The following is a 144,179-nucleotide window of genomic DNA, read 5'->3' as shown; positions in this document are numbered from 1 at the left end:
GTCGTTTCCTGCTAATGCCCCTCCCACAATCAGGACTCCCCGCACTAACCTCGTAGGACATCTCCTTTTAGTCCTGCTCTTAAGAATTGGATCTAAGCCAAATACAGTGGCGCACACCTTTAATCCCAGGCCTTGGGAGGCAGAGCCAGGCAGGCAGGTCTTTGAGTTCCAGGCCAGCTGGACCTGTATGGTGAGTTCCAGGACAGCGAGGACAACACAGAGAGATCCAGTCTCAAAAAAAAAAAAAAAAAAAAAAAAAAAAGAATTGGGTTCAATGGGTTGGAGAGATGGATCCGTTAAGAGCACTCGCTGCTCTTCTTGAAGACCCGGGTTCGGTTCCCTGTCCCCACACCAGGCTGCTCACACTTGTATGTGACTCCAGTTCCAGGGAATCCAACACCCGTGGTCTTCACAACATAATACACACATACATGTGAATTTAAATAAGTTAGTACACTTAAAAAAGAATTGGCTCCATCATAGAAGCAGTTCAGAGTGAAAGCCTGAGTAAACACCCCCAGACACCCATCCATTAGTCCACGTCGGCCTTCCCACCACACACCAGCCTCCACACACACATGGTGCCTTTCTCCCTGCTCCTTCCTCTCCTCCATCTTCTCATGTTAAAATCATCACGTCAGCTCATCCATGGCACCCTAAAGCATCCTATTTATTCTTTCTCTGGCTCCAAACAAACCAGAAGTGATTAACCTCTGGACTCTTGCTTACTCTTTTTCTCTGTAAATACTCTCTGAGAGGGCAGTCACTGTGACTCGGGATCATCCTATGATGAAGGAATTAAATAGCTCAAACAAGGAGCATTTCGATTGTTCGGAGACCAGATTCTCTTGTCTAGCAACAGAAAATGAAGGAATGAATGAATGGTAACACTTAGGAAAGTAGATGAGAGTCTTCATATACAAGTGTGCAAACTAAGAGTTTTCATTTGAAGTGATGACTAATCCAATGACTTCTCGGTGGTTTTCAAACAGAAAGAATTGCTTTTGTTTCTTAAATAAGGCTGCTCTCAGACTGAGTTAGGAAAACTAAAGTAGAAACTGATCATACAAGGATTATATTTGATTCGAAGGTGATTTTTTTTTTCTTTTTCTGTGTCTCAAAACTGTGAGATACCTGCCCAACTTCCCTAGAAGTAGATTGGGATATGAAATTTTCAGGGGTTAAGAGTCTAAAATTTATGGAGATAACTGTAACCCAAATGGTGGAGTTTGGCAATATTCTTAAAGAATTTTTTGTTTTGTTTTTGGTCATTTGAGTCAGTATCACTATAGAGCCCCAACTGGCCTCAAATTATTAATCCTACCGCCCTTCCCCACCCCCCCTACTGCGTGGAGTGTACGTGTGCACCACCATGTCTGGCCTCCTATGTAGTTTAAAGAACTGTGTGTGTGGTGGTGTATTGTGGCTTGTGAGGACTAAAAATACTCAGAATGTTGTATAAACTATGAGTTCACACGTAGCAGGCTCCAAGGACAGAGTATTCATTCATACCATGTCCAGGATGGCCACATGCCATGTGTACATGGGACAGCAGGCTGTAGGTGTCGACAGCCCTGTGCTTAAGCCAGGGGAGCAAGAGGACCTGTGTCCCAGGTTAGAACAGTGGGACATGTCATAATAGGAAAGCTAGTGGCCAATTCTAGCTCATCTTTTTAGTGGCCATGGCTGTTCGTCATTGAAGTCTCAACCAGAAACAAGAGTATGGAAAGGAGCACAAAGGCCTGGAAAGTAACTAGTTACCATTCTCTTGTTCTTGGGAAGGAAGAAAATGAACCCCGTGTCCCTAGAGGATATGATTTCCCCTGTTGAGAAGAATCATTTTGATTGGCACTGCTACCGCCAGCTCCCATTTAGCTATCCACAGTTTCTTCTTAGTGATGTGATTTGAGGAATGAGGTCGACAGGCAAACTAACCAGTGAAAATGAGTGCCTCGTTAGAGACCCAGCTAGCGAAGACCTTCTCCAATTATGTTTGTGGATGACAAGACTTCCCATGGCTCGTTATATTAGCATATCTCTCTGACATTATTATTATGGGACCGATGGTGTATTCAGAGATGTTGGTAAACATTGCCATTATTATTTTGTGTGTGTGTGTAAACTGTGCATGATTTAGCCCAAAGAACTATTACTAAGCCATTAGCTAAAGTTTTCGTCTCCAGTGACTTCTCAGGATCAAGGGTTGGGGTTATTATTGTCACCTGTGCTTTGACAATACCTTACAGCCATATCATTCCTGTTAAAGCAACCTGACAAATGAATCGTAAACTCCGAGTCCACCAAAGCTTTACCACTACATAAGCCAAAAGATAACTTTACTTTCAGCCAGGTCTAGAATGGCACCTCTCTGAGACCTATAACTTATCATTATCTGGGTTTTTCTAATTGCTGTTAGAAGGCATTGTGGTAGCATGTTAGTTTGTTGTTATTATTGTTTAGAATAGATAATACATTCATAAGGTTCAGCTCCCAAAGTCTAAAATAATCTTATATAAAAAGCACCTATTCCCCGGTCCCCAAATAGCCTTTATTGGCAAATAAGCAAATGTATATATATATATTTTAGGCAAATCATAGTATCATACAAACTATTTGTATCATTTATATCATGTCTCAGAGAGGCAGAGCCACATGAATATTATAAAAAAAAAAAAAAAGATTTATGGTAGGAGCCTGGGAGAGAGTTAATCAGAAATATCCTTGCCTCCCACTTCTCTGAACACATGTCAAAAGCGTCTAGCATGGTGGCACATATCTACCCAGTGCTGGGGAGGCAGAGACAGGCCAGGGAAAGACCTTGTCTCAAAGGTGGTGGTGATGTTCTGAGGATCACACCCAACATTGCCCTTCAGCATCCACACACACATGCACACACATGTATGTCTTTGCCTGTCTCTGCCTCCCCAGCACATGCACATGCATGAGTACACAAATATACCCATAGACACGCATGAACATATTCATGGGAGGAGGAAGACCTCTTACAGATTATAGCTGTAGCTGAAGGAGAGGGGTCTGAAAGGGGAGCTTGGGGGACCAGAGACAAGTCAGAAAGGTTGAAGCTGTGGCACCATGGGATCGCTCGTTAGGGAACCTGGAAATCCATATACATCCAGATTTTAGTGGAGGCCTGCAATGAAGTGCTTTATTGTAGGTGGAGAGATTCTTCCGTGTTGTTAAATAGAACTTTCTGGCACAGGGCTTTGAGTTCAATCCCCAGGACCAAAAAAGAAAATTCTTTCTGCGATGTTAAAATGTTACATTTTTGTCCTTGTAGTAGCCTATAAGTAAATCGACCCTATAACTGGAAAACTGAATTTTTCAAGTAATTTAAATTTAGCCAATGGAAAGTTACAGAACTATCAGTCAGAAGATTAAAAAACAACAACAACAACAACAGGAGTTGAATAAGTTCAAGTGGGGTGACCATCACTAATAACTGTTGAATACCACTGAGTAGATTTTTGTCTTCTCATTACAAAAAAAAAGAAAAGTATGTGACATAATAAATATATGTATTTAGCCATTTCACAGTGAATGAATACATATTTCAAAAATAACATACTGATGATAAATATATATACTTTTTACTTGTTAGTTTAAGACAGTTAAAAATAAACAGAAGCATGTGGCTAGTGGTTCCCATATTGAACAGGCCATTTTTAGAAGTCTGCATCTGGTTCTGGGTCTAGATTTGCCATTAATCAACAAATGCTACGGATGAGAGGTCGCCTGACACAGTGGGAGGGAGCAGATGCAGTTGGTCTGTCAGCAGGCTTCTCTGCATCTGCCCGACTCCCTCAAGCACCCTTCAAGACCCTTCCAAAATCTCACCTTGATTTCTCTTTTGCTTAGCCCTGACTCAGAGCCACTCAGAGGGAGGTATTCTTGGAAGCATACTACGGTCTCACACATTGACTGGGTATAAAAACTAGACAGCTTCTCTTACCTCGTAGGAGGCTATGGTGACCTCACCATGCCAGTTCGTGAGGAATGCCTCCTCCTCCTCTTCCACAGTTTTGGGCTGTGTTTGTTTGGATGAGTCCTCCCGACACCTCACTGCTTGTTTTATGACTTACTGGCAGAGCCTGATGATGTCTCCATCTTTTGCCACAGTTTACGTAGAGTGTTGAATGTATATCATGAAAGATATAGACGCACGTATGTCAGGAAAATGTGTAGGACTGTTGTGATAGAGGGAGTGTGGATCTGAAGTTAAATTTTAAAGAAGAAAAATATTAAAAAATAGCTTACAAGTGTCCCTATGCCTGTGAAATGAGACACAGAACCTTCTAACTACAACATCAACCTAGAAGAGAAAAAAAACAATTATGTACTGCCTCAGTGAACAGAGGAAGACTGATACAAAAAATAAGTTTGGTAGGCATGAAGATGCTTTGCCTGAGCTTCCAGCTCAGGAGACAGAGGCAGAAGGATCATGAGATGAATACAAGGCCAGCCTGAGCTACATAATGAGACACTGTCTCTTAATCAGTTAACTAATTAATTAAATCTACACAGTGGAACCCATGACCTGAAGGTTATTTTTCTAAACTAACACATTTTAAATGATTTTCTAATAGAAATTTCCTTTATTGTAAAAACAAATGTCAACCTTATTTCCAAACGCTGTGATAAAACACCATGACCAAGGCAGCTTAGAGAAGGGTTTGTTTGGGCTCATGGTTCCAGAGGAATACAAGTCCATGACCATCATGGCAGGGTGCGTGGCGGCAGGCAGGCAGGCATGGCGCTGGAGCAGCAGCTGGGAGCTCACATCTTGATCCAAAAGCAGGAGGCAGAGGGCACACTGGGATGGCTGGGGGCTTTTGAAGCCTCACAGCCTCCCCCTCATGACACACCTCCTCCAACAAAGCCACGCCTAATCCTTCCCAAACAGTTCCACCAGCTGGGGACCAAGCGTTCAGACATGGCCTATGGACGCCATTCTCATCCAAACCACCACAGCATAGGATACTATTTGGGAGAGAATTTCGTTAACCATGGGAAACATATCAACTTCAGGATTTACCTTTTCAAAAGAGAACTGAGTTGCAGGGGCAGTATTAGGAGGTTTCATTTTTACCTCAGCTCCTGACCTTTGGAGTTGGGAGCTGTGGGGTCCACCAATGTTCTAGATGGAAGAAATGCCCTCTAGAATGCATTTGTGTGGTAAAGCTATATTCCAATGTGAGCTTGCAGCCTTGCTGTTCTCATGGACGACATCTAGAACCCACAGTGCTCTTGTTTCTGTTGCCATTGATCCCAGACACATTTACTGAAGCTCTAGAAGATTCCATGTTGGACGTTTTACCACATCAGCCCTTCTCCAATCCACTTCCCTGACTTCCATGGATTTCTTCATTGATTAACTTTTTGTGATAACTATACTGGAGGCTATTGGAAACAGATTGTTCATGTTCCTGGAGCCAAATTTTGATTTGGGAAAGGACTGATCAGGGCTTGGAATGTAGCTGAATTTTCATTAGAGCCTCAAAACACATTTTAGAGTTTTGGAGACACCTGCTGCCCGTATAGAAGATAGTGAATTGAAGAATTTAATCTTTCACCTTTTCGATCATTTTCATAACCCTTTACAGCATGATACTGAGGCCCGGACAGCTATTCTCAGCCTTTGCTAAACAAGATAGAATAGAAGTTGGCTGGTATGCTGGGGGAGGTGTGTAGTGTTAAGATTACTACAGTGTTGGTGTTTTTTGTGTTTTTTTTTTTATTTATTTTTTGCCTTTATGCTTGTAAATTTGAAATGTATGTTTTTCTCAGAAGTGTCTAAGTGGGGAAAACATAAACAAAAAATGTCAAGGCCACAGGTAAATTACAGACTAACTGTTTCATAAAGAATCATAATGAAGCTGACCCTGGCCCCCCTGACTGGCTTTGAACTTGTGTCCTAGGTTTTTTGTGTCTGTCTGTTGGTATTACTGTTTTTCAGGTCTAGGGAATCAGGCTCAGGCCCTGGTATGCTAGACAAGCTCCCCAGCCACACCCAGCGCTGGGGGTGACCCTCCCCATTTCCCTTGGCCCTGGCTGTATTCATAGTACTTGGACTTCCAAGAATAAAATAATAGGTATTGATTTCAAAGTTTTTGAGTCACCCTCCTGTGATTTTTTACTTCCTTCATGTATAGACTGATATTTTAAAAACTGTTAATTCAGTTCAATGCTGAAGGACTCCCATAATGGATGGACCTGCCTCATGGCCTTGCCATTGTCTCATAGATCTAGGAATAACAATTCTTCATTTAAGATGTTCAGTTTTTATTACCTTTTTAGTTATGTAGGTGTGTACATGCATGTACTTTGAGTGTATGCATGTGTGCACACTTGTGCACATGTGGAGGTCAGAGGACAACTTGTGGGAGTCGGTTCTTTCCTTCCACCATGTTGTTCCCTGGGATTGAACTCAGGTCGTCGGGCTTGGCGGCAGGCACCGTCCCCAATGAGCCATCTCTTGGCTAAGATGTTGTTGTTTTATTTATGTGTTTATTTTAAGGTATCTGTTTGTTTTTATTCTTCTCTCACACAGTATATTCCCCCACCACAGTTCTGAACCTCTTTCTTTCAGACCTCCTAAGCCATGAAAACGCAGAAACCCTGAATGATGTGAAGACGCTGGTCCAGCAGCTCTACACCACGCTGTGCATCGAGCAGCATCAGCTCAACAAGGAGCGGGAGCTGGTGGAGAGGTTGGAGAACCTCAAGCAGCAGCTGGCCCCCCTGGAGAAGGTGTGGACCCCCTCAGGCTGCTCCCTCAATCCCCTGTGTGTTAGCCCCCCAACCCCCAATGCATGGGCTTCCGTGTCTCACTCTGATATACTTGAGTCCGCTTATTCAAGTTGGTCCATTAGCTTATTGGGTGACTGCTGACCAGGAGAGCTTCTGAATGTCGTGGATACCAGGTCATGAATGAAGAGTGTACGGAACACATTGTGTAAACCTAATTCACTGTAGAAAATATCCATGCTACAGAAAGTAAAAGGGGTGTCGATATGATCCAGGTTTTTTATTCTATTTGTTTGTTTATGTGTGACTGTGTGGGCACGCACATGCCATGACGAGCACATGTGGAGAGCAGAGGACGATGTGCAGGAGTCGGTTTTTCTCCTTCTGCAGTGTGGGTCCCAGGGATTGAACTCAGGCCTTCAGCTTTGCTGGCAAGCACCCTTCCCACTGAGCCGTCTCACTGACAATTATGACCCAAGTTTTAATGTATTATTCATATACATTATTCATATGATGTATTACTCATATACCATTATTCATATTCATGTGCATGCTTATACACAAAGAATAATCAGAAGGAATATAATAACCTCATGCAGGCCCATGATTGACTTTTCTCCTTTACATTTTTAGAATATTGTATTGTGAACATGTTACCCTGAATCTTTATGATATTGCAGGTGCAGCCATTGCTCACTTAATGGTGGGGATACATCCTGAGAAATGTCTCTAAGAGACTTCATCGTGAGAACCTCACAGAGTGTATTTGTGTAGACCTAGGTGGTCTAGGTCTTTGCTCAGCATGACCTCTTGATAGAGTCAGAGACATGGTGACCCTGCATGTATGAGGCTTGTGTAACCGCCTCTAGACTAACAACGGAAAGGATAGTTTAGACATACTTTCCCCAGTAGCGTAGCTGTTCATTGCCTTCAAGAGTCATACCACTCTCTCCTGCACTAACAATACAGTGGCCTTCTGTATGCCAGCATCGCCACAAACACGTGAATCATACACTGTCGTATGTGCAGTCCCTCGCTGACCAAACCATGTTGTGTGACATGTATGTTTTCATTTTAAGAGGCTGGATGATTGGGACTGGAGAAAGGAATAAGTCCTGTCAACGGTGTGCCTTTGCTCTCCTAAGGACAGTTGTTACCATGTGTTATCTACCATGCGCCATGTTCAGCCTACGCGATAAGAAAGCTAAGGGGATCCTGCAGATCTCGTCCTGAACACGTTTGCTCAGAATCCGCATTCTGTGCTGACTCATTCTCTTGTTCTGCCCTGGGATAAATTTGAACTAAAACTGATAATAGATGGAGTCTGACGCACTAGGAAGAGAACATGGCGGCTTTTATTCACCTCTTTGGAAAGTTAGCCTTGCCGTTGAATGAAGAGCTGTTGAAATTCACGCTCTTATTTCCACAAGCCTCTAGGGTAAAACTTTCAGAAAGCACACAGAATTCCTAGTTGTCCCTGTAGACGTCATGTTCTGTGAACACTACCACTGTTATTTAGGAGGCAGGTTACGATTGCTGGAATTGACTCCAGCTTGTTGATAAGTCCCACTCCATTTGTGGACGTAGAGCAGTTTAAAAGAGTCGGGCGTTGTTTCCAAAGCAAGTGCCTGAAGGTTGTCCATGTGTGCCCGCTAGGTACGAATTGAAATCAGCAGGAAAGCAGAGAAGAGGACGACTCTGGTGCTATGGGGTGGCCTGGCCTACATGGCCACACAGTTTGGCATTTTGGCCCGGCTTACCTGGTGGGAATACTCCTGGGACATCATGGAGCCAGTCACCTATTTCATCACCTACGGAAGTGCCATGGCCATGTACGCGTACTTCGTGATGACGCGCCAGGTAAGGATTCCTCTCCAGGTCTCCTTTTCCAAACCAGGAATGGAGTTTTCAAGGCCGGTTCTCAGTTACGTGCCGGTACTGTTGTAGGTGCTAAAGATGGAGAGGGATGTGTATGACATGGCCTTGGCCACTATGAATCCCGTGCATAGATGCTTCTAGAATTAACATTGTAATAAGATGAGTGAGAAGAAGAACGCCACCATAAGGGGTGTGTTCACCTTTTTGTTTGATATTTATTTATTTATAATACTGTTTTCACAATGCTAAAGCTAAAACCCAGGGCCTCATACACACTAGCTCTCACACTGACCTACATCTCCAGCCACAATGGCTTGACTTCCTATATATTTATGTAAATATTTTATGTATAAATATATGTCACCCAACTTTTCATTGAATTTTTAGGATGGAAATTCCTTATAATTAACTGAATGCATAAACTAGACTCTAAGCTACTTCTGTGTATGTTCAAGGATGTTTTGATCCACAAAAGAAAGGTGAACAGTAAGAACTTGGTCACTTTATCCTCAGTCTACTTATCAACCAAGGCTACCTTAGTGAATACTAGTACCTAGAACCAGTTTTTGTTGACGGTGTTGGTTCAAGTGTCATGGAGATCCGTGGTGACATTTTGAGAAGGATGATGGATTATGGCTTTTTTTTTAGTGTGGTGCCAGTGATGGAACCCAGGGCCTCTCATATGCTAGACACACTCCACCACGGAGCTCCGTCAGCACCCGTCACTATGCCTGCCATACTGGATCTAACCAGTGTTACCTTGAAAAAGAAACATTCAGAGCAGCGGAGACACACCAGACTCCCCACATTCTCTTCGTGTCTAAAGCAGGCTAAGGGATGCTTCAGGAAGTTGTACATGGCTTCTTTTGAACTAGACTTTTTCCTCCTGTTGTTAGATCTGTGATCGTGGACCTAGACTTGTGTGGGGGAACAAAAGCATGGGAATTTTATGTAACCTTTCTTGGCCTCCCAAACATGCCTGGTAGACAAGGGGAAAGTGAAAAGTCCATGTTCTCTGAATGCTCACCCAGGGTCTGCTAGGTGACTGTGACTCATAACAGTCCTGAGTAAACAGAATGAGCAACCATGTCATCCTACCCAGCTGCCTCTCTGGGTGCAGCCTGCCTCAGTTTCCCTCTTCCTCCTCCCCAGCCTGGGCTTTCATAACTGATGGCTGTCCCTCCTTAAATGTCTCTCAGCTCAGTGTTTGCACTGTGTTCTAGTCCCCCAAGATGCCCTCCATTGCCCCCTACCCCATTCCTCTCCTCACAGCATTCTTCGATCTGGAAAGTTCTCCCTGCTCCTTCCTAACTGTCCTATTTCAAGGTTTACTTAAACCCCCACCTTTTATGAGCTTTTGATCATTTTCCTGCAGCTCAGTGTCTCCCTTTCCTCTTGAATTAGTCTCTCATTTTTCTTGCCCTGTGCTGTTCATAATTATTTATTCAATGTCTTTTCCTTCAAAGGAGACTATAATATCTTTATGTGGATTTTTATTATTATTATTTTTATTATTATTATTATTATTATTATTATTATTATTGGAAGGGTGTGGTTTGTTTGCTCTGGGGACAGGCTCTCACTTTGTAATTCAGTGTGGCCTGAAGTTTGGGATCTTCCTGTCTAGGCCTTCGGTGCTGAGGTTACAGATGTGCTCTAGCACACCTGCGCAGGCAGGACACCGTTCACATTTTATCCCTGACCCTGTGACATGGCACCTTATACCTCAAGGACTGAATAAAAGGAACAAATGAAATTAATGAGTCACGCCTTCAGGCACGTCCCAGAACCTCTCCAGTTATACCTTGAATTCAGAAACTATTTGTGATATATTCTTGCCAGTCAGTCAAATTAAAAAAAAAGAGGGGGGGGGGCATTTCCCTATGGACTTTGCATCTCTTCAATTATGAAAAGATTAAGTTTCCCTTCTCACATCTGTGAAAACATCCATACACCTTTCCCCGAGGTGAATCACGTATCATACATTTTACATCTAATAGCATAAATATGCATCCCCCATGTATTTCGTCTCAGTTCTATAAGTACATATCCATTCTACAGACGAGGAAGTAAGGCTCATTAGGATAAGAGTTACAGGTTGAAAACTGTAGGTTCGGGAACTGAACCCAGCTGTGTTCTGCCCCCAATCTTCTCTTTCCTGTAAATTACCACGTTCCCTCTGTTGACTTTGTTCATGTATAGTTATTTCTGAAAACAAAATAATCTGGATCTAGAATAATAGTAGTATTGAAGAATGTGTCACACGCCTATATTCTAGCACTTGGGTAGCAGAAGTGGCGTGTGGTCTACATAGAAAATTCTAGGCCAGCCTGAGCTGGGAGGGCTGGGCTGGGGGGCGGGTAACTGATTACTGCCACAGAGAGCTCCTCTTTGTACATATCCACTGGGGCTCCACATTAATGCAGTGCCAGTCTGGAACACACTGGCAGCACTTTCTACGTTACCGCGTAGTTGTAGCTTCAGAATTGTGTCCTTCCTGTGTGTTAGACGAGCCACTGAACTTGCAGAATACTGCTACTGCCCCCAAGTGACAAGTTGTGACATAGCAATAGTAAACAATTTAGTCACACCTCTGACCAGAAGCATCAGCTGAATTAAATGGACATAGCTTCTTATGCTAAATATTGGTGTGCCTAACTACCATCTCTAATGAACACCATGAGCAACATCTAAATTCTTCTGAATTGTTACAATGATATGCTACATTCTCCACCTAAAGAATCTGTACGACGGACAGCAAAGTCCTTGAAATAATAAAACTCAGTGAATCCAGGCATGCCGGCCCCTCTCAGCTTAGCAGTGGTAGAAGAGACAACAGACAGACACCACGATGTGGTCTGCAGTAGAATAGCATGCAGCAGTAAGAAATGAACAAAACAATCAAATCCCAGCACAGTGTCTGCAGTCCCCGATGCTGGGGAGGATGAGGCAGGAGGATGGCTTGAGCCCAGGATCCATGCCTGCCCAAGAGACATATGGGAACTTGATCTCAAAACACAAAAGACAAACAAATGTTTACGAAATAACTAAATATGTGCCACGGCATGTTGGTCTGTCCTTATGTATACATGTTGTGTTGAGTCTAATTAATGTTAATAATTAACCAACAGTTAATGTCTTTAGAATACTACTAGTGAGGACTCATGGGCTAATTTCTCCTTTGTTTTGTAGGAATATGTTTATCCAGAAGCCAGAGACAGACAATACTTATTATTTTTCCATAAAGGAGCCAAAAAGTCACGTTTTGACCTAGAGAAATACAATCAACTCAAGGATGCAATTGCTCAGGTAAATTCTAGAAGAATTTACAGCCCCATCTTAAATAGCACTATTATTATCCATAATCATGGTCCTTCAAATGGGCAGCCTGAAGGAGGGATCCAGCCACTGTATCCTGGGTAAAGGTAGTTATTTAAACTGTTAGCAGTAGACACTTAGCTAGACGGTTGTTTTTAAGGGAGTTGGTTTCTCATAAGGACATTTTTTTGTTTGTTTGTTTGTTTTAAGGCAGTGTCTTGTGTAACCTGGCCTGTCCTTGAACTCAGTGTATAGCGGTTAGGACGACTTGAACTTCTGATCCTCCTGCCTCCACCTTCCAAGTACTGGGATCGATTATACATCAGGTTTATGAGATGCCTGGAATTGAGATCAAGGCCTCGAGCATACTAGGCAAGCTTGGCTAGTTGATTTACATCTCCAGGTGTTGTTGTGGTTGTTGTTGTTGTTTACGAGACGTGTCTGGGTATGTGCCTTAGGCTGGCCTCTAACTCCGGTGATCCTCCTAGCTCAGTCTCTGGGGTACTGGTACTGGGTTGACACCAGTGTGCCACCACATCACCTCTAGTTTTCATACCTGAGTGGATGAAAAGATGACAAGTCCCAGCTGTCCTGTTGACACCAACACTGAGATTTTTAGAGCTATTTTTTCTTTTGTTCGTTTTCAATTCTTCAGAATTGCCTGCTTTTCAATTAGAGTCGTCTGGGTGTTTTTTATTTGCTTGTTTATTTGGTGACTTTCGTTTTCTCTTAATTGCTCTACAATAATTGATCCAAAGACTTCCCAACTAAATTGGATGGCAGCAACAGCACCAAAGTAAAAACCCCACAGCAAGGAGGAGAGACCGAAGGTCTGTGCCAGGCGTACCCTGGAGGGCGTTCTAGAAGATGCCTTTTAAAGACGAGCATATTCTCCAAGAAGCAGCACCTCTTTCAAATTCCTGCACTTCCTTCAGTTTTGGCGAATAAATCCCTGTTTGTTTTCTCCATAGTCTAGTGATTTCAGAGGTTTTCAACAGTCCCCAGAAGGTCTTCCTTCCTCTGTAGTGCTTAGCTACCTGGTGTGTGTGTGTGTGTGTGTGTGTGTGTTGATGAGGTTGTGTGTTGATGAAGTTGTGTGTGTTGATGAGGTTGTGTGTGTGGATGAGGTTGTGTGTGTTGATAAGGTTGTGCTGTTAATAGGTGTAATCCACCTTCCACATTGCCTTCTGGTGCTGTATGTAGTCATTCTAAGCCAAGGGTAGTACTGGTCAGTCATCTCTGGAGCCAGTATAAATACAGGTGCATCAGCTCCGCCCACAGCTAATTAATACAACTCTTTTTTTTTTTTTTTTTTTTTTGGTTTTTCGAGACAGGGTTTCTCTATGTAATTTTGTACCTTTCCTAGAACTCACTCTGTAGACCAGGCTGGCCTCCAACTCACAGAGATCCACCTGGCGCTGCCTCCCGAGTGCTGGGATTAAAGGCGTGCGCCACCACTGCCCGGCTTTTTTGTTTTTTTTTTTATTAATACAATTCTTAAGGATGAGACCCAAGCATGAGATGCTTCAAAGAGGCTTCAATTGACTGCACATCCTTTTAACACTGCTCTAGCTGGTGGGAAGACTCATGCCTATCATCCTAGCACTGAAAGGCAGGGGTAGGAAGGCTACTATGAGTTTGAGGCTAACCTAGGCTACAGAGTGAGATGATCTCAAAAATCAACAAAGTTGAGCAAAGCATGGTGACACACGTTTTTAATCCTAGCACTCCAGAGGTAGAGGCAGGCTGAGCTCTTGAGTTCAAGGATAGCCTGGTCTACACAGGTCTACATCTGAGTTCCAGGGCAGTCAGAGTTACATAGAAAGACCTATCACACACACACACACACACACACACACACACACACACACACACACACACACACAAATTATTGACTGAGTAAATACTTAAATAGATATTGAATGAACAAAGTCTTAAGACTTTTTAAGACTTTGGTTCCTCTTAAAGGTTTATGCAGGAATGCTGTCACGGATGTCCCACATAGTCCCTGAATTCTGGGGCTACAGACATTTGTCTTTCTGATTTTCTCTGAGAGGATTATCTTCCGATTGTAGTAATGAAGGCAGGGCTGTTCCCTCTCTTAGGGGGCAGCAATGTTGCTCACAGCTTCACCGGCCACCCTTCCTCACCTGTTGTCTCTATTTTAGGCAGAAATGGACCTTAAGAGACTGAGAGACCCGTTGCAAGTACATCTGCCCCTCCGACAGATCGGAGAAAAGGATTGATCTGCGCAGAGCGTGAATCCCGGCAGAGAGAGCACCTGTTTATAACTCATGCCTTTTTAATCAAAGCATTGCAGGTGGAAGGGGGGGCCTCGTGGGGGAGAGGGTTTTTACCTTTAATTCTAAAACAGAACACAAAAGGGATCTTGGGGAAGAAAGGGATGTTCAGTTCTGAGGACCAGGCATCGTGGAGTACCAGTACAAAGGGTGTGGTGAATCTTGTCTTAAACGGCTCCGTTTCCAAATGGGAACAGCGCAGTTACAGCCAAGAGGACAAGCAAGGGTGATGTTGGGGTGTTCGTCTCTTACATCTTTGCAAGGTCTGCAAAACACTAACACACCAGCACCCCACTCAGCTCTAGTCTGGTTTTTTTGATTTTTTTTTTATTTAAAGTTTCTTATTTTTGACATAGGAATAAATAACTATATAAGAAAGCAAATCCTTATGAATCATGGTTGGCAGAGTCTGAGCCGGTGAGATTAGCCTTCATCTTAAGTTAGACCCAGTCTCTGCAAAGTTACCAGGAATCTCTCCATCCTGGATCCCTTTTCTGACCAGCTACCTACTTACGTAGGTTACACTACTTTTATTCAAATAATCATTGGAATCAACTTACGACTGTTTGATGATTGACAGTTGAATCATCTCTTCATGAGTTCTCATGTCTATCTCCCAGGACTCTGAATCGGGGTCTAGAAATCACTGGCAATACTGCATGAGGTTTTCGTTGTATTTTGTTTTGTTTTTTTTACCAATTAGTCTTCAGAGGAGGAAAAGATCCTCTCCTTTCTATGCCAATCCCTTTGATAACCCCCACTGCTCCACATCACAGGTCAGAGGGCCAGTGTTCATCCGTGTTACCCAACAAGGAGGATGGACGGTCTACAGGTCAGCTAAAAAATCCTGGCTCTGTGGCTGCCTCAGCCCTGGGATGCCTTTGGTTAATCTGAGACACACACTTCCTCACCATTGTGCACCATCGTCCCAACCCTACCGTAACTCCAGTCGCTGTAGATCAAGGGTGGATCTCAAAGGGTGCGATTATCTTTATACAAGAATACCTTTCTATGGCTTCCTTTAGCCTACCTTCTCCACCCTCTTTCTTTTTATCTTAAATTGAGAGGCAGAAGAATTAATCTTATCCTCTATCAGAATGTTTTCTACTATATTTCCAGATGGCACCTGCACTCGAAAAGTCAAAGAAATCTCTGTCTACTGTCTTGTTTTTAACTGTTCCGGGGGCCGGGATGGCAGGGACGAGGCGGGCTTGCCGCACAGCTGATTGGCTTTTGGCTTTTTTATCCCTTCACGTGATTCAGCCCTCCTCGTGGGGCAAGGGGTTTCCTTTTCCTCCTCCTTTTGGGATCATTGTGTATGAAAGCAGATGACAAGCCCAGACTCCAGGTGCCTTGCAGAGGTCGAAGGCCAGCCGGGACTGCCGCTTCCGCCACCACCCTTCACTGGCATGACAGAGTGAAAGGATGCATGTCTCAGTCCCCAGCCTCCTACTTCCTTCCTGTTGTCCAACCTCTCCCCCGTTTCTTTCTGTTGCGTGGAGTATTTTTAAACCATCCATCCTGTTGGGGTGCAGGGTTCTTACGAAGGAAAGGCACAGTGCAATGAGTGAATCCTCTGGGTGGTGTGGGAGGCAAGGGGGGGCAAGCAAAATGTTGAACACGTGTACAATCCTGTATCATTTATGAAATATGTATAAAAAGCAATGTACCTTCTGGAACAATAAATACTTATTCAATTTTTGAATCACAGCATCTCGTTCTTTAAAACAAAATCAGAAAGAAACTGACTTTCCTGTGATTGCAGCTGGGAAGATTTTTTTCTGTCTAAAGTTATATTTTATATATAGGCTAAATGTGGTGGCACACACATTTAATCCCGGCATTCACTCAGGAGGCAGAGGCAGGTGGGCCTCTATGAGTTCTAGATCAGCAGGTTCCAGACCAGCCAAAGCTACAGAATAAAACTCTGTCTCAAAAAAATTAAATAAATAAATAAATAAAAGTAGATTTTATAAAAGTAGCAGCATCAAATTAAGCTTTCTTCTTAAACCTGTATGTCACTAATTCTTCCCTAATGTAAGTGGACATTGTAGTCCCAATTTTCCAGAGCCACCAAGATGTCAAGTCATTTCTGTAGTCAGTATAAAGCGGCATTGAAACTGATATCCTTGCCTTTTGATAACAGGGAGGGGAAAAAATCACTTTTATATCATTCTACCTTGATTACATAGGAAGCTGTTCAAAAATATCAAATTAAATAGCCATTATTTTCAGAAATTGAATCAAATTTATGATTGCTAACTCAATAGGAAATTATCATGGGGGACCACCATTGTCAAAGGTGCATCAAAAACACAAACAAAACAACATGGTATCTGGTTGCTCTGTGAAGACTGAGCTCAGAGAGCCCGCAGAGTTGATGGTCCATCTCCCTGCAGCTTACAGAGCCTTACGAGACACAGCTGAGGTAAGTGAAGGATAAAGGAAGGGTGAAAATGTGGGGCCACTGTGTGCAACAGTCTGTTCTGCTTTGCCTGGGGGGATTTGAGACAGATGAAGAGCAAATTACAGTTGGGCTTCTTGGGAAGTAGGCAAGTAGTCATTCTTTCTGAAATGCCTGTAATATCTGTAAGATGTGGGTGTAATATCTACCTCGTGGGGTTTGCATGGGAAATGAGTGAGATAATGTATGAGCTCTACTACACGGTGCTTTGCGAATTATCCAGTAAGAGGTAGATATTAGTTGACAGCAACAAACGGAATAACTGTATGATTCAGCAATCCCACTTCTAGGTATGTGTCAGAAAGAATTTGAGGCTTCAATAGTGACAGGGTTATTCAGCTTGGCCAAGAGCGGAAGAAATGCAAGTGCACATCAGCACACTACTATTTATTCAGAGTGGCAGCCAAGGTTCCAGAAACAGAAGGATGGATGTGGCCTGTAAATACAATGGATGTGGGATGCTACTCAGCCATGAAAGATGGAAATTCTGACATGCTATAACATGGATAAACTTTGATGATAATATGGTAAATAAAAAATCATTAAAGAAAAAACACTTCATGATTCTACTTGTGTGAACCATCTAATCAAATTCACAGAAAGAGAAGCGTTATTTTTCGGGGAGATCGGAGAATGAGGAGTTACTGTTTAAGAGGCATTAAAGCATTTTCATTTGGGAAGATGAAGTTCTGGAGATGGGCCATAGTGATGGCTGCACAAAAGAATAAGCTTAGGGCCCCCAAACTAAACACTTAACAACTATTCTGGTGGCAGCTTTATGTTAGGAGTAGTTTGCTATGTTATAAAGTTGTGAATTCCCAATAGAGCCAGAGTGTGGTTGGCATTGATCTGTCATTGAGTGGGGCAATGCAGTTGGCTGAGGGAACTTGAGCTTTTGGAGTTGAGACTAACAGAGGGTCCTCAGAGATGATCTTCACCTCATGGAAACTGCTAGAAGTGCAAGTTCTCAGACCTCTGTGCAGCTGGCAGTCAGTGTCCAACAAGCACGGCTGACGATTCTGTTGAGACTTGACCAGGTGAACCGTAGCTCTGGAGAAAGGACATGAAGAGACGGTCACATGTGTGCTGTGACTCCAGTGAGTCCCAAAGTCCAACAATGAAACAGCTGAAGCATGGGTGAGTATGTAACTGGTGAGCAGCCTGGGGCCAGTGTGAAATCCTGGGGCCAGTGAAAAATCCTGTGACCAGGATGTAGTGCTCAGCATGCAGATGGATGCTTTCAAATACAGGTATAAAGATGCTAGATTTCAAATCTACCTAGGATTTCACAGAAAAGGCAAACTATTTAGGTTTAGGGACTCACTTTCACTCCAACTCCACCCATTTTTTTTATTAGTTAAATGTGTTGACGGACAGTTTCACACATGTGCACAATGTCTCCTGACCACTTACCCCCCAACCCTCTCCCATCTCCCTGCTGCAATTGTTTTTCTTAATTCATGTCTATACATGTATTTTGTAACCTACTGAATAGTTTAACCAGGGGCCATCTGTGTGACCATGGAGCCACCCATCAGAGCTTGGTGGACTCAGCTGTGTGTATACTATTGAAGACAGTAACTACCCCTTTCCCAGAATCTATCAATAGCCAATAGTTGAGCAGCAAGTAATAGCATCTCATGAGCCCCTCCCCAACCTGTGACATTGTTGACAGGGCCAGTCTTGTGCAGGTCAGTACAGGTAACCATGGTGGTTAGTTTACGATTGGAATTGTTGTGCCAAATCTAGATGGCATTTCAAAGCCTCTAAACCCATCTTCTGGCTCTTATATACCTCCTGCCCCTCTTCAATGTTCCCTGACCTTTACAGGGGAATGATATAAATGCCATTGATTTTTTTCAGTATCACCAATCTTTACTTCTTTCTTCTCCCAAATGAGTCATATACAGTGTCTTCCATAAAGCACCGTTTGGGTTATTTCCTTGGGATCATACTGAATGTAAAGTTGCCTGCTTTATAAATTCACATTTGCATATCATTGGCACATGCTTTGTAAGTGAGGCACACACTAAACAAGGCATCTCCTTCTGCCTTCTCGGCTCCTGTGACTCAGCTCTTGGATTTCCCTCCTCACGTCCCCAATTTCTTGGCCTTTGCAGAGTCTCCTTCCTGCAACCACAAATTTCATGTTAACTTCCCACCACGCTCCATCCTGGGGTATTCTTCCCTGGGGCAATCTCACCCATCACCCCAGCTCAGGTACCATTATATGTTGAAAGCTGTCCTCACGCTCTGTGTCTCAGAACGGCAATCTGTTTTACTTCCTCTTGGTTGAGGTGTGATAATTCCATGTCAATAGGGAATATGGGGGTTTAAATCCTAATAACATTAGCTATGGGAGTTGGGGGGCTAAGAGATACAATAAAGAAGCAATCAAATCTGAAATATGAGATACTCTATAATCTGATGGTTAGATGACTGGGCATTTTCAGCAAATAGCAAAGAGGAAGAAGGAAGGAAGGACAATGTAAGGAAATTTAAGTGACACAGCAAAATACAGTCAATAGTAAAACTTGTTGAATCCTGATTCAAACTAGCAATAAAAATGAACATTTGAAACTATTAGGAAAGTTAAACATAGACAGGGCATCAGATACAGACGAGTTATTACTACTTTTCATAGCTGTAATCACAACCGCATTGTTACATAAATAAGGAAGACCACATCTTAGGAATGCATAGTAGAATATGAACAAAATAAAATTAATAAAACGTTAGTGATCTCTGCGGCTGGGTATTCAGCATTGTTCTTCTGACTTTTGTATCTATTTAAAATTTTTAATCATTTTTTTAAGGCAGGCTAACTAAAAGGGAATAAAAAGAGAGAAACATAAGGGTGTGTGTGAGAGAGAGAGACAGAGAGACAGAGAGACAGAGAGAGAGAGAATCCTGCTGCCCCAGGAATTCTTGTTTATAGAACCAAAGGACTATCTGGTGAAAGTCCTTGACTCCAGCAATCAGTCTTGGCAACAAACCGGCTTTATCTCGTGTACACGTCCTTTGTTTTTTTTGAAACACACATGAAGCTCTCAAATGGCTTCTCAGGGACAGGAAACAGGGAGACTTGTTTTTTTCTGTTAAAAGCATTGCCCTGCCGTGAGAGTCCCACGGCCATCCATCACTGCCATAAAACCACAGCTTAAGAAGCCAGTGGCCACACTGCCTGAATCCTAACAGTGCGGAAGTAACTAAAACTGCAAGTTGAGGTCCACGCAATTCCTTGTTTACCTGGAACTCCTGCAGGGACCGCTTGTATTTACTATCACAATCTAGTACTTAGCACCCCCCAGCCCTTAGTAAGCACTAATAGTTTCTTGAAATGTTGCCCTTAGAAGAAAGGAGCCACAATAATTTGGAAAAAGTAAGATTAACCCAAAGCTTCTGGCTTTGGGGCTTTAGAAGTTGGATTGGGAAAGAAAATTGATTTCCCTCAGATCTGTTTAAAATCATTCTTTTTAAAAATGTATTTATTTTACATCCTGACTGCAGCCCCCCCCTCCTCACTCCCACTCCTCACCCCTCCTTTCCTCTGTCCTTCCCCAATCCTCTATTTGCTTAGAAAGGGGCAGACCTCTCCTGGGCATCAGCAAAGCATGGCGTATCAGTCTGCGCCTCCCCCTGTATTCAGCTGAGCAAGGCAATCCTATGAGGAATAGGTTCCCAAGAGCCAGCCAAAGCACCAGGGACAGCCCCTGCTCCCATTGCTGGGAGTCCCACAAATAGACCAAGCTACACAACTGTCACATGTATGTAGAGGGCCTAGGTCAGTCCCATGAAGGCTCCCTGGTTGTTGGTTCAGACTCTGTGAGTTCTCATGAGCCAGGCTAGCCATGTCTGTGGGTTTTCCTGTGATGTCCCTGAACCCCCGGCTCCTACAATCCCTCCTCCTTCTCCTTAGCAGGACTCCCCGAGGTCAGCCCAATGTTTGACCATGGGTCTCTGAATCTGCCTCTATCGGTCACTAGATGAAGGCTCTCTTTTGACAACTTCTGGCCCACCCCCTCTGATGTTCCTCTTTGCCCTACCTTTTATTGGACTTGTTGCTCTCAGTGCCCACAGCCTAGACTACCAGGGACCTTCAAGCCCCCACATCTATAATTACTGTAACCAGGCCTGGTGATGTGTAGTGTGTGTGTTCTCAAAGTCTTCCTCTTTGGTCAAAAGTAAAACTCTGGCTGGGTGGTGGTGGCACACACTTTAATCCCAGCAGTCAGGAGACAGAGGGGGGGGAAAAGTAAAGCTGTAGGCAATTTTGAACTTTCCAGGATTTTGTTAATTTAATGGTAGTTCCTAATTTTAAGTCCCTGCCCCGATTTTCGCGTGAGAATTGGTGAAACCAGTAACCTCTAACAGCTCTGCTGTGTGGGGAAGAAATGCATCATGGTACCAATGCTGGGCTTGGTAATGGCTGAGAGAAGATTTGTCTATTTAGGAAACTTTGAGACCGGAGACCAGAAGAAGACCAAACCAGAAAGTTCTTGGCGAGAACACCGGCCCCTCTCAGGCCCCTCGAGACCTGGTGTGTGATCTTGTCAGCTCCTGGACCACCAGACTGTGACAGTTCCCCAATAACCCATCCAACTATGGGGCTTACCCCGTCCCCACTGAAGGAGATTGCGCAATGCCGTGGCGGCAGCATCAGGAAGCCAAGTTCCTAGAAGTCACAAAACAAGATTTTGACATGAGGGGATGTCCCTCCGTAAGAGTTCCCTTCTGGATAAGATACCGAAGGCTCCGTGACAGGGAATTCTTCGGGGGGAAAAAAAACAATAGGAGGATGAGGGATGTCGAGGGTTCCCCCCACCCCTAAAGAAATCTATCAGTACAATAGCACTGTTGACGGTGAAAAGCAGGCCTCTATCTGGAGTCAAGGCCAGAGCAGCAGACTCCTTGTCCCGCTCACCGGCCTCTGCTGCCCCGTAAGGTCCCAGCCAACGCTGATGCGGATTTTCTTCCTAAGAGCCCAGGGGGATTTTTTTCCCTAAGTGCTTGAAAAAAAGAACAAAGAAAAAGTAGCGTTAAGAGGATTTTCCATTCTGTTCCTGGCAACTGGCTCAGAAAGATGCCCCTGTTCCTGCTGCTCACCTGCCTCCTCACCACCATGGCCCGGGTGTCGCCCATAGGTGAGTCTGTGTCAAGAATTGGATACAGTGTACCTTTTTTTTGTTCCTGTTTGCTGTTGTATACCGAATGGTAGGAACTAGATGAGGAGGCCTAAAATACTGGCCCTCTGGTTGTGTAAAAAAAGTCCTCAACCTACAAGGATATGGGCCGTGAGAATTTTTGCTGCCTGTTACTTGACCCTCCTGCCTGAGTGTCCAGAAATTCCACAGCTCTTTTGTCTCTAAACCTTCCTATGAGTTAAATAGTGCTTGGAGTATGTGTGAAAAGGAATTCTAATCTCTTTCTAGAGTAAGCACTGTAGGCTTTCAGCTTTAAGCATGGAAATGATTTTTTTCTTTTAGGGATGAGGGTAGGGCCTTTTCCTTAATGAGTAAAAGGGACCGAACGTTCTGTCTCTGGAAAGGGTAAAGATCTGGATAAAACATTTATTAAGTTTGACCTTTAAAAATATGAGTGACTCTTTGCACAGACCAAGCAATTCGTACGCTGTTTCTCTCAGGCTTGGCAGAAAACTGGCCAGCGAGGATCCTTCTGGGCACGTCTGAGCAGCTCAGTATGTGACTGGCCTAGATTTGTCTCTCTGAGGTAACTTGGGCCATGCTCTGTCACCTTTAAGAATATACATTAAACACAAGTTTGAGCCCTGAGGAGATGTGAAAGCTACATGTAAGGCAATGTTCTGGATGGGATCCTGGGACAGGCAACCAGGGAGATAAAAACCAAGGCAAGGTGAATGACTCTAGGCTTGAGTTAATACTATACAAGCGTGCCTCACTGACTGGAACACAAGAAAGGAGAGGAGAGCCAGGCGGTGGTGGCGCACGCCTTTAATCCCAGCACTCGGGAGGCAGAGCCAGCCGGATCTCCGTGAGTTCGAGGCCAGCCTGGGCTACGGAGTAAGTTCCAGGACAGGCACCAAAACTACACAGAGAAACCCTGTCTCAAAAAATCAAGAAAAAGAAAAGAAAGAAAGGAAGGAAGAAAGGAAGGAAGGAGGGGAGGGAGGGTGTAAGAAGCAAGGGAGGGGAGCTTCCAGACACAGCAAAGGTAGAGGGCTGCAGAGACTATGATCTGGACAGTGTAGGGCTCACTGGTATACCAGCCCTCAGGATGATAAGATGGGGACACAGATGTGTCTGCTCGCGTCCTGTGGTTGGTCCTTGTACAGGAGCCAAGATGCTCCCAGTGTCCTGGCGAGCCACCGAACCTTCCAGCAGGTAGGGGGGCTTTGAGGGGAACACACGAGGCTGTTCTCTTTCAAGCCCGGAGGTTAAGGATTGCATGAGCTAGTTAGGAGGCATTTGTAGAACACCACATTCGTGGCTCCACATTGAGACTAAAGACGGGAGTGGACACAGAATGACCACTTGAAAAGAGTGCGGAAGCATTTACTGTTAGAACACAGCCAGTGACTGCGTTCGTGGGACCTTCTATGTGGGATTGCGCAGCGGGTCAGTTTCTCTTCTTCATGCCGCCGTTCCTCCGCCACGGGAAGGCAACTGAACTCTTCACCAGTGTAAGAAACGACCTTTAACTTCAAGGAAAACTTTAGAAATCACGGAATAGTCATACCAGGAGCTGCTGTGGATGCCATTAAAGGTTGGGCAACTAACCATTTCTTGTCAAATTAGAGCCAAGCAGATGAGTGGGCTGTCTCTATGGGTTTACAATCACCTGGTAGAATTGCTCTAGAAGCCTTGCTTGGCCAGAGAGCCACAGCCAGCAGGGCAGAGGAGGAGATTTTTCCCTTGGAGAGGTGAGGGAATTTGGGGACATTTCCTCCTCTTTGGAGAACACTGAATTGCCAGCTAGCACTGAGCCAGGACAGCTTAAGGACGCTTTAAAGACTTTGGGAGGAACCACAGAACTTGAAGAGAAGGTTGCTTGTACCGCCTACAGCTCTGCAAATGTCGTTTCCAGAAAGTTCAATGTCCTAATCACTTCTTTCTCCAGACTGTCCAGTTATTTCCCGCATCCACTTGCCAGGCTGCTGTGTATTGAAAGCAGCCGGCTGTGTGCCTCGGACCTTTTTTCCTTTTCCATGGAATGAGCTCTCCACATTCTTTATTTGGTCAAACTTCACACGGATGCAAGATGCTGACTGTCGTTTTCGCAAAAGTCATTCAAAGCCTCTCTCCTCTCTTTTCTCTTTTAATTTCCCAAAACGGGGAGCTAACTGCATCGTAACACAGTCTCCCCCATGATTGGATAGCTCACCTGCAATATGCTTTTCCGTAATCATCTGTCCTTATCTTTATATCAAAATACCTGACTCCTCCTACACTTGATCCACTTGGTATATTGATTTATTTTTCTCATTCTTTTGTTCATTCATTCTGGTGCTGGCTGGAATGCAGGGCCTCTTGCACACCAAGCTCAGGCTGGAACACTACCAGGCACGGCACAGACTTTTAATCCCAGCACTAAGGAGACAGAGGCGGGGATTCCTGGGGCTCACTCGCCGGACAGCCTAGCCTAATCCATGGGCCCCAGGCCAGAGAGAGACCCTGTCTAAAGAAAGCAAAGTGAATGGCTCCTAAGGAAGGACGCCTGAGATTGACATCTAGCTACACACATGCACACACACAACACACACACACACAACACACATACACATGACACACCCACTTTTTGTTTGAAAAATCAAAATGTAAGACCGAGGTGGATGTAGCTGTTGGTCTTGTGACCTGAAACGCCACCAGGTGTCTCTGAGACCCCTCTCCCTCCCAGCCCTAGATCCTTGTTCCGCTTACGTCAGCCTGAATGAGCCCTGGAGGAACACGGACCACCGGTTCGATGAGGCGGAAAGCCAACCCCTTTGCGACAACCACATGGATGGGGAGTGGTATCGCTTCACAGGTATGGCCGGGGATGCCATGCCCACCTTCTGCATACCAGAAAATCACTGCGGGACCCACGCACCTGTCTGGCTCAATGGCAGCCACCCGCTGGAAAGCGATGGCATTGTGCAACGCCAGGCCTGTGCCAGCTTCAAAGGGAACTGCTGTCTGTGGAACACCACGGTGGAGGTCAAGGCCTGCCCTGGAGGCTACTACGTGTATCGGCTGGCCAAGCCCAGCGTCTGCTTCCACGTCTACTGTGGCCGTAAGTTCCTTCCTTCCCGGGCTCTCTTCCTTCCCCAGCAAGGCCACAGAGGGAGTGAAAGAGAAAAGCACCATTTGAATCCAAGTTATTGTGACCCAGCTTTGTTTTATGTGTGTCCGTTCAAGCATTATAGAATTAGAAGTGATAGATTTCCAAGAGCCCTCTGTGGCCTACCTGTTGACCCATGATCAATAGGTGGACAGACAGATGCCCAGACAGCCACACGGTGCTCACTGTCATTGCTTTTCAGAAATGATAGACAATGGGAAGAGGCAATGGGACATCAATAATACCTTTCAGCTTATTTCTCTGTCGCTAATGCCATCAAAATCCGGGGACTTTGCAAACATTCTTGATGGCAGAGCTCAAACCCAGGGCCTCACAGAAGCTGGTATCTGCAGCTCCTGTGTTCACTTTGGAGATTCCACGGTGGAGCATGACCTCCCGCTTAGTCAGTCCCTAGCTCACAGGCAGTGATGTTTCTAATTTGCTGAAGTCCTCAGGCCACCAGTGGGCCACTCCCACTCTGTAGCTGGGAGTCTGTTATCTGAAAGGTCCAAAGCTGCCCCCTGAACAGCTGATCTCTCCCCACTGAACCATGAGAAATGTCAGGATAGTGTTCTGGGAATTTGGAGCCCGTGGCTGAAGAGGAGACTACTCAAAAGAGAGGACCCCCTGAGTCTCCCACTCTCAGAAGGAAATCGTTGTTCTTCCATAGATTTTTATGACATCTGTGACGAGGACTGCCACGGCAGCTGCTTGGACACCACCGAGTGCGCATGCGCCCCGGGAACCTCGCTGGGCCCAGATGGACAGACATGCTTTGGTAAGAATTACTCGCTGGGCGGTGGTGGCGCACGCCTTTAACCCCAGCACTCGGGAGGCAGAGCCAGGCGGATCTCTGTGAGTTTGAGGCCAGCCTGGGCTACCAAGTGAGTTCCAGGAAAGGCGCAAAGCTACACAGAGAAACCCTGTCTCGAAAAACCAAAAAAAAAAAAAAGAATTACTCACCAGGGGGAAATGAGCCCTCAGGAGCGAAGAGACCAACCAGGGCCCTGTTGCCAGCCCAGTTAGTCTGAGCATTTACAACTGAGCTTGTCACCGTCGGTCACAACTAAAGTGCATTACAAGCTCATGCTGTCATCGGGGCAGTCTGGAATCACATTGTTGGTTCTAGTGGCCGCTGGTCCCTTGTGGTTATGGAGCCAATGAAAAGTGGCCCGCGTGCCTGAGGATCTGAATCTTAATTTTACTACGTTTTAATGTAAAAACTGACTTTTGATTCAGCCATTGGCAAACGAAAAATGCCTGGGATAACTCGAATGACTAAATTTTGCCTGTTTTTATTAACTGTAAGTACAAATTAAATGTATCTGCTGAAAAATTGGCATCCATTAAGGTGCGCTGCATTCTTATAACTCTAGCGCTGAGGAGGCTGAGGCAGGAAAATGGTGAGTTCAAGAACACCCTGAGCTACATAGACAAGACTGTCTCAAAAAAAAAAAAAAAAAATGGAAGATTTGACATTCAAATTGAAATGTGTTATAACGTCATTTCAAAGTAGGTTCCAAAAACATGCATTATTTTCTTAGGCATATTTCCTTTAGGTAAATATAAAAATTCAAATATTGGTTTTTCAAGACAGACTTTCTTCGTGTGGCCTTAGCTGTCCCGAAACTCAGTCTGTAGACCAGGCTGGCTTCAAACTCAGAGATCTACCTGCCTCTGCCTCCCAAGTGCTGGGATTAAAGGTATGCGCCACCACCGCCCAGCAGTGCAAATATATTTTTTATTTATTGGCTTTTTCTTTTTGCAATAAAGATGGCATGCCATCACACCTATCTCTTCCTGACACTTTTTATTGCTTGGACATCTTTGCCTGTTAAAAGCCCCAAGTTCCTATTAAGTGCCAACGGCTTCAGCAAGATGACAGTAGGCAGACTTCTGGTTTATGTACACAGGTCAATTTTAGTTTATGTTTAGTTTTTGCGTAAATGAAACAGTTTTAAATTTTTGTTCCACTTATTTACTGTGTCTATCTGTAGGTCAAGGACAACTCTCCAGAGATGGGTCTCTCTTTCCACCAGCTGGTCCCAGGATCAAACTTAGGTGGTCAGGGTGGGCAGCAAGCGCTTTTAACCACTGACCTAGCCCAACAGTTTTAATCATTTCTTTAATTAGTTTTTTTCAGGCAGAAGGGAGAGAGTAAGAAAATCACAAAGCAGATACACATGTACCCAGATGTAACTATAGTTAAAATTTGTTTCCATTTTTTTAAAATGAAAATAGAGGGCTGGAGAGATGGCTCAGAGGTTAAGAGCACTGACTGTTCTTCCAGAGGACCTGAGTTCAATTCCCAGCAACCACATGGTGGCTCACAACCATCTGCATTGAGATCTGGTGCCCTCTTCTGGCCTGCAGACATACATGCAGACAGAACATTGTATACATAATAAATAAATAAATCTTTTTTTAAAAAAATGAAAATAGAATTTTGATGTTCAAACCAAGCCATCTTGCTGGACTCCACCATCCTCTGCCATCCCCTGGGGTTGGCTGCGTGCTCGAACGTCAGCCTGTTTCCTTCCCACCCCATCTCTATGTTTTATTATTGCTGTGTGGATGCCCCCCACTGTACCATACAGAATTATTCTATCTGTACCGAAAGTTAGCATACAAACGACTCCTCACTCCATATGCAACATTTTCTCTAGGGTGTAAACACGCAGATGGAATTGCTAGAGGTCGAGATTCCTACCCTGGCTAAAAATAGCAGCCCTGTGTAACGGTAGCCCAAATAAGTAGAAATTCATTTCTTCCTCACATTAAAAAATAAAAATCAAAAGAAAAAGCAGTCCCGAGGGTAAGGAGGCCAGGAGGAAGCCTTAGCATGGGTGTGGCCACACCTGCTGCCCGGAAGCTGCTGGCCTCCCGCCCTCCCTGGTGCAGGTAGTGGTGTGGAGGTCAGGGCCCAGTTACAATCAGGCTCTAGGCAGGCCTGGTGCCCCACAGCTGGAATCCCAGCCTTGGAATGTGGAAAAGGGAAGACCAGGAATTCAAGACCAGCCTCTTCTGCATGGTGCATTCTGGGCCATCCTGGGCTACATGTGATTCTCATCTTATCTACTGTAGTTTTTACTTCTGCCAACTATACATGTTGGCTTCTTTTCAGTTGTGATTTCTTTGGTTCCTTTTATTTCTTCCATTTTCTTCTAGTTTAAAAAAATTCGTGTATGGTTTTCTGGATTATTCTTTTACTACCAGTTCAAAGCCTCCAGTTATCTTGCCTGTCCTCTTTCATGGTGAGCTGTCTGCAGTGTTTTACGTCAAACCCTCATCTAGCATCAGGGGTTTCCTGTGGCTCTCCACCCTTCCCACCTGCTCCGAGGATGCTCTACTCCAGAGCAGTTTTCCAAATGTGTCTGTAGAAGTTCAGGCCCGGCTGCACATCAGTTTCTCAGATCAAGATTCTCCATCCCGAGTGGGAAGTGTGGATCCATGCTTCAACCTTGCAGTCCACAGGCCCAGAGTTTCCACTGTGTGAATGTGGATCGCTCTCCCTTTGAGCCTCCAGCAGGGAGCCTCCTAATTACTGTTGTATTTTAAAAATGGCAGGAAGGAGTCACACCATTCAACAGGGCCCATGTAGGAGGTTTATTGAGGGAAGGGGAGAGGAGAGGCAGAGAAGGGGGCAGAGACCGGTCTCTGGGTGAGAGAGAGAGAGAGAGAGAGAGAGAGAGAGAGAGAGGAGAGAGAAAGAAGGAGGTATACAAGGCCCGTACAGGAAGCGTAGTGAATGAGCACAGGAGGTATTTTTAGTGTCTGCAGCTGAGGTATATCCTGTCAGGGCCCTGAGGGCAGGCCAGTACAGACGCCTAAATGCTGACAATTGCTACTTACAGTCGAGTTCTACTCTAAATTATGTTGAAATATGTATTAGTTCTTCTTGTTAACTATAATGAATTAGCTGACACTCGGTAGGTTATACAGAAAAAGAAGCTTACTTCACAATCCAAGGAGGGTCAATGATACACTGTCAACACTGCCTCAGCTCCAGGGAAGGCCTGGTGGGAGATGGTATACCAGGAATTTTGCTTGTACAAAAACAGGAAGGCGGCGAGAACAGGGGTCCCACAAGAGCCACATTGGTCACCTCCAATGGCGGTGTTCCGGACCAACCCACTAGGCCTTGCCTCTTAAAGGCCTGCCCACCACTTCATCACATCACACCGGGGGCCAAACTTCCAATACGTGAACCTTAGGGCTTGCTTAAACCATACCCAAACCCTAAGAGGGAGGCCTATTCCAGGGCTCTGGGTGTTAGGTGGAGCTCCGCCCAGCTCATCTCCTTTCCTGGGCCCAAAACCTTGTTCTGATACACTGTGAGCATTTTAGCCCTAGCCCTTGGCTCACATCCTGAATTCAGCTTCCTTCCAAGGAAATAAGACACACTTTACTCTCAGCTTCCTTTCCTCTGTAGGAGAGAGAAGACATTTATTGTCCATTTTATGTTTTTTTTACAACAAAAATCCATAGCTCATCAGATGTTTTATAGACTGAAACTATTTCTTAAATATAATATGAAAATATTTCAAAAGAATTTTTTTTTTTTGAGACAGGATATCACTATGTAGCCCTGGTTGTTGTAGAACTCACTATGTAGACAAGTCTGGCCTCCAACTCACAGAGACCCACCTGTTTGTGCCTCCCAAGTGCTGGGGTTAACCGGTATGCGCCACCACCACACCCAGCTGAGAGGATTTCAATTTTTAAAGTCGACTTTTGAGGGTGGTTTGTCACAGAGTAACAGAAGAGACTGTCTCTCACACTATTTTGCTAGATATTTCCTTCTGCACTGTAAGCTCCTTTATATTTAAAACAAAATATAATTTTATAACCTTGCATTTAACAATTTTCATGACCTCATTGGAGAAAGAGGAATTGATAAAAACAAATAAGTTTATCCAGCACACAAAAAGAACCTCATCCCTCCTAATAGCCTTACCTTATTACATTTATGTATTTATTGTGCATGCATGCCCATGTGCCAGGCTGTGCATGTGAAGGTCACAGGACAACCTCCGGATGTCAGCTCTCAGCCTCCACCGTGTGTGTCCTGCTCAAACTCGAACTGTCAGGGCTAGCAAAAAGTGTCTGTATCTGCTGAGCCATCCTGCCAGCCCCATAGTTCTACCCTGAAGGACAGGAACTCACAGGCACTCAGGCACCTTCTGCTCCACTACGGATGGACAAACAGCTTGGCTGGGGAGACCAGGCCTGTGATGTGTCCATGCTGATTCACAGCAGGGGACAGGAGTATCCAACAGCTTCTGAGAAGAGGTGGGGATTCGGTCCAGGGGCTGGGGACGGCGATGGGGCGGTGACGCACGATTTCCCTTCTACAGATGAAAACGAATGTGAGCAGAACAATGGTGGCTGCAGTGAGATCTGCGTCAACCTCAAAAACTCACACCGCTGTGCGTGTGGGGTGGGCCGCGTGCTGAGGAGCGACGGGAAAACTTGTGAAGGTAAGCCTGGGTCAGGAGGGGAGGCAACACTTGGGAAGCTGCCCTGGCGGCAGAGGCGAAAAACAGTTTGTCAGCAGAAGGAAAGTGACCAGGGGTTCGTGGGTACTGAGCGTGCTTAAGCTGTGGGCAGAATTCAGTATTGATTTCGTCTTCAAGACTGAAGGGGACTGGGTTTTGCAAGAAGTGGAACGCTGTGGGGAAACTAACATGGAGTAATACTCATTTTTCTCAGACTTCAGTGTGCCCACCAATCCCATAGGATCTTGTTAAGGTACAGATTCGGACTGAGTGGTGTGGGGTCAAGCTGAGGTGACTTGTGTGTCTAGATAATGCATGACTAGGTGCCTGAGGCTGCTGTCCGGAAGCTCCCAGTGGAGTGTCGGGGAGCAGAGCATGCATGCTCTGCAGCTCTCAACCTTCCTGGGCCTGAGACTGGCCTCCCACCCAGCCCCCACCGGACAGGGAAGTCTGCCTCAGCAGGCTGGGATGGGGCCTCAGAACTTAGAATTTTAACAACGTCCATGGGTGATTCTTATTGTCTTAGAAATTTGAGAAACTGCTTTTACACGGAGTCATGTTTTCCTTTGTGTTGGGGGAGATTCGTATATTTTTAGAGATAAAATTATTAACTTAAAAATTTTAGGCTTATTTATTTTATGTATATGAGTATTTTGCCTCTGTGCATGTATGTATAGCATACATGCATGCCTGGTGTCCACAGGGGTCAGAAGAGGGTATTGGATCTCCTGGAACTGGAGTTACTGACGGTTGTGAACCACCATGTGGATGCTGGGAACAGAAAAACAAGTGCTCTTAACACTGATCCAGCGCTCCTGTCCCCAAATAATCTACCTTTTTAAAAAAAGATTCATTTCTTTTTATGTGTGTGGGTATTTTGTCTACATGGATGTCTGTGCATATCTGGTGTTCAAAGAGTCCAGGAAAGTGTGTCAGATCACCTGTAACTAGAGTTACAGATGGCCGGGTGGTGGTGGCACACGCCTTTAATCCCAGCACTCAGAAGGCAGAGGCAGGTGGATCTCTGTGAGTTTGAGGCCAGCCTGGCCTACAGAGCAAGATCTAGGAAAGGCACAAAGCTACACAGAGAAACCCTGTCTTGGAAAAAAAAAAAAAATAGAGTTACAGATGGCTGTGAGCTGCCATGTGGGTGCTGGGAATCCAACCCAGGTCTTCTGGAAGAGCGGCCAGTGCTCTTAACCACTGAGCCACCTCCCTAACCCCATTGTCTACTTTTAATAACAGAGATGCTGTGTGTACATGGCTTAGTAACCAAAAACTTATTGATGTATTTCAAGGAGTTGAAATGAAATTGTCTATTATTACCCTCTTACTTCTTAATTGATATAGCATTTCACATAGTTATGGGATACTAGGTATGATTCAGCAATCTGCCACTGTTTTGTGGGATTCAGGTCATGTGCTTGTTACAGCTACAGGGACACTATATCTGTTTTCACAAATCTGAGTTCCCCTAATGTTCTCTGCAGAGTGTGCCATGGAGAGGTAAATGGCATAGTTGTTATTATTTACAGAGGACACACGATTTGTCCTTCAGGAGAATTGAACTTGTGTATTAATAGAGCTGTAATTTCTATATTAAAATTTGTTGTATTCTCGGCACATTCAAGATAATAAAACACCATCCCAAAGAGAAAAATTATGAGTCGTGTCCAACAAAGCCTGCATTATTAATGCAGGGAACATTAACTGGAGCACAAAATTGCTGTCCTTATAACAAGGCTAAATTATTTTAAATTTTATTGAATAAGGATAATGTGTGGATTCTTCCCTAAATCTTAATAATTTTGTGTAATAATTTTTGCATATTTGAATAGTAATAAAATACTCCTTGAAGAACATTTGTAATTATTTATGAGCACTTTATTGAGACTATTATGGTTACTACTCATATAACCTTAAAACCTAATAACCATAACTGAAAAAATTTAGCAAATGATAAAAATTTTATGTGTCCATATGAACAATACTTTAGGAATACTGTTTCTATTTATAACATTTAACTTTTTTTGAAAGGCTAAATGTATTTGTTTCTTTAGTGTGGCTATTAAATGGTTATGGCTTTTTTAAAAATTAATTGTACTTTTAAATTTTTAAGTAAATTTGAATAGTTTATGGTATAAGTAGGAAAACAGAGAAAAGTAAAGAGGAAAATGCAAATGATCCTCAATCTCTGTCACTAGGTGTTTCCACTCTGAACATTTCTCCCCATCATCCCGAGGGGCTGAAATCCTTCAAGGCGATTTAGATTTTTTGGTCTATTTTTCCTTTTGCATTTTTAGATCTGAAAATGCCCAGTGTGATCAGTTAGGGTTACCCCTTCCTCTTACAAATATTGAAATTGCAACTTAGGGAAATAAAATGACTTCAGAAAGGTCATTTTGCAGGTGGAAGCAGCAGGGTGCTGACTGAGCGTGGTGAGCACCTCGGTGATCCCCAGCACCGAAGGATCCCCAGCCTTCTATTAGAAAGGAAACCACATGTTAATGTTGGTATTTTTGTTTTGAGAGAGAGGCTCTCTTTATGTACCCTCAGCTGGCCTGGAACTTGATATGTAGACCAACCCGCCTCTGCCTCCAAAGTGCTGGGATTAAAGACGTGTGCCACCACTGCTCGGCCCTACTCAATCGCTTTTTATCGACCAATATGTCTATAACATTTTAACTTATATGAATATATTAAATGGTACAACAGTTAAGAAATGGCTTTGGGGTCTTGGTCATAAATATTCATGACCTCATTCTAACCATGAGGAAAACAACAGAAACACATGGGAGAAAGTGAGAGACACTCTACAAAATGCCTGGAGCGCCTGGGAAGTGTTGCTGTGGATGGAGGGTCAGGTCCCTCTTGGCGGTCACAGCCTTTGATGGGTGTTGTCTGGGTTTGCCTCGTGTTTCACTTACCACATTAGAGCACAGGCATTCTGCCATGGATCCAGAATCGTGTCTGGTGATTAACGCTAGGATTCCTGCAGCAGAGGGTCTCATGGTGACTCGTTTTTTTGTTTTGTTTTTTGTTGGTTCCCTCTGCAGACATTGAAGGATGCCACAATAACAATGGCGGCTGCAGCCATTCTTGCGTTGGGTCTGAGAGGGGCTACCAGTGCGAGTGTCCCAGGGGCTTGGTGCTGTCTGAAGATAACCACACCTGCCAAGGTAGACATGACCTCTATGCCTTACTCAATGAGATATCCGTAAATTCATTAACGTGACCTTGTCAAAGTTAAAGTACAGACTGCAAGGTTTGACTCCCTGTGGATCCACACACCCTCCCCCACTCGACCTTTGCCCTCCCTCCTCCAAGACTGTCAGATTCTTATCTTTCAGAACACTGGCTCTCTGAGCACCGTGAGTTCCTGAGTCACCATTCCGGAATCATTCAGAACACCCCTGCAGGGTGGGATGGCTCATATCTGTAAATTCAGCACTTGGGGGGTGGAGACCAGAGCCCTGCCCGAGAGCAAGGCCAACCTGAACTGCACAGTGAGACCTTGTCTCAAAAACAGACGGGAGTGAAAGAAGGTCTCTCTCTCTTTTTTTAAGTCAAAAAAAAAAAAAAAAAAAGCTAACTTTCCTTTGCTGCTTGCCTCTGAGTTCTCTGATTTCTATAGCCAACGGTACAATTACTGCTCACTTTGGAAGTATTGACCCAGTCCTTATTCAACAGTTTCATGGGCCCAAACTAGCTTGAATGATGATGAATGATGGATTCTTCCCCCATTGATATGTTCTGAGAACTGTGTTCTAGTTCTTGCTGTCTGGGATAATAATTCCAGCAGCCAGCAAACACTGACCAAGCTCCCGTTTCTGATTTCTTCATGTGTCTCACGGCTGAGCTGTGTGCTCACAGGTGGGGGCGGGAAAGGAGTGGGGGGGGGGGGAGAAGGACCGAGTCTCCTTCAGGGTTTTTGCAGGGTCATAGGACATGAGGGTGGGGATGCTACAGAAGAGCAAACTCTTTTTATTATTACATTAAAGTGGAATGTATAGTCAGAGTTTACCGTTTATTGAGTCGCTCTAGGACAATTTGGAAGGTTTCCAGAGTGCAGGTACACTGTTTATCACCTGTTTAATGGAGCAGTAATTAATGGTCAAGACACAGCAGGTCTGTTGTGCCATTTAAACCCATGTCAGCAGTGCCTTTCCTGGGTTGGCATTAAAGTTCATCCTTGGGGTGTCTCACTCCATGGAACCACGCCAGCCACACTTTGAACAGGCGTTTGTTGTGATGAAGCTTAATCACACTATTTCCTGCTAAAAGGAACATGTGATTTGAGGAGCATCATTGACCATAATCTTGGGAGTTAGTGATCCCAATTGTGTTCATCAACTTGCTTCAAGCCCTTTCCTGGAGGAAGGAACAGAAAGTGCAGGTTGTGTGAAGGAGAAAGCATTCCCCTAGAAGCCTTTTCCCCAAGCCAGGTTTCATGTTCTAACAGAACCCCCTTTTTCACAGTCCCCGTGTTGTGCAAGTCCAACGCCATTGAAGTGAGTGTCCCCAGGGAGCTGGTTGGTGGCCTGGAGCTCTTCCTGACCAACAACTCCTGCCGAGGAGTGTCCAATGGCACCCACGTCAACATCGTCTTCTCCCTCAAGACCTGCGGCACAGTGGTTGATGTAGGTTCCCCAGGGGACACTTAGGGAATGACCCAAGTTCTCTACTTGGGAAGGCAGTTGACAGAGGGCGTAAAGTGTGGCTTGTGTCAATGAGATAGGTTCCCACAAAAGAACTGAGCTCCAAACATCCTCTGCCCTGCACCATGGTTCTCGGAACCGGGAGGTATGGAATGGAATAACTCAGCCATCCCTGTTCTTACACAGCCCTGAGCAACCTGTATGCAAGGTGTTTTCCTACAATCAGCTCCAGTGGTACCAAGAGGCAGGATCCACCCTCTGTGGTCAATTATTTGGAGATTGGGGATGATAGGGACCAAAGGGCTGGTGGTGCATTTGTGACAGGCTGAGGTTAAAAGGTTTATGGTTTGTTTTTGTTTTTTTTCCAAAACATGCTCACTCCCTCATACTGGAAACTCAGAGGATTCCTGCCTGTTAGGAAGCTCACCGCAGTACTGAGATGTCAACACATAAAATATAAATAAGGGAGCTGGGTGGTGGTGGCACACGTCTATAATCCCAGCACTTGGGAGGCAGAGGCAGGCGGATCTCTGTGAGTTCGAGGCCAGCCTGGTCTCCAAAGAGAGTTCCAGGAAAGGCACAAAGCTACACAGAGAAACCCTGTCTCGAAAAAAAAAACAAACAATAAAATGTAAATAAGGGCTGGGCTGTCCGATGCATGACAGGGACTCCAGGAGTCCATGAAAAGGACATCTGGCCTAGATGTGGGTAGAAGTGTGTGTAGCTCCTACAAGCAAAGAGGCAAATAACTTTTTGATGGGAAACACAGGAGCAGAATCTTAAGGGATTCTCCAGGTCCATGCTAGGGAAAATTCCTTGCAGCCTCCCCTGCAAGGAATCCTCACCAGAAAAGGACATGGGGTAGAGACTGCTTCCGAAGGCCTGGCTTGTGTGGTAGGGAGAAATCGCAGGTTTGAGTCCACAAAAAACGAGATTCAGCTGGAGCCTGTGATCCAGCAGTGTGCAAGATGGATCATGTACAGAGGACTGCTTACAGGTCAGTGCAGAGGCCTTAGTGATCATTTATGAGTCCTGAGAAGTGAGTCAGAGGGCTGATCGCTGTGGGTGAGATTCAAGGTAGCTACTGAGGAACAGGGGTTCCCCACTGAGGCAAGCTGTGTGGATTGTTTCTGTGGATAACCTGATAGAATAGCCCGTAACTGGCGGTACCACTCCCAGGGTAAACAGCTGAAAATCCTCAGCACCAATGCAGGTGCAGATTCGGGAAGAATCCAGGGATACTTAGAAACAGCGAAATCCTAAGTCTGGAATTCCTGCCGAGAGAGCATGTGGTGCTGTCTTCTTCTGGATGCCAGAGCTTGGGATTTGCTGGCTATCTCCCTAGATCAGTTTTCATGCCTAATGCACCGGAGGGATGCCTGGGCCAACCAAGAAGTAGCCAGCAAGCTGGCTTAGTCTGACTGTCTTACGGGCACAGGTGGTGAATGACAAAATCGTGGCCAGCAACCTCGTGACAGGTCTGCCCAAGCAGACCCCTGGGAGCAGCGGGGACATCATCATTCGGACCAGCGAACTGCTGATCCCGGTGACCTGTGAGTTCCCACGACTGTACACTATCTCTGAAGGATACGTGCCCAACCTGCGCAATGCGCCTCTGGAAATCAGGAGCCGAAACCATGGCATCTTCCCCTTCACGCTGGAGATATTCAAGGACCACGAGTTCGAGGAGCCGTACAGGGAGACTCTGCCCACGCTCAAGCTTCGCGACTCACTCTACTTCGGCATTGAGCCCCTGGTGCACGTGAGCGGCCTGGAGAGCCTGGTGGAGAGCTGCTTCGCCACGCCCACTGCCAAGATGGATGAGATACTCAAGTACTACCTGATCCAGGATGGGTGAGCACTGCCTCGCTCTGTGTGTGTGTGTGTGTGTGTGTGTGTGTGATACTATGTGTTATATTTTCATAATAAATAACTATATTTACTAATAACAAATGATAAAAATAATTTAATTGCAATTATTCTATTTTTAAAATTATTACATAATTTTTAAAAAGCAGATTTGAGGTACAACTGAATTTTATCATAAAACATAGCAAATAATTTTATACTTGAAATGCCTACGGAATGCCTAGGAAGAAGTTCAATGGGGCCACTAGAAATGTGTGGTAGTCTCAAGAACAAAGTCAGAACTACAGGTAAAGGAAGTGTGACAAGGATGGGCTAACTTGCTCAGAGGGACCAGAAGTCATGGAGAAGGAGGGCCGTGGGAGACACTGAACCAGTAACGTAGACTCCACTTTCAGGAAGTTTGATCGTGGGAACTGGGAAAATGGCTCAGTGCATGAAGAGCCTGTCACAAGGATGAGGACATGAGTTCAGATCCCCAGAACCCAGAAGTCCACTGCACCTGGGTTAAACAGTCTACCTAATCTATGAGTTCCAGGCTCTGTGACAGACCCTGTCTACCTAATCTATGAGCCCCAGGCTCAGTGACAGACCCTGTCTACCTAATCTATGAGCCCCAGGGTGAGAGATTCTGCCTCAATAATTAAGGTGGAGAGAGACTGAGAAAAACACCTGACATTGACCTCTCACCTCCACACATGCACACGTGTGTACCCACATGAACACATGCATACACCCATTTGAACATGAACATACATCACACATACATACACACAAAAATAAAAGTAAGAAATGAAGTTGGTAGTGTTGCAAAGAGAAGAAATTCTTGGTTGATTCTGGGGAATAAATATTGAGATTTCGGTGGCGTCACTGAAAGGTTGGGGTTTGTAGGTATGTGGTGGTATCAATAAAAATCTAACTGCTCCCCAAATTCCTATCAAGGTTTTGTTCTTCCTTGGCCTAAATGGCAGCTGGGACACATCTCCAGTGGTCAGGAACTGCAGCCTCCTGAATGGGAGAAGGGTCGAGTGTGTGCCCCACAACATTTCTCCGGTTCTTCCCTTCTCTTATTGGCCCAGTTCCCCTGGAAGTTTCTAGTCTGCTTCAGCTTCTAGTTTTCCTCTCACCACAGCTCCTTCTCATGCTGCTCTCAGTGCCTTGAACAGTGGGTTCGGAGTCCTTGGTGCATTGAGATCAGCTTAGAGGCCGATGCTTTTACACTCGCTGGGGATGAGTCACCTGCTGTCTCAATGCTGGGGAAATCTGCTTATCTACATGCTATTTGGACTCCGGGTGAAGGACTGTTACCTTCTGTTAGATAGCTCAAAGAAGCTGTACTGTTTCCCCCTTGATCCTTAGTACATAAAAGAGAGAAAAATCTCTCTCTCTCTGTGTGAGCACTCATGTACATGCACACAGGCACAAAGATACAAAATGGGACAAATCACACAAAAGTAGTCTTGGCTTCTCAGGAGAAAATGTGCACTAATACCTAAAACCACAGCTTTAGCAAGTCGGTTAATGTGTCCCTTCTCCAGTTGACCATGACGGGAACCTCATAGCAATGTCTCAAACTGACCTAAGACAAAGACCACGGACTGTGAAAGGGCAGCTTGCTGTTACATTTGGGAAAAGAGAAATGAAACCATTTGAGGCCAGTTGTCACCTGAGAAGCTTAAATGTGTATGCACAGATGGCTCATTGCCCTTTGTACCCCCTCCTGGGGCTTGTGTTCCTTATAAGAAATGGGTGTTAAGTTAAAGAAGAGCCTTCTCACACCGATAACTATTAACCCAGATTCCAACAATATATCACCAATAGAAAGACAACCTTAGTAGCCAAGGGTCTCTCTGAAACACATTTTGGTGCTTCTAACACATAAAGCCCCTAATCAAGCAAGAAGTACTGTACTCTCTGAGGCTCCATGGATGAAGGATGGGAAGACATGGTACTTAGCCCTACTTAATGAGGTCTGAAGATGCCTTTGCCTGGAAGGGATGCCATTCACCCTTTATTCTCCCAAGGATGGCATGCAGCCCAGCACGCTCCACCCACTTTACCTCTCCCTGGGCCAAATGCCTTAGCCGGGATTGTTTCCTACCCTGTGGAGGCGATCAAGCCTGACATGCTATCTGTTCCACTTTCAGCTGTGTCTCCGATGACTCAGTGAAGCAGTACTCATCCCGGGATCACCTAGCAAAGCACTTCCAGGTCCCTGTCTTCAAGTTTGTGGGCAAAGATCACAAGGTAAGCTGAACACCCTTGTCTCACAGCCTCATGCCCGAGCCTTCCTTCTCATTGTCTTGATGTGTTGACATTCCAAGAGCCCACGGTTAGCTTCTGCTATCCTCTGGGGGAATACAGTTCACCTGGCCATCGAGAAACTTAATGCTCAGACATGTTACAGTTGCCTGCCCCACCCAACGCCTGCATAAAATGACTGTGCACAGAGAATATTTTAAGACCATAATTTGAAATCTCTGTGGGCAGATAAGGGGGAAAAGCCAGTGTTACTGTCAGTTCAACAAATGATTTAGACAGGAATCTCACAGAACGGCAGCAATGGACTGGGAAGAGACTAGAACTCACAATGCTAATCATAGGACACAATAATATGGAATGTTCCCCATGGAATGTGTGGGAAACAACCAATTACGAAGCCATAGGAAGTGAACAGCGACCGTATAAATTGATTTTTTTTTTTAAGTAAGTTACCTGCTAGAATGCCATGATCGTTAACTCAGCATATGACTTTGTCCAAATACATTTTTGGCAATATCACAAAAGCAAAACAGTTTGCTGGGTATGTTTATAGAACATAGTCATAAGAGGGGGAAAGAGGCCCCCAAAGAATCATAACCAGGGGGCTACACTGAATCAATATAGTACAAAATTAAGCAGGTTTTAAAATTATGAACATGAGAAAAGCGAGCATGAAGAAAGTGTCATAAGAGCATGTGTACGTATGGGTCAAGATGGCAAGGAGCTGGCTGTCCCCGGAGGCTGGAGTTGACCAGATGGAGCTTTTGCTGCTGTTACCAGTGTTGAAACACAGCCCAAATGAAGCACAACAGAGCAGTATTCTTTTCCACATAGCCACTAAGGGTCCTTTCAAGCTGTTTTGTTGTCCCAGAACTCCAGCTCAGCAGCTGAACCTGCCCTAGGCAGATCCTTCTGGAAAGGACTCCCTCCTTTACCACAGAAGTCCTTGACCCCAGTGTTACCCCAGCCCAGGAACTGACATGTTAACGTCAGGAGACATGCTTCCCTAAGGTCTCTTCGACATGCCCAAGCTGTGGGCCTAGGTTCTGAGGTCACCCATGTGGCTCCCTCCCAACTTGGCCACATTTCTCAACTTGTAGACTGGACAACTTCCTTTTCCTAAGTCTCACTTTCCTGTCCATAAATACAAGACTGTCACTGCCACCTCAAGTTGTTGCTGCCACAGCCAAGGTGGCACTTGGGGAACATGTGGTACTGTGTGTGGCTCTCAGCCGTCACCTACCATGACAGTTGGCACCCCAGCTTTCCCATCATTACCTTCCTTCCAGGAGGTATTTCTTCACTGCCGTGTCCTTGTTTGTGGGGTTCTGGATGAACGCTCCCGCTGTGCCCAGGGATGCCACCGGCGAGTGCGTCGTGAGGCGGGGGAAGACGAGGACTCTGCTGGGCTGCGGAGCCAGACACTGACGGGCGGCCCTATCACCATCGACTGGGAGGACTAGTCCCTCCCTCCTCTCTGGAATGTCTTCCTAGGTCCTCTGAGCACAGCAGAGAACCTCCCAGAACACCTGGCTTCTTTAAACCATAGACTGTGAGTTTAAACAGCCCCTCCTACCACGTGAAAGGATTGATTAGCTGGTTTTGTCCCTGGCTTTTGTCACTACTGACCTGTGACCTAGGTGGTCTTCAGTTTCTGGGTTTGAAGAACTATGTTGTCCCCATGGAAGGACAGCTCCCTCATGTTCTCTTTCTTTCTTACAATGAAATACCTCATTTATGGTAAAATGAGGTGCTGGGAATAGAATTCTAATTTAAAAACCTAAAAAGATATATTACTAAAACTATAACTCATGATCTCCTAAATATATAATAATTATGTCCTGAAATTCCAACCCCAATACAGAATATTTATAGGAGAGTTGAAAGTTTATCAATAAAAACAAATTCATAAGATGCTTAAGAACATTGGCTGCTCTTGCAGAGGACCTGGGTTCGATTCCCAGCACCCACATGGTGGCTCACAACTGTCTGTAACTCCAGTTCCAGGGGATCCGATGGCCTCTTCTGACCTCCTCAGGCACCAGACATGCATGTGGTGTGTAGACATACATGCCAGCAAAACCCTCATACATATGAAATAAAATAAAACGATTTAAAAAATTGCCAGCATGCATGTAAGTGGTTCAATGGCTGGACTGAACTATAAGCAAGACTGAATTTTGGTCCCACATGCCCTGAACACTGATATTCTGTGCCTTTGGTTAGGAAAAGGTATCAAATTATATCATACTCTTACTTTGCAGGTGCTCAAGAAATTTTATTGAAACAAATATCATAAACTACAAAGATAAATGTTATCTGCGATTGAATACGGCTCCTTGATATTCCAGTTAACTCCTGACTTTACAAGATGATCAGCGAAGATTTCTTTTTCTTTCTCAAAGCGGTTGCAATGAACAGTTCCTTCTTTTGCTCTTTAATTACCATGTGGGGAGATTGACAATTCTGGTTCAACTTCATGAAATTAGGAAGGGAGGAAGTGGGACTTTGAGGTCCGAGAACAGAAATGCTTCTCTACAAATGGTCAATGGTGACTATTTTAGACTTTGGGACCTTTTGCTCTCTGTCATACCTCTCTTTCTCTGATGGTACAGGGTGAGAGCAGCTTTAAACAAACAGAAACAAACATAAAAAAAGAGATCATGGCTGTGTTCTCAATGGCCACACAAAAGAGCGGGCCTTGGGCTGAAGCTGGCCTGTGTGACTTTGTTGGCTAATTATGGTCCAGATTGGTGGCCTTCTCAGGGCAACAGGACACCTGCAGAGTGTCACGGGTGGCCCAGGAACAGCAAACAGAGCCTTGGCTGCCTCCATTTAGAGGGTCCACAAGAACTCCTAATCCACGGTCAGTACTGAGGGCCACAGTTTAGGGACTGGCCTGTCACTCCCTGTCAGCTGCAAGCATGTCTTCTAGCCCTAACCAGACACATCTCAGATCTTCAAATGACTCTCACACAGCTACAAGTCTGAGCATACCAACCAGGGCAGACCAAACATACCACCTGAGACAGGCTACTGGAGGGAGAAATGGAACCTCGGGGCCCTAATTCCAGCCCACCTTCATCCGCCACGCCTCCGCTTTCCCACCTGTTGTCTCTCGAGCCCCCAGGAGAATCCTCATTGGCAGAACTTACCAGGCCAGGTTCTGTTCTCGTTAAGCGAAACAGAACCATCGGTGAGAACGAAATTCATTCATCTCTCTTCACGTTTTCTAAAAAGTGCACTTTATTAAATGTGAGGTGCTCACTGGCGACTGAAACATGGGCCAGAGGAAAGTCATTGTCTCCCAAATGTTTGGGCTCCCCCAGATTTCACTTGTGACTATTGTGATCGGACGGTATCTGCTTGCGGTTCTGAGAACTGAATTTCCAGGCTCATGAGTCTTGACTGGGAGACCAGTGTTAGAGTGGACAGTCTTCAGCCTCTGCATCCCTTTTTTTCTTAGCTTTCCTCAAAGGACAAGGCTTGCTGTCTCCCTTCTCCAGCCCGTAGTCTCCAAAGGGTTGGAAGAAAGGACGGCCCCTCTGTCCACCGCCATCCCTGAAGCGGAGTCGTGGTGTCACTCAAAGCCCGGGAGAATCGCGTCTTCATAACTCTTCTTTCTCCTCCTCCACACAGATGCAAGCTGCCCGCTGACTGTTCATAAAGGGTCGGCAGCCCAGGGTCCACACGGTGTTGAACACGGTGTCGGCCAGAGAATCACAGGCTGCTTGAGAAAGACGAAGAGAGACAGAAGGTCAGCAGACGCCATCCCGTAGCATGTGAGGCAGCGTATTTCCCGGGTGATCCCCAGAGGATGACAGACAGAACACAGAAATGAGAGGACCAGCATACCTTTAAGAGAGGCGCTTTCAGAAAAGCCCCTCTTCAGTCCCATAAGGCAGATGTACTTGCTGGTGCCTCACATGTGTGGTACCCCCCGGGGAAAGTCACTGAAATCCCACACCATCGTGATTTTAGAATACGCACTCAGACTATACTACTTTGTTTCCCATCGCTTGTCCTGCTCAAGTGTGGGGTACAACAATCCTTTGTTGCTTGAAGAATATGTGTATGAGAGATAGGCTCATTCTCTTGGGTGCCAGAGATAAACAGAAAACAGTACATCATCCCCAACTCGAGGATCTCATAGTTTGGATCAAGAGGAGGAGCCGGCAAACAGGACAGCGGCTAATTATACTCCACTATGAAGACAGTAACCATAAGGTAGCTGGGAACTCGTGGAAAGGTTCCTTCCCTTGGAAGAAGAGGCTCTGAGGGAAGGCATCCCAGGGAAAGACCTCTGGTTCACTAGTATAAGGGACACCATGACATGCCAGGAAATTTAGACAACTTAGAGGAAATGGAAATTCCATGCTGAACTGACTCAATAAAATAGAAAATGGAAACAGTGCTGGTCCCCCAAAAATACATCTCTCAAGGAAATACACTTCCCTGTTGCTTCAAGGGAATTTTTGCTAGATATTTAAAGAACTAACAGCAATCCCTTCTAAATGCTTCCAGAAATTAGGATTATGTCTTTCATTTTATGATGTCAGTATTATGTTGATAACAAAAATCAGATAAACCAGAGGAATAATAAAGCACTCATAGGTATATCTCATGACTAAACGTAACATCTTCAACAGATACCAGTCAACTAGACCCAGAAACACACAAGAGGACTCACACCATGCCCACGTGGTGCTTATCCTAAGAATGCAAGCTCATTTAACACACTAAAATCAGTATAGCATATGACCTACCAATAGAATAAAAGCCATAAGCCACATTCTGCAGAAAGACTCCAACCCCTTTCCATGATAGAAACACTCAACAACCCAGGAGGATGACTTCCACACCTGCCAGAGGTCACCGAGGAAGATGCAGGGCCAGTCTCATGCTCAGAGTTAGGCTGATTCCTCTTCCCTGCAGGACAGGGAGAAGATACAAGGATATGCAGTCCTAACACTCCTGTGGGGCATTTAAAGTTCTAGCCAGAAAGGCATTCAAATTACAGTGGGAAAGGATGTACTGGTGACATCTTATGTAAAGACTTAGGGATGCACTGAAAACCTATCAGAGCTAATCAACTCATTCAGCTAGATTGCAGGATAAATCAATAGGCAGAAACCAACTGATTGTCTTTCTGTACACCATCAACAAGTCATCTGTCAAGAAAATTAAAAGGGCAGGAGAAAGGGCCCAGCGGTTAACAGCCCCCGCCTGACATAGCCTGAGTTTGTTCCCTGGAGCCCATGTGAAAAAGCTGGAGTTGGGAGTGGCCGCCCACACCTTCAAACCCAGCTCTGGAGGCAGAGCCAGGTGGATCTCTGAGTCCGAGGCCAGCCTGGTGTACAGAGTTCCCGTCCAGCCAGGGCTGCACAGTGAGACCCTGTCTGTAGCAAAGACAAGCAGAAACAACAGCTGGAGCAGCGGATTACAGCAGCATTTCAGCTTTCCTAGAATCAGGTGAGAGGCAGGCGCAGGAGAATCACCGGGGACACTGAAACTAGAAAGCTGTCCCGAGACCTTCACATGGGCTTCGTGATGAACACACATGTGAAAAATAAGACAAGGGCTGAAGAGATGGCTCAGTGGTTAAGGGCACTGACTGCTCTTCCAGAGGACCTGGGTTCAGTTCCCAGTACCCACATGGCAGCTCACAACTGTCTGTAACTCCAAAATCTGACACCCTCACACAGACATACAAGTAGGCAAAACACCAATAGCATAAAGTAAAAATAAATTAGATAAAACAAATTAAAATTTTAAAAAGAAAATAGTTCCATTTACTGTAACATCACAAAGGAATTACCAAACAAAGTGCAAGGCCTATGCTATGAACATGATAACACTGTGGGAAGAAATGAATGGAGAGATAAACGACTAGGAAGACATTCATATTCTTGTACCGGAAAATATAATTTTGTAAAAGTGGCAATATTGGAATTTATCCACAGACTCAAACAAAGCTCTGAGAATGACAGCTGTCATTTCTTGTAGAAATTAACAAGCCAATCCTGAAAATCCATCGAAATGACAGGAATCTAGTGTCCAGAAAGATTTGGATGAAGAGCAAGTCAAGCACACATCTTATCTTCCAGACTCACTGAAACGCTGTGGAGCTAGGGACCCAGGGCTGTCCCAGCTCCTGCTGGCGCAGGTCGGTGGAATAGAATCAGGTCAAAAGTCGCCAGACCACTGTTTACAGTTTAATGTGGGTAAGAATGGTATTTCCTACAACAGTGCTAAATCAGCTGGATACCCACACAATGAAGGTGGACCCCATTCTTCCACCATCTACAAATGATCCGCAAAATGGATCACAACCCTACACCAAAAGCTAAGATAATAAAACTCTTAGAAGAAAAGATCAGTAGATACTTTTGACCTTGGGCAGGTAAAAAAGCCTTATTACCACATAAGACAGCAAAAACACCATTGATGAAAATTAACAAATTGAACTTACTCAAAATTCAAACTTTCTGGGCCTCAGAATAATAACACTGAGTAGAAGCTGCTGTGGTGGTACCCGCCTGTATCTCCAGACCAAGGAGACTGAGGCAGGAGGATCTGGGAGTTTGACATCATCCTGGGATACATGGAGACCCTGTCTCAAAGTGGGGCAGTGAATACTTGTAAATCATTCATCTGACAAAGGACAAGAAACAAAGGGCTCTCTGGACTCAATGTCAAAAGCAAATAAAAAAGTGGGGGGGGGGGGGGGCGGCGGCGCACGCTTTTAGTCCCAGCACTTGGGAGGCAGAGGCAGGTGGATCTCTGTGAGTTTGAGGCCAGCCTAGTCTACAAGGTGAGTTCCAGGACAGCCAGGACTGTTACACAGAGAAACCTTGTCTCAGAAAAAAAAAAAAAAAAAAAAAAAAAAAGCAAATAAAAAAGGTAATGAACCTGGATAGACACATCTCATAAGCACGTATATGTTCAACATCATCAGTTGTCAGGGAGATACTCAAGAATCTGTGACAAAATGATAATGAATGTTGACAAGGATGTGAAGAAACTGGAGGTTTGGAGTACAGCTGTTTAGGAAGACAATTTTTCAGGTTATCGAACAGTTCAACATATATTAACCATATAATCCATCAATTTCTTATATATATGTATATGCATATATGTGCAAAAGAATGAAAACATGGTTCCTGCAGATATTCATATGTCAGAGTTCATGGTAGCAATATTAATGCTAAAGCCAAACCGGATATCAACTGATGGACAGATAAAGATGACATGGGAAGACACACAGTGGACTATTATTCGGCAATAAAGAGGAATTATTCCAGTACATTCTATAGCAGTGGTTCTCAATCTGTGAATCGAGACCCCTTTGGGAGCCAAATGACCCTTTCATAGGATTTGCCTAAGACCACTAGAAAACATGAATATTTATATTTCGATTCATAACCGCAGCAAATTTATAGTTATGAAGTAACAAAAATAATTTTGTGGTTGTGGGGGTTACCAAAATCTGAGGCACTGTATTAAAGGGTCACAGCATTAGGAAGGTTGAGAACCGCTGTTATACAGCATAGATAAATGAAAGAAACTGGTCACAGACATCCATGTATTTTGATTCCATTATATAAAAAGTCTAGACTAGGCAAATCAATAGAGGTAGAAATTAGACTGATGGTTGCCTTGGGCTGAGCAAGAGGAGTTAGAGGGAAATTGGCTATGAGCTTTCTTTGGGAGATGATGAATATGGAGTTGAGCATGCGACTCTGTAGACATTTTCAACTAGTATTTAACAGAGGTAAATCATACGTAAATTACATCTCAAATACACTGTCTAAGTACCACCAACACATACTCAGAATGTTTCGTGCAGAAGGAACTTAAGGGTAGAAAGCCTGGGTCTTCAACCCTGTTAGATTTCAGTGTGGGGGTCCAAAGGGAGATCCGGATGTCTGAATGATGCTAAGGAGGTCGCCTAGGGCCGACCTAGAAAGAGCTGTGCAAGCCGAACTCCAGAGTTTTATTTAGTCTATAGGGAAAAAAATTTTTTTTCAAGTGGCTTCAACTGTAAGCAGAGGCTGTCAGATTTAGGTGATATTAAAATGTAGTTGGTCCCAGTGGATGGCCCTCACTTGGAGAGAACGTAAAAACGGAATTTACAGTAACCTGGCCAGTGGGAGAGCGATAAGATACTTAGGAAGGAAAAAATCAATAGGACATTGGCCTGGAGCAGTCACCTGACCTGAACCTACATCAACAACAGTTCTCTGCTGCCCTTTGTGGACACAGGATAGAGAGTTCTCCCTTCTACAAGGCCCAGTTCATTACCGGCATTCCCATATTCTAGACACGGTTCTATGAGCCACGTCCAAGCTTGTCCCCACAGTTGGTAATTTACTCTGTGGCTCACAGGACCCTGGTTTTCAACCTTTCCCATCTGGGAGCTTTGAACATTAATACCAGGTTATCGTGTTCTGGCGTCAGAAGTGGAGAGATTAAAACCTTTTGGACAGTAAATTAGGAGAAAGAAATTACAGAGTCGGAGCTGGGAGCTCGGTAGTTAGGCTGGGTTTAAAAATAATTATCCGGAAGCCCACAGAAAGCTGAAAACACACAGAAGAGGATTTTTAAAGTTCCTACCCAGAGTGAAAGCAAATATGGAAAGGCACGTTAGCCAAACCACGTGGTCCTGCAGAGAGGGACTACCGAGTGGAAAGATATTTGACAGGGGCGTGGACGCTTTGTCTCCAGTCTTAAAGGGAAGGTTTTTATCCCGTGGAAGCGTTGCTGTGCCCTTTTCCAGCAGGGATGGTGCCAGCAGTACATGGGCAGCAAGACCTTTCGTGAAAGAGTGCCTGGACTCTCCCTCAGTCTTTCCAGCACGCTCTGACCATCCCTCCCAGTGAAGGGCGCCCTGGCTCCCAGTGTGGAGACAGGAGCGAAACTCCCTGCCACGGGGAAGTGTCCTTAAGAGCCCTACCTTCCACGTTGGAGACGAAGCCGAGGCTCCGCTTGAGGTCAGAGCAGATGGAGTGGAGACACCATCGGAATTTCGCATCGCAGCGGTATTTGTTGGCACCGCAGGTGTCATAGCAGACGTCCAGCTGGTTGCAGCACTTGGTCATCGCCGGGATGCCCAGGTCCATCTGGAAAAGTGAAGCAGGAGAGCGCCACGTTGAGACCCAGGACCTGAGGCAACCCTGTCCACCTCGATATGAACTAGCCACTTCTCAAGGGGGTGCCACGCGTTAGATCCGTTCAGAAACGCCAAGGACTTGGAAGGAGAAGCTCCGAGTCATTGGACGCTGAATTTTGATGTTGTTATTAGCGTCATACGTGACTCGAGCCTTTTTTTTTTTTTTCATCTTTCCTTTTGTGAGATTAGTTTATTTTCAAATCCACAGCCAGATGTGGTGTGAACACAGAAACCAGAGGGGCAATCGAGATGATGGCAGAGCATCAGGAGATTCACATGTGGTTCAAACTTTACCTTTGGGCCTGAGAGTCTGCTGAGGAAAAAGATTCTGTGACTACTCGGAACAATTCAGCCTCAAGTAACTGGGGCATGGCTGGCCTTTCAAGGACCTGTCCTCTCTAGCACTGTTTGAAGGGTGTATGTGAGTTGGGGAGAAAAACGGGGTGCAGGACACTAACTGCCCAACCACGTGAGGAATGACGTCAGAACACAGCATGGCACGCACTAAGCATCCTGTCAACAGCTGTACCGACTGTGGCATCCGATGGGAGAGCATCACACAGTTGGGACACAGGGGTTGTGGGGACAGCGGAAGACTGAGAGTGTCATGAGAAAGGAGGGTACATAGACCTGGGATGTGACTCAGCCGGGAGAGTGCTTGCCTAGCGCGCATGAAGCCTTGAGTTTTATCCCCAGAACTGCATAAACCAGGCCTGGCAACCTGTATCCCAGCATTTGTGAGGCAGAGGCAGGAGGACCAGAAGTTTAAAGTCATCTTCAGGCTACATTTCAAGCTTGAGGCTAGCCTGGACTACATAAGCCCCTGTCTTAAAAGAAGGAGGAGGAGGAGGAAGAGGAGATGAAATAAAATTCAAGTAGACTCAGAGCAGAGAGAGAGAATGAGCAGGTTAACAAGTCAGTTTATTTAGTGTGTCAAAGGTTTTAGCAGGAAACAAACATACATACACAGGCAGGCAAGCATGTGTGTGCATGGAAGAAGCTTTGCCAGCCTTAGAGTCTGGTTCACTGGCAGTACCTGAAGTACCAAGGTTGAGTCTCAGCACCACATACCAAACTTATTTGCCAAATTGATAAATAGCTTTGCCTTCAGAGTTAGAGTTTCCACATAATCCTGAACAAGAAGGAGATAGTTTTAAAAAAAATAAAAACAGGGGTATGTGCACACTCGGTGGTGTGGGAGCCCATTCAGTGATGCATGAGTCATTCAGTGGTGCATGAGCCCATTTAGTGGTGCATGAGAGCATTTAATGGTGGTGCATGAGCCCATTCAGCGGTGCATGAGAGCATTCAGTGGTGCATGAGAGCATTCAGTGGTTCATGAGTGCATTCAGTGATGCATGAGAGCATTCAGTGGTGCATGAGCCCATTTAGTGATGCATGAGAGCACTCAGTGGTGCATGAGTGCATTCAGTGATGCATGAGAGCATTCAGTGGTACATGAGCCCATTTAGTGGTGCATGAGAGCACTCAGTGGTGCATGAGTGCATTCAGTGATGCATGAGAGCATTCAGTGGTGCATGAGAGCATTCAGTGGTGCAGGAGATCACAGAGAAGGTGATCTTAGTGCTGGAGAGGGCATCTTAGACACCTTTGCAGTTTCCTGATAATCTGGGCTTGGTTTCTTGTTTGCTAGTTTTTCCAGACAGGTTCTTATGTAGTTCAGGCTGGCCCCAGACTCATTATGGCCTTGAGTGAATCCTCCTGCCTCCACACCTGGCTTTGGAAGTTGGGATGTGGATGGGAGATGGCGAAATTTGCTCTCAGGGCATGGGTGAGGAGTGTCATCAGAGATTAGAGAGCCTCTCCACCTAGTGCCTTTCAGGTCCTTACTAATCCAAGGCCACCTGACACAACAAGGACTCCACTGTTTAAAATGCCCTTAAGCAAAGCAAAACAACAACAAAATCACATTAAAGACAGCCAGCTCTTTAGATGGGACACAAACTGGGTACTGCAAGTCTTGATAGGCTGTCTGATGCCTGAGGCGAAGGATGCTGTCTGGCCACCCTATGACAAGGCCAGTGTAATGACCACCATTCCACTGGATTGGATGGGAGATACCTGAACTACTCCTAAATAGCGTGACATACTACTAAATACTTCTAAATAGAATCCCATTTGTTGGTTTGTTTTCTGAGATGGTTTCACCGTGTAGCTCTGGCTGGCCTTGAACTCACAAAGATCTACCTACTTCTACCCCTTGAATGCTGGGATTAAAAGCATGCACCACCACTGTACTACATTAACTGGTTGATTGATTGATTGGTTGGTTGGTTGGTTGATTGGTTGATTGATTGATTGATTGATTGATTTTGGCAGCACTGGGGACTGAACTCAAGGCCTTGCACATGCAGGGAAGTGTTTGACCACTGAGCTACGTCCTCAGTCCCCATGCATCCCCTTCTGGAATGACTAAACTCACAGCTGAAAATAGGTCATTTCTCTAATTCACTCAGTTGACAGGATAGTCTTGCTCGTGGATATATACTTACTGCTGATGGAGAATAGGCTGGCCCCAGTGTAAGGGACAAGAACACTGTGTAGAGAGACACAAGTGTTTCTCCAAGACATTTTAGTGTCTTGTAACATTTCACGTACTTAAAACATGTCCAGCCAATGGCATTCAAGCTTCTAACAAAACCAGTGTGTGAGTACGTATTTCTGACAGATGCATGAAAATTGCCCAGAGGATAGAGGACCTTTCTGCAGTTGGTGTGGAAATGCCAATAGCTGAGCAGCAGGTCAGTTAGAAGGCCCGTGGGGCCGCTTACACAGCAACTGCCCAGTGAAATTCCTGAATCAGCTAAAAATTGAGGCTTAGCTGTATTAAGATACAATTCAGGGGGCTGGGGAGGTGGCTCAGAGGTTGAGAGCCCTGACTGAGCTTCCAGGGGACTCAGCATTGACATGGTACCTCGAAACAGTCAGTGACTTCAGTCCCAGAGGATCTCACGCCCTCTTCTGGCTGCCATAGGCACTGCAGGCATATAGTGCAGAGACATACACGCAAGCAAAAACACCCATACACAAAAAATACCATTTAAACATCTATTATTTGATATATGAAAAATATTTTTTAAAAAGAGACTATTCAGGGCCTGAGATGGATGTCAGTAAGGTACTTGCCAAGCGGACACAAAGACCTGATAGTCAACTCTAAGTGCCCACTTAAAAGTTGGCAGCCTGTAGCCCATCCAGGGAAGGTGGAGATGAGAGGATCGAGGGCCAGGCAGTCTAGCTAATTGGTAAGATCTAGATTCGGTGAGAGACTCTGCTCAAAAAATGAGGAGGATCTGGGGAGAGGGTTCAGTCAGTAAAGAGCCCGCTGTGTGAGTGAGTGGGCCAGGGTTCTGACCCCAGCACACACACAAAAGCCGAGCATGGTAGCATGCCTGTAACCCCAGTGCTGTGGAGACAGCCAGATCCCTGAAGCTGACTGGCCAGCTGGCCTAGCCAAGTGATGAGCTCCAGGTTCAACAAGAGACCCCGTCTCTAAACAAACAAGCAAACAAACAAATAATAAAAATAAGGTAGAGGGAAGGCAAGATGGCTCCATGGGTAAAAGCTCCTGGCACCAAGCCTGAAGACTTGAGTTCAATCACCAGGATCCACAGAGTGGAAGGAGAAAACACCAGCAAGTTGCCCTCTAGGGGCGTACACACACACACACACATACACACACACACACACACACACACACACACTAATAAACAAACAAAAACAAGTTGGAGAGCAATTGAAGGAAACATCAAGTGTCAACCTCTGGCTTCCACACACACATGCACACATGTGCATAAGTATTTGAATGCACATGTGCTCATAGACACACACACACACACACAGGACATAATGCAAACACACATACACACACAGGACACAATTCAATATCATAATTGATGTACCTGTAGCTACATTTTATATGAATCCTCTCTTCTAAAGGGCAGGTCAAAGGCAACCTATGAAATTCTCTCTCTCTCTCTCTCTCTCTCTCTCTCTCTCTCTCTCTCTCTCTCTCTCTGTGTGTGTGTGTGTGTGTGTGTGTGTGTGTGTGTGTGTGTGTGTGCATGTGAGCTTTTGAATGGAGGCCAGAGGACAACCTCAGTTATTATTTCCCAGGTGCCAATACTTGTTTGTGTGTTTGTTTTAAGTCAGGGTCCATCTTTGGCCTGGAACTTTCCAAATAGATGACTAGGGAGCCCTAAGCACCTGGCTGTACTGGCATTACAAGCAAATGTCACCATGACCAGACTTTAATGTGGGGTCCCGGGACCAAACTCAGGTTCTCTTGGTTGCAAAGCACGCGCTTGCTGACTGAGCTATCACCCAAACCAACCCCTAACTTTTGAGACAGAGTCTCGTGTAGCCCAGGCTGGCCTCAGATTCACTGTGTAGTCAAAGATGACCTTGAACTTCTGAGCCCCCTGTTTCAATCTCTGGAATGCCGGAATTACAGGCATGTACCCCTCTATCTAGTTTATGTGGCACTACCTAAGGGCTTCATGCATGTGGGGCAAGCACTCTACAAAAACCAGACCCTTCAAGGAGATCAAGTCATCGCTCCCTCCTAGAAGAAGCTGATAGTCTGAGAAAGGGTCAGTGGTGTGCTAACAAATCTCAGTAAACAGCAGCTGCATCAAACTCCAGGCTCTGTTGATCTGACACTTTGAACAGGAAGTCTGCATGCAGAAGTCAGCCATTACAATCAGTTCTTTCTGGCCAGTACCAGTCCATCACTGGAATGAATTACTAGCTTAAATAAGTCAACGTCATCCAGTCATCTTTACATTATATCTTGATGCCATAAATCGTAGCCAATGCTTATAGAGGTGATTTTGAAGTTCAATTATACCAGAAGCTTAGCTGAGAGACAGCAGGCTTTGAGAGAAAGAACTCAAGTGTCTGCCTTGAAAATCTCTCCCTCCCCCTAGTCTTATTTAAAATACCAAATCACACTGCTTGAGTGGATTCCATAAATGATCGCTTCCATCAGTGATCATAGCCCTTGGATTGCTCATACTCGAAAACACACCAATCAAGAAGGTAATAATAGTGGTACATACACTTCCTGGTACCTTGATGCCCAGGAAATAGGAACCGCAACCATTGGGCTCCTGAGGTTTGTAGCCAGGTCTGGGCATCGGCGCCTTTCCTAGCAGGAAGAAAAGAGACAAGTAGAAGAAATGTTTAGAAGTCAAACATTTGACATTCACTCATTAAACAAAAATTTCCTAAAAGCACATTCCATTTTTCCTTTAAATATCACTGTCCCCCATAAGATATTCACATTAGATTGGTAGTGAGGAGGAGGTTACCAAAAATTTCACTTTACTTTTTTACAAACTGAACTATCTCCTCCAGACATTGTGGGGCCACACCCCACAATTCAGAACAGTCCATTGGCTGGTCACACACGGACAGAATCGGGGTCGTGCTGTGCCATCAAAGAGATTGACTCCGCACTGAAGGAAGCTTAGGGAGTCTTGGCAAGTGCAGACCAAGCATCACTGACCACAGAACAAAACAAACATCTGGTGTTCAGAAACTTGGAGGAGACAGTCTGGATGCTTCGACGTGCTCATGGAGCAAGATCTTGCAAATGTGTCAAAGGAGCTAGTTCAGTTGTGCTGGGTGGGGGAGTCATCACAAAACCTTAACCTGACTGCTTCCTGTTGTGACAGAGCAGGGGGACCCTCTGGCACACACTCCTGTCTCCATGAGCTTGGCCCTGCCTTCCTTGCCACAGGGAACTGCCGATCCCTCTGAGACTGTGAACCAAGATAAGTCCTCCCGGTTTGAATTGCTTCTCTAGGGTGTGTATGGCAGAGATGAGCTGTGCTGGAGGAGTAGGATTTCTGGGTCGTGTGATGACCCTGTATTTAGTTTTTTGAGGACCCCCCTGACACACACTGTTTTCCCTAACAGCAGTACTATCCTTCATCCTAAGCAGCAATGCTCAATGGTTCCAACCTCCCCACATCCTTCTTCTTCACTACAGGGAACCTAGAAGGGGGACCTCTCCTTTTCCTGCTTCCTGGAGCAGAAGACTCAGGCACCACTCATTCCTGGGAAACTTGCTGTTGCTGTATACATACTTTCTTTGCCTCACTTGCTTCTTTTTTTCCTCTTGGGCTGTGTATTTCCTTTCTATCCTTCATGTATCTCCATACATACTAATCTCCCTTTCATATTTTACTTTTTTTTTCTCTCTCCTGAATTCTGGCATGCCTTATCAAATATATTTTCTGGATCTAATTTAAAATACTGAATTATGTTGTTCCATTTACTAATTTTCTTGAGATGGACTAATCTGTTTAATTGACCCATTGAAGTTTTTCTTTCACGAGTGATATTTTTCATTTGAATTCTATTGATTCCTTCCTTCAGGCTTGAGCATTCATTTTTCATTAGGCTTTGTTTGTAAAACTATACTTTCTGTTTATTCAATAATTTGAAATATTATATTATGACTTCTAGTCCTTGGGGTTGCTGATTCTCTGTTTTGGTTTTGTTTGGGCTTTGGTTTGGGTTTTTTTGTTTGTTTGTTTGTTTGTTTGTTCATTTGTTTGTATGTGTATTAGAGAGAGAAAGAAAATGAGAGAGAGAGACAGGCAGACAGGCAGACACACAGAGAGGTGTATATGTGTGAGAGAGGGTGGTATGAGAGAGAGACAGAGACAGAGACAGAGACAGAATATGTGAGAGTGTTGTGTGTATGTGTGAGCATGTGTATGTGTGGGGGTGGGTGAGCGTGAGTATGTGGGGGGGGCTGGGAGAGGGTGGTATGTGGGTGTGTAGGTGTATCACAATGGGGAACAGAGTCTGATATCACTAATTGAGTCACATGGGCAAACAATTGAACTGTGTGGTATAATTCAATGTGGTTGTCTCCTAAGATTAGGGGTCTTCTTTCTGATGTTCAGATTGTCCTTTTTCAAGTGTTCTACACAAGTTACCTTTTTGTGTATCAGAGAAAACTTAAAAGAGACTAATGTCTGAATCACAGACAATGTGTCTTTTAAATTTTCTTCTTAAGTTGTTTCTTATTGTATGTGTGTGGGTGCTCTGCCTGCATGTATGTGTGTCTACATACCACATGTATGCCTGGTGTCCTTGGAGACCAGTTACAGATGATTGTGAACCATCCTGTGGGTACTGGGAATTGAACCCCGGGTCCTCTGGGAGAACAGCAAGTGCTCTTCACCTCTGAGCCATCTCTCCAGCCCTCAAAGGCATCTTTTTAATGAGTGCGGGAGAAAGTGCTTGCTGCAGACTCTGGTTATTTCCCAAGTCACCCCTGGTCTTTTTGCACTTAAGAAATCACAGAAGAGAAATCTCCGTGTCAGTTTGAAAGATGATGGAATGGCCGTCCTGCCTGCAGTCCTGGTGACGCAGGGTTGAGTATGAACTTCAGGAAGCTGCCTCGGGGAGAGAGTTGTATTGGAAGTGACAGCTAAATCTAGGCAGAGATAACACACCCCAGCCTGGAGCTGTGCTTTCTGGCTTGATGCTCTGAGCCTAGGCATCAGCAACAAGCTACGTTGACATGGAGAGGCATTTCCTGGTCTGCTTGACAAGTTGAAACTCTAGTTCCTTGGCAAGTGGTAGCGCCACTGGCTGCCAGCCTTTTGTAACCTGCCAACTAGGAATAGGCTTCATCTATTTTAATGATCGGAGGCGGGAATCAAAACAAGAATAATATTTTATGACGTGAGAAAATGATATGAAATTCAAATTTTAGTGCCCATAAAGAAGTTTTATTGGGCACAGCCACACTCATTTATTATGCGTCAGCTGTGGCTGTTTCCAGGGGGAAAGACATCAGAGAATATTGCTACAGTCTTGAACTGGGGATGCTTTTCTAATCAAGATGCAAAAGTCAGAGGCCATAAAGAGCTTGACAAGTTTGATCTCATAAAACGTCAAACCTTCTAAACAAAGTTAACATCATAAAACACTTGAGAGACTTCGGGAGGGAGGTTCAAGGAAGAGTGAGCCACGACACCCAACAATGCCGCCTCCAGCCACGAGTCCTGTGCTCTTGGCCAACGTTTCTCCTCTCTCATTTCGGTCAATAAAAAGACTGGGAGAAAGGTATATCACAGATCACAGAATGTCTCTTGTGGAGGGTGAGGCTGTCCTCACGTCGCTGCTTCCCCCGAGGGGCCGGCGAGGGTACTGTGCACATACACCTGGCAATCTCCAGAAATGCCCAAATGAGCAGCGAATTGATGGGAGGCAGCAAAATAGTGTCCATTCCATCAACACATAGACTTTTCATGTCAAGCACTAAAATAGATTAAGTTGCTTCCTGATTCAACTTGTCTTGGTCTACCTAGTCCCATATCTGTTTAACTACCCAGAGCCCCAAATCCTAGGACCCCCTTCTTCAGCAAACTGGGAGACCCATCACCCCAGCACCGAGACAACCTGTTGGCTCCTACATCTGTGGGTGTTTTTTTCTTTTCACAGGCTTCTGAGAATCCAGTGAAGGCCGTAAGAAAGTCCTTTGTGAGGAAAGCAGGCAAACTCACAAGTGTGTGGAGTTCTGTGAAATTTCAGACAGATAAAAATACCTCTAGAAAACACAAAAATGGGAATGGGGCTCAGGCAGTAGAGTACTTGGCCACCTGAATCCTTGGATTTGAGCCCCAGTACTGAGTGAGTGAGCCTGGGATTGTTGGCCTGTATTTATAATCTCAGTAGGAGATTGGAGGAGGTGGAGGCAAGAAGATCGAAATTCAAGGTTATCCTTGGCTACATAGAAAGTTTGAAGCTAGCCTGGATTATAGGAGACACAGATATTTAAAAAGGTAGAGATTTGCTAGCGTGAAAAGCTTTGGAACAGCAGCAGGAGTAATGGCGGAGCTGAGACAACAGAGGGGCAGGGAGAATGGATTTGCAAACTGTGCAGCTAATAAAAGGTTAACATCCAAAATACAGAGAGGAGTGATAGCGTAAACACAACCCGACTTTAAAGTGGCCAAAGCTGTTTCTAAAAAAAGAAAAGAAAAGAAAGGAAGAAAGAAGGACAGAGAGAGAGAGAAAAAAAGAAGAAAGTTTAAGAGAACTGGCTGCTCTTGCAGAGGACCTGGGTTCGAGTCCCAGCACTCACTTGGTGCTAACTCCAGTTCCAGGGACTCTGGTGCCCCCTTCTGGCCTTCACAGCCACCAGACACATGTGCCATACACAGACATGCAAGCAGAACACCCATACACATAAAACAAAATTAAAAAAAGAAAAAGTTTGAAGAAGGCAAACAAGTGATGGGCAGACATGAAAAGATGCATCTCCCATTAAACCGGGAAATAGAAATGGAGACCACAGGAGACATCACCTTACACTTGCTAGAACGGCTCTTAGTGACAGATGGAAGTGGTGAGGACGTAGCAAAAGGGAACTCGTTCCCCAATGGTGGGAATGTTATTGAGTATAGCCATTTGGAAAGCACTGTGGAGGCTCCTCAGAAAACTCAAAACTATGGGCTGGAGAGATGGCTCAGTGGTTAAGAGCACTGACTACTTTCCCAGAGGATCTGGGTTCAGTTCCCAGCTCCCACATGACATCTCACAACTGTCTATAACTCTAATTCCAGGGGATCTGACACCCTCACATAGACATACATGCAGGCAAAAACAATAACACACATTAAAAAATTAAAAAAAATTTAAAGAAAACTAAAAACTAAGAACAGAACTGCTACACAGGCCAGCATCCCCACTTCTGGTATATATCCAACAGAATTGAAGAGAGCGTGTTGAAAAGAAGTCTTTTATGGGATAGATAAAGAAAACGTGTGTACACAGTGGAGTGCTACTCCACCTTCAAGAGGAAACCCTATCATTCTGGAGCTGGAAATCATTGCACTGGGTGGAATAAATCAGAAAAGCACATACTCTATGGTCTCAAGTAAGAAAGGAAATAAGAAAGAAAAGTCAATTTCTTGGAAACACAGTATAGAAAGCCTGAGAGGAGGGGGGTTGAGAAAAAGGAGATCTTGGTCTAGGGGCTCATAGAAGGGGTAAGTTTTAGGAATCTACTGTACAGATGATCACCGCTAATGACAATGTGTTGCATATTTCTATTATGATTTGAACCTAAAATGTTCCATGGGAACTGGGGAGATGCCTCCGTGGGTAAGGATGTACACCTGATGCTTGGTGTGCGGCATCAGGACCGGAGGGCAAATCTGTAGCATCTATGCAAAAAGCTGGGCACGGCTGCTCATGCACCTGTAACCCCAAGGCTGTAAGAACACAGAGACAGGATGTCTGTGACTTCCTGACTGCCAGTCTAGCTCCACATTCAGTGAGAGAACTGTCTCCAGGAACAAGGTGAAGCATGATCATTCAAGACATGGATGTCCTCCTCTGGCCTCCATGCATATATATGAGTATGTGTACACACACACACACACACACACACACTGCTCCCCACGGGTTCAGGTTTTGAGTGTCAGTTTTCTGGCTGATAATACTCTCTGGGGAAGATGAGTGAGGGTCTGTGTGTCAGAAGTTGCTGTCCAGGATCAGGCCTTTGATACACCCAGCCTGGCTATCTCTGATTCCCAATGTTGCCTGGTGAATCAGCCTCCACTTCAAGCTCCCTCCACCCATAGTTCCTCCTCAGCCTTGCCTTCCCCCTTGATAAGCAGAGATCTCTGGAGTCCTGAGGAGAAACATAAGCCCTCCCTCCCTTGATTATTTCCAGCAAGCGTCTCGACACAGCTGTAGGCAAAGCAACACACTCTGAGCACCTCCGAAAGAGTAGACTTTTAACAGTCTCACGGCAAATAAAAGGAAAGTTGGTAAGAGCCAGTGGATATGATAGTCAGCTGTTAAATCTTTCCACAGCGGATCAAAGCATCAGGTTTTCTCCATAGATATCCACTATTATTTTTGTTGACCTAAAAGTATTTTTAAAGATTGATGTTTAAGCATTCTTTCTAGGGGAGGTGAGTTGAGAGGGGACCTCAGGGGTCTCACTATGTAGCCAGGCTGGCCTGGAACTCGAGCTTGTCCTGTCTCAGCCTCCGGAGTAGCCAAGATTGGATGGGGAGTCGACTGGCCCTTCCCAGTCCGAGGCTGTCTAACCCAAATCGGCTGAAGTCTTTGGATGCCATTTTGCTAGGGAAGGAAGAACAGGGTTGGGTTCACAGTTTGACAAGAAGTCCTGCTGTTGGATGTTTGCTAAACCTTGGGTATTATTGACAACCGTCTGTGTTGATTCAAATGGCAGGTATTAACCCTTTGCTGCCTCTTCAGGGGAAACTAGGCGGCTTACTGCAGGGACGGGGCCTCTGCATTTATGCACCCAACTTTGGGTAAATATGAGGCTGAGGGGCCCAGGATTTGACTCCATGACGTTTCCCTGGTGCGCTGAAGCACCGTTTTTTGCAGGTGCCTCAGTGACATTAAGCCTACTGAGAACAATGGTTTAACCATTATCTCCTGGTTGGCCGCTGTTAGTACGCAAGGACGCCATTTTTCTCTCCCCAAAGATGAGGGCCAGAGGGGTAAGGCCATGCAACATGTCTCTGGACACTGATTGTGAGTGTCTCTGGAAAGCTAGTGCTGTCTGCTGAGAAAGTGTTTCCCAAGCATGTTTCCGGGCTAGGCTAAATAGACTTGGCATTTCCATCTGAGAGCCTCCTGCGGGGCATTTGCATAAACTAAATTCAGAGGCGTGTGCTGCGTGCTCCGGAAGAGCATTTGAAGGCCCAGGTGCAGCTCAGTGGTGGACCACACACTTGGCAAATAGCCCCGAGTTAAAATTCCCAGCACCACATTACCAACAAGGCTTTTCACCCGCTGTGGGAGCTGCCAGACCCGGGCAGGGGCTGGGCTCCCGCCTCTTTGGGAGAGCGAGGGCGACACTAGCTAGTCTCCTGCCTAGCTCACAGGCAGGCTTTGCAAATCGCCCAAGGTAGGCATGGGTGCCCAACCCAGTTCCCAACTCTGCCTCTGGTGTCTAGCTCTGGGGTCCCTGGTGGGCAGCAGTGATGCCCGAGGCTACTGAGTGGGCCAGGGCTGGGACCTCTCCCTCGGGAGCGTCTAGGCAAATCGCTGCCAGCCAGAGGTCTGCGGCAGAAAGAGTCCTTTCGGGCTCTCTAGGATTCTAGGATTCCAGGATTCGGAGGAGTTGTTTGACCGCAGGCAAAATCTCCAAAATTGAACACCAGGTTCAGTCCCCTTCCCTAAGAGCATCTCAGAGACCTCGAGGTCCCTCTCACCGCGCCCTCCTGTCCCACACTGCTAACTACCTTCTCTTAAGCCCCAGCCTCCCAGCAAACTCATAAAGGGCCTCTGCGAAGACTCCCGGGAGGCTGAGTGGGGCTTGAGTTTCAGATCAATCATAATCGATCGATCGGGAGATCGAGATCCCAAATGTCACCCCAGGCTCCTCGCAGGAATTTGTTGTCTGCCTGGATTGACGATGTCACTACACCTGATTCGCTCAGTCTGGCAACCTGGCCTAGCCGGTGTAGGACAGATGTGACCTGCTGCGCTGCCGGTGACCCAACCCCCCTCCCCCATCCCCCCTCCAGAGTAGGCACCCGGGGTACTCACCATATCGGCACCGGTACTGACAGACTCCGTTCTTGCCTCCCAGCAGCTCCATGAAGGAATCCACGTAGCTGTTGACCGACTCGAAGCTGCCCCGCAGGTGCCGAAGGCCCCAGTCCGAGTAAGACTCCTCTCCCTTGGGGCTGGGGTCGCTCTGAGCCAGGCTGCCCGCCAGGCCAAGCCACAGGAGGAAGAAGCCGCAGGGCAGCTTCATCCTGCTCGCCAGTCGGACGCTGCTCTCGCCCCCCACCCCAGCCAGGGTCCCAGGAAGCCTGGGGACACACACAGCCCCGTGCCTGGGCTTATCGGAACAGTCAGCCTGTGTTCCCCAGAGGTGGACTTTAAACACAGCCATGGAGGCCGGGAGCAGATCCCAGCGATTAGAGAGGGCAAAGGTAAGACCGTGGGAGGGCCTGGATGAGGATAGCCCATGAGGGGACTTCCCGGTGGACCCCGAAGAGCTGGAGGGCATGATTTCACTCTGGGAATGGGGCAAGGGAGCCCCGGGATCCTCCTGCATACTTGCGATCCCCAGGTTTCTTGACTACAGAGCTTGTCCCAAGATCCCAGCCACACCCCTAAGCCACTTCCTCCTCCACACCTGTCCTGGGGGAGGCTCAGGAGGGTGTGCCAGGCTCAGGCAGCCTGACTTGGGGTCATCTTCACCAACAGACAGGATGCCAGAACCCAAACTCTTAAGTGTGTGTCAATGAGAGTTCAGGTTTTGAGCCCAGTTTCTGCCCGAGTCCCTCCTTGTCTCTAACTCAAATCCTTCCATCTGGTCAAGGTCCTGATAGCCTCCCAGGGAATCTGCAGGCTACTCAGCCCTGTATCCTAAGATCCCCAGGCCTGCAAGGTGGCCCCAGGTCTGTTCTGGGTACACTCAGCTCTCTGGTGGTGGTGTTTTTCCTCTGTGGCAGATAAAAGTCCAGGCTATTCTCAGAAAGCCTGTTTGAGATTCCATGCTTGGAGACTGCTCACTGAAGTCCAGTGTTTGGGCATCACTCTGAGTGCTTTGCTCCTGGCCACGTGAAGAAATAACTATGAAATCACTAGTCTGGAAAACGACGCCCTTGTGTACCAAGTAATCCTTCAGCTGCTTTCTCAGACATCATGAAAGCTCTGTAGAAAATGTTAAACATACAACATCCTCATTTTAGATAAAAAGAGTGTGTTCATCTAAAGACTTAATGTCCAGGAAGGGTAGTGGTTAAAATGCATTTCCAGTGTGCATTATTACTGTGTGAATTTTAAAAGAAAATGGTAATAACGCCACCCAATATTTAAAGCACTCACACATTCTGAACCGAACAGTCTCTTGTCTGTCTCTACCCCTTTCCTGTCTCTGACTTTCTTCCTGTTTCTCTGTGTCTCCATCTCTGTCTCTCTCTCTTCCTTCTCCTCCCTCCCTCCACACATTCATACCTGTTCTAGGCAAGGTTCTTATCATTTCTATTTGAGGCATAACAGATCACGCAGAGGTTAAATGACTTCATCACGTTGGGCGCGTGTCCAGTCAAGGCTGGACGAGGGCCAGTGATATAACTGATGAGATCATATCAAAACAAAACCGTGGAACTCTTCTTTTCCAAAAGTAAGGAAAACTGGGGGCATAGCTCAGTGGTGGGCCACATGTACACATGTGTGTACAGTGCCCTGAGTTCAATCTCCAGCAACCCAAAAAAGAAAAAGTGTCATTAAAGAATACAATAAATACAAAGGTTTTGGAAAAGATTTTTATAATTTTATTATTTTTAGTTATGTGTATTTGTGTGTGTGTGTGTGCGCGCGCGTGCGTGTGCGTGTGCGTGTGCATGTGTGTGTGTGTGTGTGTGTGTGTGTGTGTGTGTGTGAGTACTGAAGCTGTGGCGGCCGGAGGATGTCCTGGAGCTGGAGGCTGTGAGTCACATGACACAGGTGTCAGGAATTGAACTCAGGACTCTGTAAAAGCAATGTGGGCTATTAGGTGCTAAGCCCTGACTTCTTTTTTTCCCCTTAAAAAAAAATGTCACAGGGCAGTGGTGGCGCACACCTTTGGTCCCAGCTCTCGGGAGGCAGAGGCAGGCGAATCTCTGTGAGTTACCACTGCTTCAGTTCCGATATAACTGAAATTACAACTTCTCTGAACAGACACAAAGAATACTTATACTTTTTAGTTTCTTTTCTTTTCTTTCCTTTCCTTTTTTTTTTTTTTTTTTTTTTTTTGCAACTGTTAGTGGTACTGTTGACAGTATTTTTTCTCTTTTTTTAAATTAAATTGGGGGGGCACATATTATTTTAATATTTTTGAGGGAATAGTGCTTGATGTTAAGAATATTATTGTTATGTGACCAGCACCAGGACCATCTCCAAAGCTTTTTTTATTCTCGCCATCCAGTTTCCCAGCATCATTTGTGGAAAAGGTGGTCTTTTCTCCAGTAGATTTGTCAAAAATTAGGTGACTGCCTGCGGTCATGTAGACTTATATCCATGTCCTCCATTGATCTGGGCATCTGTGCTGTTCTTACTGTGTTAGATCTGTGGCATGACTTGGAATACAATGATACCTTTGCGGTGTTCATTTTCATCAGGATGGCATAGGCTATCCAGGGTCTTTTGTGACTCCATATGATTTTAAGGTTTTTTTTTTTCTATGTCATAAAGAATGGCCCTGAAATTTTTATTGGGATTGCCCCACATTTGTAGAATGCTTTTGGCAGGATGGCAGTTTTCACAATGTTAAATTTTCTGATCCATGAGTATGGGAGGTCTTTCCATCTTCTGGTGTCTTCTACACTTTCTTAAACTTTTCAATGTCGAAGTCTTTCATTTCCTTGGCTAGGCGCGCAAGTGCGTGCGTGCGTGCGTGCGTGTGTGTGTGTGTGTGTGTGTGTGTGTGTGTGTGTACACACACGCACGTTTATCATGAATGAGATTGTCCCCCTGATTTCTTTTTCCATTGTTACTTGTATATATGAAAGCTACTGATTTTGCATTTTGTATTCTGCCACTTTGCTGAAAATGTTGCTCAGCTTTAAGAATTTTCTGGTCAAGTCTTTAGAGTCTCTTAGGTATGGACGTCTATCGTCTGCAAATAGGGATACTTTGACTTCTTTATCTTAGTATCTCCTTTATTACTTCTCTTGTCCTACTGGTCTGGCTAAGACTTCAGGAACTATGCTAAACAGAAGTGGAGAGAATGGACACTCTTGTCTTGTTCGTAGTCCAGTGGGGATGCTTGTAGTTTTTCTTCAGTTAGCATGATGTTAGCTATTATATATATATATATATATATATAGTGTCTTTATTATATTGAGATATGCTCCCTCCATCCCCAGCCCCTCCATGACTTTTATTGTGAAATGATACTGGATTTTGTCAAAGGTCCTTTCTTTATTTATTGAAATGATCAAGTGATTTTTGTCTTTGAGTCCATTTATGTGACAAGTTATGCTTATAACTTCTCTGTGTTGAAACATCCCTGCACTTTTATGGAATGAAGCCAACTTGATCATGATGAATGATACTTTTGATGTGGTCTTGAATTTGATGTGCCATTATTTAGAATTTTTGCATCTATGTTCATCAGGGAGATCAATCTGTAATTTTCTTATTTTGTTGTATCTTTATCTGGCTTTGGTATGAAGGTAACACTGGGCTAAAAAAGGCATTTTGAAGCCTTTCTTCTTTTTCTGTTTTACAGAATGACTTGAGTAGCATTGGTGTTCTTTTTGAAAGTCTATTATAATTCTTCAGTAAAGCTAACTGACCTGGTTTTATTTTGTTTACTCCATCTATGGTTATTGAGAGTTTTGCTGGGTATAATAGTCAGGTTTGGCATCTGTGGTCTCTTAGTGTCTGCATAACATTTGTCCAGGACCTTCTGGCTTTCATAGTCTCTATTGAGAAGTCTGGTGTTATTCTGATGGGTTTGCCTTTAGATGTTACTTCTGACCTGGTTTTAATTGGGGAGAAAAATTATTACTGCTTCAATCTCATCCCTGGTTATGTATGTAGTTTGATTTTATTTCATATTCATTTAATTTTTGGTAAGTCATGTGTGTTTAGAAATTAACCCATTTATTTCAGATTTTTCCAGTTCAGGGGATCATAAGCTTTTATGGTATGTCCTTATGGTTTTCTGAATGTCATTGGTATCTGTTGTAATGCCTCCCTTTCCATCTTTAGTTTTGTTAATCTGGGTTTTCTCATTTTCCCTTCTACGTTGTCTAAGGGTTGGTATCTCTTATTTATTATTTCAAAGGCCCAACTGTTGGCTTCATTGATTTTCTGGTTTTTTTGTTGTTGTTTTGGTTTTTTGGTTGTTGTTGTTTGTTTGTTTCCATTTCCTTAACTTTGGCCCACATCTTGATTATTTCTCTCATTCTACTGGTGTGGGTTTAATTTGTTTTTCCAGGGTTTTAAGGTCCATCATTAAGATATCAATTTGAGATCTTTCTGATTGTCTTTTTTTATATATAGGCATTTATCAATATAAATATTTCTCTTAGGACTTCCTTCTTTTGTGTCCCATTGAACTTAGCATGATGCATTTTCATTTTTATCCCATTCTAGGGAGTTTTGAAATCTTCTTCATTTCTTCAGTGACCCATTCACCAGTCAGTGGTGCACTGTTCCATTCACCAGTCAGTGGTGTGCCGTCAGTCCCCATGAGCCTGTGCCTGCTGCCGTTCCTCTCGCTTTATCTACCTCTCTTCCACTGTGTCAGATAGAATTCAATGTCATCCCAATTTCCCTATGTTTGTGGAGATTTGCTTTTATCCTAATAAGTGACCTATTTTGGAGACGGTTCCATGGACTGCTGAGAAGAATATAAATCCTTTAGTACTTGGGTGGAAAGTTCTGTAGGTGACTATAAAGTCCATTTGGTCCATGATGTAATTTAATTTGAATGTTTCTTTGTTGATTTTTTTGGGGGGGGGGATGGCCTGTCTCTTGTTGAGGATGGAGTATTGAAGTCACCCACTGTCACCGTTCAGGTTTAGTCTGTGACTTTATATTTAATAGTATTTATGAAATTTGGTACATTTGTGTTTGGGGCATATACGTTTAGAATTCTCTCTCTCTCTCTCTCTCTCTCTCTCTCTCTCTCTCTCTCTCTCTCTCTCTCTCTCGGCAGGGTTTCTCTGTGTAGACCAGGCTGTCATGGAACTCACTCTGTAGACCAGGCTGGCCTCACACTCACAGAGATCCACCTGTCTCTGCCTCTGGAGTGCTGGGATTAAAGGCGTGTGCCACCACCGCCATGCCCAGCTTGTTAGGGAAAGTTTTATTTTCCCTTCAAAGATGACAGATAGCTTTGCTGGGTATAGAAGTCTGGGTTGTCAGTTGTCATCTCTGGGACTCTCTAGCTTTTGACAGTCCAGTTAACCATCTACTGTTATTCTACTGAGCCTCCTTTATATGTGACTTGGTGTTTCTCTCTTGTCACTTCAATATGCTTTTTATTGTTGTTGTTCAGTGTATTTAGTTAGTATTTTAATTATAAAATGACAAGACAAGAGGAAGTTCTTTCCTGGTCTTGGGGTATTTGATGTCTGAAATACCTCCTGTATCTTGGTACCTCTGCTCTTAACTCTGGGATATTATCTCTTATGATTCTTTTGAAATGTTTACTATGCTTTTAGATGAGATTCTTCTTCTATGCCTATTATCCACAGGTTTGGTCTTTTCTCTGTTGGAATCCCTACTGACACCTTATTTTGTCCTTGTCCTAGTTTGATGTCCTTCTGTCTTGCCTTCAAGCTCAGATACACTATCCTGTCTTGATCCACCACAGCTGACACATTCCACTGTTTTCTGTGTTTTATCTCAACCTATGTTTTCTTCCATCTCCAGCATTTCAGGTTGATTTTTCTTCAACAGCTCTTTGTTGAATTCCTCTGTCTTTAAGGAATTTCCTTTAATGTTTATTGATTTAGGGGAGGGGCATGCACATGCCACTGTGCACCTGTGGAAGAAGTCAGAGGCTCAAGAGTCTGTTGTCCCTTCCGTCATGTGGGCTCCGGGGATCCCACTCAGGAAGTCAGACTTGGCCCCGAGCACAGCTACCCACTGAGTCATCTCACTGGCCCCTGAACTTGGTTTTCTTACCTTGCATTGTTTTTCTTATTTCTCCCAGCTGTTTCCGTTCCATCAGGGGTTTATTTTCTTCTTAGTTTTTTTGAACATACTTGAAATCGTTATTTGAGTTCTTTGGGATTTTACTTAGCTCTCATTAGATTCCATTACCGTCGAGGTAGTGATTTGAGGGTTGTCCTGGTTTTAGTGCTTCCGGGGTTACTGCATTGGGAATGATACAGCTGGTGTTATTTTGGTGGCTGCTAATGAGATGTACTCTTTCGGTTTAAATATTGGCAAAGTTTGTGTAAGGCTCACATGTGGCAGAGCTGAGCACTGTTCAGAGAACTCAATCCAGGGGCTTGGTGCCCATTGTAAAGTTTGTATTATTTTCTGAGGGAGGGTATTAACTGGGAGGGTAGCCACAGCTGCATGACATCACCGCTATGCAAACTCACACTAGCCAATGAACAGCAGCAGCCTCTTTAACTCCAATAACTGTTGGAGGATCAACACCCAAGGGTCATATGGTGTCTGCTCAGATCTCAGTTAATAGTGTTAGGAGTGGGGGTAGAAAATGCTGGGTAAGGATAATGGAAAGTACTAGATTGACTTTGAAAAGAAAAAACTGAGGCAAGTAAAGTATTGGAGAGGATGGTTGGGATGCTGTTAGGACCCACAGATGACAGAGATGGAAGGGTCTAACTAAAAAGAGGAAAGGGCCTGGCAGTGGTGGCACACACCTTTAATCCCAGCACTCAGGAAGCAGAGGCAGGCAGATCTCTGTGAGTTCGAGGCCAGCCTGGTCTACAGAGCGAGATCCAGGACAGGCTCCAAAGCTACACAGAGAAACCTTGTCTCAAAAAACCAAAAAAAAAAAAAAAAAAAAAAAAAAAAAAAGGAAAGGATACAGATGAGAGAAGTAGGAAAAAGAGGGCGAATGCATGAGATATGTGAGGCCACGAGAATAAAACCTGCCTTATAGTAAACAGCTGTCTTAAAATACAAATGCAAAACTGTCATGAGACATACACGTAAGAGAAGACATTCTGTAATAGAAAAAGATAACAAAACAATACTTTACAGAGTGATGGCTGGCACAGCTGTGTGATTTGAAAGGCAGTGTTCTCCGATCTCTCAGGCTCCAGCCCGCTCCAGGTGGCTCTGCGGGGGAGGGGAGGTCTACATTTTTATATGTGTGCTCATCTCACTTCCTTAATGCTCTTCCATCTGTCTGAGCTGTTCTTGATTGCAAGATGAGTTTTGAATTTTGAAGCTATGAGTGTAGGACTATTTGTCTCTTCAATTCTGTCAATATTTACTATTTTTTCCATGCTGTGATGTGAGGCAATTGTGTTTATATTTATTTCGTCTTATTGAAGTGGCTGCTTTATCAGATATAATGGTCTTTATCGCTTGTAATAGTTTACCTTTTCACTATCCTTACATGAGCCAAATAGAAACCCATTATAACAGATCGAGAACATTATAGTCTACTCATCTCTGCATTGGATATTTTTCTCAGTCTTCTCATTTTCAAACCATTTTTGTCTTTAGACATAATCCCCAGCCCCTTTCCTTTTGAGACAGGGTCTAACTATGTAGCCCTGTGTGGCCTGGAACTTTCTATGTAAACCAGGCTAGCCTTGAACTCAACAGAGACGCCCTGCCTCCTGAGTGCTGGCATCCGGGCACGTGACACCACACCCAGTACTTTTTTTGTTTTAATTATGTGATGTGTGTGTGTGGGTATGCACTGGTGTCCATGGAGACCAGGAGAAAACATCGGATCTCCTGGAGCTGGACTTGCAGGCAGTTGGGAGCCGTCATCCCATGAGGATGCTGGAAAGCCAACATGGATCCTTTGCAAGAGCAGCATGGGCTCTTGAGCACCAGGCCGGCTCTCCAGCCCCATGAAAGGTGGCAAGTATTTGGATCAAGCTGGCTTGAATCCACTTCACCACTCTTAGCTTTTTGACTGGAGACCTTAATCCCTCACGCGGCGACTGCTGAGGATCTGCTCTGGCTGTGTGGCTATTGTGCGTGTGTTACTGCTTTTTGTCCTTCCCGCCCTCCATCCCCCATCACTTCCTTCTTTGTGTTTAGTTGATACTTTTGTAGTGACACATTTTCACTCCCTTGTCATTGTGCAAACCAGCGGTTCTCACCCTGCATATCAGATATTTACATTATGATTCGTAACAGTAGCAAAATCACAGTTAGGAAGTAGCAATGAAAGAATTGTGTGGTGGGGGGGGTCACCACAACCTGAGGAACTGTGTTAAAGGGCCACAGCACTGGGATGGCTGAGAACCACTGATGTGGAGGGGCCCTTTAAGTACTTTGTGAGATTTGTGTGTAGCTCACTTTATTTGTGGTTACCAGGATTTTACATAAAATACACGAAAGTGGTACTGGAGCAGTAGCCCAGCATGGAGAGTGCTTACTGCTCCTACAGAGGACCCAACTTTAGCTCCCAGCACCCACATTGGGCTCCTGACCCTCCGTAACTCCAGTTTTAGGGAACCTGATACCTTTTTCTAGACCCGGCAGGCACATATGCTCAGGTACATGTATCCATACCCAAGTACACACACACACACACACACACACACACACACACACACACACACACACACGTACACTTAAAGATACTGAAGCTCTGTCTCAGTTTAGCAATATCACAAATTGCATCTCTATCTGGCTTATGCCCCCCAAAAACAGATTTATAATGATTTCCAGGCATTTGTCTTTCAAGCCTTTTAGAAAAGTTACAAATCAAAATTAGAAGGCTTTATATTTGCCTTCGCTTCATGTCCTTCTGAGTGACTGTCTCGCTTCGGCTTGTGGAGTCCCTGTGGTGTTTGCTGTGGGACTGGTCAGGTGGGAATGTGCTCCTTCAGCGTTTATTTTCCTAGCAATGAATTGTTTCCCGCGATTTTGAAGGCGAATTTTGCCAGCTGGAGAATTCTCAGCGGATGAGAATCTCTTTCTCCTTTCCACACTTGAGACACGCTGCTCCCGTCGTCTACTGCAGCCCTCTGCTGGGACACTGGATCGTCTTCTTGAGGATGAGCCCCGCTGCGCTCCATGGAGCCCTGCACGACCCTGAAGCCAACTGCTGGGCACTGGGGACTCCTCCCGTGTCCACAGACCCGGTCCCATCGCCAATGCTCAGAGCCATGTTCCACTGCCATCAGAGTTCACTTATAAAATGTTAAGTTCAAAGCTAATAGCTTTAAAAACATGAGGAAAGCTGGGCAGTGGTGGCGCACACCTTTAATCCCAGCCCTCGGGAGGCATAGGCAGGGACAGGCAGGACTTCAGTGAGTTCAAGTCCAGCCTGGTCTACAGAGTGAATTCCAGATCAACCAGGATTATGCAGAGAAACCCTGTCTTGAGAAACAAAACAAAAGAACACGGAGACAATGGTATATTTTAATTAGCTTGCAAGATACACATAACAGACAGGAGACATTTAAAATAAGTATTTGCACACAGGACAACCTGGCTAGAGATGGACAGTGATGATGGAGTCTACACAGTACAAACACCCTCTGCTTGCTGGCACCGAGAAGTCCGCTTTTATTTTATTATTATTATTTTTTTACATAGGATTTATTTGTGTGTGTGACCAGTGTTCCATAAGCAAAAAAACCCAACTGCTTGAGTTTGATTTATTTATAGTATATCTATAAAGCTCAAATAGCACAATTGTGATATAAACCTTGTCATTTGGTCTCACTTCCCGTTGTAAATTTACAAACAGAATTATATAAGAAAATAACTATATAAAGAATTTACAGCTTTTAGATTTTATAACTGAAAATGAACATTAAAAGTGGAAACCTGGAACATATTGGCGTCTTGTTATATAACGCTTGAAAAAAATTTCAAAAGCGCCTGGCAGTGGTGGCGCATGCCTTTAACCCCAGCACTCAGGATCCAGGCCAGCCTGGTCTACCAAGTGAGTTCCAGGAAAGGCGCAAAGCTACACAAAGAAACCTTGTCTCGAAAAAAACAAAAAACAAAACAAAACAAAACAAAAATTTCAGAAGCTCCTTCAAACATTTTACAGCTCAGTGTCCAGGGCTCAGGCGCTCGGTGGCTCATTTTATCCCCCTGGACTCGGACACCCAAATCTAAAAACAGAACAGTCCACAAGACTTCCACAGGGCCATAGAGATTAAAGGCTTAGATTGGTTGCTTACTTATTTAGAGACAGGTGCATAGGTAGCCCAGACTGGTTTTGAACTCCTGATCCTCCTGACTCTGCCCCTTGGGTGCAGAGCTTACAGGCAGCTGTCCATCACACAGACATCACATAGAGACCCGCCCACACTGGCCCGTTGAAACTCGCCCTCCACCCGGCCCTTTGCATCTCACTTTGGAAACCCCCCAATACTATTTTCCTTCCCTGCTTTCTCAGTAGACCCGGGAAGAGCGATTGAGGATTTGTATTGAAGTTTGTAGCTCAGGATTGTAAGAGGGATGCAATCGGGGAATAACCAAGCCCAAAGGTTTCCCGGGAGCTGAGGCACTCTAGGGACTCCGTCCCAGATTTATCAAGCAGGTGGAGGACAAAGTAGGCATGCAAATGCCAGGGAGGTCTTCCCAGGTTCCTGTGTCTTTTGGTGCAACCACTTTCCCCTAACGCTACTTGTGGTACCAGGTGTGGGAGCCGGGACCACGAGCACGTGAGGCAAGGAGCTGGTTTGATTCCCTTGACCATGCATGGAACTCTGGGCTTCAGGTTTGGAGGCAAGAGTCTTTATCGGCTGACCTTTCTCAGCAGCCCTTGCTTGCTCGTACACAGGTTATTAGAAAGGACACAGCTCAACAGCCTCAAAAGTTTTATTTCACAGACCCAGAGACACCATTTCCGCCTCACCTCTATCTTGCTGCCTCAGGTGTTCCGCGATTCTTCACTCTTTCCCGTCTAGAGTCTAAATGGACGCCATCTCTGCTCATAGAACTAAGCGTGTTTTCAACTGACTTTTTTTTTTAAGTCCAAATAATGGTATTGTCCAGAAAAATTCATGGTTGAATGAAAAAAAAAGAAGGAAAAGAAAGGACATGACTGCTCTTAGGTATGGTAGAGGAGAAGGTTTATTATAGACAAAAGGGAGACAGAGCCCAGATAAGGGCACCTGGGAGAGTCCAGAGTGGACATGACCAGGCTGAGCTGGGCCATGTGGGAAGAGGTAGAGGGGAGAGAGAGGAACCAGATACAGCAGCTGGGAGGCCTAAGGTACAAAAGGGGTGGGTAATCAAAATGTCTGGATTATATGGGAAGAACCTCTGGGAGAAGGGCAGCCCTGCTCACAACTGAGTTGGAGGCTTCAGAAAGGCCAATGGAAGGCACCCTTGTCTCCCACAGAGGATGTGTAGTTACCTATGAAGCCCACATGGTTATTATTATCTTGAAACACCACCTCCACACTACCTCACCCCTCGCCCCAGGGTTTCTCTGTATAGCCCTGGCTGTTCTGGAACTGACTGTGTAGACCAGGCTGGCCTTGAACTCCTAGAGATGAGTCTGCCTCTGCCTCCTGAGTGTTGGGATTAAAGGCGTGCACCACAACCGCCTGGCTTTGTCTTGAACTCTTGAAGGAAAAATTTCAAATGAGTTCCGGGAACTGGTGATGAGGGCCAGTTTGAATGTCTCAGGGTCCGGCAGCCATGAGGTTCTGCTCTCGACCAGTAGAGGGCACACTCTGGAGAGCAACTTCTGGAGCATGGCTTCCTGGGTGCTCTGCCTCTGAGTTTCCACCCACCGAGGGGGTGGGGACCTCTTCAGCTGCAGCAGTGTGAGCTAGAGTCAGCTTCTGGTGTTAGGGAGTGATGGGTGACAGCCCAGCAGTTTAGAACACATACATGGTGTGATGTGTGTGTGTGTGTGTGTGTGGTTTAAATAAGAATGGTCTCCGTAGGCTCATATGTTTGAATGCTTAGTCATCAGGGAGTGGAACTGTTTGAAAGGATTAGAAGGATTAGGAAGTATACCCTTGTTGGAGAAAGTGTGTCTCTGTGGGTAGGCTTTGAGGTTTCAGAAGCCCATGTCAGGTCGGGCTGTGTGTACATGCGTGTGTTTGTGTGTGCCTGCCTGCCTGCCCATGGATCAGGATATGAAGTTCTGAGCTATTCCCCAGCACCTCTGCCTTTGGGTCACCGAGCTCCTGCCTCCACACTGTAAGCAAGCTCCACTTAAATGTTTTCTTTTGTAAGAGTTGCCTTAGTCATGCTCTCTTTACAGCAATAGAACAGGGACAAAGACAGTATGCAGACAGGGGATGACCTTGGCTCTCCTTCCTCAGGTGCCAGCTTCCTTATTTCATCTGTCTGTCTGTCTGTCTATCTAATCTATCTATCTATCTATCATCACCTCTATCTATCTATCTATCTATCTATCTATCTATCTATCATCTATCTATCATCTATCTATCTATCTATCTATCTATCTATCTATCTATCTACATGCTTACTTACTTACAGGATCTAACTGTATAGTCCTGACCCACATGGGACTCACTGTGTAGACCAGACTGGCCTGGAACTCACCAAGATCCACCTGCCTCTGCCTCCTGAGTGTTGGTGTTAAAAGTGTACACCACCACATCCAACCACATTTCTTTATCTATTTGTTTTAAACTTTACTGTTTTTTTTAAGTTGCAAATTAAGAAAATCACACACTGCTTTTTTTTTTTTTTTTTTTTAATAGTGCAGTGTAGCTAGAGTTTTCCTGCCTTGCCCACAGTCAGGACAAATCTCTGTCACCTGCCAGTCCCACAGCCACTCAGACCCAATCAAGTAAACACAGAGACTTATATTGTTTGCAAACTGTATGGCCGTGGCAGGCTTCTTGCTAGCTGTTCTTATCGCTTAAATTAATCCATTTCTATAAATCTATACCTTGCCACGTGGCTCGTGGCTTACCAGCGTCTTTACATGCTGCTTGTCATGGCGATGTTTGGCAGTGTCTCCCTCACTCAGCCTCTCCCAGAAGTCTCCTCTCCTTGTCCCGCCTACTTCCTGCCTGGCCACTGGCCAATCAGTGTTTTATTTATCCACAGCAGTGCCGTCTGTCTCACTGGCATGAGCTGGACAATTAAACGAGGCTGCCAGCAGGCCTGGGAGCCACCTGTCTCTGCCTCTAGGATCTGGGATGACAAGCATGCATCACCATGTCTGGCTTTTTGATGTGAATTCTGGGAATCAAACTCAGGTCCAGCATGTGCTTTAACAATGCTGTTATCTGTCCAACCTCACAATTCCATTTTTTTTTAAATTTCTAATAAAAAAATGTGACTGCCTTAATGTTTTTAAAAGATTGGATCCCTATCTCCATATAGCATGTTCAAAACCACATTGATTTGTTTGTCAGCCTCCTGTGAACTTGATGTCTGGAGGGTAAGATGAATCTGTAACCCGGGGCTCAGAGTCCCAGCTCCATCACAGTTTCCCAGGACCAAATGTCCCACACATGTGTACGTGTGTATTTGTGATCTCACTGTATTCAGACACTGGACTATAGCCACTACTATAGCTTTGGGAGCCTGCCGGAAGATATGAAAAAAGAGGACAAGACAAAGGGGCCATGGGAACCCAGAGGACCCACTTTAGGTCAACACGGACAGAGAGATGGGCCTTCATGGGTCCTAGCAGGAAGTCATGAATGGTGGGGGAAGCATAGTGTATTCTGCAGGGGTTTGGATTCCTCCTGTCTCACCATCTCTCCATGTCACACCATCCACGGAGCTTACAGCTTCCTGCATGCTAGGCAAGCATTCTACCCACGACTTACAAGTCCAGCCACCCACCTAGTCTTGAATCAATTTCTGGAAAGCTTACCTGTGTCTGGTCAACCCTGACCCATTCTCCGTGGCTCCGCTGGACTTCACTCACATGTGGAGTTCAATAATCATGGCCATCACTTACTGAACATTGAGTCTCTACATGGCCTGGCACTAAAAATGTTCTGTTTGTACTTCTGGTGGATTTCTCAGAGCTGGGTAAGGTAGATATTGTCACCACTGTTTGTGGGGAAGCACAATGAGGCATGGGAACAGGCTGAGGGATTTGAGGTCAGGTTATCAGTCCAGTCCAGCCCTGCCTCATTCCCAGACCTGTTCCTGATACTGCAGCCTGCTGGCTCCTGGTCGGTGGGTGCCACCTCAGCCCCACTGAGCATCTCCAATGAGGAGAGGGGTCCCCCTAGAGCGGCAGCTGTGGCCGTCCTCACCCCCTCCTGTGCCGAGGTCTGATCCTGGAACCAGGCTGGCTCCAGTGACCTGAAGCTCCTCTGTTAGCCTGGCAGCCTCTGGCTGGAAGTAGCCTAGGAATCGGTTACCCCGGAGCAGCCACTATCAAAAGGGAGAGAGTGTATAATCTCCTGGTCCTTTGCCCTGGGCTGGAGAGACCTCTGCGGAGTATTTTTAGAGTATAACGGAAGGCTCCCTGCCAGGCCCTGTAGTAGCTCACCATTTGGGTTTTTTCCCCTCTCTCTCAGGTACCTTACAAGGAACCCTACTCGTACACTCCCATCCCCTCTCCACCCTGCCCCTGCCTTAGGAACTGCTACTGGGAAACTGAAACTGAGACCCCACCCCCACCCCGCCTCCTAATGTTGCGCCCTATTTCACTCAGCCCCCCCACCCCCCTTGTAAGGCAGATCCTTACCTTCTCTATCTCATCACCCCATCTCCCTGCAGAACGAGAGTCAGCTGGGGCCCTGGAGTGGCGACTCTGAAGAAACACATCTCACTTGACTGACAGGCATCACTCTGTCAGTTATTTTCCTTGATCCGAGAGCTTTGTGTCAAGGGGCACTAGAAACGGTGTGGGTGACATTCAAGGACAGACCGAGAGGCGAGCCGCCAGGACTGACCTGGGCAGCGGAGCTGGGATGGGGACTGACTGCAGGAAGTCTGCATCTTGGGAGCATCTGAAGAAAAGCCAGGACCTTGCCTGTGTTTGCCTGTGTTAAGTGAGGAGGCTGAAAACACCCACTTCCTGGCTCTTCCTGAAAGGACTAGGACAACTAACAGGCACACCCGCCCTTAGCAGGCAGTGGGCTGCAGGGGCTGGGGGTACTTGATAGTTGTTCTTAAAGTTAACTGTCTGGTCCGTTCATTTTCTTCGGCCTTTGCCCTTCTTCCTCCATTCTGCCTCATGACAGCCTTGCTTGAGTGAAGTTTTTTTATTTTTATTTATTTATTTATTTGGTTTTTCGAGACAGGGTTTCTCTGTAGTTTTGTGCCTGTCCTGGAACTCACTTGGTAGCCCAGGCTGGCCTCGAACTCACAGAGATCCGCCTGCCTCTGCCTCCCAAGTGCTGGGATTAAAGGCGTGGGCCACCACCACCGCCCAGCTTGAGTGAAGTTTTAGAGTGTTCGAGTTGACAGCAGAAGATGGTGTTGGGAGGAGGAGAATGCAAAGATGAGCTGATTTAATAGCCATGCTAGGGTTGGACATCAATCACTGCTCTTGGTTGTGAATGGTAGAAACTCAAGTTACCTTAGGGAAAGGGGATCTACTGAAAGATTTGCGAGAAAACGAGCGAGTGTAAAGAAAGGCAGTCCCTGCAGGAGCGCTCTCCTCACATAGTAAGTGTCCACAAGTGTACCCCACCCCACTGGTTGATTTTAACCATTAGAGGGCTGCCCTTCGGCACCCCTCCATCTACAGTGCCCCGCCCCCGCATCTCCCTGTATTTTATTTTTGCTCAGCTTATGAACTGCCATCAGAGCATCAGTGTGTCTCTGTCAGTCTGTCTGTCTCCACTCTGTGAGGATACACATACTCACAGGTACACACAGGCAGGCAAGTAAGCACCCTCCCTACTCAGTACACTCTATTCTCCCCTCAGGTCCAAGTGGAGTTTCCTCACTTTTTCCATTGTTTCCTTTACAACTCGCTCCTCTGTGTTAACTTCCTCCCCACTACGCCCAGACGTCCCTCTACTTCTCAGTTCCCGTTGCCTGTGGGCATTCTGAATCTCGGGCATCTCTTAGCAACCAGCCTCCTCCCTTCCATCCTCAACCTCTCCCAGCACCACCGGCCCCCCAAGACTAGGAATTATCATTTTGTTCTGAACAGCCTAACATTTTACCTCAGCTTTCTTAACACCTTTTAATCCCAGTACTGCAATGATTCCCCTGGGAGGTGTGGTTATGTGTGTACGGTATATGTGCATGGAGTGTGCACAGATGTGCGTATGTGTGTGAAGGTCGGAGTCAACTGTCTTCTGTCTGAGTCAGAGGCAGCCACCCAACCTGGCAGGACCGATCTGGGAAGGCTTGTCTTGTCCTTGCCACCTCCACGCAGGGATTACAGGTGGGTGCTGTCCCCCTAGATGATGTGTGTTAAGGGTTCTGAACTTGGGTCCTCAGGCCTGTACAGCAAGTATTTGCCCTGTGGAGCTCTCCCCCAGGCCCCTACAATTACTTTTCTATGGCATGTAGCTCAATTTTTTTTCTATATATACCCAGTCATGGGATAATGCAAATAAAGAGAAATTAATTTTCTTCTAGTTATTATTACTTTTCTTGGTTAAGACTGCTAACTTCTTGTAACTCTATAAGCAAAATAATAACAATTAATAATAATAATTAATAATGATAAGTTGAAAATTACTAAGAGCTGGGGAGATGGATCAGTAGTTTAGAGCACTTGCTACTCTTCAAGAGGGCCAGAGTTCAGTTCCTAGCACCCATATTGGGCTGCTCACAAGCATCTGTTAACTCCAGCTCCAGGGGATCTGATGCCCTCTTCTGGTCCTCTTAGGCACTGCACTAAAATTCACAAACCTCACCCCCACTCCTGGGGGGCGGGGAGAACCCACGACTGGACAGGTAGCTTAATGCTTGCCTAGCATGCACTAGTCACTGGCCCCACAAAACCAGGCATAGTAGCAAACATCTGTAATCATAGTACTTGGGAGGTAATGGCCAGAGGATCATGAATTCAAGGTCATTCTCCACAACTAACAAGTTCAAAGATGGCCTGGGATACCTAAGAACCTGCTTCAGAACAGAAAACAAAACAAAAACTCAGGATTAGGTCACAAAACCTATGGACCTGTTGAGCCTGGGTACTGCCTAGTAAAATGTCCAACCCGCCACTTGGTATTTATGATCCTAAGGACAGCATCACAAATTGGCTATAGAAGTCCTGGGAGATCAAGATGCCACCACCTTGTGGCTTCCCCAAAGAACAAAAGCCATGTACAAATCATTGCCCGCAGGGGCATCTGTGTGGTGAAATCTAGGCCAACTCCTACAATCTGTTTGGAAAAGAATCGGAGAGTGCAGAATGAGCCCTTGGAATTATGTTCCTGTATCTTTTTATACTTGTGATTGCTTCCAGAGCCATTTTTGATGACTGGGATGTGGTTAGGTGTGTGTTTGACATGTCTGAGGTCCTGGATTTAATCCCCAGTGCCAGGGAAAAACCAAACCAAAGCCCAGAACCATTCCAAGTAGGAGTGTTGTCTTGAGTCCTGACCCTATTCCTGGTATGAAGTAGGATATTTCAAAATTAACCTCACAGCCTAAGGTGATACTTGCCAGGAAGTTATGGCAGGCTCCATGCATTTGATTAGGGAGGTCCTGTTCCCACTGGGCAGTGAGGCAGGACTGTGATCCCAGCACTTGGGAGATAAAGACAGGATCAGGAGTTTAAGGTCCTCCTTCACTACAAAGCAAGTTCAAGGCCAGCCTTGGGCAACTTGAGAGTCTCGTTAGTTTGTAGGACTCTAGTTTTATTTTCTTTGAAACAAGCAGGTAGTTCCTGCCTACCAGTTCTAAAGTTGTTTTTTTCTTGGGGGAAAAATGTCAGATACCTTTACCTAACAATAAAATCTGTTTAATAGGGATTTTATTAACAAATATTTAAATTTAAACTATTTAATATTTTAATCATCATTACAGAATCATGGAGCAAACAATACTTGTTTCTGATTTTTCTTTTCTTTTTTTTAAGGCAGGGTCTTACTATGTAGCTCTGGCTGGCCTGGAACTCACTATGTAGACCAGGCTAGCCTCAAATTCAGAGAGATCCACCTGTCTCTGCCTCCAGTGCTGGGATTTAAGGCATGCCTGGTTATTTCTGGTATTTTTAATTTAAGTCTTGAACTGCCTACCTGTTTGCTAATGTTTTTGAATGTTTTATTGGCTTGATGTGGTAATACACATGTGTAATCCAGACATGCAAGAGCACACACATACACCAAACCTTACTGACAAGTTACATAGAAAGAAATGCACATTTTCAGAATACACTATAAAATGTTTCTGACAAATATAGATCCCTCAGTACAGCCACCAGGACACGGCATTTTCTCCCCTCGAAATGGCCCTTTCTGATCTATACACACTGCTCTAACATTTCTCAGCAGCCTTATTTTTAAGCATATAGCTCTCATTTGTATTTTGCAAATTTTAGTTGGAAGTCCACTTTTGAGGCCATCGTACACTGTCTTTAAAAATTCAGTTTGTTGTTCATTTATGTACGTAGAGTTTGTGTGCTGCGTGCTTCCTAAGGTCTGCAGGAGAATTCTGCAGAACCCTGGGAGGTTTTACCAACATGCTCATGCCACTGATGGGGAAGCGGCTTCCTTTCCGGGGTGTGTGAGCTTTCCTCTTCCTTACTGCCTGGACCTCCAGCACAATGCTAAATACCCCTGGGGAAATCAGACGCTTTGCCGCACTGCAAGAAGCATCCAGTCTTTTTTTTTTTTTTCTTTTCTTTTTTTAAAGATTTACTTATTTATCATGTAAACAGAAGAGGGCGCCAGATCTCATTACAGATGGTTGTGAACCACCATGTGGTTGCTGGGAATTGAACTCAGGACCTCTGGAAGAACAGTCAGTGCTCTTAACCTCTGAGCCATCTCTCCAGCCCAGCATCCAGTCTTTTACTGGGAAGTGAGGCAGAGCAAGATTTCTGAAAAGCTACTCATTGGTTCAGGAAATCTGTGTTTTATTTGAGGCAGGGTCTGGCTAGTCTGAAACTTACTATAGAGCACAGGCTGGCCTTGAACTTGGGGCAAGCTTCCTACCTGAGCCAAGGATCACAAACACGTTATCACCTGGCTCACTTAAAAAAAAATTATTAGCAATACTGAAATTTGTCATATGAATTCTCTGCATCTTTTGAAATGATCACATTTCTTTTTCCCTTCTTTAACCTGCTAATAGGATGATCTACCCAGGTAGAATTTGGACCATTAAACCAATCTTAGGTTTTTGAGATGAACTCGACTTTGCCATTTTTATTGCACTAATTTCTGTGTGTGAGAGGATACTTGAATGTGCCCAGCATGTGTAATGGTCAGAGTACAACGTGTGGGCATCGGTTCTTTCCTACCCTGTGAACTCCTAGGACTGAACTCTGGTGGTCAGGCTTAGCAGCAAGTGCCTTTACCTGCAGAGCCATCACGCTGGCCCCAACATCGTGACATAATTGTTGAACAGGACTGGTTAGTGTATTAAGCATAGTTCAGCAAGCTTTGCTTTTCATTTAAACACACATTTTCCACTCATTGTTGGTTAAATGTAAGACTTTTTAATCTACATTCCTCAGAGATACTCATCCTTACACTTCCTTAGTCTGGTTAGAGATCAGGGACAATCTTTATTGTGTGTGTGGAGGGGGGCGGGGGGGGGGGTTTCAAGACAGCGCTTCTGTATCTCCCTGGCTTTTCTGGAGCTCACTTTGTAGACCAGGCTGGCCTCGAACTCAGAGATCCTCCTGCCTCTGCCTCCCAAGTGCTGGGATTAAAAAGCATGTGCCACCAACGCTTGGCCAATGTTTTTTTTTTTTTTTTTTTTTTTTTTTAAGATTTATTTATTTTATGTATATGGTGCTCTATCTGCATGTATACATTTATGCCAGAAGAGGGCATCAGATCCCATGATAGATGGTTGTGAGCCACCATGTGGTTGCTGGGAATTGAACTCAGGTCTTCTGGAAGAGCAGCCCATGCTCTTAACCACTGAGCCATCTCTCCAGTGCCACCCCCCCCACAGTGTTTTTTCTCTTAAAGTGAGTTGGAAATTATGCATCTTCTGAAGCCATTTGCGTGGGGTATTCCTTATAGGGAAATTTGGTGATGCCATCTAGAACTCTGCATTGCTTTTTGGTTAAAAAAAAAAATCAATAATAGGGATGTTCAGAATTTTTCTTGAGATTTTAGTAATTTGTTAATTCACAATCTGTCTGATTAGTCATAAAGATGTTAATAATACACCATTACCCTTTTAAGCTCTGTAGGATCTGTAGTTGTGGCCCATTCATGCCTGATATTGGCACTTTGCTTGTGTTGGCTTAGCTGGAGGTTTATCATTTGCAGCAATAAAGGTTTTTTGGCTTCTTTAAATTTCTCTATAGTTGGCCTAGCTTATGTTTCATTTATGTTTGATGTTTTTCTAGCTTTTTAAAAACAGCTTTGGGGCTGGAGAGATGGCTCAGCGGTTAAGAGCACTGGCTGTTCTTCCAGAGGTCCTGAGTTCAATTCCCAGCAACCACATGGTGGCTCACAACCATCTGTAACAACATCTGGTGCCCTCTTCAGAATAAAAAAAAAAAAAGATTTAGCCGGGCGGTGGTGGCGCATGCCTTTAATCCCAGCACTCGGGAGACAGAGCCAGGCGGATCTCTGTGAGTTCGAGGCCAGCCTGGGCTACCAAGTGAGCTCCAGGAAAGGTGCAAAGCTATGCAGAGAAACCCTGTCTGGAAAAAACCAAAAAAAAGATTTAAAAAACAGCTTTGAGATATATATTTCATATCATGCAACGCACTAACTTGAAGTGTATGTTTTATATAGTTATTAAAAACTTTAGTTTTAACTCAATGGCTTAGTCATAGCATTGCACAGTCATCACAACTTAAAACATTCTCACCCAACATTTATTGTTTTTTGAGGCAGGGTCTCATGTTCCAGGCTAGCCTTGATCTCACCATGGAGCAGAGGACAACTTTGAATTTCTGATCCTCCTAGCTCCACCACCCCTGGTTCGCACAACTTAGAAATGTTTTCATTACCAGCTGAAGAGAACTCAATCCCTCTGCTATGGGCCTCTAATCCCCCCCCCCAACACACACAATGGTGATATTTTGCTGTACTCTAATAAAATTTGCCTGAAGATCAGAAGACAGAGCCAGCCAGAGAGTTAAATATAGAGGTCAGGCATTGGTGGCACACACCTTTAATCCTAGCACTCTGGAGGCAGAGGCAGAGATCCGTCTGGATCTCTGTGAGTTCAAGGCCACTCTAGACTACACAAGATTAATCCAGTCCAAGGGAGAAACAACCAGGCAGTGGTGGAGCACACCTTTAATCTCAACACATTGGATCTCATGCCTTTGCTCCCAGTATTTGGGAAGCACACAGGTCATCAATCCCAGCACTGAGAAGGTTGAGATAGAAAGTGAAATGGCTGGGCGGAGTTCAGACTCCTTTCCGCTGAGGACTCAGCGGCATTTAGTCAGAGGATTTGTGGAGTTGGCGAGGTGAGAAGGGGCTGTGGCTTCTTCCTTTGACTCTGATCTTTCAGTATTTACCCCAATATCTGGCTCCAGGTTTTTATTACAAGACCATTTAGAACTCATGTTACATTCCCCCACCTCCGTTTTTTCTCTGTATACATTGGCTTGGTCTGGACATTTCAAACATGGAATCGCACACAACTTCGTGGTGACTTCAACTTCTCTCACTTGTTATACTGACTGTACAGTAAAAATCCTGTCTGGTTCTGTAGGGTAGAAAACATGGTTCTTCTAACAGCTCTCTTCTAAGCTATTCCTATTCCACTAACTTTGGGTGTCCTCTGTAGTTTATCAGGCTACTATGACACAACACTAAGGACAGATTTAAAACTCATAAACAGCAGCTGAGCCTGATGGCACAGGCCCACAATCTCAGCTCTGGGGCCAGGGGGGTTTCAGGCTGGCCTCAACTGCATGCCGAAAAACATTCTTTGGTGGCATATACCTTTAATCCCAGCACCAGGGAGGCAGAGGCAGGCAGATGTTCTAGCTCAAGGCCAGCCTGGGCTACACAAAGAAACCCTGTCTAGAACAAAACCAAAATCAAACAAAAAACCCACCTCTCACCACCCCAAATCACAAAACGCTAAGTGCTATACCATCCTTTGTGAACACTGCTGTACCCACAGATCTGATAGATACCCACTGTCTTTGGAATCTAGTCCACAACGTCTAGAGGTCACAGCTTGTCTTCTAGCAGACTCCTTGGAAAAAGGATTTGTCATGTCCGATCCTGTATCAACAGATTTGTCTATGTGCCGAGTGGATGTAGATCCCTTTGTGGGTTGTTTAGGCACAACTCACATGTGATGGTGCAGATGCCCAGCTGTGCACATGTGGAGGCCAGAGACTGGTGTAAAGTGTGGTCCGAGGTGGCTTTATGTTATGACAGGGGTCTGGGACTCAGCAGTTCTGATGGCTGGACTGTTCTGGAAATTCCATCTCCATCTTATAAGAGGACTGCCATGCCCACCTGACATCACGTGGGTTCTGGGGCCCCAAACTCCAGGCTTGAGCCATCACCCCAGCCCATACTAAGTATATTCTTGTTCTATGCAAGAGTTGCGGCCAACGCCTTACACTCTAATTGCCTCTTTTCTAGGTCACGCAGTTCGCTTATACGTCCAGTTTTCACTGTCTAAGATCTGGTAAATTCACAAGTGTATTCACGTTGGCCACTCTGACTCTGTTCTCAGACATATAGTATCTTTCTAAACCATATGTAGTGTTAAACAATTTTTTTTCAAGAGTTGTCTTGAGTGATTATGTGAAGCAAAATCTCACTATGGAGACTGGGCTGGCTTCACAGTCTGGTATCTGCCACGTCTCTGCCTTGAGTGTTGGGACTAAAGGTGTGCAGCAGCATGCCTGCCTGTTCTCATCCTTTAGTCTTGTTTTGGGATTCTGCTAATTCTCAATGTTTGTCAGTTCTCCGGAGTTCTGACTACAGGTTAATTTTATTTATTTATTTATTTATTTATTTATTTATTTATTTATTTATTTATTTATTTATTTATTTATTTTTGAGCTGAGGATCGAACCCAGGGCCTTGCACTTGCTAGGCAAGTGCTCTACCACTGAGCTAAGTCCCCAACCCTCCAGGTTAATTTTTAAGCCTATCTTAATTTTTACTTTTGCTCATCCCTTCAATTGCAGATACATCCTCAAGGGGGTTGCTTCCACCTTTGGCCAATGTAACTAATGCTGCCATAAATTCAGATGCTCTTGCTTTCAATTTGGAGGGCTTATAAAGAGTTGGTTGGAATGTAATTGTTTAAATTGTCAAGTTTTTAAAACTGATACTGATTTTTTTTTTCTCTTCTTTTGGAGCTAACTGAGGATTGAACTCAGGACCTTGGGCACGCTCAACCACTGAGCTATATATGCCTCTGGCATGTTTATTTTTAAGAGTGTATTTAGGGGCTGGAGACATGGCTTGGCTCACAGGTTTAAGAGCACTACTTGCTGCTCTTACAGAGGACCAGAGTTCAATTCCAGCACCTACATGATGGTTACCAACCAACCATAACTAGTTCTAAGGGATTGGATGGCCTCTTCTGATTTCAAAGGGCACCAAGCTCACACGTGGTACATATATTCATGCAGGGAAAACACTCATACATACAAAATGTGTAAAATCAAAGAGTCTATTTAGATTATATTAAGTGCATATTGTTGTGCAACATACCCATTAAGTACTAACTCCCAAGTGTCTCTTCTCCACCCAGGCAAGCACCTACTTCTTTTGCATTTGATTACTTGGGGTATCTCATGAAGTAGAGAAGAGCATTTGTGTGACTGACTTCACCAAGCTGAGCGCGTGAGTCTTTTTCTTTCTTTCTTTTTTTTTTTTGATTTTGGTTTTTCGAGACAGGGTTTCTCTGTGTGGTTTTGGTGCCTGTCCTGGAACTCACTCTGTAGACCAGGCTGGCCTCAAACTCACAGAGATCCGCCTGGCTCTGCCTCCCGAGTGCTGGGATTAAAGGCATGCGCCACCACCGCCCGGCTACGTGAGTATTTTTCTAACGTGACCTTGTCCCCACTCATCCAGTTCTGTACTTAAGTGGCCTCCACTTCATGGTGATTACAATACTCCTGTTAGGAGCCTGGGTGGAAACATTTCAACTCTCTGCCTTCATTTCATACCCAGAACCAGAATTTCAGGATGTTAACTTCTGATAGGAAGTCAAGTTGTGGCAGTTTTCACACATCCTAGACAACACACATTATTTGCCTATGTTAACACTGCTGACTTCAGTGAGGTCGAGTGTCTCCTCATGTGTTTACAGGCCTTGCCTGGTTTCAACAACTTTCCCCCTTCCCCTCACAAACCCTGTGGCTTTCTGACTGGGGACCAGCCACTGTAGTTCCCTGAGACTGCAAACTGCACCCATGACAAGGTACCTTTCTCTATGCCAGATGTTCAGAACTCAGGAGGCAGAGGCAGGCTGATACATAGATTAAGTTCCTATATAAGATACATAATTTGCTTTTAAATTTATACATTATCTTCCTAATTTATAATCTAGTTGCTAACACATTGTGACTGAACTATTTTCTGGCCTTGAATCCCCATTTTCCTTGCAGAATTTGTTGCTTCCATGTTAACTGGTATGGGGTTTTAGTAGCGGAATGGAACCCAGGGCTCACACATGTTGCTCTATGTCTGAGTTACACCACCAGCCTAAGACTTGCTGGTCTGGTTTTGAGACAAGATCTCTCTACGTAGCTCTGGCTGACCTAGAACTTACTGTGTAGACTAGGCTGTCTTTGAACTCAGAGATCCTTTTGCCTCTGCCTCCCAAGTGCTGGGAGCAAAGATGTGGGCCACCATGCCCAGACTGTTTATTATTTTTTAAAGTATCTTTGGCTGCAAAGTCAGTTTAAAGTGCTGAACTTTGGGGGGGGGGAGGGCTAAAATCTTTATGATTGGAACAGTTCACTTTAATACCTACTTTCCCAGAGAATTAAGAAAAAAAAAAAAAAAAAAGAATTAGAGCCCTGTGTGAATGAAGAATTCCCTCACACATATCAAGACCACACTCAGGCTTTTGAATAAAAGCAAGAGTAAGTTTCATTATTTTAACAACTCACAATCAAAGCATGACCGTCTCTGAAGAAGTACACTTTTTGTTAGTGTTTCACAGAGTCTGGAGGGGGTGAGGCATGCTCTACCCCAAGGAACCATGTTTTGATTGAATAAATGTCTAACCACAAATATTAAATCTAAACTCTATGTAGTAAAGGAGTAATGTATATTAACCTGTGAGCACTGTTATCTTATACTTGAATTTAAACATGAAAAATACCACACAGAAACATTTTTTTAAAAAAGATTTAAGATCATAAATAGGTCACTGTTATAACACGTTTCAGATTTTAAAAGAAAAACACATTTTGGCTTTTTATAAAACAGCTTTCTTTTTAAGAATCCACTCCCTCACTCGTCATGACAAGGACCTGTCTATGTTAACTCCGAGTCTTCTAAGGCACAGTACTGAATCGGAACGCCACCATCACCAGCTGCTGCGGCAGGACACAAGGCAGCATGTTGGCACATGGAACAGCAAGTCTCTGGACACCGTCAGTCACTTAAGAAAAAGCCCAAGTCTGAGCATTTGAATTGTGAGGCCAGGTCTGCCATGCAGGACTTTTTCAACAAAGGAATTTTCTCTAACCAGCTGAATTCACCACTGGTGAGGAGGGGGATTTGGTAAAAATATGGTTTCTTTAAATAGTAAGAAATATGAATGTGGAATAATAGATGGAGGCGAGCCCCTTAGGACCCAGACTAGGCTCCTAGTTGATTACCAGTGCTCAGCAACCCAGCCAAGGATGAGCGGGGGTGTAAGCATCTGTACCCCATGCACAGCCTCTCTTGGCCCACCATCTACTGAGATGTGGAAAATCTACAACTGGATGGTTTGGTTTTTTTTTTTTTTTTTTTTTAATCTAACCAAAATGCTCTTAAACAACAATTAGGATTCCTCATTTTAAATGTCCTGTACCCTGTGATAACTGAACTGTAAAATTTTACATAATGTGGTGATTGAGTGTTAATTAAAAAACAAAAACCCCCACAAAATAAGTGATTGTCCACGGACAAAACACGGGATGAAGTTCATGACCGAATGAATCATGGAGTGTTAGTCAGCTGTAAACTTCAGAAAGTTCTAATCAGCAATTGTGCCAGGCATGTTAGAGGACATCAGGAGCGAGGGGAGCCTGTCTGTCATTCCAATTCTGACAGGGTGCACGGCCTTCGAAATTCCTGTCCACGTTCATGCAGCCATTTGTTGGATACTATGAGGAAAAAAAAAAAAAAAACAAAACAGTAAGACTTTTCTTCTCTCCTCTAAAAGCTTGTCAGTAACAGTTTCAACATGGATTAAAACCCAGATAAAGGCAGATGCTACATAAACTTGACAATGTTGGAAACATCAGATTTCATGTATGTGTATCTAATGAGGCCTAAAGTGAGCTACACGTGGAACAGCGTGGATGGAACAGAGCTCTTTCCCCTGCTCCCACGTGCTACCTCCAAATCCAAAGACAGTAAAGCGGACGTGATTCTCTGATCGGTCGTTGCTATCACATACATAGATAGATAGTTCCCTTGGTTCCAAATGTTTGTTCTTGAGATGGGTTCTTCTGCATAGCCCTGGCTCTCCTGGAATTCACTCTGTAGACTAAGCTATCCTTAAACTCAAAGATCTGTGCTTGATTCTGCCTCTTGAGTGCTGGGGTTAAAAGCTTACCACTACATCCATAACATACTCTTTTAAAGGATGCCCTCCCCCAAATTTTCTACTCCATTTTCTGGTATTACAGAATAAGCCCATGTCACTGACTTATACAAAATATCTGAACTAGGTTGTCTACACTCGTTACTGTCACCTCCCTGGTACCCAGTCTTTATTCAACAGTTGGCTCAAAGACCTAAGAAAAAATGGCCAAAACCTTTTGCTGCTGCTTTAGACCATTGACGTGATGGAGAACCTGTTTCTTTGCTTTAGACCACTCACATGATGGAGAAGCTCTTTCTTCCCAATCAGCCTGTCCTCACTGAGGTCCAGCAGTTCACAGCATCACGATCAGCAAGAGGGTTTTAACGGTCTTGCTAAACAGGCTTCCTTGCAGTGGTTATATTATAACCACGGACACATGTAGACTGTGAGCATTTGAAATGTGGCCACTGACATACCGTAACTCACATACTGATTAATACCTGTTTCTCTTCCTATTTTAGTTGTTAATGGTGGCAATCCTATACCTGCAAGGTCTGAGAGGAGGCCTCTTAAACACTACACTAGAACCAAGTGTTGTCCCAGCCTTAGCCCAAATCTATTCTGGCACTTAACATGCTTAAAAAGTAACTGCTGTGTGCTGAGGACACAAAGATTAAGCTAAGGCTTAGGAAAGCCCCATTAGCTCAGGGAGAAACACTCTCTCTTCCATCTCAGGCATTAGTCTGCAATGTGCCATATTCTGACTTACCCACTTCCAGGGGAAAGAAGTCAACTAATCTAATGCTTCTTGAAAAACTCAAGTGAAATGGAGTACCTACTCTCAAAAACAACCTCACTAAAATGCTCATCTATGGGATGCAAATTTATATTCAGATCAGGCTTAGCTGAATCCCATACAACATGAAGCCATATGGCAAATCACGGGAGGAGGCATTTTGTTTTAAGGTGCAGGTTATAAAGTTTCAAAGCGAAATAACTCATTTTTCAGAGACTACGGGAACTATTTACCCCATTTGTTTCCAACTAGCACGGGGCAGGCTGCATGGCGTGTGCTGTAATCTCCTTCTCCACTGGCAAACAGATTATACCAGAAGACAGCGGTGCCCTGGGGAGAACAACGCAAAATTATCACCAGATAAAATGCTAGGTCTTCACTTTTCACAGCACTTATATTTTCCTGTTCCTTCTACAGTAGCGAATCGTGTTCTCTAATTCCGTGAGTCTATCCATCACTCTGAAATGTTTTCTTACTCATATGGAAGTTAACATATGGTTGACAAAAGAGGGTTTTAGCCGGGCATAGTGGTGCACGCCTTCAATCCCAGCACTTGGGAGGCAGGTGGATCTCTGAGTTCAAAGCCAGGGCTATACAGAGAAACCCTGTCTTGAAAAACCAAAAAAAAAAAAAAAAAGTGTTTTAAAGAACAGTCCAGCAATATGGAGAGAATTATACAAAAATCAAATCTTGGAAATTAGATCTCAATTATCACCTTTGTTCCTTGCCCAGCCTTTACTTGGAGATTAATGTAGTCTGAAAATCTAACATGGAGCTGGAGAGATGGCCCAGAGGACCCAGGTATTCCCAGCACCCACATGGCAGCTCACAATTGTCTGTAACTTCGGGATCTAACACATATATACAGGCAAAAGACCATATCATAAATATAAATAAAAGAAAATGTAACTCATTCCTGGGCCACAACCTGCAGGTGCAACTCTACTTCAGGAGAAAAAGACCCATAAAAACAAGCCCCACAAACAAACTGAGCTTACTTTTTTGGGCCAAACACTGGCTCCTACTTCAGGAAAAACAGTAGCTCCTCCAGCAGACACATCACTCATCTTCAAGAGAAAAAAAAAAAATCTTCAGATAAAATTTAAATGGAAAAAAAAAACAACAGAAGATTAAAGAAATATATATATATATTTATCATAAAGGTAACCTAGAATAAAAATACAAACCTTAATTAACTGAAAAAGCACATGCACCAAGGAAATCCATGATAGTGTGAAGATTTTTAAATACCACCACAAGCAGAAAATACAAATAAAACCTGACTATGTATTGCATCATAATGTCACCTCTAAAATAAGTAACTAAAAACATTGTGCCACCATGCCCTGCTAAACCACATATTTTAAAAATAAGGGTTACACCACTAGCCAATTGTATTTTCCAAATGTAATAACATCCTAACTATGTGTTTTTGTTTTCCCAGTGCTCAAGATCCAAGCCAGGATTCTGAGCTACAGCCTCAGTTATTAAGGCTCTTTTGACATGACTTTGGAATCCCTTCAAGTGGTGCGAGCCCATGTTCCCTCACCCTGACACTGGGTAGAACTGAGGATGTAGTTCAGAGGTAAAGTGCTTCCCTAGCAGGTGTGATTTAAAAACAGAGGACGACACTGTATGACTTCTAAACAGGCTGTAAAAATGTCATGTTCATGTAAAATTTTCTGTTTGGGAGGCTGGCTACTCTCCAAGCGTGAAGATGGCCAGGCCACATGGACTGGCTACAATGCTGTGTGGCATCTTTCTGTACACTGTGAATGTATGTTGTTCCCACTGGTTAATAAAAAAGCTGCTTTGGCGTATGGCAAGGCAGCTTAAAGGTAGGCAGGAAATCCAGGGAGAGAGACAGGAAAGAGACAGGTGGGAAGAAGAGATGTCAGCCTGCTGCCCAAGGGGCAACAAACAAGATGCCAGCAGACTGGTAATGCCACGGCCACGTGGCAACATATAGATGAACAGAAATGGGTTAAGATGAAAGAGCTAGTTAGCGAGAAGCCTGAGCCATAGGTCATACAATCTGTAATTCATACAAGCCTCTGTTTACTTGGGACCAAGAGGCACTACATTTGGTGTTCAAACATAGGGCAAGAATTTCCACCTCAAACTTCAGAAAGCTTTATGAAAGAGTTCTGAAACAGTCAGAGCAGCTTCCCAGTTTGTGCCTCTCATGTAGGCCGTGGCACAGAGATGCTGCGGCATCTGAGCTTGACCTACAGCACGGAGGAGTCCTGCCATGGTACACAGAGGCATCTCCAAGCGGATTTAGCTTTTGCTAGTACAGACAAAAAAAAAAAAAAAAAAAGGAAAGGTTTCTGGGCTACACGCTGCTTGATGGAGGCATAGACCCACTGCTTCCCAGAGCTGGCAGGAAGTGTACCTCTGCTATGCCGGGAAGCTGAATGGGGCAGAATCAACAGCAAAGCTGCTGCACAGCTTAGCAGTTTAAAATCTCTCCTGGCCAGAAAAGGATTATAGACACACAATAAGACAGATTCAGATGGAATAAACATCTAAACGGTTTACAATGTGTGTAAAAATGTACGTAGGCCTAGATGGGAGAGGAAAATGAGTATAGGCAGTTATATAAAGAAATAAATAGCTTAAAAAAGTCTTTAAAGAGATAATAAAAAATATAAAAGAAATAGCCATGCAAAGATGGAAAATACACAAAGAGTCTAGATTAAGTATTTTGTGTTTTCTTTACATTTATGGACTGTTAATGAGCTAACAAAAGGAAGACACTTGATTGTAAAGGCTGCTAAGTTTTATATATATACATATATACACACACACACACACGTGTGTATATATATATATGTATACATACACATACATATGTGAATATGTATATATGTGTATATGTGTGTGTGTGTATATATATATATGAATGAATGAGACCATAGGTTTGACACCCTACCACCTCCACCAAAGGGAAAATCATTTGGGGGTGATTAGTCATATAACAGAAAAGTTTGATGAAATGGAACAAATATTAATTTTGGAGTTGGGCCTGTAGCTCAGAGACACAGTGTGTACTTAGCATATTTTAGGCCTTCTCTCTCTCTCTCTCTCTCACACACACACACACACACACACACACACACACACAATTCTAACAAATGTAATTTTTGCTGTTTTGAAACTTTAACCATGAAAATAGCTACTGTTCTGAGCTACGTTCTAATGTGAGTGCTGATTAACAGACATGTTCAGTTTGTGGAAAACTGTAAAGCTACATGTCTATAGTATGTGCATATGTAGATAATGTATCTACAGAAATAGTCCATATTCTAAAATACTGAACATCTCCAAGTACTAGGACTATCAATATTTTTTTTGTTGGAGTTTTGGTTTTGTTTTTTAAGACAGTCTTTCACTGTGTAGCCCTAGCTGTCCTGGGACTCATTCTGTAGACCAGGCTGGCCTTGAACTCACAGAGATCTGCCTGCTCTGCCTCCTGAGTGCTGGGATTAAAGGCAGGCACCACCATTGCCAGGAAATAATTTTTAAACAACACCCTTCCCCCTCAGAGACAAGGTCTCATAATCAATGCTGGCCTCAAACTCACTATATACCCAAGGATGACCTTGATCCTTCTGCCTTCCAAGTACTGGGACTGCAGGCATGCAGCCCTATGCCTGGCCTATGACATGCTAGAAATCAAACCCAGGCCTTCCCGCACACTAGACAAATCATGGAGCCTCACACCCTCAGGCCTTTTTCTGTTGGAGACCCAGGCTGACATGACTCTGTAGTCGACAGGAGTGACCCCACATCAACTTCATGTAACACGGCAACATCAAGGAGTCATGCAATCCAATCTCAATTTAGCTGTAACTTACATAGAACAGCCATGTAGCAATTCTATTTCCTGTCCCGAGCTCTCTGAAAGCATCCGGCTCATCTTTCTGTGGATAAAGCAGTGAACAGAATGGTGTACAACTCAGTAATGTGAATACTCCAGGGACACAGTAGTAGCAGGAAGTTAAAGAACATACCCCCAATGCACCACCAGTGAGCTGTGCCCACACTAGCCTCCCAGTGCTGGAATCAGCCCACACACTGGATGCTTGGGCAAAATTATCAGAGAAAACAAACTCTAGACCTGTTTTCTGAATGAATCAATAGTGTGTTCTTCCATGTAATGGTGTTAGCAGAAATTAAGGATGGAAGAAGGAAGGGGGTATGCAGTAACAGAACAGTACTTCAGGGGGACTTATGACGAACAGTGATATGCCTCAGACATGACAGGAATTACATAAAGTCACATGTATGAGAGTGCAGAGCCATATGCAAACCTAAGCAGAATTGGTGACATCATAATGGCACGTTCTTGGCTTGCTACTGAGCTACAGTTAAACAAGACCTCAACCTCGGGGTGGGACACGGAAGGGTCCCATACACTTACTTGCTACTTCCTAGGAATCAAAGACGATTATCTCAAATAGTGTGTTTTAGTTTTGTGATGTGGGGCTTTAACCTGACATCACCAAAACCCCTGACATGTTCCAGTATCGGGAATAAGAGGAAAAGAGACAAAAGTGTGGTTTTTGCAGGATTCCCCAGAAGAGCACACAGGGACCTGAGCTAAGTCAGTAGAGAGCTGCTGCAGGCCAGGACTGTTGCTACCCTGAAGAGGCGAGCTTGTGGAATCACACAGCATGGTATCAGAAAGGTCAGCGATTATGCGGAGACCTGATGAAATGAAGACTTGATAATGACACACTCTAACAGTCTCGTGTCCACTCAGCTCCCAGACTCCAGTTTCTCTCTCATCTCACACCTATCGCCCGGTTCAGTTCTCTCAGCTCTCATCTCTTTTACAAGTTAACATTTTTCTATTTAGAACTTCCCTTTGCTTATTTTTTAAACTTCTGCTGCCCCTTATTGATTTTTTAAGGACCACACACAGTGACTGAGTGGGCGTCTGCCTGCTGCTTGCTACAGTCTCCAGACTCACCTTATCCACAGATTTTTTTTAAAATTTGCTTCTGCCACACTCCACACTGAGAAACATTACCAAACTGAGCAACTTTAATCCTTCCCATGAGGCCAGGTCTACGCTTTAATCAAACTCCTTCCTAGGGAACAGTTCCCCTCTGGAAGCAGGTGTTAAGGCGTCTTTTCTTTCCTAAAGATGGGACCTGACTAGAGGCCTATGGGCAAACCTCTCAGAGCTCCAGGCGCTGACAGGAGTGCTCCTTCACACCTCATCCACAACTGTCTTTGTTCAGTGTGTCTGCGGGAAATAACCTTTCATTCTTCCAGGCTCACCAATGCACTGAACTAAAACGTCTTCAATGTTTTTGAGTGCTTTTGCTATTCTTTTCTGCAGAGACTTCTCAAGATCTCCTGGCACAACTTTCAAGCAGTCAACGGGTTTTTATATGAAGACAGAATCCACAAAGGCATTCTGCCTGACCACACCTCAGTTCCTCTGCACCCTCTCCTCAGCTGGGCCCCGGTTTCGGACCTTTTCATGCTTATCCCTCCACCCTAGTATCTCATCAGGCTCCTGTCCCTGTGCAGCAAGATAGCCCAATCACTGCTCGGTCATCGGCTCCCTATGCCCACTGTCCCCTGCCCCATAACCTGGAGTTCAGCTTAGTCTCTCACTGAAATCCTCATTACATCCCCACTAAAGTCTGCCTGTCTTAAACAAGCACCACGAAGATCTATCTTTAAATATGGAGTACCTAAAGTGGATTTAGTTTCACATACCCGTGCAAAGTCAAAATGGGGTTCATACTGTCCTCCAACTCCATAATTTGCTACCTGAAGGAAAGAAACAAAACATGAATGAGAACTATTAATATTACCATTCAAGGGCCCAGAGTTTGCAAAGCAAGACTGAGTTCCGGAGTCCAACCTCTAGTAACAAGGGGGGGGGGGAGAAACCAAGATTAATATTCAAAAATTCTTAAGAGCCCCCATTTTGACCTCTTATATAGTTAGGTAAACTTTAAAAACTATTTTGTGTGTGTGTACACGCCTTCATGATTATATGTGCATCATATGTGCTGGAACCTGTGGAGGCAGGAAGGGGGCATCGGGTCCTCTGGAAATGGAGTTACAGGAGATTGTGAGTCACCATGTGTGTGCTGGGAACTGAACCCCAATCCTCTGGAAGAGCAATAAGTACTCTTAATCACTCAGCCATCTCTCCAGCCCAATGCACTTTAACAAAAATAAATTTTCTTTTACATAATTTTCATCATTTTAGGTTAAAGGGGAGAAGTCCATACCAATGTAATCATTCCTGCTGTAGGGTCCTAATAATCCAGATGTTCCCCATGATGCCCCAGTAAAAGCGGCATTTGTTCTAAGTCCACATCACAGTTATAACTTAGGACACAATATAAAATGAAAATGTTTTCTTTCACTATCCTCCATCACAAAATCAAATGCTGACAAATGGACAGTTAAGAGCACCACCATGACAGAGAAGACACCATCTGTAAATTATTACACTGTTACTTGCTATGTTGTGGAAACAATTGTATCCTCTAGGAAGGAGAAATGTATCAATTCTCTAGTAGGGTAAACAGATTAGGTCAGAAAAAAACACATCAAAATGGTTTTTAAAAATAATGAGATCAAATACCCAGGAGGATGATCAGAGACTGGATGACAAGTTCAGCAACTCTGATCCAGGCTGCCTGCTTTGCAGTGGCCGTCAGCTCAGCTGCTGTGCTGTACTGACTAAGGGCACGAGGCGCAGGGCCTGCTCCAGTTCTTCCTGGAACAACTTACTACCGGAAGGGCTGTCACAGACAGCACAGCGGGACCCGTGTCACCTGCCCACCGCAGTGACAAACCTATGTGACAGTGGACAGAGACGGCAGTACAGCACAGCGGAGAGCATGAAGACACAAATGCCAACAAGGGAGATGTGCCCACTCTTGTCTGAGAGACCAGGCAAGCAGCCTGGGGACCTTCCTGATGGCAGGTGAGTGGAAGGAGGAGAATGTCACCTCAGATACTTCCGGGTACTGAGAGCACAAAGGACAAAACCAACTCAGAAGGGCGACGTGTCACAAAATGGAAGTCCACAAAAAAACTGGGACAAGTACCATTCAAACCATTTTTTTAAACAAAAAGTACAACACGTTGGTTCTCCATTATTGCTAATGTTGTAAATTGTCAGGACGATTAACTAGAAAACAAGTCTTTTCAGCCAATGGACCTGGGAAAATTGATAAAAGAAATGAAACTGGAGCGGCCTCACCATACCACATATGAAACACCATCCAAAGGGACCTAAGACTCGAATGTAAGTGATAATAGAACTCTTCAGGGCCAAGGGTAGATAGAGTGTGCGGTCACACGCTTGAGACCACAGACTTGGTTCCGAGCGCACTGAGGAAGAGAACGAAGCTCTCACTACAGGAGGAAACTCAAGTGCTGGCTGTGGATCACGTGACACAAGCAGCAGGAAGTGTCGGAAAAACTGCAGCAGCGAGACTTGTGGGTAGAGGGCTTAGGGTAAGAGTGCTGGCAGGCAGGAGGCCCCGAGGGCGGGGTCCCGGCACCCATGTTTGTAGAAGCAGGGCCCAGCTGGGGCTGTGAAGCCCAGCCCTGGGAAATGAGGTGAAAGTCTGCAGAGGGACAGGAGGATCACTGGGGCTCACTGACTAGCCAACCTAACCGAGGCTCCAGCTTCAGTGAGACCCCATCTCAAGGGTCGCCCAACACCTGACTTCCTCGTGGGTGTGCAAAAACACGAACCACACATAGATTAAAACTTGTGTTAATGGACACCACTGAGAAAGTGAAGATAGGTCACAGAACAGGATTTACTATCTACAAGTCAGTTGTCCGACAAGGGACTAGTATCCAGGATATATAAAGAACACAAATCAACAGAACAGGAGAAATGACCAATAAGCCTGTGAATGATGTTCAGTATCGTTATTCATCAGGAACACGCAAGGGAACCTTAATAACAGCAGTTCACACTCACTGTGCATGCTGCACTAACACCAGAAAAGGACAGTGTTAAGGAGGTTCATGTGTTGCTGTCACATCCACTTTGGAAAACAGCTTGAAAGCTCTTCAGATGTTAAGTGCAGGGCTGCCACATGAGTTCACTCTCATTTGTACACACACTCACTAAACACACATGGGAATTTCCCATGTTTGGTCCTACAAAAACTTGCATGCACAATTAGTCACAGCAGCAAAAAAGCAGAAGTAACCCAGATATCCATCAACTGATGAGCAGACAGATAAAAGGTAACCCCACAAAAGGGACCATGCTGTTAAAAGAATAAAGTAGGGATACATGCTGCAACATAAATAACATCTTAGCAACATAATTTTTAGTGAAAGAAATCTGATATAAAGGTCACAAGTTAAGAAATTCCTATATACAAAATATCCAGAATAAGTATATTCATAGAAGCACAAAGTAGCCAGTGGTACCGGGGCCTGGGAAGGGGAATAGGAAGTTACTGCTCAGGGTATGGACAGTTTCTTGCTAGGGTGATGAAAACATCTGAAATTAAATCATGGTGATGAGGTCACAACCAAGTAAATATACCTAAACCAAGGTAAAATGTATGACACCCAATTATACCTCAATTTAAAGAATACCTTTTAAAGAGCCAAAGTCACCCTAGCCAGGCTGGGTCCAGGAATTAACAAGAAAAATTAGGGACAAGTATGATGGTTCAGTGGGTAAAGGCCACCAAGCCGGGTAACTTGAGTCCAGTTCTGAGGACCCACAGCATATACATACGTATGCATGTACCATGACAAATATAATTTGAAAATTTTAAAGTTAAGCATATGCTTAATGTTAAGTTCAGTAATAGGTATCTTTCAAATTTTCAATTTCTGCAGTGGATTAGGTGTTTTGAATGCTTGGCTTACAGGGTCGCTTGTACAAGTAAAGCACCGTCTGTTCATTGCAGGAAATCTATAGAAGAACCTCCTGGAGAAGCAGGAATAACTTTAGATGTGCTGCAGTTGCTTACCTGTAATTCCTCTGCTGTGGAAACATCTAGTCCTGTGAGATCTTGTATTCTCATGTTAATTCTAGACACCACAGGGTCTTCATAGCCAGCCAGCCAAGCACTAGGACAAGAAAATATCAGTTTTATGGCTACTGTTTCATTAGATAAAAGCCCAAGAGCTGCCACTTTCAAAGCAACACAGAGGACATCAAACTTCTTCAACACAGTGTTAGAGATCAAATCCAGCGAGGACACTGCATGCTAAACCAATGTCTACCATGACACTTCCTTCTTACCCTTAGTTTTCTGAGTTTCACTGTGGAGTTCAGGCTGGCCTTCATCTGCAGCTTCCCTTGATTCAGTCTCCCAAGTACTAGGACAACCTATGTACACTACCACACCCAGCCAGATAATAAACTTGCAGCTCATCTGCTTGATCTGCTCGTCTGACAGATTTTCACTAATAGTTTCTTAATGGTGACACATTCTGCAGTTAGAGGAAATCCCACGTTGCATTTCTATGAAATACTGCATTAATGGAGGAAACTATTAATGCTACTTCCTATATTGAGAATCCTCCTGCCCTCTCTCCTTTTCTCTCTTGAGACAAGGCCTCATTTTATTGCCTCATCTCCAACTTCTGGGCTTGAGGAATCTTACCCAGTCTCCTGAACAGCTGGAACTGCTGGGGCACACCACCTATTTACACTGAAATTTTCTGGACATTTCAGAAAAATACATATTAAGCTGGAAACAATTATTTCTTCTACATACAGTATAGAAGCTGACTAGAGTAGGTCAAAGGGTATGGGGACAAATTCATGCATTATATGCTTAGATAAGTTTTATACATACATTGCTGGCAGGAAAATAAAATGGTGCAGACATTATAGAAAACAGTTTAGCACTTCCTTTAAATGTTAGACATAGTTTACCACCAGCAATTCTACGTCTATTTAGATACTCAAGAAAAACGAAATCATAAATACAGAAATGTTCATAGCAACATTATCAGCCAAAAAGTAACAACCTTATTAATGTTCATCAATTTATGAACAGACTCATTACAAATGTAGTAAATCTAAAAACATGAATTATTGTGCCATTAAAGGAATAAAGCAAGGATGCATGCTGTAACATAAAATCTTAAAAACATGTGAAGTGAAAGAAGCTAGATACAAAGGGCCTCATGCTCTATGACTCCACTCATGTGAAATATGCAGAACAGGCAATCAATATGGAAAGCAATTACTGGTTGGCATGGGGTGGTATGGAGTGGGGGTAGGGTGGGTAATGAGTAACTCCATTCATGGATTCATGATTGGGGGTGTGTGTGAAACATGTTTAAGGAGTCTGGGGAAATGGCTCAGTGGATAAAGTGTCCAGGTCCTTAAGAGACAGAGACTGAATCCTTACATAAGCTGGCTAGGTAGACTAGCCAAACTGGCAGACTCCAAGTTCAGCAAGAGATCTTCAGTTAAAAAAAAAAAGTACAGAAAACAAGAAAGACTCCTGACATCAACCTCTGGTCTCCACATGACGCATGAAGAAAGAAATCTGTGTTTAGTGAGTGTCACTATATAAAAACGCCTGGAACTAAATGATAACTGCACAACTGAAAGGCACGTTTTTGAAAGGTGTATTTGACAGCGGTGGCTGAAGTAGATGCTGCTTCAACCCCAGGATTTGGGAAGTTGAGATAGTACTGAGAATCTGAAGTCACCCTCAGCTACAGAAGAAACCCCTGCCTGAAAAGCAAAACTTAGTAAAAATCTAAAAAGTAAAAACAATGCTGGACAGTGGTGGCACACACTTTTATCCTAGAACTCAGGAGGCAGAGACAGGTGGATCTCTGAGTTCAAGGCCAGCCGGGTCTACAGATTTGATTAAGATCCAGGACAGCCAGGGTTGTTACACAGAGAAACTCTGTCTCCACAAAAAGGACTAAATAATTAAATAAAATTTTTTAAAATGTAAAAATAAGGCTGGAACAATGGCTCATCAGTTAAGAGCATTGGCTGCTCCTCCAGAGAACCTGGGTTTGGGACATGGTAATTCCAGTTCCAGGGTATCTGATGCCTTCTTCTGGCCTCTGCTGGCACCAGGCATGCCATGCATTTATGCAGACATATTTGCAAAATATCCATATTCATAAAGTAAAGTTAAAATGAAAAAATTTTAAACATAAAATAAAAGAGTGAATTTTGTGACTTGGAAGCTGTACCGCCAATGTAAGGCCGAGGGTGAACCTCAGATCTTAACCAAGATGGAACCCCAAGTTCCAGTATGTCCTTTGTTCTGCTTCTGACCAGTCCATCAACATTTTCTTCCTTCTCATTAAGCTCTGATTCCACAGTCCATTGTTTTAACAGTATTCTTGCTAAAAACCTAACTTAACTGTCCAGTAAAAAGAACAATTCTGTATCACTTTTCCATCTCTTTTATTATATTTTATTTTGTAGTGCTGAGGATGAAACCCAGGACCTTACATATGCTAGGCAAACATTTTAACACTGAAGGGATACTCAGCCCTAATATTTTATTTACATTAATCACAAAATAAGGTTACTGTATGTTCTAGTGAAGTTCCATGAAGCCAGTTTTGAATGGTGAGTCTGTGCTTATCACAACATGAAATTTACCACCCAAAGACAGAAACCAACTTCTACTTCCACTTCTCCGACAGCTCCCAACTTTTTAAATGCCTATTGTTTGTTTTGAGACAGGATCTTAAGTGGTCAGGCAGGCCTTGAACTCACTGTGAGCTGTACTCCCAATCCTCCGGCATCCACCTACCCACTCTAGTAATTCTATATGCACTGCATCCTCCATTAAAAATTAAATAGCCAAAATCTTCCTTTTGGACTCATAACAGGGCTTGTACTTTCAATTACTTCAATTAAAAAAATTACATTTTTTAAAAGCAAGATTCCTCTACTTTAAATAATCCTGACTTTTCTTTTTAACATACAAATCTTAAAAGCATCACAGGAAAGTTGGCTGAGGAATAAACAACATCCTCCATTTGGGCGACAGTTACAGACCACCACAGGAAGATGTCAGTAATCCAATCTGAACACTGTCATACCTTCCACAACACAGATGTGAAAACTAACATGTTACAATTAGCTAATAAAACATCAATATACTGTTCCTTTGTAAAGGCAAATGATAATGCTGGGCTTATAAAATACTAGTTCCTAGGAGCAACATTTCCAATTTCTAATAATAATTCTTCTTCTTTTTTTTTTTTTCCTTTTTCCCCTGAAACAGGGTTTCTCTGTATAGTTTTGGTGAGTGTCTTGGATCTCTTTCTGTAGACCAGGCTGGTCTCAAACTCACAGAGATCTGCCTGGCTCTGACTCCTGAGTGCTGGGATCAAAGATGTGCACCATCACCACCCAGCAATAATTCTTTAAGTGCTTGATGGTTGGCAAAGACTAATTAGCTAGACTGAAAAATTTAGTCTTCATAGGATAATTAAGCAATAATAATACTATACACCTGTCCACTTTGATTCTCTCCCTTTGAAAACCACTGTTTAACCCATTAGAGGGCAGTGATGCTAAACATTGGGGCATTTTTAAACAATCTGAAATCATTGAAATTTATGCCATTCTGGCAGGGTGTGGTGGCTCCTGCCTTTAAGCCCAGCACTCTGGGGCAGAATGAGGAGGATCTCTGTTAGCTTGGAGGCTAGTCTGGTCTACACAGCAAGTTCTAGAACAGCTAGGACTACATAGAGACCCTATCTCAAAAAACAACAAACAAAAACCCCAAATTCTGCATATTTGCTTTAGTATTATAAAACTACTTTTAGATTCTTATACTTGCTCCTTAGCAACACAAGTAAACTAATTTTAGGCGGGGCTGGAGAGATGGTTCAGGGGTTAAGAGCAATGGATGTCCTTCCAGAGGTCCTGAGTTCAATCCCAGCACCCATATGGTGGCTCACAACCATCTGTAATGAGATCTGGCACCCTCTTCTGGCCTGCAGGTATTCATGCAGACAGAATACTGTATACATAATAAATAAATCTTTAAAAACACCCTAATTTTAGGCATAAATGTCATATTATGTTTATGACATATAAATATAATTATGAAATTATAAATAAATGATTGTCGGAAATCATTACTTCAGAGTGAAAAATTGAAAATTATCTCCAAGAATAATCCACCAAAATCAAAGACCCTTCCTCCTAGTTAAAGCCGACTGTTTACTTTTACAGCAGGATCTGTGCTACAGCAAGCTGACTTCAGAATTCACCCAACTTCACTGTCTTTTCACAGTGCCTAACTGAACCTTTCAAACCTTAAGTTCCATTCATCTCATCTAGCCATTTATTCAGCCGGCAATAAGAGGTAAGTGTTGTTTTGTTTTTGGCTGGGGGGTATTTAGTTTTCCTATAGAAAAAGACAGACATGATTTACCTGCTTAATGTTACATATAGTTTGAATTCTTGGAATCAAGCAATCCTGCCTTAGCCTCCCAGTTAGCTGAGACTACAGGTACCCATCACGGCCAGCCTGAACTTTTTTAAACAGTAGCAAACTTCCATGTGTGCCCTGCCAAAGAAAATTCCATTTGCTGGAATGCTGGAACCTTTCCTTCTACACAAAATGATATATTCACTTGGAATGTTACAAAGTGCAGATGTTGCTAGAGCAAAAGGGATTATTACATTAACTGACATCAGAACACATATTTTCTTCTGTGAAACCCTTTTCTCATAATTTATAAGGGAAACAAAATGTTGGGTTTATTTATAACTTCAAATTTTAATATAAACTTCAAATTTCAAGTTTTCACAACTATGTTCAGTGGCTCAGACCTGTACTAGGGTACTCCCAAGTATCAGGGAGGTTGAGACAGGAGGATCACATGTTCAAGGCAAACTGCATCAATACCTTACTAAGGCCCTGTCTCTAAATAGAGCAAAAGAAGAGGACCAGGGACACAGTGCAGGGTGGAGCGCCTGCTTAGCACACAATCACTGGCACACAAAGAAAGCTTGACTTCCACTAGTGATAATAAGTATCTGGATCTACCGACCTACCTGCCTACCTACCTGCCTGCCTACCTACCTACCTACCTGCCTGTCTACCTACCTGCCTGCCTGTCTACCTACCTGCCTGCCTGCCTGCCTACCTACCTACCTACCTGCCTACCTACCTACCTACCTACCTGTCTACCTACCTGCCTGCCTGCCTGCCTACCTACCTACCTACCTGTCTACCTACCTGCCTGCCTGCCTACCTACCTACCTACCTACCTGTCTACCTACCTGCCTGTCTACCTACCTACCTACCTACCTACCTACCTGCCTGCCTACCTACCTACCTACCTACCTGTCTACCTACCTACCTGCCTGCCTACCTACCTACCTGTCTACCTACCTGCCTGCCTACCTACCTACCTGCCTGTCTACCTACCTGCCTGCTTGCCTGCCTACCTACCTGTCTACCTACCTGCCTGCTTGTCTACCTATCCATCCATCTATTCATTCATTCATCTGTGAAATTCTTCCTCTAATAGTAAATAACTTTTATTTGTTAAAGTATACTCAATATTTCCAGTGGGAAGCTTCTTTAACAGCTAAGGTCTGTCTCTCAAAGCTTATTTTTATTTTGATACGTTTCTTTACAAATAAATATTAAAGTCATTGAAATATAAAGTTCATTTTTCACTAGTTCATTTAAAATACACCATACTTCGCCAAGACTGGTCAAAATTATTCTCAGGCATTGCATGCTACTGGCTGGAAGCCTTCTGTTGCCACTTAGAATGTATAACATCAAGTATGACTTTGCCTTTCTCAAATAACCTGATAAAGCCACTTCTCAGGGTTATAAAACTAGAATACTTAAACAGGAAGCCTGAAATGTTTGAGAGTAGTTAGCTTTAAGAAAACAAATATTTGTGGATCACTTTCAACAGAAGTTATTTGAAACCAGTAAGAACCAAATGATGTACTTGGCTGAGAATTCCTTCATCATGTCTATTTTATATATAGAAAACTTTTTAAAATGTCATCCAAAACACTTCATTCATGAAAGTTTGGTTTTTTAATTTTTAAGCTTATAATAGAACTGTATCATTTCCCTTTCCTCCTTTGAAGTTTTAAATACTCCTTAGAAGCATCCAAATCAGGAGAACCTAAAATACTTACTAACTTTATGACTGTGAAAATGTCAAACCCATGTGCAAGTCTCTGAAATGTAGAAACAGCTTTTGGGGGATACTTTGTTTTGAGACAGGGTCCCCTATGTACACTAGGGTAACCTCAAACTCACAGATTCCCTGGTCTCGGCCTCCTGAATACTGGAATTACAAGCATGCACAGCCACACTTGGCCAAAGAAGGTCATATTTAGATTCAGTAACAGAATGGAAAATCAGTCTGGGATTAACTTGAAATTAAGATTGATTATAGTTCACAGAAGCACAGTAAATCATGTCTTAGAACAAATTCACCCAAATTAGTTTTTTGCAAATCCTCACTATCTGTTCATGTTCCTTAAGGATAACTGCTCTGATTATTAGTAGATCTAAAGCAGACTATGGCTAACTTTAATTCATCCACGTCTCTGTTAAGTTTGTGGCAAGCAGGCCACAGAAGTCTGACCACTAAGACCTGGACACAGAAATGCCAAGTGTCTGAAGAAGTGGACCCAGCTAAAGTCCCTCCAGTTTATTACTGTTAGAGCACGTCACCATTACTCAACCATTTACGTTATCAAATGGTTTTCTGTTTCTTTGGGTCTTCATTTCTGAAAGCCTTAAGTCATGAAAAAGTCTTAAGTCATTAAGTAACTCTGTTCACTTCTCTCTTGGTAATCTTTCTTGTTAGAGAGAACTCAACCACGAGAATGCTAGGAAACCTGCAACTCTTCCTTCCTCTACTCTTTTTGGCACAAGAGCCAAGGAACAGTACAGAGAGAGACAGAAAACCAGAACATGTATGCCACATTTATGTTCATGCTTAACACATGAAGGGAATGTTACTTTGCCAAATAAGTAAAAAAATAAGTAAATAAAAGGAGTATGGCAATGTTGAATCTGATCACCTAGGCCGTCTCTTTCCTTTTGCTATACCAATAATCTTTGATTTTTTCAGTACTTTCTAAAATACTTATTAAAATTTACATATTTCTTTGTACTGTTTCTTAACTGATAACTTTCAATATCACTTTAATAGTTTCAAATTATTTCATCCTGTTACTTTAAAAGTGTTGATAACTTCTAGGAAATTATTTTTATGTTAAATATATTTAACATACAACACCACACTGATTTGTTGCTCACTATTATTTAGTGTTAGAAAAACATGAACAGGACCAGTGAGGGGTATAAATGCTGCCGAGCCTGATGTCCTCAGCTATCCTGGTTTTGTGTAACCCTGAATACCTTAGAATTCGATATGCAAACCAGAGTGTCCTCAAATTCATAGAAATCCTCCTGCCTCTGCTTCCTGAGTGCATGCACCATCACAGCAGCTTACAAAATGCCCTGTGATCTCCGTATGTGCACTACATGCAGCATGTACGTGACTGTACACAAACATGCACATGTACACATAAATAAAATGTACTTTATCACATTTTTAAACAATGAACACAATACTTGGCAATCCTACACCATTCCTCCTCCCTGTACCCAGAACTTGATTCATTCCAATCTCCTAGTCAGTGGTCCTCAGGAGGCAGAGTAGGAGGTCAGTGGGGACTTGGCCTACCACAGCACAACAAGCAACTTAACTTTCCCTACACTCTGGTGACGTTTAGTGAGTGCCCGAGATGGTGCTAACCGTGCTCAAATAGCCAACAACAAAGAATGGCCTGATTCAAACTATCAATTGTCAACCATGGTGGCACTTGCCAACAGGAAGATGCTGACGAGGATGAAGCAGGATGACCACAAGTCCAATGCTAGCCTAAGCTGGAAACAGATGAGAGGCCCTAGGTTCAACTTCCAGTGTTACAAATTAACAATAAAAAAGGTTTTAAAGGTCAAGCATGTTAATTTGAGGAATCTTATTCTAGAGTTTTAATTTTATACCCAAAAGTTCATTTTTCAGTCTCGTTCCCGAATACAAAAATATTTATAACTGATAAAACTATAAATTTCCTGTTACATAAAAGCTTGTGTTAAAAATACTATCCTTAGCTGGGCAGTGGTAATGTATGCCTTTAGTCAATCCCAGCACTTGGGAGGCAGAGCCAGGCGGATCTCTGTGAGTTCAAGGCCAGGCTGGTCTACAGAGTGAGATCCAGGACAGGCACCAAAATTACAAAGAGTAACCCTGTCTCGAAAAACCAAACTAGCTTTAGGGCAGGTAAAATAACTCAGATCATGCCACGAAAGCCTGAGTTCCATCTCTGTTTTTTTTTTTAAAAGGTCTGTAATTCCAGCCCTCCTATGCAAAGATGTGATGTAAAGACAGGAAGACTCAGTTACATGAAGATCAGGAGCCAGTTAGTCCTGAGTAAACAGCATGGCAGATGTAGCAAGAAAGACCATGGCTCAACAAGGTGGAAGGAGAGATCCAACTCACAAATTCAGAGAACATCTGACTCCTACATGTCTACCTTCGGGTGCGCTCACGCACACGCACGCACGCATGCATGCATGCATGCATGCACACAAAATCAATAAATCAATAAAAAAAACCCTTTAAAACAAATTTAAAAAGCAGTAGCTTCAGACTGAGTTATTTCAACTAGTATTAGTACATATTAATCTAAGCAATTGATTAAACAATTACTATCAAATACATTTAAACGTTTATAATGAGATGGGGAGGGCTTGTATTTATCTCTATATTTGTTGCATCTGTGGAAAAATTTAACTAGGGTTAGAATCAAACAGAACTCCATTGAATGACATTTGTTTTCATTTCTGACCTGAGGAACCTTTACCACACAGGCGAGTCAGTGCTGTACTAACCTTACTCAGGGTTACTTACTCAGCTGAGCTGCACCACAGTCTTAAAAATTACTTCTAGGGTTGGGGATTTAGCTCAGTGCTAGAGCGCTTGCCTAGCAAGCGCAAGGCCCTGGGTTCGGTCCTCAGCTCCGAATTGTAAAAAAAAAACAAAACTTCTAAATGTTGCTAAAAGGAAGGAATTTGAAACTGACTTGTAGCCGCTTCACTGTCCTTCCAGGCACTCCTTTCACAGTTCCTGGTGACACACAGAGAACTCACAGCAGAGTCTACCTTGGGCCTTGCTCTGTGCAGAGCCTTTAAGGCGTTCTCAACATGAGACACTCGTGTGCACTGAGCACTGCCAGGGCCTGCCTCACCAGGCATTTATACTGATCAGGGATTTGGAAAACACCTGTAACCGCCCGTGTCTGCTGACTGGTCCACCATGAGAACTGAGCACAGATATCAAAACCGTGCCCTGACATCTACATCTTAGAAACAAAATCATCTTTTGTCAAAATGAGATTCTCAAGAAAGAACACTCCACGTATGCCTCACGTTCTGTCCACTGCTCCCTTACCTCTTCGACACTCTGTACTGTGCTGTGGTCAATTTCCCCGTCTCAGGGTCATGTACTGTAGCTCGGCTCAGCTACAAGAAGAAAAAAGAGAAAGGACAAGGGCTTACACTCCAGCAGGCCGTGTGGGCTTTGTTCACGCAGGTTGGTTTTGCCAAGCCACAGGTGATTGGAAGGATTCCGATTGGTCTGCATGGTGGGTAATGGTTCGAATCAGCAAAACATTCAGGAAGGTGGCAGAAGATCAGCCCCTTCTGAGTCAGGAGGAAAATGGCTGACGGAATTTGATTGTAAATGTATTTATTGTCCTTTCACTTTTTTGAACTAAAATCATTTGAGGCTGTATGGAAATGATCTGCAGCAATGGGTTTCACAGGAACTTCCCCCAGGTCTAGAAGTTTAATGTTCTTCAAATAGAGTTTCAAAAGTATTCTACATGAGATCATCATTTTAAAACTTTCATCAAGACAAAACTGTTTTTCAGTCTCTCTGCATCACTCAGATCAACAGAGATCACAAGTCGTTTGGAAGACTGAACTGCTCTTTCCACAGCCAACTTTTGGGCTAGTGACTTTTTTTTTTAGATTTTTTAAAGATTTATTTATTTATTATGTATACAGTGTTCTGCCTGCATATGTCCCTGCAGGCCAGAAGAGAGCACCAGATCTCATTACAGATGGTTGTGAGCCACCATGTGGTTGCTGGGAATTGAACTCAGGACCTCTGAAAGAGCAGCCAGTGCTCTTAACCTCTGAGCCATCTCTCCAGCCCCGACTTTTTTTTTTAATGAAAAACTCCAGTAAGAACAGATGACTCCACAATGACCATGGCAGATTAAAGTGGACAATCACCACAGAAGAGGGTGTGAGGCACTGTAGTCCTCTACCCCAGATTAACCCACGGCTTCTTTTTCTTTATTTCCCACTCTCACAAAACAGAGGGAAACAGAAAAGGACCAGGCAATTTCCTGGGTGTTTAATACCTGATCTTAAATACAGAGCACTCAGTTCCTGAGACATGAGACCAAACAGGTCAAAACAGAACTTCTAGTTAACGGGAGCCTGTGAAACACAAAGCATGCGTCCATGCATCACTCTTGATATGTGGAAGGCGGCCACTTGAGCTGGAGACTGGAAATGACCTACTTCTATAAATGACAAGACTTCTGGTAGGATGTCCAAATACTCTAGGAGGAAAAATATGCAGCGTATGTCTCTTACCTTTTGCTAATTCTGTAATGTACCGTCTCCAAGTCTCCTGTTATTGGGTTTGAAATGGTGGCTCGCCTCAGCTGTGAAGCCAACCATCAAAATAGTTGCATTACAAGACAAAAAATGAATCACATTTACCTAACCAGTCAGATCTCTCGGTTTTCTTTTTTTTCTTTACACAAGAGGATGAATAGAGAAAATAACTCAATACCCTTCCAATCACCTTGTGTTGAGCCTTGAAAGCCACTTAGTTTTTTTGGTGTGTTTCTTAAAAATTATTTTACTTGCTTTTGTACTACATGAATACAGGCCACATAAATAGAAAAGACTGGAAATTAAATTTCTTCAATAGTTAGAGAATGTGATAGGAAGAAAAATTCCTAAAATGTGAAGTACAACTTATAGCTGCAAGAATGGCTGTTTAAACAGTGCAGGGTAGTGGCGTACCCCTTTAATCCCAGCACTCAGGAGGCAGAGGCAGGTGGATCTCTGTAAGTTCAAGGCCAGCTTGGCCTACAGAGCTAGTTCTAGGATAGACAGGGCTACATAGAGAAACCCTGTCTGGCAAAACAAAAAACAAAACAAAACAAAAGGCTATTTGTAATTAATCGTCTACTCTAAAACCTCCGATTGTAACTCAATGAGACATGAGTTCACAAAGGTTAATATTGTCTAAAATGTGTTTTAAGGTCGTTTATCTTTTCAGGAGATGGTACGTGCTCAGTAACAGATGCAGCAAATCAGCCTTTCTGCAGGAGGTAGAAGAGCAGTGCGGCTGGGCTGAACGATGACAGCAGGACAACCATTTCAGACTCTGAAACGGGAGAGGGACTCCGCAACGACAGACAATTAACCAGCGGTCCCCAAAACAACCCCAACTAAAGGGTTTCCTTTGGAGACTTAGGCCTTGCATCTCAAAAGTGAATTCTTCACAAATATTCTACCAAGGCATACTGGTAATCTGGGTCTGACTACAAATAAAGGAGTGAATTAGGAATTCAAGCGAGAATGAGGAAATATGGAGTCACAGTAAGAGATGATTTTCGAGAATGTCCCTGGACAGCACCCAGACGCACCACATCAAATCTGCATCTGCAGTGCCATTTTTTTTTCCTTTCTTTTTTTGGTAAAACCAAAAAGTTTACGTTTGGAAAAATAATAAAACTTTAAAAATTTCAAGTTTATATGGGCAGCACAAGTTGGACTTGTGGGGTTTTTTTGTTTTTCTTTTTTTGGGGGAGGCTACAAGGGTGGGGGACATCTGAGAGGACTGGGTGCATGATGTGAAGTTCCCAAATAATCAATAAAAATATTATGTTTAAAAAATTTAGAAAAAATAAAAAAAATTCAAGTTTATCTAATCTAAGTACATATCCACAGAGCCAGGAAGCCCAGCAGCCAAATCAGCTGCCACCAGCTTTTAGAAGTAAAGACTTGAGTGTACCATAACCACTGCACTCATTCACATGCTCTCTTTGGTTATTTTTACACCAGATGGCAGAGCGGAGTAGTTAGCACAGAGACCACACAGCTGACAAATCCCAAAAAACACTTACTACCTTGACTTTTATAGAAATGTGTCAACCCCTACATATTACAAAGAAATAATAATCAGAATTTATTTAATAACTCTACAAAAGCTTGCATTTTATTATTAATCAAATGTGCTGTTTTAAAGAACAAAATGATTGAAAAGGGCAAGGACAGTGGGATAGTCTCCACATTCTCACACAAAGACAAGCTTCTGTGACCAACACTACACGTGTAGAGTTAGGTGTAACTCACGTTCGACTGCTCTTCTTATTAAGATAGATTAAAGAGGCTGGAGAGATGGCCCAGCAGTTCTTCAGAGCACTTTGTTGCTCTTGCCAAGGACTGAGGTTCGATTCCCTGCACCCACGTGGCAGAACACAACCACCTGTAACTCCAGTTCCAGAGGATCTGACACCCTCTAGCCTCTATAGGCACAGCATGCACATGGTACACGGACACACATGCAAACAAAACACCCATATCCATAAAAGAAGATTTTAAAAAATGATACAAACTAAAATTAGGAATCTATAATACTATTTTAAAATCAGCAAGATTCCTATAAAAACATACTATGTATGAAAAGTCTGACTTTGAGTGGTAGTGAAGGCTACAAAATACGTAGAAAGGTCTTCCGGTAAGACAGCAAACACATTTCTCATGTATGAAGAGAAATCTATGGTTTTCATTACTTACTGTTTAAAGCCCAGCCATAGGATGTGCTAGTTGTGCTGATAACAAACTGAGACAACTAGTATAAACCGTAACTTAACACCATTAATTTGGGGCAATAACACTTAAGACCATCTGAAGTTATGGCCACCTTAGTTAACCTTCCTGTCACCTTGCAAAGAAAAGATTATCACAAACATTCAGTCAACTGAGAAGAAAAAAAGTTACCCTTGGTTTTGCTAAGTCTTTGACGGTTTCAATTTCCGCATCAGAAATAATATCGTGGAAACGAATAATACGAGGTTTGTCCCACTCATCCTCCTGTTTGGCTGGAGCCAGAATAAATTTAGGATTCCGGTTTCCATCGTGGTAGCGACAGAACAGCTTTTTTTGTCTCCGAGGAGTCTAAATAGAAAGAAAGTAAAAAATATATTAGAATAATATCTTGCTGTCTATTCCTCTATGGGTTAGAAACAATAATTATGTTTGCACACACATACACAGATGATCTCTGGAATAGCACACAAAGCAGCAGTATCCTGTAAATGTTTTGCATCAACCAAACATTTAGGCTCTTTAAAATGTTATTAATGATTCATAGGGTTAGTGGGTGCAGCTTGGTGGCAGAATGGTTACCTGGCATATTAAAAGCACTGGGTTCAATCCCTAGCACTGAAAAATATAAAAGATTATTTTCTGGAGAAGAGGGAGGCTTCGAATAAGAAAAAAGATAATGTTTCTTATTTCCATCATTCTCTTATCAAATAAATTTTAGGTATCGTAAACATCAAGTAACATTTAAATGCTTATTTAAAAGAAAAAAAAAGTATGTCCAGCAATGCTCCAAAATCCAAAGTAACCAGGAGGCACCCAGAAAAATGCAGTTTCAAGAAGGGGGGATAAAAACACAAAATATCTAAACTAAATGAAATATTCATAATTATTTCACAGTTAAAAGCTTGTGGTAAAAATAGCAGTTATGATAACGTGTGTGTGTGTGTGTGTGTGTGTGTGTGTGATTTTTAACATGTATGTATGTGTGTATGTGCATGTGAGTGCAGTGCTCATAAGAGTCAGAAGAGTGTGTTGGTCAACTCTCCTGGAGTTACAGGTGGTTCTGTGTCACCTGTCATGGGTACTGGGACCACACTCAAGTCCCTGGAAGAGCAGCAAGCACTCAGCCACTAAAATCTCTTCCGCCCCAGTAATAGTATATTCTTAACAGCAAGTGAAAATGAGTACTTATAAAAAGAGGAAGTAAATTCTTAAAGAAATCAGGCACTTGTATTATTGAGAATGAGAACAGACAACAAAGCAAATAAATGTTTCCTTCAATCATCTATGCACACGCAGTAATGAAATAAGCTATTGTTTTATTATAAAGGCAAGGTCCCTCATACTCCAGGCTGACTTCAAACTCAAAAACCATTTGCCTCAGTCTCTTGGATGTTTGAGTGATGGTTTTACACCCATGTGCCACCATAATAAGCTTCTGGATTCTTATCTTAAACATATATGTCACATGTGACATTTAACTGTTAGATAACAAATAATTGTTTTTCTCCATGTACTTCAAGAGTCAAATCCAAGGCTTTACATCCAATCAATCTTTTATAGTGATATATTTAACAATTTGAAAAAGGGATGCTTCTCTGACTATGGGCAGAGCTGACATTCATGAGGCATACTAACAAATGTAAATTAGCAGGATTCTATATGGGTTCATAATTCCCCTTTGCTGGCTTAATCAAAGTTACTAAGGACTGGGAATGTAGTTCAGTTGGCAGAGTGCTTGCCTAGCATGCACAAAGCCCTTCTAAGTTGAATCCCTAGCAATGTATTAACTGGGCGTGGGCATAAATGCAGAAGGACCAGGTCAAAATTCCATAGTGAGTAAGATACAGAGTTACAAGCCAATAGTCTGTGATGTAGAAGATCCTGTTTCTAAAACAAGTTCAGACAGTTCACCATGGAAATTTGAAAACTAACTAGACATTTGATATTATTATGTAACTTCTATAAATCTGTAATGATGTGATTTTGAGTTCTTAATGCCTTTAAAAGGAGGAAAGATTAATTTAGGCTCATGGGCTCAGAGATTTTAGTCCATAATCCATACCACTCACTGCATCCTTTGGGCCCATGGCAAAGCAGGACACCTTGGAGAGAGTATGTGGTGCTTACCCCACAACCTGTGGCATTTTATCAGCGATACAAAGGTGCCTAACACACACACACACACACACACACACACACACACACACACACACACACAAAACACATACACACACACTAGTATTAGAAATGAAATGAACAAAACAGCTCCAGGAATCTAACAAAGTCTTCTATTCTTGCCTTGCTCATTAGCTCCCAAAGCAAAAGCAAAAATTGTTGCTAGGGATCTGTGAACCTGTCCATAATGATGCAATGTACACATATGTGGTTAGCGATTAGACTGTTAGCACTCTTCAATGCCAAAATAGGAAGCCTAGCTTTACTTTCTTAGTAGAGATAGAGAATTTAAACATTTTTTTCAAGCGTTTACACTTAGAAATACTTACTCTAAAAACTCACTAACAATGTATGTCTGCACCACAGAACAGTTTTAAAGAAGGTTCCATAATCAATTCATTTGGGGAAATAATGTGTAACATGTGCATAGTGATACATTTTCATCCGTAGTAAGGCAATAGAGCACACTACTTTGTTCAGTCATTCTGATTTTGACCTCATCTCCAGCACTATGGACAAGCACATACACATTCACACACACACAATTGACTATTTCCACTTTACCATTTTGATACCCTCCCCACGGCACAGCATTTCGTACTTCTGTCTTTCTGGCAGGTAATCCACAGCAATCCCTTTTTTCCTTGGTGTAGTTTTCTGATCAGATTGGCCATCTGAAGCAGACTTATTGGTATCTTTTTCTTTAGTCATAATATACTCAAAATATCTTAAGTTACCATTAGCTCTCTGATGTTCAGGATCTATTAAAGAGAGAGAGTATACATGGTCAAGTTTCCAGTTGTCCAATCATCAGAAAACAGGAACAAAAACACAGGGATCTAAAGTTTATCTTCTTAACTAAGATGCTTTTGAGAAAGAAGGCACTAATATAAGTTATTAGTGCCAAAACAAGATGTAAACTAGTCAATCAGGAGAGAGCCGCCCTGTACAGAAACAGCTCTGGCGACAGAGCAGTTTTGTATCTTTAGGCAGCAATTATTGCTTCTACTTTGAGAACTTTACTGATCAGCCCCCAAACAATGTTTAATTTGATGTCAAATGACACTTTAGAGTCTTACTCAGCTGGGCACAGTGGCGCACACCTTTAATCCCAGCACTTAGGAGGCAGAGGCAGGAGGGTATCTTGAGTTCGAGGCCAGCCTGGTCTACAGAGCAAGTTCCAGGATAGCCAGGGCTACACGGAGAAACCCTGTCACAGTCTTTCTCATCCATGTATTTTAAGTAAGGGAAAGATGATTCTGTGGCTACAAAGTGATCACTACGGTAAAGACAAAGTAGACCCACTTCTAACTAATATTCACCACAGACAAATGCAGACCAGTTTACATCTGAGGGCTGAGTAGACTTCAGCTCTAAATTTCTAAGTAAGAAGGAAAAAGGAAACTGAAGAGATATAATTTTCAAACATGCCAAAATTCACCAACTGCCCCAGAAATTGCTAGTGATAATTTTTAGCTACTTTCTATTCAGGAAAAACCAATCCAAACAACCACAGAGACAGAAATAAAAAGAACAGGAAGTAGATGCATCACTTGTGGTGTTAATCAAAGCGTTGTTTATAAAGTATTTTAGTTCTTCTGAAACAGATCACAGTGTATGTTATGGTATACAATAAAAGAGAAAAGTAAATGTGTGTGGAGAGGGAATATATATTACATGGGAAAAAGTTGATTCTTTTTCTCTATTAATACATTTTCTACATGGAATACAAAGTATACTTTATAATTTATTTATTTTTATTTTATTTGCATTGGTGTTTTGGTGCATGTAAATAGACTGTGTGAGGGTGTCAGATCTTGGAGCTACAGACAGTTGTGAGCTGCCATGTGGGTGCTGGGACTTGAACCCAGATCCTCTGGAAGAACAGTCATTGCTCTTAAACACTGAGCCATCTCTCCAGTCCCATATAATTTAAATCAAGAGAAAAACATACCAAAAGAAAAACAAATGTTATTTGACCTAATATCTTGACTTAGTCATTAACTGAGAAATAAACCAATTATCATAAAGTTCACTTTCAGTTCATCAATCTTTTGGAGCAGGCTCACTTTTCTAACATCATCTTAATCACAAGATAATTTATTAAATGTTCCTTCTTCATATTGTATCAAAGGCTGCCTGAAATGACTATTTTGTGTATTCTGAGACTCCGTTTCCAAAGACTGCAGCATTTCATTGGGTAGAAATCAAGAAATCTGGGCGGCTAGAGAAATGGCTGGGGTTAAAAGCACAGCTGCTTACAGGTCCAGGGCTCAGTTCCCAGCACCCACGTGCTTTCAAGGGACGTGACACCCTTTTCTGGCCTTAGTGATCACTACACACACTCAGGTGAATACTCGTACACATAAAATAAGTCATTTTTTAAAAATTCTCATACCATTTTTCTAACATTTGAATGTGAAATGCAAAAAAGAATGTTCTTCAAAGGAAAGTGGTTAGCAATTACTATGGCCACATGGTAAGTAAACATTTTCAACTGAGTTCTTCATCTAGGTTTGACTTTTTTTTTTTTTTTTTTTTTTTACCTGAAACAAGGTCCCACTGTCTGCCTGGCTGTCCTGGAACTCACTCTATAGACCAGGCTGGCCTTGATCTCACAAAGATTCACCTGCCTCTGTCTCCCAAGTGCTGGAGATTCAAGGAGTGCACCACCATGGCCTGGCTGTTCCCGTTTTTAAATTCCCAGAGGAAATGGCAGAGGAACACAGCAACTGCTGTGTTACGATCAGTTCCTTTCAGTTCTGGCTGACTCTGAGAGTAAGTAGTGAGAAGATACAGTATGTCTGGGTGGAGCAAGGGCTAGACTTCTGGCTGTGTGGTTGGAGAGACAAGTCAACAGATTTGCAGAAAGATCGCCCCGCCCCGTAATAATGTAAACAGGCCAGATAACATACCTAGTTCAAGAAGCTTCTTTGTGAGCAAAAGTGCCTTATCCAGGTCTCCCTGCTGGTATACGGCATAGCTCAGGTAATCTAGAACAGAGACTTTATCCACGGCAGAAACCTCGCCTTCCTCCAACTGTATTAGCGCTTGTTCCATCCACAACTCCGTGTGGTAGTAATCTGCTTCTGTATAGGCCACTTTGCCCAACTCAAAGCAGTCCTCAGCGGTCAGGAAAGACTTGTGTTGCACGCCTAGGGAAAGAAAACACACAGCATTGGCCATCTTCACATTGTACAATACTTACTTAGGGTCACCCAAACTCTCCAAGTGCTGCTTCACCTTGATTTGAACTTCTTAATCATCAGTGATAAGAAAAGCAAAACTCAGCTGAGTGTGCAAGCACACACCATTAATCCCAGCACTCAGGGGGTAAAGGCAGGCAGTGAATTCTCTGTGAGTTCAAGGCCAGCCTAGTTTATATAGCAAGTTCCAGGACTGTCAGAGCTACACAGAGAGACCCTGCCTCAAAATCAATCAATCAATCCAAAGACTGGCCTAATTTTACAAACAAACAAAAGAGCGCAGCACAGCGAGGATGATACAATGGGTTCGGGGATGCACCTCAAGAGCCTAAGGCCAGCCAGGGGTGGCAGCGGTGGTGCACGCCTTTAATTGCAGCACTTGGGAACCAGAGGCAAGTGGACCTCTGTGAGTTCGAGGCCAGCCCAATCTACAGAGTGAGATCCAGGACAGCCAAAGCTGGTACACAGAGAAACCCTGTCTTGAAAAACCAAAAAAAAAAAGAAACCTGGCTCAGCAGGTAAAGGGACTGGCCTCCAAGCCTAACTTCATCCTAAAACTCACAGTGGAAGGAGAGCACTGACTCCACAAGTTGTCCTCTAACTTCCACATACATGCCATCGCAGTCATAAGGCATACACACAAAATAAGTAAATGTAAAAAAATGAAAAAGAACCCAAGATCTAGATGAACTCATGTAGCATCTATGTTACATTATTATTATATTATTATTATTATTATTACTACTACTACTACTACTACATTAACATCTGTGTACAGGTCACGGTGTGGGCAGGTGTCTTCATTTATGAAGTATACATGAAACAGATGAAGTTACCAAAATGAAACATCCATCAAGATAAAGTACACTATTATATAACACAGCAGGAATCACACTGTCTCAGAAGCAACAACAAAAATGAGATATCCATCTTATCCTTAAGGGACCATCTGGGCAAGAGATGAGCAGAGAGAAAAGCAAACGGCTGACTAGTTCACTTTGTAAAACCAGTCCTCAGTGTCTGCTGTACCTCCTCCTTTCTGTCTCTACTTTGAGTTATGTGGACCTTCGCTCTCCGTTTTTAGTTAATCTGTTTCACTGATTCTCTGTATTGTTGCTGTTGTTTCTATTTACCGATTTCAGCCGAGTTGGATCATTTCTTACCGTCTACTCCTTTTAGGTGTTATTTCCTCCTTTGGGTATCTACCCAAAGGACTCTACATCGAGAGACACATGTTCAACCATGTTCACTGCTGCTCTGTTCTATTATTAAAACAGCCAAAAATTGGAAACAGATGTCCATCAACAGAGGTGGTGATATTTTATCTGTGTACCCCACTGAAGTTTATCTGAGGATCAGAGGAAAAAGCCAGCCACTATAGTAAACATAGAGGTCAGGCAATGGTAGCACACACCTTTAATCCTATCACTCAGAACTCTGCGATCCATCTGGATCTCCGAGAGTTCAAGGCCACACTGGGAATAGAGCCAGTCTGGTAATACATACCTTTAATCCCAGCATTAACCATAAAGGTCTGGAGGTCTGTACAGACAGACAGGAAGTGACAGAGTTGGGCAGGAAGAGGAAGTGATGTAGTCAGGCGGAGAAAGGAAATGAGATGGCAGAACAGAAAGGCATATAGGCGTAAGTATTCGGGAAGTAGGCCTCTTTGGAGACTGAGGTGTCGGTGAGATGAGATTGTCTGTGGCTTGTCCTATTCCTCTGATCTCTCAGTTTTTCACCCCAATATCTGGCTCCAGGTTTTTATTAATAAGACCATTTAATTCATCTACAAACAGATGACTGGATAAAAGAAAATGTAGTATACTACTCAGCTTTTAAAAAAAAAAAACAAAAAAAAAAACCAACAACAGAAACATAGCTAAATGGATGGAACTAGAAAAACCATCAACCTGAGGGAGGTGACCCAGACTCAAGAAGACAAATGTGATGTGTGTCTGATTCTTTGTGCATATTAGCTGTTAAGTCAGTAGAGCCAGAGGTTAGGTATAGAATAAGGGTCTAGTGGGGAGGAAAGGTTAAATGATCTCCCTAGGGAGGCGAAAAAGAAGAGTTATGGAGGACGAGGGAGTGTGGGGGTGGGGCAAAGACAACTGGAATGGGAGAACAAAACAGGGGAGATTAAGGGAAGGAATACACTTGTTTTGTCCATTTCTTTTTTCTTTTTTTTAGAAACCTGTTTGTATTCTAATGGGAGAGAAAAAGAAAGAGTGTGGATTTGGATGGGTGGGAAGTAAGGATCCTGGAGGAGCTGGGAGGGATGAAACTAATCAGAATAGACTATATTGAAAAAACTATTTTCAATAAAAAATAAAATGACAAAATATTCCTGGTAAATTTATATATTACCCCATTGAGGGAGTAAACCCATCTTTAGTGGGCAGGTCTTCCTATTTCAATCTAGTATTAAAGACAATCCCCCACAGGCAAGTCCAGAGGCCCATCTCTTCCCAAGGCATTCTACTTTGGTCAAATTGACAATTAATACTAACAATTAATACCAACAAACTGCTAAGAGAAACAACTTTGCTATACATGCCTGTGTGGTCGAGTACTTGTTAATGTACCTAGGCTGGCCTCAAATTCATGGCGGTGAAGTTTCAATAGCTGGAACTGGCAGAGACACATTAAACCATAGCAGATTAAAAAAATAATACTACTTAATAGTTTAGTGTGGCAGAATTAATTCCAGACACCAAAGAGTCATATTAAGTTTTGACCCTCACTGCTGTGCGGCTGGTACATGTCTGAAATGAGCTCACGATCCAGCAAGTCTAGTGTTTGGGACCACGCGAGGCACAACAGGAGAGTATGGACATGAACTCATGCAGACCACACAGTAACAATCTGTAAGTGACAATATGTGGCAGTCACATACTTTAAGATATAAATTACTCACATTCTCCTAGTGGGCTGAAGACATCAGCTGGGCGACAAACACTGATGGAGGGGAAGAATTCTCTTACCTGGAAGATTGCCCTTTGAGATGGTGTCTGTGTCCAGATTGTAGGTGTCTTGCAGACGAAACAGAGCTTTAGCGGCCCCAACCTGATCTTCATCATTAGGGAAGTACTGCCTCTGAATGGTCAGGTTAGAGATAAAGCCTTGAAATAGAAAAACAGTGGGGAAGGCTAGGCTGTAAATATTCATTGACTTTTAATAGAAATGCACTGACTTTTAAGAGTATAAAAAAAAACTTACAATTTTTCTACCTTAACATGAAATTTTCACATGTTCACCTAGAAGAGCAACACACTGACACTGATGGAACAGACCATTAACTTCAATTCCCTAGTCCCGTTAAAATGTAAGCAATCTGAGGTCACTTCAGAATTACACTCATATTAGTCATTGTTACACAACACAACAAGGAAAAAGCAAACACCCAGAGGCCAGGGATGGTAGCACATGCCTCTAAATCAGGAACTCCTACAAGAGGATGACAAGTGTTTGGGCCAGCCTGGGATACATAATAAGACTGTCTCAAAATGCCCAAACAAGCCAGGCATACTAGCCCGTGCATGCCCTTAATTCCAGCATGTGGAGGCAGAGTCTGCGAGTGGCTGACCAGCTAGTACTACACAGTTAGACCCTGTCTAAAAAAATACACAGAAGGTCGGGCGGTGGTGGCGCATGCCTTTAATCCCAGCACTCGGGAGGCAGAGGCAGGAAGATCTCTGTGAGTTCCAGGACAGCCTGGTCTACAAAGCAAGTTCCAGGAAAGGCACAAAGCTACACTGAAAAACCAAAAAAAAAAAAAAAAAAAAAAAAAAAAAAAAAAAAAAAAAAAAAAAAACCACGGAAGAGACACACAGAAAATACAAAGTTGGTAATGTAAAGAACCTGTCTAAAATGCACAAAGCCCCAGGTTCCCTGACAGACATAAACACTACAGGATTTATATAAAATATATTAGAATCAAACTAACAAGTGAGTTACCTGATAAGTACAGAGCCCCTAAGGAGAATGGATTATAAACACTCCTTAATAATAATAAACAAAATCAAAATGTGATTCAAAATTTTAATAACACTAATGTCACCATTGGAAATAGTTTCATTAATTTACTGTCGACTATATTATTTTGATCACTAAACATCATATATTTTTTAATGGTAATGTACAACTGAATAGTTAGCTGGAAAACTAGCATTTAGATCAATACTTTCTTTTTTTTTTGGGGTGGGGTGGGGGGGGGTTCAAGACAGGGTTTCTCCATGTAGTTTTGGTGCCTGGTGCCTGTCGTGGATCTTGCTCTGTGTGCCGGGATTAAAGGCATGCGCCATTGCTGCCCAGCCTCAATATTTTCTTTTTTCTTTTTTTTTTTTTTTGGTTTTTCGAGACAGGGTTTCTCTGTGTAGCTTTGCACCTTTCCTGGAGCTCACTTGGTAGCCCAGGCTGGCCTCGAACTCACAGAGATCCGCCTGGCTCTGCCTCCCGAGTGCTGGGATTAAAGGCGTGCGCCACCACCGCCCGGCAATATTTTCTATTTTAAAACCAACTTTTCCACATGAAATTTCATAAGCAAGTTTTATAGAAGAATATGATTTTTTTTCTTTTTGTTTTTTTTTCATGACAGGGTCTCACTAGACCAGACTGGCCTAGACCTCAGAGATCCGCCTGCCTCTGCCTCTTGAGTGCTGGGATTAAAGGCGTGCGCCACCCCATCTGGCTCTTATGTTTCTTTTGCATCAAAACAAACTTAATATGCTGCTTAAGTTCTCCCGGAGAAAAAGAGGAAAATGTATATGTGACTTTATATATATGTAAAATGTGTTATATTACATATAATATATTATATAATATTCTATTATTGCTATAATTGTTATATATAATATACATAACTATTTACAGTGGTAACATTTGTGTTATTAAAATTTTAAATCACATTTTGATTTTGTCTTTTAAAGGAGTGTTTATAATCCATTCCCCTTAGGGCCTATACAGTTATCAAGTAATTCATTTGTTAGTTTGATTTTAATATAGTTTATATAAATCCTATAGTGTTTGTGTCTTTTGGGGAAAGAGTCCTGAGGATGGAACCTGGGGCTTTGTGCGTTTTAGACAGGTTCTCATTTTTTTCTCTCTATCTCTCTCCCTCACCCCCTCCCCATATTATGGTATTTGCTGTGTGTGTGTGTGTGTGTGTGTGTGTGTGTGTGTGTGTGTGTATAATTATGGGATGACTACCACACACAAAAATGCCAAAGTCTCAAGGTTCACATTATAAAAGAACTATAGGTCATTACCGTAGAATGGGGTGTGTGTGTGTGTGTGTGTGTGTGTGTGTGTGTGTGTGTGTGTACACAAAGGGTGTATTTCCTTATAAATGGTCTCAGGTGTTAATATAATGGGAAACCCTGCTCATGGTAAAGAAGTGTCCACAAGCATCTGTCATTACTTGTCACGGTCCTATAGGTAGTCATGTTCCTTCCTTACCCACAGGAGACCCACTGCACAACTGTTAGTAGTTGAAAGAAAGCATGGCTAGTACCAAAACCTTACAGACTGTTTTTCTCCTACATACATATACAAGTTCAGTATCTTTTCTAGCTAACTGAGGTGCTCATCATACAGCCTGAGCATAGCTTTTGTAATCTGAGGTGCAATAGCAAAACTATATAGAACTTATTTTTCCTTCTTCACAATTTAATGAATGAGACTTATTCTTACCAAGGATCTTAGGGACTTCTATGTTTTTTTCCTTCATTTCTAAGTCAAGAGCTTTCACTTACAGGAACACTGTATTGCTTCTAACACATCCAAATTGCAGCATCATTACGCTTGCACTTGTGGATCATGTGTGCTCCGAGGGTTACTTAACACTATGAAATGTGAGACCACAACAATGCCCTGAGAACAGAGGGCTGCTAAGGACTAAGGGCGGGGAGAAGGAAAGGAGCCTCACACCCCTGCAGGGCAGCAGGAGTTCATCTCACAGTCAAAAGCCACAAAACTTTCAACTTACTTACTATTCACTTTTGAAGTTTTCCACACTTTGGAGCTGTGGCTAACTGTAACTATCATGATAAAGAGGTTTACTTTACTGCTCACTAACACTGGTAAGCATTCTAGAGAGTACTTTATCTACACAGTTCAGTTTGCTCTTTTTTCTTTCTTCTTTAAATCAGTCATGCAGTCAACAAATAGTTGAGCTTCTACTGTACACTACAAAATGCCTTTACCTCCTTAAATTCCAGGCTTGGTTTTCTTTGTTAGTTAGAACAACAACATTCCAACTACAATTTTATTATTTCATGTACAAAGACTTGTGAGTATTAATGTCTGTAGCTTCGGTTTTTTGTTTGTTTGTTTTTTTAATTTATTGCCTACATTAAGTAAAATAACCCTAAACACAAAATACTGGGTAGAACACAGCTAACATTCCTCTTTGTAAAGACAATTCCCAATTGTTTTTACCCTTAGAAATGAAGTTATATTTCAAATAATCTAATCATGTCTGTAAAACCACCCACGTTGTTGCAAGTATTAGAAGTTCCTCTTTTTTTTTAATCAAATGCTCCAGATTTCAACTATCTCTAGTCAAACCAAACATACTTACAATAATTCATTTAACAACATAAACATCTGCTGTACTAAGAACTGAATTAGTTTTTGGTTCTCAAGTCTCTTTGGACTTACCATCTGACATATCCTTGAGGACCAGATTCTCCAACTCACTCCACTCAGTGTTCAGACGTTTCATTAACTTGAATGCATTTACAGGATGCCCAACAAACCCTTCTGGATCTTTTGTTGCTGTGTTGGTTAGTCGGTCCAACTTCTCCGCCCATCTATAGACATAAGACATAAAAGTAGTATGCTAAGCCAGGCATTGTGGCACATGCTTTTTTTGTTTCTGAAAATAGATTTTTTTTTTCCATACAATATATTCAGATTTCCCCTCCTCCAACACCTCCCCACTTCCCTAGCCACCCAAATGTGGCATGTGCTTTTCATCCCAGCACTCAGGAGGCAGAGGCAAGTGAATTCAAGGCTAGCCTGGTCTACACAGCAAGTTCCCTCCCCATTTCCTCAAAAAGGGTGTACCAAGGAAATCACATAAAGTTGGGAAAAGGGACTAATTATAAGCTTTTCATTTAAAGCTATTGTCTACAACTTCCTTTTAAAATAAAATTATAAAGACTCTCTAAAACACAAGATCTTACAGATAAAAATCTAACTTAATAGAATCAAAAATACAACCATACAACTTTTGTTTTAGATTATTTCTCCCAAACGGAATCTTGTCTCAGTCAAAGCTAAAATTTAATCACTCAAAACTTTCATTTCCCCATAAGTCCTAGAAAGCTTTAATTACTATTATAATAAAAATGAACTGGCCCTGCATAGATTCTGTTAAGTATGCATTTAAAACAACTTAAGATTCCTAAAAACAAATTTGTATTTTTTTTTCTTATTTTCATATTGTGTATGAGTGTTTTGCCTGCATGAAGAAGGTATGTTTACCATGTGCAGGCTTGGTGCCTGAGGAGGCCAGAAGAGGACATCAGATCTAGAACTGAAGTTAAAGACAACTAGCCACCTTGTGAGTGCTGGAAATTGAACCTGAATCCTCTGAGAGAGCAGCCAGTGCCCTTAACTGCTGAGCCATCTTTCTAGCCCCTTATACAATGTGTTTTTCTTTTTTAAAAAATAGGTTGCCACCCAGGCTAGCCTTGAACTTCTGGACTCAAGAGCTCTCCCTGCTTCCTCCCCTGGAGTAGCATTGAGTCCTGGTACATGCCATTGAGTTCAGCCTAATTCATGCTAATTATTATTATTATTATTATTATTATTATTATTATTACTATTATTTGCTTTGTTTTGCTTTTTGAGAGGTCTTACTATATTATGCAGTCTAGACTGGCTTTCATTATGATCCTCCTGCCTCTACCTCCCAAGTGCTGGAATTATGTGTGTGTGCAGCCATGTTTGGCTCATTTACAGCAAATCTTTAAACTCTATGTAGAAAATGAGTTTGAAAGCAGAAACCTCATCAGCCAGGTGCACACCTTTAATCCCAGCACTCAACTCCCTCAATCTCAGTGAGTTTCAGGTCATCCAGTGCTACAGTGGGACTGTCTCAACACACACATAAAACAAGAACATCAACACTGAGACATTCATTAAACAAAGCACAAATTCTCAGGATTAACTATAAACCTGAGTCAATAAAATTAACATTCAAGAAAAACCACAAGGTTTTTTATATTAGATAACACTAATCATGTTTATCACTGAAAGCTCTACAATAGAATCTCATGAGTAGAACTGGAAAAGTATTCAGCAGGTGGCTTATTTGGGAGATTATGGAAGATATTAGCCTGACTTCTAGTCCTCATGCGTCCATATTCTTCTACACTGTGATGGTTAATCTTGACGGTCAACATCACTAGGTGGAGAAGTTCCTCTTAAAGGATGGCTTTGGGTGTATCTGTGAGATGTTTTCAGAGATGATTACCTAGGTAGGAAGACCTACCCTGAAGGCTGGCAGCACCTTCCTGAGTTAGGGAAGGAGGAAGTCTGCTATCCCTCCATTCTCTCTTCCTCTGCTGCTTGTTATTGGAATGGAACTAGATCATCTGAACTGTGAGACAAAGCACGTATTTTCTCCAAGGAGTTTGTGTCAAGTTACTTTGTCACAGCAATGAAAAGGCTAACTAGGGACTAGGGAGATGGCTCAGGTGGTATAAAGTGCCTGTCACATAAGGATGGGCACTTGAGTGCAGATCCCCGACACCCACACCAATAGTGGTGTGTGCCTATAATTCCAGTGCTGGGGAGGTGGAATAGGAAGACCCCCGAAAGTCACTGGCCAACTAGTCTTGCCAGGTTCAGTTAAGAGACCCTGTCTCGGGTTGGTAGAGCACTTGCCTAGCAAGTGCAAAGCCCTGGGTTCGGTCCTCAGCTCCAGAAAATAAAAAGAGACCCTGTCTCAAAAAATAGGTAGCCAGCCATAGAAGAAAGCATCTAATGTCAACCTTTGGCCTCTACACACATGTGCACTTGCACCTGCAAACATAAACATGTACATACACCTACCACACAAGCTGACACACATGAACCTGACCCAGGATTAACCCATTCTCCTGTGCTCACTGCTTTAGACGTTCTAACTGGCTTTCATTTCCACTTGATGCTTTAGTGCAGAAGAGAAAAAATTCAGGTAGAGTTGCAGTCATAGTAAGGAAAACACACTTACTTTTTGATTTGCTCTAACTTGTCCTCCTCTGCTTTGATATAATCTTTCAGTGAAGTCACCAGGTCTTTCTCAGTATGGATCAAATCAGTCATCTGACCTACATGGGAAGAGAAAGGTTATTAAATATTCATTACTATAAACCTTTAGCTACAGGAGGATTTAATTGGAGTAGAACAGATGTTACAAAGGATCATTTTCTGTCCTTTTTTTAAATTCACCATATAAACCAAAATTAATCCAAATAAAATTCTAATCATGAGTTCCAGTTCCAGTTTTTGTAACTAATAAATTCTGCAAACTTAGATTATGTTGGGAAATGGTACTTTCATTTACAAACTTAAATTAACAAATAACACTACTTTCCAAGAATTACTGTTTCTTCTTTACTGCCTCTGCTCTTATACCTCATCTTTTGTGTTCAAGATCAAATTTTTGATTTAAAAAACAAAAACAAAAAAACTACACACACTTGAAAAAGTTGCAAAAATTTTTTTAAGTTTTTATATTTTGAAGAGTAAGAGAGATGCTCATCATTTTATATACTGAAACCAAGTGTTAGAAATATTTATACTTCTGTTTTAGTTCTACATTTTTTTTAAAGGATTTATTTATTTATTATGTATACAATGTTCTGTCTACACATATCCCTGCAGGCCAGAAGAGGGCGCCAGATCTCATTACAGATGGTAGTGAACCACCATGTGGTTGCTAGGAATTGAACTCGGGACCTCTGAAAGAACAGCCAGTGCTCTTAACTGCTGAGCCATCTCTCCAGCCCTAGTTCTACAATTTTAAAAGGATCAAAATGGTCACTAGAATGAAGGGAAACATCTCCTTTAACACTTCATTATATATGTGAAGTGTACAGAGAGGAAATCACAGAGAGACATGGCTCACACTTTAGCCAAGGCCTAGTCTGAGAACAAGGAAGAGCGGGAGAACTTACAGTCTATGCTTTTGCTCTTTTAGAGCCCCCGCCACACACACCCACACACACCCACACACACCCACACCCACACACACACACACACACACACACACACACACACACACACAAACTCTCCTTTAATCCACGTACTTTGTTTGAAACGGTTTCTGTGTAGCTCTGACTGTGCTGTAACTCAATCTGTGTAGACCAGGCTGGCTTTGAACTCACAGAGATCCACCTGCCTGCCTCTGCCTCTAGTCCTGGTATTAAAGCCATGTACTGCCACACCCAACTATCAATAATTCTTTGATATGTTTTTCTAAATTCTCCTAAGTTTCTAAGCATAAAACCTGTCCCTTTTCTAATCAGGAAAAATTAATTTAAAGGAAACCAATGCGGCAGTACTATAGTTACTGCCCAGGCACCACACTCTTAGTGTACTCAAAAAACTATCTTGAAAAAAGAAGAAAAGGAGACAGACATAACTGATTGTTTTTAAACTCCCTGTTTAGATAGGCAAGGGGTAAACCAAGGTCAGTCTTCAGGAATATAGTGCATTTGTTTTTCACTAATTTAAAAATACAAAAGCATTCACATTTAAAAATGTAGAACAAAGTTAAGTCATAAATGGTAAAGACTTACCAATTGAAGTAAAAAAGCCTGGATGGGCTGAAGACTGAGGGAGTAGAATCCCTATCATTAAAACACACCAGATCATCTTGGAAGACTTCACAGGGTCACACACCTAAAAGAACACAGCCATTAGTCTCCAGGCTAGAACTGATGTTAATTTTTTATAAACCAATTTAGTAACAGCTAATTTATGATTTTAACAGTTAGATGTTCCATACTAGAGAAAAACTTCAACCCATTTGTTTTCCTGTTACCATTAGAAGTAGAACAACTAAACAGCTGTAGTTTCTTTTCAAGATTTAGTTTTATTATTCTTAGTTGTATGTATACACACTGTGTAGTTATGCACACAAGTACACGTGTCCTTGCAGGCCAGAGGCGTCAGATGCCCTAGAGCTGAAGTTATAGGCAGCTGTGAGCTACCAGATATGGGTGCTGGGACCTGAACTCAGGTCCTCTGGAAGGGCAGAAAGTATTTCTTTTTTTTAAAGATTTATTTATTTATTATGTACATAGAAGAGGGTGCCAGATCTCATTACAGATGGTTGTAAGCCACCATGTGGGCGCTGGGAATGGAACTCAGGACCTCTGGAAGAGCAGTCAGTGCTCTTAACCTCTGAGCCATCTCTCCAGGCCCAGCTGTGGCTTTTTATTTAGTATGAAAAATGGTTTTCCCTTTGATCTACACCTAAAACATGAATTTCCCTCAAAAATATACTTTAAACATCACTAATATATTTTAAAGATGTTAAAAATGGTTTAAAAGAAAAAAAATATTCAGAGCTCTCCAGTTCTTTTTTTTTCTCTTTTGATTTTTCGGGATAGAGTTTCTCTGTATAGCCCTGGCTGTCTGGAACTCACTATGTAGACCAAGCTGTCCTTGAACTCCTAGAGATGAGTCTGCCTCTGCCTCCTGAATGCTGGGATTAAAGGCATGCGCCACCTTTGCCAGGCTCCCAAAGATTTTAGATTTTATGGTTCTAAAATCTAAAACCCCAAGTTGTGGATTTGGAGGTGATAAAAATGTTCTAAAACCGAAGTGACTGAATATTTCATAATATTCAGTCCTGTGAAAGGACTGAATCATGAATGATGAAAGAGATAGGATTGTATGGTATATTAATTAAACGTGAATTAAGCTATGCTATTTTTTTTTGTTTGTTTGTTTGTTAGAGACAAGGCCAGACAGGATGGCCTTGAACTTACTATGTAGCCAAGGATGACCTGGAACTTCTGATCCTAATAACTGGGATTACAGTTATGTACCACCATGCCCTGTTTATGTGGTATTGGAGATGGAACCCAGAGCATGATAAACCCAGAGTATGGTAAGTACTGTATCAACTGATGCTATTATTTCAAGTTGTGGAGAATGCCAAAAGAATTAACAGCCCTGTATATTTAAACTAGTAATTTCTCTTAAAGACACAGTTTTTGAGGGCTAGATTTGGAGGAAGGAAGTAATAACTTTTAGAAAGGACTAACTTCTCTTATTATTGTGTTCTATGTTAAAAAAAAAAAAAAAAAAAAAAAAAAAACCAAGGGCTGGAGAGATGGCTCAGAGGTTAAGAGCACTCACTGGCTGCTCTTCCAGAGGTCCTGAGTTCAATTCCCAGCACCCACATGGTGGCTCACAACCACCTGTAATAAGATCTGGCTCCCTCTTCTGGCTTGCAGGAATACATGCAAACAACACTGTATACATGATAAATAAATAAATCTTTTTTTAAAAAAAATCCAAGCCTAGTACACAGCTGTGATTTTCCCCCTAATTTCAACCTTGTAGCAAAGCCTTTCTTTTTAATTTTTTTCTTTTTCCATTCTTCTGTGTGTGATGCACATGTGCATGCATTCGTAGCCTGAGGCTGATGTCTCAATCTCCTAATCACCCTTTTAATTATTCATTGAGGCGGGTTCTTTCAACCAAACCCAGCTCACTCATGGCTAGTCCCTGGAGCCAGCTTGCTCTAGGGATCAGGTTTTTGCCATCTAAGGCTGGAATCACAGGCAGACTGCCACACCCACTTGGCATAAAACCTGCATTCTGGGGGTCTGAACTCTGGTCTTCACAGTCCTTTAAGCACAAAGCCTCTCACCCGTGCCTCCGGTCTTTCCCCAGTCCCTAGAGCAGTCTTTCCTAGTGAGGACTACTCATGATAAGGTGGGTTTTAAGCAACCACGGACAGGCTCCGCCCTGCCTCGCACACTACACCAGCAGCCCTCCCCCTCCCACTGCGCTCTGGCCCTCCCCACTATGGTGGGGCTCACTTCAGAAGCAGGTTCCCATCGGTTAGGCTGACTTGTCAACCTGTTCTTGTAGGCATCTCACTGATCTTTCCCATGTGAATTTGTCTAAACCAACAGAATTTTCAGAGGCTTAGCTGAAAGCCCCCGTTTCATAAAAGCTGAAAAGTACCTTTACCTTCCCTTATGTAGAATCTCAGTAAAAATAGATCACCCCAATAAAATGGCATTCTGGAAGAACTCCTGTATCTCCTCCCTCAATTTTGCTACAAGTTTCCAGATCCTTCCAGAAGCACACAGTAGTGAGATCCAGCTTTCTTGGCTGCCTTACAGAGGAGAGTGATCTAGGGAAAGCTTCTAGAATGTAGCAGATGCAGGCACTTCCTCTCCTGGGCTCCTGCCAAAGCACAAGACTTTTTCAAAACACTGGGCTATCTGAAGAGTCTAGAATTTTCTCAGTGTTTAATCAGATTTCTGCCATAATTTTCTTAATGAGTAAATGCTATTTCCAGAAGAAAAACTTACACGTTTTTATTATATTAACATAAGGCTAATCACAAGTATTGTGTAAATTTTTAACTCTTATGATAAATTTGAGATCTGTGAGGTAAGATTTTTCATTACTGAAATATAGTTATTAAGGATTCCTTGTTACCTGCCATTTTCTTTAAACCTCACAGTAAATCAAGAACCATTAGCTTACAGAAATAACAAAAAAGCAGCTTTAAAATGGCATTTTCTTCCAGTAACTATGTCTTTTCAAATGTTTCCCTTTTTAAAAAATATTGGTTTAGATTTATTTAAATGTATGAGTGTTTCTCTCTGGAGTACATATGTGCACCGCACGCACACATGGTGCCCTTAGAGGCCAGAAGAGGGCATCAGATCACCCGAGACGAGAATTTAGAGCTGGGACTAAACCCCAGAGCCTCTGCAAGAACAGACAGTGCTCTGAAGTCCTGCACCACCCCTCCAGCCCTGAAAAACTAGACCTTTAATAACTACGGAGCCTCTTTAAACCCCAAAGCACGAGGAATAAAGAACAAATGTCTGCTTCTTCAAAATAAATTTGCAAAGATCAAATAGCTATAACAAAACAGAGTAACAAAACAAGTGATAAAGTCTTTGAAAGCTGGGAATTTATCAGCTTAAAAAGAAGAAAGCCGGTGCTAGTAAGATGGCTCAGCTGGTAAGGCACTTGCCAGCAAACCCGGTGGCCCGAGTTCAGTCCTCAGATCTCAAATGGCTCAAGGAGAGATCGAGCTCCTGTTAGTTGTCCTCTAGCCTCCACACAAATCATGACACAAGCCCCACCCCCAGCAAGTTAATTAAAAAAAAAATAAAAAGGAGCTAGGTGTGGTGGTACACCTTTAAATCTCAAGGAGGCAGGGGCAGGTGGAGCTCCGTCAGTTCAAGGCCATCCTTGTCTACACAGTGAGATCCTGTCTCAAAAATAAGCGGCTAGAGTATGTAATGCTCTTACAGAGAATCGGAACTTGGTTCCCAGCACCCACATCAGGTACCTCATAACCACCTGTAACTCCAGCTCCAGAGAACCTGACTCCTCTGGCCTCCATGGACACCTGCACTCATAAGCATGTGCGTGCGCGCGAGCACACACACACACACACACACACACACACACACACACACACACACACGAGGGTGGGGGAGGAGAGAGGGAGAAAGGAGAAAGAGAACAAACTATCAAAATCCAGATGGTATAAAAAAGGTTTGTAGGGGTCACTGAAGTGGCCCAGTGGGTAAAGGCTGCCACCAGCCTGAGGACCTGATTTCACTCCTCAGGACACACATGGTGGAGAGGAAAAGTGACGCCAGGTTACCTTCTGACCTCCACTGGAGCACCATGGTACACATGCACATCCAGGCACACAAAGTAAATGAAGTGCAATACACGAAAAATCTCGATGAAACTGTCTTTTATAAGTCTACCGAGGAGTCCTGACAAAAAGATGCTAATAGGTAATGGATAAAGAAATTAGAAATTCAAAAGGAGAAACTATGCTAACAAAAAAATGCTCAAATGTGTACATTTGTGATCCCAGCACTTAGGAGGCTGAGGCAGAAGTTCAAACCCAGCCTGTGCTATATAAATAGTGAAAGTGTCTCTTCAAAACAGAAGAGGGAAAATTAACATGTAATATAGTTGTGACTATGTAAGAAAATATGCAGAAGGAATTCAGGAGAATGTAGGAGGGCATTAGGTGACTTTTTATATACCTCTGCATATTTTGTTATGTACGTCTATATGACGTATGGGTCGGAGTGCACACATATGGAGGTCAGACAACCTTGTGCATTTAGTTCTCTCCTTCAACCTTTACAAGGATCCTGGGGTCCAAACTCAGGTCCTCAGCGCTGTGTGGCAAGTGCTTTACACACGGAGCCACCTTGTCACCCATCCATTTTCCAGGTGTCTTATCTGGAGGTCTATCTGAAGGCAAACCAACTATGAAGTAGTGAACTACACTGTCATGGTGGCATGCCTGCCCGTTTTCTCCTTCTTCCTAGAAATAGACATACAATCCAAAGCAAACCAATCACTGACCCTCATCCTCACAAACATAATGGTTAAGGAATGGACTTGTGAACGGGAGAAAGCAGGTCTTCATGGAATTGCTTAACTCACATGTGAACTGGGGTCGGACCTACGACTATTTTCCTAGTTCTCAAGGATGCATCCAACCAATAAAGACAAAGTAATATAGCATCAAGTACTTCTAACCACAAGGCCTCTCATTCTTTACAACTGGTGCACTGAACCAGTGAGACACCCCAATAACTTCCCAACACACCGAAGGAAGCCTCTTTTATAAGTTTTTTTTTCCAGGCTACTTTAAATTGGATTTTATCATTTGCAATATAAAGTTTAGGCCTATACAGCATCACTCCAAACAACCAGCAAGACAAGCTAATTGTTGCCATACAGCTATGCTTCTCAAACTGCCAGGTAATTTGTACTCATATCCAGGTGCTGCAGACGTTGCTGGTCTGCCGACAATACTTGGAGAGCCACTGGATACAGAAAAACACTGAAATCACAAAAACAGGGCTCCTTCTTTAAAAGTTTTACACTTCAATTCATCTTTCAGAAAAAGACTCACTCTAATCTGTTTCAGTACTATGTCTCATTTACCCACATTCACTGAACAACCTAAGAGGCATGTTAATAGGCAGAAATAGCTTTATAATCACAGTTTTTTTTAAGCATAATGATTTTCTTAATTACTATGTCCTACTTCCATTTATTTCTACCCTTCAGGTCTGCAAAAGCAAATCACTACAGAATACTTAAGAGTCAGGCTTCCCAAGGGCTACTACAGCGTTTAGAAGCAGTGAGATATAATCGCCTTCTGCTCTAAGTTTTCACACAGGGAACAGAATTTAAATAAGCCAAAGTAAATGCAATCTCTCTCATTTTACGCTATTTCTTTATTTGGTTTTTCTGAGACCGGGTCTCACTGTGTAGTCCATGGCGGCCTTGAATTCCCAGAGATTCTCTACTCCTGCCCCTGGAGTATTGAATGGAATCATCTCTTAAGAGGAAAAACTAAGTCTCGGGATTCCTGAGAAGACCTGCAGAGAGGAGAGAGAGGAGAAGATTTAAGCGATGGAAGGAGGAGAAAAGGGAAAGGATGCCAAGATAACCCTGGTATCGTGGAATAGGAATGATTTCAGAGCCCGATGTGGCGCTGCAGAGCCGTACCTGCAGCACTGATGAGGCTACAGCGGAAGACTGGAAATCTGAGGCCAGCCTGGGCTACCATAATGAGCTCTCGGCCAGCCTAAGCTACAGAGCAAAACCATGTATCAAAAAAGAAAAGGATCTGATTACTGCTTAGACAGCAGATTCATGAATTTTTATTATACAATCCTGTAACATACATGTACATGTTTAGTGTGAATGTTGTATTTTTAAAACTATGGGGGAGCGGGGGAGAAGAGCAGCAACCTTACTGAAGACACATTCTCAGGCAGGCCTGGATAAACACACACTGCTATCTACCGAACACAACTTTTCTGTCATGATTCTTTCAGGAAAAGTCCAGCCCCACACACTCATCAGGTCAATCAAACCTAGGAACAGGTTTTGGAATAGTTCTACTACACTGTAAACATTTACAGTGTTATCAGCATTCATTGAGTTTCAAGTACAAGTTATTTAATGGATTACTAGAACAGACATCTGGCAGATACTTTATTATCCTTTCAGCCTCATATTTTTCTTCTAAAAAAGTTGCAACATTTTAAGAAAATTCCTCCTTCCCAGACACATCACCCAAATCTTAACGGAGATGAAAGAATGCTTGATATTCTAATCTAAACTTTGCCTGACATTAAAATTTTTCCACAAGGCTCCTTTTAAGTTTCTCCCTGCCTCCCATACTTGCGTCAAACCTTTTAGAAAGCTCTAGCAGATCTCATACTAACTGCTTGTCCTCCAGGCTTCTGTGTTCACCTTTAATCTTGTGATAGTTTTCACAATCAACACAAACTCTGGTTCCTAATGAAGGCCACTACAACGTGCTACGTAACTGGACTTGGCATGCTTTCCCATTCAAGTAGGACATGTTTTCCAAAACAACCAAGCAATTACTAAAAGAACTGGTTAAATTTCTAATCTTCCTTGCAATCCCTCATCAAACTGTAATCTGTCTTAACTTTATTCTATAAATTTCCATCATGCTTCTGATGGACAATTATTTTAATGCTATATCAGATTTTTAATAAAAATTTAGGAATCACTATTAAAATGGTCTTGTTCTTGACTTTTAGACTGTCTATTTTATTTTAGAAAGAGGGTCTTCCTATATAGCCCTGGCTGTCCTGGAACTCACTCTGTAGACCAGGCTGGCCTTGAACTCAGAGATCCGCCTGCATCTGCATGAGTGCTGGGATTAAAGGCATGTACCACCACATCTGGCTTAGACTGCCTATTTTAAACTAAACAATAGATTTTAATTGTTTCAAGCACCTTAGAAACACATAGGCAGTTCCTTTCAGGTGTGTTGCTACACACCTACAATTCGAGACTAAAGCAGTAAGATTATGAGTTCTAAACCAGCCTAAGGGTGTGTGTGTGTGTGTGTGTGTGTGTGTGTGTGTGTGTGTGTGTGTGTATACTGTCTCAAAACATACCTTTCCTAATGTAGAAAAAAGTTAGAGCTCTTTTCCCAGGATAGAGAGCCTAAAAATGGCATTGTAAGTGATATATTACAAGCATTCTAAATTATTAAGATTTATCAATAATGTCTACTTTATTTGATGGCCTTTTAATAGGAAGGAGAATAAGCAACTTAAAACATGAGGCTAAAAGTGACCACCACCAAGTAAAACAAAGATGCCAGGTGTGGTGGCATACTCCTGAAACCCCAGAACCAGGAGGTAGGGGCAAGAGGATCAACTCCGAGTTTGGGGCCAACCTAGTCTACATAGTGAGTTCTGGCCAGCCAGAGCTACTGAGACCTTGTCTCAAAACAACAAACAAACAAAAACACCAGAAAATAAGAAAAGAGCCAATAATCCCTGCACTCAGAGGACTGAACCAGTAGACTGAGTTTGAGGTTCACCTGAACTACAGGGTCCAAAGTTGCCAGCCTGAACTATACAATAAGACCCTGTTTCAACAAAACAAAACAAACAGAAAACCTTACAAGGACGCTATCCTCCCTTTTTTGCATATAATTAAGCAATTGTTCCAGACTTCTCTGTACTGATTTGCTTTTTAGTTTCCCAAAAATGAACCGAGCTGAATGTGTACATTCAAGCAGCTGAGACAGGAGAATTTTGAATTCAAGGCAGTCTGGTCTATGACTTTGTCTCGGAGGGTTTTTTGTTTTTTTGTTTTGTTTTGTTTTTATTTAATTGGCCATGTTTGTGTGTGAACTCTGATTTGTTCACTGTATCTTTTTCTATTATCATATTGTCTGGAGTAAGGTAGCTTTATAGTAACTTGGCTCTTTCCAGGGTTTTCACTTTTCCCCATCTTTAGAATCAGCTCCTCAGTCTCTGTAGGTATATTGCTGGGATACGGGCTAGTCTGAGAAGAGGGAGCATCTTAATAGTCAGTCTTCCCATCCATGAAGATGGTATGCCAGAGTTTTGTCATTTCAGCATACTCGCCTTGTACAGTTCTGTGAAGCTGCACGTTTCTGGGGTCATTAAGGTGGTAACTGTTCAGTTAACCACCAATTGTTAAGTACCAGTTAAGGAGAAAGACAACTGACCGCTGTATATTGACTTTCTATCCTGTGAACTTGCTGAATGCACTCATTTGGAGGACTTTGCTTTTTGAAACAGGATCACATGAAGCCCAGGCTGACCTCAAGCTCACCATGTAGCAGACAATGACCTTGAAACTCCGCATCTTCCTGCCTCTCCCTCCCATGTGCTGGAATTACAGGCATAAATCCTCTAGAGCTTTTAAAAATTATCTTTCAGGTCTTTTACATAGATATGTTGTCTGAGAATAGTGAACATTCTTACCTCTTAAAGCATACTGTTAAAAAAAAGAGACAAGTCAACAACTGGGAGGAGACTATTTCCTTATCATTTATGCTCTAGTTATTCTGTTCCTACATATTAACCCGGGAGCAGAAGTATGCGCCTCTACAAAGATGTTTACACAAAAGCTCACAACACAACACAGAAAATGGCCTAAATGTCCATCAAAATACTATTCATCAATAAAAATAGAATGTACATGTAGCAACATGGATAAATGCCAAAAGTCAATGTTAACTTTAAGAAGTCAGACTCACACCTCCACACAAAATTATTTTATATAACACCCACAAATGAATCTTAAGTCACATAGAGAAAAGGTCTCTAAGAGCAGGAAACAGAGACCTCAAAGAGCCATGAGGAAATTTTTAAGGGTGATGGACGTTCCTTGTATTGATTATATTGACATTTTTTAAGTGTCTTTGCCAAACTGACCAAATTGCACACTAAACATGCACTTTACTTAGTGTCTGTTATTCCTCAGCAGAGTTGTTTAATGCCAATTTCTTCAGCTTACTAGCAATCCCCTTTCTCATTTTCATCACTATCACTCTGCTTGGTTCCTATAACAACTGTTCACTGTATTCACATGTAAGGTCAGTAGTGTTTTTCATCATTCAAGTATAAGTAATTTATTTTCAAAATACATTTGTGGTGAAAAGAGATGATGGATATATTCTGAAATCATGCAAATTTGACAACTTCATGCAATCATTGAATGTAGTGAAATCTTTATATTTTATACTATTTATTAATGGGGGGCCCATGCCATGGCATATGTGTGAAGGTCAAAGGACAGCTGGAATCAGTTCCTCTTCCGCCATGTGGATCAGAAGATCCAACTTAGAACACTGGGATTGGTAGCAAGTATCTTATCCTGCTGAGCACCATCCTGCCAGCCCTGAATATGAGTAAAATCTTATGTAAGTTAAAAAAAAATAGGTGGAGGGATTCATGTCACAGATATTGAAGGACAATCTATAACCACTTCATTACTAAGCCAGTAGCATCCCTAATAACAATCTATTAACATCTGTCCTTATACCCACAGATAAGTGTAGTGTTCACCCCTCATAAAGGCAAGTTCTCTGAGCAACAGAGAAGACCACCTCAGAAAACCATAACCAATCAAAATGCAGAGTTGTGGAGCCCAATCACAGTCCATACATCTAAAAAACACCCCTATATCTAAGGCTCAGGGAACATCGCCCAGGAGGGGTCAGAAAGATAGTAAGCACCAGAGGATCAGGGAATTTGCTGTGAGACTATCTATCTTATCTCCTAGTAATGTCAAAAGCTACACCCACAAACTCTCAACATGACCTACCCAAACATGAGCAGAGCAAGGACAACACGAATGGACAGGGTGTGGGGAGGCCCTCCTAAGGAATGCTGGGAACAGGAGAAATAAGTCTTCTCCAGGGAAGAGCACATCAACTGGTTAGCCAATACCAAGTGGTCAGCCCTGCAAACATACATACAAGCAACATTATACAGACTGAGGTTTTACATGTATGTATGTATGTATGTATGTATGTATATATACACACATATAGTCATATTATATATGTGTGTGTATGAAATGACAATTGATGAAAAGAGGCTATGAATTTGAAATATGAAGATTATATGAGAGGATGTGGAGGGAGGAAAAAGAAATGTAATTATATTACAATATCAAAAATTTTTTTAAAAGTTAAAAAACATGAGGTGCCAGGCAGTGGTGGCACATACCTTTCATCTCAGTACTCGGAAGGCAGAGGCAGGGGAATATATGTGAGTTCAAGGCCAACTTGGTCTGCAGAGATCCAGGACAGTCACACAGTTCCAGGACTATACACTAAAACTGTCTCAACCCCCACCCCCTCAAAAAAAGTGTGAGGGGATTTATTTGAACAAAGGAGCAAAACCAAAAGTCAACATGGCAAGTCATGTCTGGAGCCCTAAATTAAGCAAGGAGGGTTCACAAACACTATAGGGTTTTTGTTTTTAGAGAACTGGATATGAAAGTCCAATTAATATAAAATTAGAGTAAAAGAGAAGCCTTCAGCCTATTTAAAATGAGTTAATATTTACTAGATATTTCTCAAATAGTCATATAAATACATGTAACTGTTTTCCATTCTATTTCAAACTAGAAATTATAATTCTTTCAGCACAGTAATCAATATATATGGATATATAACATAACAAATGCTTACCTATACAGAATCAAAGACACCTTCAAGACAGTGTCTCTAAGACCCAACACTAGTACATCTCAATGTATGTATTTGCCTTAGCTGAAACAATTATCTGGTTATCAAACATCTGTACTTCCAGTTCCAGGTAATCTGATGCCTCTTGTGATCACTGTGGGCACACTGGTACACATAGAGACAAGCAGACAAAATACCAATACATATAAAATAAATAAACCAATTCCCTCAAAAAACAAACAAAACCACTTTTCAAAGACTGAAAAAAAAAAAAATCCAGAGAACTGGGTACTGTGTGAGACACCTGTAATCCCAGCACTCAAGAGGTCAGTCTAGGTTATACATCAAGGGATTCTGTGTCAAGCAAAGGAAAAGGGGACACAAATAAACCACAGCCCAATTCTATAGCTCTTGCTCATTAAATTTCAACAGAGGTCTACAGCATGTGGGCTACATGATGAATGTTCTTTGTGAATAGAAGAACCTGAGAACTAAAGAGTCACAATTGCTAAGTACTACTACCGTATCTGGGGCAACTTTGTCTTTTGGGGGGTGTAAAATAACCCAGAGAACAATTCATGATGAGAAAGCTTGGTATGTTTCACTAACATGAAACATGAATCAAGAGAATGGACAACCTGCAACCAACCACACCCAAGTCCCAGCTTCGCCACTTAACTATTCTTACCCAGATGATGAGACCTTTTTGAGTCTTTTATTTGTAAAATGGAGCTGACCATAAAAGCACCTCACAGAATTTACTTAAAAGCCAAGTTCTAGGGCACAGGGAATGTGGCTCAGTGGAAAAAGCACTTGCTTTAGTATGCACAAAACTCAGGGTTCGGTCCCCAGCATAGAGGAGGAAGAACCTAGGAGGATAGACAAGTTATGTATGTGTATATACAACTACACAGTGATTTCTAGGATGGCCAGGGCTACACAGTGATGAGACTTTGTCTCAAAAATAAAAAAATACGGAACACTTTCTAAATGATTTGAGGATGAGTACAATGGTTGGCATCCATGGTTTGGATCTAGTTTTACACCTCAAAGGTTCCTGTGTTGGAAGCTTCGTCCCCCAGTGTGGCTGTAGACAGGGAGTGGGAGGAAAGATGAAGGACATGCAAGATGAAGGAGGTGCAGAGGTCAACTCCCAGGAGTCAGATCTCTCTCCTAATATGTGGGTCCTAAGGACTGAACTCAGGTTTCCAGGCTTGGTGACAAGTGTCTTTACCTACTGAGCTACCTCATCACCCGAAGGGTAGAACTTTTAAAGTTTTTGTTATTAAGATTTAAAAATTTTTATGTATATGAGTATTCTGGCCACATGCATGTATGTGCACCACATGCATGCCTGGTGTCCTCAAAGGTCAGAAGAGTGCATGCGATCCTCTAGGACTGCAGTTGCTGACAATTGTGAGATCCCACTTGGGTGCTGGGAATCAAACCTAGGTCCTCCGCAAGAGTAGTGAGTGCTCTTAACCACTGGGCCATCTGCCCAGCCCCAGTGGAAGAGCCTGTAAGAGGTGAGGACTAGCAGGAGGAGGTGAAGTCACTGGGGACACCATTTTCAGAAGGGACCAATGAAGTGGTTAAATTCAGGGTCTGTCAGTCAGTTCCCTCAAGAGCAGATTGTTAGGGAAAGTGAACCACACCCCTGGATCTATGTACTTCCCTCCTTACCCCATGACTACTTTCAAATACTCTTAGCACTGTGAGGCCATCTGCCATGAGGCCATCATTAGAGCTGACCACAAGTCAGAGCCATGTTTCTTTTCTTTTCTTTCTTTTCTTTTTTTTTTTTGTTTTGTTTTTTTTTTGTTTTGTTTTGTTTTTCGAGACAGGGTTTCTCCATGCAGTTTTGGAGCCTGTCCTGGATCTCACTCTGTAGACCAGGCTGGCCTCAAACTCACAGAGATCCGCCTGGCTCTGCCTCCCAAGTGCTGGGACTAAAGGCGTGCGCCGCCGCCGCCGCCGCCGCCGCCGCCGCCGCCGCCACCGCCACCGCCACCACCACCACCCAGCCAGAGCTATGTTTCTAAGACTTCCAGACTCACGAACAAAACTCTTTTCTTTACATATTATCCAGTCTTGAGCATTTTGTTATAACAACAGAAAAATGACTAAGACAAGGCTGAGCACAGTGGCATATGCCTTTAATCCCAGCATTTGGGAGGCAGACACAGGCAAATCTTTGAGTCTGAGGGAAGTTCCAGGTTCAAGCAGGGCTACAATAGTGAGAACCTTTCTCAAAATATTTAATTAATTACAGAGATGAAAAGAAAACAAGTTAAAAGTTAACTGCCACCATCCAAATAAATGAAACAACTACTGAATTAGTCTTCCCTTTATATTATTTATAATAAACAGCTCAAATGTAAAATACCAGAAGCATGGTATATTAATTTGATTTAATATTACTGAGAAAACTAAACCATCAAAACATGGACACATTTCTAAAAACAGGAAGCAGAAGAAATCTAAGGCAGAATTTATTCTGACGATAGTTATGTAAGAAGCATGAATCTTAGCACTGTATTTTTAGCCAGCATCCAGCCAAATATACTAACAATCATCCTGGGCATCCAAAAGAAGGCAGGAAGAGGAATTTGCTTCAAAATTGCTATAGTACCCTAAATGAGAATCTTTTATAATTTTCTAGGTTTCCAGGCATAGTATCTATTTGGCTAAAGGAAAACTAACGAGAGGATAGCTTCAATTTATATAAAAACATTTCACTGAATATAAACACAAGTTTTAACTGATTTCACTTATCTTTTTTTTTTTTTTTTTTTTTTTTTCCTGAAGCTGAGGACTGAACCCAGGACCTTGCACTTGCTAGGCAAGTGCCCTACCACTGGGCTAAATCCCAAACCCCTAATTTCACATCTCTAAGTCCCCATTTCATGCATATATTTATACACATGCCACAAATGGTTTAATTGTAAAATTTAATATTTTACCACAAGAAAGGCAATAAATTCAATGTCAAAGACCATTCAAGTTACTTTTCTTATCTTCATGTTTATTTCACCTTCAGTGTTACAATATTGGGGGAGAAGAAGGACCATATATAACATAATATATTTCTACTGACTCACAGTTCAGCAGTTCAACAAATTCTAAGAACCTATTTCGTTAAAAACACTTTCAGCAAAAGTTTATTAGAGCCATCTATGTACTTGAATGAAGCTGACATCTCAACTTCCTGAAACAATCAAGAAGTCTGCCTCAAGAAGCCTAGATATTAGGGATTCTTATAATGGAGTTAATGGATGGGGCATAAAATGATATATAAAATTATATAGAAATGTGTACTTGTATTTTCTGATTTAGGCCCCCACCTTCCTGCTGACTTTCAAGGGGTTTCATGGCCTCAAAATATGTTGAAAACCATTCTGGATCTCAAAGATTAATCTAAGAACAATAATTACCCCCCAGGTTAGTCATTTATTAAAAACAAAGCACTCCTTCCATAGAAACTAAGGTTCACAAACTGTATGGCTGTCCCAATTCTTAACACATCCCTGGCATCAGTGCAAATGTTTGAAATGAACTACTCTATGCTTGTCAAATACATAACACAGTCTGCAGCAACAGAAAAATAGCAGTCTCCCCCTTCCAAAGCTAAGATTCGCCTGCAACAATGGAATACCCAGGTGGCCTAAAGCCTTGTTCTTCAGTGTTTATTTTTTATAATAATTACAGGCTGTACTTATTTTTCACCTACTTTGCTGAGTTAACAAGAGACAAAACTGCTCAGTCCTTTTATATCACAGTCCCTGCTTTTAACATCTCAAAATGAAACTCATTTCAGTAGAACAATGGAAACAGCTTTACCCAACTAAAGAGAAATTATCCTTTCCCTAGTCTGTAAACCCAAAAGGCATTAACCCTCAGAAAAAAACACTAGACACAGTATTCCAAAATCGAACTGTCACAACCTTTCAAAAAAGTGAAAAAAAAAAATCTATGCTTCCTACAGAAAGAAAAAGGCAAAACTTCAAATTCATATTTAAGGATCTGATCTGAAATGACACTCAGGCTGAAGTCCAAAGTTAAAGAAAAATCAGAGGCTGAGGAGAAAAAAGAAATCACAGCTGTTCATATTTCAAATCAGGACAAAAAATTCAAGGTTGTTCACTTTCAGCTTCTTCACTACTTCCTGCTCAAAAATCTACTTTCTCCATAGAAATAACCAAAATAACCCTTTTATGTGTTTTTAAAATTAATTTTCAATGTTCCCGCTATGCAGGCATGTTTTTTTTTTAATATGATTATTTTAGGAAAAGACTAGCTCCATTCATAAGCTACGTCTAAACCTGAGAAGGGAAATACGTTTTTTTCCCCTCAACCTTAAAAAAAAAAAAAAGGGAAAAAGTTGATGAAGGAACGCTGCTGCCACGTCTCCCCCCTCCCCCACTCACGTAGTGGCGATTCCATCCCTCCAGAGCGCATTCCAAGGAAAAGTCCAAGAGCCACGGCTCTCGGAGAAACAGTTAAGTTGAAACTGGCAAGTTCCTTGTAATTTTTTTTTCCCCTGCTCGGTTCCTAAAAGAGGACCCAGCAGCTTCTCCATTCCTTTCTGTGGGAGGCTCTGCCCTATAACTAAGGGGGCAAAAAGATCCAAGAGTCGTCCTTCTGTGCGGTCCGCTTAAGATGTCAGCGTCTAAAAAGTGCGTCCGTATTAAGTTCCCGCTCTTGAAAGGGTCTCATGTTTCTCGTACCATCCTTCCCCCCCACCACACACACTAAAACATCCATGGGGGTGGGGGGGGGGCGATCACAAAATTTAAATTTAAAATTCTCACACAACCATGGAAGGTCTGCCTGCATGCAATAGACTTGACTTTTCGATCCTACGAGGGGAGGGAGGGACGAAAAGGGGTGGGGGGAGTGAGCGGAACGAGAGGAGTGGGAGAGGAGGACGAAGTGGGGGTGGGGTGGGGGAAGATACAGAATACAGAGACGGGTTCACGCGTCCTAAAATGATTCACGGGGATGCAGAGGAATCCAGCTTCCCCGACAGCGTTGAATGACAGACAGCCACTTCTCAGCTCCCGCAGCTCATCTCCCCGGGCTACGTCTAACTGCGGAGGCTGCACCGCGACACGCCACAGGCAAGTTCAGCCCTAACTTTCTGAGTGGGTCCCACTTCCCAGCTTCACTTTCCAAAAGCGAGAAGAAAAAGAAAAGAAAAGAAAAAGGCGGCGGCGGCGGAGTGCCTCAGCCCCGGCTGCAAAGCGCCCGCCGCAAGCTTTCTCCCCAGCCAGCCACATGCTAACCATCTGCGGCCGTGGCAGCCCAGAAAACCCCCGCCCGCTCGCCCGCCCGCCCGCCCTCGCCGCCTTCTTCCTCCAGCTTTGGAGGGAGGACCAGGTACAGCCGCGACCCAAGTCAACAGGGAGGCAGGCTGCCCGGGATGGAACATTCAAGAAGGTCCCAGTCCCGGGGCGGGGCAGAAGCGGCTTGCAGCCCTAGCCGGAGGCAGGACGGGGGCGGCGAGGGGGAAGCCGGGCGAGCGGCGGGCGGGGGGGCTGGGCCTCGGGGGTGCGGGGCCGAATCCCCTCCGAGAGACCCGGGGGGCGGCGGTGGCACGGCACAGAGCCCCCCCGCCGCCGAGAGCGAGGGGACCCCCAACACACACACCCGGCTGCCCGCGGGGACCCCGCACCGGTCCCCAAGGTCGGGGGAGCGCCTCACCTAGACAGCGGGGCCGTTGAGGGCGGCGACTGCTCGGGTGCGGAGGGTCCCGTCGGGTCCTGTCGCCTGCGCTCGGGCCGCTACCTCCCCGCTACCCTCAAGCCGGCTGCTAGCGGTGCCACTGGGCGGCAGAGGGAGCCCGTCCGGCCCTTTTATAACCCCGGGGCCGCGCCGGCGCGCCGGGGAAGGGGCGGCCGCAGCCCTCGCTACGTGCGCTCGGTCACACCAGCGCCCGGCCCGTTGCGCAGGCGCGCGCCGCCGGGCTCCCACCCACCACCCGGAGTCGCCCTCGGGCCCCGGGGAGGTCCAGGCCCAGGCAGGCCCACGGGAGGACGCAATGCGCCTGCGCAGGACTCCCGCCACGCCACCGTTACCGTGGTTACCACGGAGGTTCCTCCTCCCCCCCCCACACACACACAAGTTTCCCCATTCCGTGGAGCGCCTGCGTTTCAGGGTCAGCGTTCGGTCTCAGAGCGTCGAAGGCATCGGGACAGACAGAGATGTCTGGAAAATGAGGGAATCACGCGGAGTCGTGGGGTGGGAAATAAGGCGTGCGTCCCGGATGGCTGTCCGGGCTTTCTTGGCCCTTACAGTGTTTTGGTTTAATAATTGCCTATTTATGCCTTTAAACACGAGGATTTCGCGCTGTCTCCCACCTGTATACTTTATCAGTGAATAATAGACTGAACC

At 43.4% G+C, this 144,179-nt stretch overlaps 4 protein-coding genes across 8 annotated transcripts in view; 2 read left to right on the top strand and 2 right to left on the bottom strand.

The window, feature by feature from the left end:
• Mcu (mitochondrial calcium uniporter) overlaps window positions 1–15,966 on the top strand; it is a 175,926-nt gene extending 159,960 nt beyond the window's left edge. Inside the window, exons 5-8 of one of the 2 annotated variants that reach the window (XM_028892441.1) lie at window positions 6,608–6,768; window positions 8,422–8,625; window positions 11,836–11,952; window positions 14,134–15,966. In XM_028892441.1, coding sequence (XP_028748274.1) covers window positions 6,608–6,768; window positions 8,422–8,625; window positions 11,836–11,952; window positions 14,134–14,154 — 503 coding nt within the window. In that variant the 3' untranslated portion in view covers window positions 14,155–15,966. Of the gene's footprint in view, window positions 1–6,607; window positions 6,769–8,421; window positions 8,626–11,835; window positions 11,953–14,129 lie in introns of both variants that reach the window. The other variant, XM_028892440.1, reaches the window with a different exon arrangement.
• A 5,132-nt stretch (window positions 15,967–21,098) lies between these two features.
• Window positions 21,099–41,269, top strand: Oit3 (oncoprotein induced transcript 3). Its single transcript, XM_028892469.2, has 9 exons — window positions 21,099–21,869; window positions 24,601–24,975; window positions 25,694–25,801; window positions 30,381–30,503; window positions 33,578–33,700; window positions 35,001–35,161; window positions 36,618–37,033; window positions 39,193–39,292; window positions 40,597–41,269. Exons 1-9 carry the CDS (start codon window positions 21,809–21,811, stop codon window positions 40,768–40,770), a joined length of 1,641 nt encoding a protein of 546 aa, XP_028748302.1. The 5' UTR covers window positions 21,099–21,808; the 3' UTR covers window positions 40,771–41,269.
• A 1,266-nt stretch (window positions 41,270–42,535) lies between these two features.
• On the bottom strand, window positions 42,536–61,619 carry Pla2g12b (phospholipase A2 group XIIB). Of its 3 annotated transcripts, none has more exons than XM_028892447.2 (4): window positions 61,068–61,619; window positions 53,573–53,649; window positions 48,264–48,429; window positions 42,536–43,037 (listed from the first exon to the last, which is right to left on the bottom strand). In XM_028892447.2, exons 1-4 carry the CDS (start codon window positions 61,582–61,584, stop codon window positions 42,916–42,918), a joined length of 882 nt encoding a protein of 293 aa, XP_028748280.2. In that variant the 5' UTR covers window positions 61,585–61,619; the 3' UTR covers window positions 42,536–42,915. The 3 variants fall into 3 exon arrangements, with proteins under 3 accessions (XP_028748280.2, XP_028748279.2, XP_028748278.2); XM_028892446.2 differs by having other exon boundaries at window positions 42,536–43,034; window positions 53,561–53,649; window positions 61,068–61,618; XM_028892445.2 differs by having other exon boundaries at window positions 53,561–53,649; window positions 61,068–61,617.
• A 24,604-nt stretch (window positions 61,620–86,223) lies between these two features.
• P4ha1 (prolyl 4-hydroxylase subunit alpha 1) lies at window positions 86,224–143,709 on the bottom strand. 2 transcript variants are annotated; one of them, XM_028892429.2, is made up of 15 exons: window positions 143,490–143,709; window positions 126,829–126,931; window positions 125,259–125,355; window positions 122,696–122,847; window positions 119,020–119,157; window positions 115,742–115,981; window positions 113,391–113,587; window positions 110,823–110,999; window positions 108,399–108,469; window positions 97,695–97,794; window positions 94,438–94,491; window positions 92,559–92,624; window positions 89,697–89,765; window positions 88,932–89,028; window positions 86,224–87,477 (listed from the first exon to the last, which is right to left on the bottom strand). In XM_028892429.2, the coding sequence occupies exons 2-15, from the start codon at window positions 126,902–126,904 to the stop codon at window positions 87,407–87,409; spliced, it is 1,605 nt and encodes a 534-aa protein (XP_028748262.1). In that variant the 5' UTR covers window positions 126,905–126,931; window positions 143,490–143,709; the 3' UTR covers window positions 86,224–87,406. The 2 variants fall into 2 exon arrangements, with proteins under 2 accessions (XP_028748262.1, XP_028748263.1); XM_028892430.2 differs by lacking the exon at window positions 108,399–108,469 and adding an exon at window positions 107,182–107,252.
• Window positions 143,710–144,179: the final 470 nt, after the last annotated feature.

Source organism: Peromyscus leucopus, chromosome 16_21 (genome assembly GCF_004664715.2).
Source record: "Peromyscus leucopus breed LL Stock chromosome 16_21, UCI_PerLeu_2.1, whole genome shotgun sequence".
Taxonomy (NCBI): Eukaryota; Metazoa; Chordata; class Mammalia; order Rodentia; family Cricetidae; genus Peromyscus; species Peromyscus leucopus.
Note: the sequence above shows the minus strand (reverse complement) of the source record. Positions and strands in the feature narration are given on the sequence as shown.

Coding starts and splice junctions, on each gene's coding strand:
- Oit3 (XM_028892469.2), top strand. CDS start 21,809: ATGCCCCTGTTCCTGCTGCTCACCTGCCTCCTCACCACCATGGCCCGG. Junction 21,870..24,600: donor GGCCCGGGTGTCGCCCATAG/GTGAGTCTGTGT, acceptor TCTCCCTCCCAG/CCCTAGATCCTTGTTCCGCT. Junction 39,293..40,596: donor TTGTGGGCAAAGATCACAAG/GTAAGCTGAACA, acceptor CCTTCCTTCCAG/GAGGTATTTCTTCACTGCCG.
- P4ha1 (XM_028892429.2), bottom strand. CDS start 126,904: ATGATCTGGTGTGTTTTAATGATAGGGATTCTACTCCCTCAGTCTTCA. Junction 119,158..122,695: donor CCTCAAGGATATGTCAGATG/GTAAGTCCAAAG, acceptor TTCTATTTCAAG/GCTTTATCTCTAACCTGACC. Junction 94,492..97,694: donor CCACAGCAGAGGAATTACAG/GTAAGCAACTGC, acceptor TCTTTCCTTCAG/GTAGCAAATTATGGAGTTGG.
- Pla2g12b (XM_028892445.2), bottom strand. CDS start 61,584: ATGCAGGAGGATCCCGGGGCTCCCTTGCCCCATTCCCAGAGTGAAATC. Junction 53,650..61,067: donor TCAGTACCGGTGCCGATATG/GTGAGTACCCCG, acceptor TCTTCCTGCTAG/GAAAGGCGCCGATGCCCAGA. Junction 43,038..48,263: donor CTTCGTCTCCAACGTGGAAG/GTAGGGCTCTTA, acceptor GTCTTTCTCAAG/CAGCCTGTGATTCTCTGGCC.